The following is a 121,896-nucleotide window of genomic DNA, read 5'->3' as shown; positions in this document are numbered from 1 at the left end:
CAAAGGGCGAGCGTCCCGCGCGTGCGCAGTCAGCGGCAGGCAGCGACGCGCTGGGGGTGGGCAGCGGGTAGGTGAAGGAGGCCGGGCGAGGAGACGAGGGAGGCTGGGAGGGCTCCACCTTGGCGAGTCCAGCCGTGGAGGCGCATCTTGTGTGAGTGTGAGTGAGTGTGAGTGTGTGTGTGTGTGTATACAGAGACAGCCCCCCGCCCCGCCCCGCCCCGCCCCGCCCATCACCCCCGTCCCTGGGAGCCCGCGGGACCCGGCCGGCGAACTCAACCGGCCCGGCCCGGCGCGGGGCCTGGGGCGGGAGGCGGCGGCGGGGAAGCCCAGAGAGGCTCGGCTTCTTGAGCGGGGCAGGGGCGCCCTCCGCCGCCGTCTAGGGCCACACCACCCTGAACGCCCCCGATCTCGTCTGGTCTCGGAAGCTAAGCAGGGTCGGGCCCGGTTAGTACTTGGATGGGAGACCGCCTGGGAATACCGGGTGCCACAGGCTGCTGCTTTTTTTTTTTTTTTTTTTTTGCCTCTTGTTCTGTCCCCTTTCTGGGAGCGCGGCGGCGGCCCGGGGTGGGGGTCACCCCCACCCTCAGCGCCCGCCCGCGGTGCCTGGCGCCCCAGCCCGCACCGTGGGGCCTCCTCTTGTCCCAAGCCGCGACACCGCCGCCACGCGGCAGCATGCGTGGCATCTGGACTGTCAGGTCTCAGACCAAAGGTCTGCTCTGTGGGAACCGACACGCTGGAGGAAACCTTGAGAGTCTGAGAGGGGAGGGAGTTCCAGAAGAAGGCCAGGATGTCATTTTGAGGGAGTATGTGACCAGAACTCGTCCCGTTGCTTTTGGGGTTCTATGGGCTACACGCAGGAATCTTTGGTGGTGGCACCTGATGTTGGGGGATCCGGAGTCACACCCAGACCTGCTCCACAGGCCTCCTTTTACTTTTCTCTTCGGATTCATTATTTTTAAAAAGTGTCTCTTACCTCTAGGATTGCATTTTCTTTTCTCTCTCTCTTCAAGCAGATGATGGGAGTACAAGTATTCAGGTGACATGTGTTGCCCGTGCCCCCCTCCCCCCTGTGTTCTTTTTTTTTTTTTTTTTGAGACAGAGTCTCGTTTTGCTGCCCAGGCTAGAGTGAGTGCCATGGCGTCAGCCTAGCTCACAGCAACCTCAATCTCCGGGCTCAAGCAATCCTGCTGCCTCAGCCTCCCGAGTAGTTGGGACTACAGGCATGCACCACCACGCCCGGCTGTGTTTTTCTATATATATTAGTTGGCCAATTAATTTCTTTCTATTTTTAGTAGAGACGGGGTCTCGCTCTTGCTCAGGCTGGTTTCGAACTCCTGACCTGGAGCAATCCGCCCGCCTCGGCCTCCCAGAGAGCTAGGATTACAGGCGTGAGCCACCGCGCCCGGCCCCCCCTGTGTTCTTATTCATATACCTCTCATGTTGTTCCAGCGTATTGTGGGGGTACCAATGTTAAGGTCGGGTGCCTTGCCCTCTCCAAGCCTCCCCCCTCGGGTCAGAGCTTCAAGTGCGCCCATCCCCCAGTCGGTGCGCACCCACCCCATGCCTAATGGATGTGTATGCCCCTCCCCTCCCCCCACACGCCCGACACCCACCCGATGAAGGTGATTCCTCTCTGTCCACTTAGGCGTCCATCCGTTCGTACCAATTTGCTGGTGAGCGCGCTCACGTGGTGCTCGTGTGTCCATTCTTGGGATACCTGGCCTACTGGAACGGGTTCCAGCTCTGGCCAGGAGAACACGAGAGGCGCCCTCTCACCGCTGCTCCTCACAGCCGAATGGCACTCCGTGGTGTCCACGCGCCACATTTTATTCATGCACTCCTGGATGGATGGGCACTCGGGTCGCTTCCACGTCTTTGCGATTGTGAATTGTGCCCTAACTGTCACCCTAACCCTTACCCAGCCCGTCTCCACTGCCCCTGCCTGACGCACTCCTCCCCGGCCAGGCCCGTCACTGTCCTGGGCCCCCGCCTGACCGGCTCCTCCCCGCCCGGCCTGTCACCGTCCTCTGCCCCTGCCTGACATGCTCCTTCCCGCCCGCCCGGCCTCTCACCGTCCTCGGCCCCTGCCTGACCGGCTCCTCCGTCGCCTGGGCCTTCCAAGGGCTTGGTGTGGACGCTGCTTCCAGGAAGCCCTCCAGAAACCCGGCAGCAGGGTGGCCGCAGCAGTCTCCAGCAGCCGTCCCTAAGTCGCGTGAGTGCGGGGGACGTGCCCCCGCTGTGCCGCGGGGGCCCAGCCTGGTGTCTTCCCTGAGGCCCTGCGGCTGGCTGCCGGCTGGGCTGCCCCTCCCCGCAAGGGGAGAGCCGCGGAGGTGGGGACCGCCTCCTGATGGGGACGTACACGCAGCTCTCCACGTCGGATTCCGGGGCTCTCTGTCCTGCCCGAAGGCCCAGCTGGCCTGCGGGTCCTTAGAGTGGCAAAAACATCCGAAAACTGAGATTGAGGGTCCGGTGGGTGTCTGCACTTTTGTGCTGGGCACCCCAGGGAGGCCCGGGGGCTGGCTGGACAACGTGGTCTGCTGGGCGGGGGGGTTGGAGGAGCAACTGATGCCCTTTGCACTTCGGGTAGCAAGAGTCTGAGGTGTCTCTGAGCCCTGTGCCCTGTGGGGGGGGGCGGGGGGGAGGAGGAGGAGGAGGAGGAGGAGGAGGAGGAGGAGGTGGGAAGGGCCGGGGCCTGCAGTCCTGTTCCCGGGGTGGCACGGCAAGTGGCCTCTTCCACAGGCTGCTTGGCCTGGGCTCCCTGCACCTGGGCCTTTGGAGGACCGGCCCTGTGCTTGCCAACACTTCCTGCAGGGACCCAGAGCTGGGAGGTGGCATCTCTCAGCCCTGGGTCGGGCAGAGCCCCAGCAGGCCATGCCCACAACCTCTCTCAGCACCGGTCCCCCAGAAGGCTCCTTTGGGACCAGGATTCTCTTGCGGTGACTCTTTAAGGTCTGGCCCCTGGATGGAGGGGCACCAGGAGTAGAGGAGCAGGAAGGGGAAGGGGGTGGCCATGCGAGGGGACACTTTGAGGCCGAGTCCCAGCTTCAGCCTGATCCTCCTGGGAACCCCGCTCTGAGACAAGGAGCCGGGCTTCGCATTCCCACAGCAGCCAGTCGTGGGCTGAGGACACCTGGGGCGTTGGGAACTCCCTGGCTTCTCCTTGGTTTAACATCTGGAGCTGCTTGTGAATCGCGCCGCCACACACACCCGAGCGCAGGTGTCTTCCGCACAGACTGCGGGCCTCGCTCTTCTGAATGCCGCTAGCTCGCCACCCACCCACGGGTGAACCTGGTCAGGGTGCTTTCTCTAAGGGGCAGACTCTTTTCCGGGCGGGCTACCGGTGTCTCTGTTTGCTCGTTTCTTTCTTCCATTTCGGGAAAGTCTTCCTTGCTGGGTGTGGAAATCTCCTATGCCTTCCCTCGCCTATTCTGTCAGCTTTCAAATTCTCTTTCAGTTGCCACCCTCACAGATGGATTAGGAAACTCTTTCCGGTGCACTCATTAGTGAAATGACCTCCAGGAAGCTGGAATCCAATATCTAATGGCCGATTTTTAGCGAGTCCACACGCCAGGGTGGTCGGGGTCCAATGCAGCCCCGGCCAGGCCCAGGCCCCTTGGACTGGGCCACAGGAGGACACGGAGGAGGGTCCCGGCCCCCACGAAGCGGTGCCGGCAGTTCTCCACGGGCTTGGGCGTTTTCCAGAGGTAGGAGATGGAGGGGACTGATTTCTTCAGCGCCCCCCAAACCACGCCACCCCACCCCACCCATGGGACACATCCCCAGAGAGAGACGCCCCATACACTGGCTGTGCCCCAGCCCTGGCCCGGGGGAATAGGCGGCAGCCCACCCACAGGGCGAGGGGGGGGGGCGCAGCTGAAAGGGGTTGTGGGGGAGGGCGGCCCCTGGCTGGGGTCAAAGGGCGAGCGTCCCGCGCGTGCGCAGTCAGCGGCAGGCAGCGACGCGCTGGGGGTGGGCAGCGGGTAGGTGAAGGAGGCCGGGCGAGGAGACGAGGGAGGCTGGGAGGGCTCCACCTTGGCGAGTCCAGCCGTGGAGGCGCATCTTGTGTGAGTGTGAGTGAGTGTGAGTGTGTGTGTGTGTGTATACAGAGACAGCCCCCCGCCCCGCCCCGCCCCGCCCCGCCCATCACCCCCGTCCCTGGGAGCCCGCGGGACCCGGCCGGCGAACTCAACCGGCCCGGCCCGGCGCGGGGCCTGGGGCGGGAGGCGGCGGCGGGGAAGCCCAGAGAGGCTCGGCTTCTTGAGCGGGGCAGGGGCGCCCTCCGCCGCCGTCTAGGGCCACACCACCCTGAACGCCCCCGATCTCGTCTGGTCTCGGAAGCTAAGCAGGGTCGGGCCCGGTTAGTACTTGGATGGGAGACCGCCTGGGAATACCGGGTGCCACAGGCTGCTGCTTTTTTTTTTTTTTTTTTTTTGCCTCTTGTTCTGTCCCCTTTCTGGGAGCGCGGCGGCGGCCCGGGGTGGGGGTCACCCCCACCCTCAGCGCCCGCCCGCGGTGCCTGGCGCCCCAGCCCGCACCGTGGGGCCTCCTCTTGTCCCAAGCCGCGACACCGCCGCCACGCGGCAGCATGCGTGGCATCTGGACTGTCAGGTCTCAGACCAAAGGTCTGCTCTGTGGGAACCGACACGCTGGAGGAAACCTTGAGAGTCTGAGAGGGGAGGGAGTTCCAGAAGAAGGCCAGGATGTCATTTTGAGGGAGTATGTGACCAGAACTCGTCCCGTTGCTTTTGGGGTTCTATGGGCTACACGCAGGAATCTTTGGTGGTGGCACCTGATGTTGGGGGATCCGGAGTCACACCCAGACCTGCTCCACAGGCCTCCTTTTACTTTTCTCTTCGGATTCATTATTTTTAAAAAGTGTCTCTTACCTCTAGGATTGCATTTTCTTTTCTCTCTCTCTTCAAGCAGATGATGGGAGTACAAGTATTCAGGTGACATGTGTTGCCCGTGCCCCCCTCCCCCCTGTGTTCTTTTTTTTTTTTTTTTTGAGACAGAGTCTCGTTTTGCTGCCCAGGCTAGAGTGAGTGCCATGGCGTCAGCCTAGCTCACAGCAACCTCAATCTCCGGGCTCAAGCAATCCTGCTGCCTCAGCCTCCCGAGTAGTTGGGACTACAGGCATGCACCACCACGCCCGGCTGTGTTTTTCTATATATATTAGTTGGCCAATTAATTTCTTTCTATTTTTAGTAGAGACGGGGTCTCGCTCTTGCTCAGGCTGGTTTCGAACTCCTGACCTGGAGCAATCCGCCCGCCTCGGCCTCCCAGAGAGCTAGGATTACAGGCGTGAGCCACCGCGCCCGGCCCCCCCTGTGTTCTTATTCATATACCTCTCATGTTGTTCCAGCGTATTGTGGGGGTACCAATGTTAAGGTCGGGTGCCTTGCCCTCTCCAAGCCTCCCCCCTCGGGTCAGAGCTTCAAGTGCGCCCATCCCCCAGTCGGTGCGCACCCACCCCATGCCTAATGGATGTGTATGCCCCTCCCCTCCCCCCACACGCCCGACACCCACCCGATGAAGGTGATTCCTCTCTGTCCACTTAGGCGTCCATCCGTTCGTACCAATTTGCTGGTGAGCGCGCTCACGTGGTGCTCGTGTGTCCATTCTTGGGATACCTGGCCTACTGGAACGGGTTCCAGCTCTGGCCAGGAGAACACGAGAGGCGCCCTCTCACCGCTGCTCCTCACAGCCGAATGGCACTCCGTGGTGTCCACGCGCCACATTTTATTCATGCACTCCTGGATGGATGGGCACTCGGGTCGCTTCCACGTCTTTGCGATTGTGAATTGTGCCCTAACTGTCACCCTAACCCTTACCCAGCCCGTCTCCACTGCCCCTGCCTGACGCACTCCTCCCCGGCCAGGCCCGTCACTGTCCTGGGCCCCCGCCTGACCGGCTCCTCCCCGCCCGGCCTGTCACCGTCCTCTGCCCCTGCCTGACATGCTCCTTCCCGCCCGCCCGGCCTCTCACCGTCCTCGGCCCCTGCCTGACCGGCTCCTCCGTCGCCTGGGCCTTCCAAGGGCTTGGTGTGGACGCTGCTTCCAGGAAGCCCTCCAGAAACCCGGCAGCAGGGTGGCCGCAGCAGTCTCCAGCAGCCGTCCCTAAGTCGCGTGAGTGCGGGGGACGTGCCCCCGCTGTGCCGCGGGGGCCCAGCCTGGTGTCTTCCCTGAGGCCCTGCGGCTGGCTGCCGGCTGGGCTGCCCCTCTCCGCAAGGGGAGAGCCGCGGAGGTGGGGACCGCCTCCTGATGGGGACGTACACGCAGCTCTCCACGTCGGATTCCGGGGCTCTCTGTCCTGCCCGAAGGCCCAGCTGGCCTGCGGGTCCTTAGAGTGGCAAAAACATCCGAAAACTGAGATTGAGGGTCCGGTGGGTGTCTGCACTTTTGTGCTGGGCACCCCAGGGAGGCCCGGGGGCTGGCTGGACAACGTGGTCTGCTGGGCGGGGGGGTTGGAGGAGCAACTGATGCCCTTTGCACTTCGGGTAGCAAGAGTCTGAGGTGTCTCTGAGCCCTGTGCCCTGTGGGGGGGGGCGGGGGGGAGGAGGAGGAGGAGGAGGAGGAGGAGGAGGAGGTGGGAAGGGCCGGGGCCTGCAGTCCTGTTCCCGGGGTGGCACGGCAAGTGGCCTCTTCCACAGGCTGCTTGGCCTGGGCTCCCTGCACCTGGGCCTTTGGAGGACCGGCCCTGTGCTTGCCAACACTTCCTGCAGGGACCCAGAGCTGGGAGGTGGCATCTCTCAGCCCTGGGTCGGGCAGAGCCCCAGCAGGCCATGCCCACAACCTCTCTCAGCACCGGTCCCCCAGAAGGCTCCTTTGGGACCAGGATTCTCTTGCGGTGACTCTTTAAGGTCTGGCCCCTGGATGGAGGGGCACCAGGAGTAGAGGAGCAGGAAGGGGAAGGGGGTGGCCATGCGAGGGGACACTTTGAGGCCGAGTCCCAGCTTCAGCCTGATCCTCCTGGGAACCCCGCTCTGAGACAAGGAGCCGGGCTTCGCATTCCCACAGCAGCCAGTCGTGGGCTGAGGACACCTGGGGCGTTGGGAACTCCCTGGCTTCTCCTTGGTTTAACATCTGGAGCTGCTTGTGAATCGCGCCGCCACACACACCCGAGCGCAGGTGTCTTCCGCACAGACTGCGGGCCTCGCTCTTCTGAATGCCGCTAGCTCGCCACCCACCCACGGGTGAACCTGGTCAGGGTGCTTTCTCTAAGGGGCAGACTCTTTTCCGGGCGGGCTACCGGTGTCTCTGTTTGCTCGTTTCTTTCTTCCATTTCGGGAAAGTCTTCCTTGCTGGGTGTGGAAATCTCCTATGCCTTCCCTCGCCTATTCTGTCAGCTTTCAAATTCTCTTTCAGTTGCCACCCTCACAGATGGATTAGGAAACTCTTTCCGGTGCACTCATTAGTGAAATGACCTCCAGGAAGCTGGAATCCAATATCTAATGGCCGATTTTTAGCGAGTCCACACGCCAGGGTGGTCGGGGTCCAATGCAGCCCCGGCCAGGCCCAGGCCCCTTGGACTGGGCCACAGGAGGACACGGAGGAGGGTCCCGGCCCCCACGAAGCGGTGCCGGCAGTTCTCCACGGGCTTGGGCGTTTTCCAGAGGTAGGAGATGGAGGGGACTGATTTCTTCAGCGCCCCCCAAACCACGCCACCCCACCCCACCCATGGGACACATCCCCAGAGAGAGACGCCCCATACACTGGCTGTGCCCCAGCCCTGGCCCGGGGGAATAGGCGGCAGCCCACCCACAGGGCGAGGGGGGGGGGCGCAGCTGAAAGGGGTTGTGGGGGAGGGCGGCCCCTGGCTGGGGTCAAAGGGCGAGCGTCCCGCGCGTGCGCAGTCAGCGGCAGGCAGCGACGCGCTGGGGGTGGGCAGCGGGTAGGTGAAGGAGGCCGGGCGAGGAGACGAGGGAGGCTGGGAGGGCTCCACCTTGGCGAGTCCAGCCGTGGAGGCGCATCTTGTGTGAGTGTGAGTGAGTGTGAGTGTGTGTGTGTGTGTATACAGAGACAGCCCCCCGCCCCGCCCCGCCCCGCCCCGCCCCGCCCCGCCCATCACCCCCGTCCCTGGGAGCCCGCGGGACCCGGCCGGCGAACTCAACCGGCCCGGCCCGGCGCGGGGCCTGGGGCGGGAGGCGGCGGCGGGGAAGCCCAGAGAGGCTCGGCTTCTTGAGCGGGGCAGGGGCGCCCTCCGCCGCCGTCTAGGGCCACACCACCCTGAACGCCCCCGATCTCGTCTGGTCTCGGAAGCTAAGCAGGGTCGGGCCCGGTTAGTACTTGGATGGGAGACCGCCTGGGAATACCGGGTGCCACAGGCTGCTGCTTTTTTTTTTTTTTTTTTTTTGCCTCTTGTTCTGTCCCCTTTCTGGGAGCGCGGCGGCGGCCCGGGGTGGGGGTCACCCCCACCCTCAGCGCCCGCCCGCGGTGCCTGGCGCCCCAGCCCGCACCGTGGGGCCTCCTCTTGTCCCAAGCCGCGACACCGCCGCCACGCGGCAGCATGCGTGGCATCTGGACTGTCAGGTCTCAGACCAAAGGTCTGCTCTGTGGGAACCGACACGCTGGAGGAAACCTTGAGAGTCTGAGAGGGGAGGGAGTTCCAGAAGAAGGCCAGGATGTCATTTTGAGGGAGTATGTGACCAGAACTCGTCCCGTTGCTTTTGGGGTTCTATGGGCTACACGCAGGAATCTTTGGTGGTGGCACCTGATGTTGGGGGATCCGGAGTCACACCCAGACCTGCTCCACAGGCCTCCTTTTACTTTTCTCTTCGGATTCATTATTTTTAAAAAGTGTCTCTTACCTCTAGGATTGCATTTTCTTTTCTCTCTCTCTTCAAGCAGATGATGGGAGTACAAGTATTCAGGTGACATGTGTTGCCCGTGCCCCCCTCCCCCCTGTGTTCTTTTTTTTTTTTTTTTTGAGACAGAGTCTCGTTTTGCTGCCCAGGCTAGAGTGAGTGCCATGGCGTCAGCCTAGCTCACAGCAACCTCAATCTCCGGGCTCAAGCAATCCTGCTGCCTCAGCCTCCCGAGTAGTTGGGACTACAGGCATGCACCACCACGCCCGGCTGTGTTTTTCTATATATATTAGTTGGCCAATTAATTTCTTTCTATTTTTAGTAGAGACGGGGTCTCGCTCTTGCTCAGGCTGGTTTCGAACTCCTGACCTGGAGCAATCCGCCCGCCTCGGCCTCCCAGAGAGCTAGGATTACAGGCGTGAGCCACCGCGCCCGGCCCCCCCTGTGTTCTTATTCATATACCTCTCATGTTGTTCCAGCGTATTGTGGGGGTACCAATGTTAAGGTCGGGTGCCTTGCCCTCTCCAAGCCTCCCCCCTCGGGTCAGAGCTTCAAGTGCGCCCATCCCCCAGTCGGTGCGCACCCACCCCATGCCTAATGGATGTGTATGCCCCTCCCCTCCCCCCACACGCCCGACACCCACCCGATGAAGGTGATTCCTCTCTGTCCACTTAGGCGTCCATCCGTTCGTACCAATTTGCTGGTGAGCGCGCTCACGTGGTGCTCGTGTGTCCATTCTTGGGATACCTGGCCTACTGGAACGGGTTCCAGCTCTGGCCAGGAGAACACGAGAGGCGCCCTCTCACCGCTGCTCCTCACAGCCGAATGGCACTCCGTGGTGTCCACGCGCCACATTTTATTCATGCACTCCTGGATGGATGGGCACTCGGGTCGCTTCCACGTCTTTGCGATTGTGAATTGTGCCCTAACTGTCACCCTAACCCTTACCCAGCCCGTCTCCACTGCCCCTGCCTGACGCACTCCTCCCCGGCCAGGCCCGTCACTGTCCTGGGCCCCCGCCTGACCGGCTCCTCCCCGCCCGGCCTGTCACCGTCCTCTGCCCCTGCCTGACATGCTCCTTCCCGCCCGCCCGGCCTCTCACCGTCCTCGGCCCCTGCCTGACCGGCTCCTCCGTCGCCTGGGCCTTCCAAGGGCTTGGTGTGGACGCTGCTTCCAGGAAGCCCTCCAGAAACCCGGCAGCAGGGTGGCCGCAGCAGTCTCCAGCAGCCGTCCCTAAGTCGCGTGAGTGCGGGGGACGTGCCCCCGCTGTGCCGCGGGGGCCCAGCCTGGTGTCTTCCCTGAGGCCCTGCGGCTGGCTGCCGGCTGGGCTGCCCCTCCCCGCAAGGGGAGAGCCGCGGAGGTGGGGACCGCCTCCTGATGGGGACGTACACGCAGCTCTCCACGTCGGATTCCGGGGCTCTCTGTCCTGCCCGAAGGCCCAGCTGGCCTGCGGGTCCTTAGAGTGGCAAAAACATCCGAAAACTGAGATTGAGGGTCCGGTGGGTGTCTGCACTTTTGTGCTGGGCACCCCAGGGAGGCCCGGGGGCTGGCTGGACAACGTGGTCTGCTGGGCGGGGGGGTTGGAGGAGCAACTGATGCCCTTTGCACTTCGGGTAGCAAGAGTCTGAGGTGTCTCTGAGCCCTGTGCCCTGTGGGGGGGGGCGGGGGGGAGGAGGAGGAGGAGGAGGAGGAGGAGGAGGAGGAGGTGGGAAGGGCCGGGGCCTGCAGTCCTGTTCCCGGGGTGGCACGGCAAGTGGCCTCTTCCACAGGCTGCTTGGCCTGGGCTCCCTGCACCTGGGCCTTTGGAGGACCGGCCCTGTGCTTGCCAACACTTCCTGCAGGGACCCAGAGCTGGGAGGTGGCATCTCTCAGCCCTGGGTCGGGCAGAGCCCCAGCAGGCCATGCCCACAACCTCTCTCAGCACCGGTCCCCCAGAAGGCTCCTTTGGGACCAGGATTCTCTTGCGGTGACTCTTTAAGGTCTGGCCCCTGGATGGAGGCGCACCAGGAGTAGAGGAGCAGGAAGGGGAAGGGGGTGGCCATGCGAGGGGACACTTTGAGGCCGAGTCCCAGCTTCAGCCTGATCCTCCTGGGAACCCCGCTCTGAGACAAGGAGCCGGGCTTCGCATTCCCACAGCAGCCAGTCGTGGGCTGAGGACACCTGGGGCGTTGGGAACTCCCTGGCTTCTCCTTGGTTTAACATCTGGAGCTGCTTGTGAATCGCGCCGCCACACACACCCGAGCGCAGGTGTCTTCCGCACAGACTGCGGGCCTCGCTCTTCTGAATGCCGCTAGCTCGCCACCCACCCACGGGTGAACCTGGTCAGGGTGCTTTCTCTAAGGGGCAGACTCTTTTCCGGGCGGGCTACCGGTGTCTCTGTTTGCTCGTTTCTTTCTTCCATTTCGGGAAAGTCTTCCTTGCTGGGTGTGGAAATCTCCTATGCCTTCCCTCGCCTATTCTGTCAGCTTTCAAATTCTCTTTCAGTTGCCACCCTCACAGATGGATTAGGAAACTCTTTCCGGTGCACTCATTAGTGAAATGACCTCCAGGAAGCTGGAATCCAATATCTAATGGCCGATTTTTAGCGAGTCCACACGCCAGGGTGGTCGGGGTCCAATGCAGCCCCGGCCAGGCCCAGGCCCCTTGGACTGGGCCACAGGAGGACACGGAGGAGGGTCCCGGCCCCCACGAAGCGGTGCCGGCAGTTCTCCACGGGCTTGGGCGTTTTCCAGAGGTAGGAGATGGAGGGGACTGATTTCTTCAGCGCCCCCCAAACCACGCCACCCCACCCCACCCATGGGACACATCCCCAGAGAGAGACGCCCCATACACTGGCTGTGCCCCAGCCCTGGCCCGGGGGAATAGGCGGCAGCCCACCCACAGGGCGAGGGGGGGGGGCGCAGCTGAAAGGGGTTGTGGGGGAGGGCGGCCCCTGGCTGGGGTCAAAGGGCGAGCGTCCCGCGCGTGCGCAGTCAGCGGCAGGCAGCGACGCGCTGGGGGTGGGCAGCGGGTAGGTGAAGGAGGCCGGGCGAGGAGACGAGGGAGGCTGGGAGGGCTCCACCTTGGCGAGTCCAGCCGTGGAGGCGCATCTTGTGTGAGTGTGAGTGAGTGTGAGTGTGTGTGTGTGTGTATACAGAGACAGCCCCCCGCCCCGCCCCGCCCCGCCCCGCCCCGCCCCGCCCATCACCCCCGTCCCTGGGAGCCCGCGGGACCCGGCCGGCGAACTCAACCGGCCCGGCCCGGCGCGGGGCCTGGGGCGGGAGGCGGCGGCGGGGAAGCCCAGAGAGGCTCGGCTTCTTGAGCGGGGCAGGGGCGCCCTCCGCCGCCGTCTAGGGCCACACCACCCTGAACGCCCCCGATCTCGTCTGGTCTCGGAAGCTAAGCAGGGTCGGGCCCGGTTAGTACTTGGATGGGAGACCGCCTGGGAATACCGGGTGCCACAGGCTGCTGCTTTTTTTTTTTTTTTTTTTTTGCCTCTTGTTCTGTCCCCTTTCTGGGAGCGCGGCGGCGGCCCGGGGTGGGGGTCACCCCCACCCTCAGCGCCCGCCCGCGGTGCCTGGCGCCCCAGCCCGCACCGTGGGGCCTCCTCTTGTCCCAAGCCGCGACACCGCCGCCACGCGGCAGCATGCGTGGCATCTGGACTGTCAGGTCTCAGACCAAAGGTCTGCTCTGTGGGAACCGACACGCTGGAGGAAACCTTGAGAGTCTGAGAGGGGAGGGAGTTCCAGAAGAAGGCCAGGATGTCATTTTGAGGGAGTATGTGACCAGAACTCGTCCCGTTGCTTTTGGGGTTCTATGGGCTACACGCAGGAATCTTTGGTGGTGGCACCTGATGTTGGGGGATCCGGAGTCACACCCAGACCTGCTCCACAGGCCTCCTTTTACTTTTCTCTTCGGATTCATTATTTTTAAAAAGTGTCTCTTACCTCTAGGATTGCATTTTCTTTTCTCTCTCTCTTCAAGCAGATGATGGGAGTACAAGTATTCAGGTGACATGTGTTGCCCGTGCCCCCCTCCCCCCTGTGTTCTTTTTTTTTTTTTTTTTGAGACAGAGTCTCGTTTTGCTGCCCAGGCTAGAGTGAGTGCCATGGCGTCAGCCTAGCTCACAGCAACCTCAATCTCCGGGCTCAAGCAATCCTGCTGCCTCAGCCTCCCGAGTAGTTGGGACTACAGGCATGCACCACCACGCCCGGCTGTGTTTTTCTATATATATTAGTTGGCCAATTAATTTCTTTCTATTTTTAGTAGAGACGGGGTCTCGCTCTTGCTCAGGCTGGTTTCGAACTCCTGACCTGGAGCAATCCGCCCGCCTCGGCCTCCCAGAGAGCTAGGATTACAGGCGTGAGCCACCGCGCCCGGCCCCCCCTGTGTTCTTATTCATATACCTCTCATGTTGTTCCAGCGTATTGTGGGGGTACCAATGTTAAGGTCGGGTGCCTTGCCCTCTCCAAGCCTCCCCCCTCGGGTCAGAGCTTCAAGTGCGCCCATCCCCCAGTCGGTGCGCACCCACCCCATGCCTAATGGATGTGTATGCCCCTCCCCTCCCCCCACACGCCCGACACCCACCCGATGAAGGTGATTCCTCTCTGTCCACTTAGGCGTCCATCCGTTCGTACCAATTTGCTGGTGAGCGCGCTCACGTGGTGCTCGTGTGTCCATTCTTGGGATACCTGGCCTACTGGAACGGGTTCCAGCTCTGGCCAGGAGAACACGAGAGGCGCCCTCTCACCGCTGCTCCTCACAGCCGAATGGCACTCCGTGGTGTCCACGCGCCACATTTTATTCATGCACTCCTGGATGGATGGGCACTCGGGTCGCTTCCACGTCTTTGCGATTGTGAATTGTGCCCTAACTGTCACCCTAACCCTTACCCAGCCCGTCTCCACTGCCCCTGCCTGACGCACTCCTCCCCGGCCAGGCCCGTCACTGTCCTGGGCCCCCGCCTGACCGGCTCCTCCCCGCCCGGCCTGTCACCGTCCTCTGCCCCTGCCTGACATGCTCCTTCCCGCCCGCCCGGCCTCTCACCGTCCTCGGCCCCTGCCTGACCGGCTCCTCCGTCGCCTGGGCCTTCCAAGGGCTTGGTGTGGACGCTGCTTCCAGGAAGCCCTCCAGAAACCCGGCAGCAGGGTGGCCGCAGCAGTCTCCAGCAGCCGTCCCTAAGTCGCGTGAGTGCGGGGGACGTGCCCCCGCTGTGCCGCGGGGGCCCAGCCTGGTGTCTTCCCTGAGGCCCTGCGGCTGGCTGCCGGCTGGGCTGCCCCTCTCCGCAAGGGGAGAGCCGCGGAGGTGGGGACCGCCTCCTGATGGGGACGTACACGCAGCTCTCCACGTCGGATTCCGGGGCTCTCTGTCCTGCCCGAAGGCCCAGCTGGCCTGCGGGTCCTTAGAGTGGCAAAAACATCCGAAAACTGAGATTGAGGGTCCGGTGGGTGTCTGCACTTTTGTGCTGGGCACCCCAGGGAGGCCCGGGGGCTGGCTGGACAACGTGGTCTGCTGGGCGGGGGGGTTGGAGGAGCAACTGATGCCCTTTGCACTTCGGGTAGCAAGAGTCTGAGGTGTCTCTGAGCCCTGTGCCCTGTGGGGGGGGGCGGGGGGGAGGAGGAGGAGGAGGAGGAGGAGGAGGAGGAGGTGGGAAGGGCCGGGGCCTGCAGTCCTGTTCCCGGGGTGGCACGGCAAGTGGCCTCTTCCACAGGCTGCTTGGCCTGGGCTCCCTGCACCTGGGCCTTTGGAGGACCGGCCCTGTGCTTGCCAACACTTCCTGCAGGGACCCAGAGCTGGGAGGTGGCATCTCTCAGCCCTGGGTCGGGCAGAGCCCCAGCAGGCCATGCCCACAACCTCTCTCAGCACCGGTCCCCCAGAAGGCTCCTTTGGGACCAGGATTCTCTTGCGGTGACTCTTTAAGGTCTGGCCCCTGGATGGAGGGGCACCAGGAGTAGAGGAGCAGGAAGGGGAAGGGGGTGGCCATGCGAGGGGACACTTTGAGGCCGAGTCCCAGCTTCAGCCTGATCCTCCTGGGAACCCCGCTCTGAGACAAGGAGCCGGGCTTCGCATTCCCACAGCAGCCAGTCGTGGGCTGAGGACACCTGGGGCGTTGGGAACTCCCTGGCTTCTCCTTGGTTTAACATCTGGAGCTGCTTGTGAATCGCGCCGCCACACACACCCGAGCGCAGGTGTCTTCCGCACAGACTGCGGGCCTCGCTCTTCTGAATGCCGCTAGCTCGCCACCCACCCACAGGTGAACCTGGTCAGGGTGCTTTCTCTAAGGGGCAGACTCTTTTCCGGGCGGGCTACCGGTGTCTCTGTTTGCTCGTTTCTTTCTTCCATTTCGGGAAAGTCTTCCTTGCTGGGTGTGGAAATCTCCTATGCCTTCCCTCGCCTATTCTGTCAGCTTTCAAATTCTCTTTCAGTTGCCACCCTCACAGATGGATTAGGAAACTCTTTCCGGTGCACTCATTAGTGAAATGACCTCCAGGAAGCTGGAATCCAATATCTAATGGCCGATTTTTAGCGAGTCCACACGCCAGGGTGGTCGGGGTCCAATGCAGCCCCGGCCAGGCCCAGGCCCCTTGGACTGGGCCACAGGAGGACACGGAGGAGGGTCCCGGCCCCCACGAAGCGGTGCCGGCAGTTCTCCACGGGCTTGGGCGTTTTCCAGAGGTAGGAGATGGAGGGGACTGATTTCTTCAGCGCCCCCCAAACCACGCCACCCCACCCCACCCATGGGACACATCCCCAGAGAGAGACGCCCCATACACTGGCTGTGCCCCAGCCCTGGCCCGGGGGAATAGGCGGCAGCCCACCCACAGGGCGAGGGGGGGGGGCGCAGCTGAAAGGGGTTGTGGGGGAGGGCGGCCCCTGGCTGGGGTCAAAGGGCGAGCGTCCCGCGCGTGCGCAGTCAGCGGCAGGCAGCGACGCGCTGGGGGTGGGCAGCGGGTAGGTGAAGGAGGCCGGGCGAGGAGACGAGGGAGGCTGGGAGGGCTCCACCTTGGCGAGTCCAGCCGTGGAGGCGCATCTTGTGTGAGTGTGAGTGAGTGTGAGTGTGTGTGTGTGTGTATACAGAGACAGCCCCCCGCCCCGCCCCGCCCCGCCCCGCCCCGCCCCGCCCATCACCCCCGTCCCTGGGAGCCCGCGGGACCCGGCCGGCGAACTCAACCGGCCCGGCCCGGCGCGGGGCCTGGGGCGGGAGGCGGCGGCGGGGAAGCCCAGAGAGGCTCGGCTTCTTGAGCGGGGCAGGGGCGCCCTCCGCCGCCGTCTAGGGCCACACCACCCTGAACGCCCCCGATCTCGTCTGGTCTCGGAAGCTAAGCAGGGTCGGGCCCGGTTAGTACTTGGATGGGAGACCGCCTGGGAATACCGGGTGCCACAGGCTGCTGCTTTTTTTTTTTTTTTTTTTTTGCCTCTTGTTCTGTCCCCTTTCTGGGAGCGCGGCGGCGGCCCGGGGTGGGGGTCACCCCCACCCTCAGCGCCCGCCCGCGGTGCCTGGCGCCCCAGCCCGCACCGTGGGGCCTCCTCTTGTCCCAAGCCGCGACACCGCCGCCACGCGGCAGCATGCGTGGCATCTGGACTGTCAGGTCTCAGACCAAAGGTCTGCTCTGTGGGAACCGACACGCTGGAGGAAACCTTGAGAGTCTGAGAGGGGAGGGAGTTCCAGAAGAAGGCCAGGATGTCATTTTGAGGGAGTATGTGACCAGAACTCGTCCCGTTGCTTTTGGGGTTCTATGGGCTACACGCAGGAATCTTTGGTGGTGGCACCTGATGTTGGGGGATCCGGAGTCACACCCAGACCTGCTCCACAGGCCTCCTTTTACTTTTCTCTTCGGATTCATTATTTTTAAAAAGTGTCTCTTACCTCTAGGATTGCATTTTCTTTTCTCTCTCTCTTCAAGCAGATGATGGGAGTACAAGTATTCAGGTGACATGTGTTGCCCGTGCCCCCCTCCCCCCTGTGTTCTTTTTTTTTTTTTTTTTGAGACAGAGTCTCGTTTTGCTGCCCAGGCTAGAGTGAGTGCCATGGCGTCAGCCTAGCTCACAGCAACCTCAATCTCCGGGCTCAAGCAATCCTGCTGCCTCAGCCTCCCGAGTAGTTGGGACTACAGGCATGCACCACCACGCCCGGCTGTGTTTTTCTATATATATTAGTTGGCCAATTAATTTCTTTCTATTTTTAGTAGAGACGGGGTCTCGCTCTTGCTCAGGCTGGTTTCGAACTCCTGACCTGGAGCAATCCGCCCGCCTCGGCCTCCCAGAGAGCTAGGATTACAGGCGTGAGCCACCGCGCCCGGCCCCCCCTGTGTTCTTATTCATATACCTCTCATGTTGTTCCAGCGTATTGTGGGGGTACCAATGTTAAGGTCGGGTGCCTTGCCCTCTCCAAGCCTCCCCCCTCGGGTCAGAGCTTCAAGTGCGCCCATCCCCCAGTCGGTGCGCACCCACCCCATGCCTAATGGATGTGTATGCCCCTCCCCTCCCCCCACACGCCCGACACCCACCCGATGAAGGTGATTCCTCTCTGTCCACTTAGGCGTCCATCCGTTCGTACCAATTTGCTGGTGAGCGCGCTCACGTGGTGCTCGTGTGTCCATTCTTGGGATACCTGGCCTACTGGAACGGGTTCCAGCTCTGGCCAGGAGAACACGAGAGGCGCCCTCTCACCGCTGCTCCTCACAGCCGAATGGCACTCCGTGGTGTCCACGCGCCACATTTTATTCATGCACTCCTGGATGGATGGGCACTCGGGTCGCTTCCACGTCTTTGCGATTGTGAATTGTGCCCTAACTGTCACCCTAACCCTTACCCAGCCCGTCTCCACTGCCCCTGCCTGACGCACTCCTCCCCGGCCAGGCCCGTCACTGTCCTGGGCCCCCGCCTGACCGGCTCCTCCCCGCCCGGCCTGTCACCGTCCTCTGCCCCTGCCTGACATGCTCCTTCCCGCCCGCCCGGCCTCTCACCGTCCTCGGCCCCTGCCTGACCGGCTCCTCCGTCGCCTGGGCCTTCCAAGGGCTTGGTGTGGACGCTGCTTCCAGGAAGCCCTCCAGAAACCCGGCAGCAGGGTGGCCGCAGCAGTCTCCAGCAGCCGTCCCTAAGTCGCGTGAGTGCGGGGGACGTGCCCCCGCTGTGCCGCGGGGGCCCAGCCTGGTGTCTTCCCTGAGGCCCTGCGGCTGGCTGCCGGCTGGGCTGCCCCTCTCCGCAAGGGGAGAGCCGCGGAGGTGGGGACCGCCTCCTGATGGGGACGTACACGCAGCTCTCCACGTCGGATTCCGGGGCTCTCTGTCCTGCCCGAAGGCCCAGCTGGCCTGCGGGTCCTTAGAGTGGCAAAAACATCCGAAAACTGAGATTGAGGGTCCGGTGGGTGTCTGCACTTTTGTGCTGGGCACCCCAGGGAGGCCCGGGGGCTGGCTGGACAACGTGGTCTGCTGGGCGGGGGGGTTGGAGGAGCAACTGATGCCCTTTGCACTTCGGGTAGCAAGAGTCTGAGGTGTCTCTGAGCCCTGTGCCCTGTGGGGGGGGGCGGGGGGGAGGAGGAGGAGGAGGAGGAGGAGGAGGAGGAGGTGGGAAGGGCCGGGGCCTGCAGTCCTGTTCCCGGGGTGGCACGGCAAGTGGCCTCTTCCACAGGCTGCTTGGCCTGGGCTCCCTGCACCTGGGCCTTTGGAGGACCGGCCCTGTGCTTGCCAACACTTCCTGCAGGGACCCAGAGCTGGGAGGTGGCATCTCTCAGCCCTGGGTCGGGCAGAGCCCCAGCAGGCCATGCCCACAACCTCTCTCAGCACCGGTCCCCCAGAAGGCTCCTTTGGGACCAGGATTCTCTTGCGGTGACTCTTTAAGGTCTGGCCCCTGGATGGAGGGGCACCAGGAGTAGAGGAGCAGGAAGGGGAAGGGGGTGGCCATGCGAGGGGACACTTTGAGGCCGAGTCCCAGCTTCAGCCTGATCCTCCTGGGAACCCCGCTCTGAGACAAGGAGCCGGGCTTCGCATTCCCACAGCAGCCAGTCGTGGGCTGAGGACACCTGGGGCGTTGGGAACTCCCTGGCTTCTCCTTGGTTTAACATCTGGAGCTGCTTGTGAATCGCGCCGCCACACACACCCGAGCGCAGGTGTCTTCCGCACAGACTGCGGGCCTCGCTCTTCTGAATGCCGCTAGCTCGCCACCCACCCACGGGTGAACCTGGTCAGGGTGCTTTCTCTAAGGGGCAGACTCTTTTCCGGGCGGGCTACCGGTGTCTCTGTTTGCTCGTTTCTTTCTTCCATTTCGGGAAAGTCTTCCTTGCTGGGTGTGGAAATCTCCTATGCCTTCCCTCGCCTATTCTGTCAGCTTTCAAATTCTCTTTCAGTTGCCACCCTCACAGATGGATTAGGAAACTCTTTCCGGTGCACTCATTAGTGAAATGACCTCCAGGAAGCTGGAATCCAATATCTAATGGCCGATTTTTAGCGAGTCCACACGCCAGGGTGGTCGGGGTCCAATGCAGCCCCGGCCAGGCCCAGGCCCCTTGGACTGGGCCACAGGAGGACACGGAGGAGGGTCCCGGCCCCCACGAAGCGGTGCCGGCAGTTCTCCACGGGCTTGGGCGTTTTCCAGAGGTAGGAGATGGAGGGGACTGATTTCTTCAGCGCCCCCCAAACCACGCCACCCCACCCCACCCATGGGACACATCCCCAGAGAGAGACGCCCCATACACTGGCTGTGCCCCAGCCCTGGCCCGGGGGAATAGGCGGCAGCCCACCCACAGGGCGAGGGGGGGGGCGCAGCTGAAAGGGGTTGTGGGGGAGGGCGGCCCCTGGCTGGGGTCAAAGGGCGAGCGTCCCGCGCGTGCGCAGTCAGCGGCAGGCAGCGACGCGCTGGGGGTGGGCAGCGGGTAGGTGAAGGAGGCCGGGCGAGGAGACGAGGGAGGCTGGGAGGGCTCCACCTTGGCGAGTCCAGCCGTGGAGGCGCATCTTGTGTGAGTGTGAGTGAGTGTGAGTGTGTGTGTGTGTGTATACAGAGACAGCCCCCCGCCCCGCCCTGCCCCGCCCCGCCCCGCCCATCACCCCCGTCCCTGGGAGCCCGCGGGACCCGGCCGGCGAACTCAACCGGCCCGGCCCGGCGCGGGGCCTGGGGCGGGAGGCGGCGGCGGGGAAGCCCAGAGAGGCTCGGCTTCTTGAGCGGGGCAGGGGCGCCCTCCGCCGCCGTCTAGGGCCACACCACCCTGAACGCCCCCGATCTCGTCTGGTCTCGGAAGCTAAGCAGGGTCGGGCCCGGTTAGTACTTGGATGGGAGACCGCCTGGGAATACCGGGTGCCACAGGCTGCTGCTTTTTTTTTTTTTTTTTTTTTGCCTCTTGTTCTGTCCCCTTTCTGGGAGCGCGGCGGCGGCCCGGGGTGGGGGTCACCCCCACCCTCAGCGCCCGCCCGCGGTGCCTGGCGCCCCAGCCCGCACCGTGGGGCCTCCTCTTGTCCCAAGCCGCGACACCGCCGCCACGCGGCAGCATGCGTGGCATCTGGACTGTCAGGTCTCAGACCAAAGGTCTGCTCTGTGGGAACCGACACGCTGGAGGAAACCTTGAGAGTCTGAGAGGGGAGGGAGTTCCAGAAGAAGGCCAGGATGTCATTTTGAGGGAGTATGTGACCAGAACTCGTCCCGTTGCTTTTGGGGTTCTATGGGCTACACGCAGGAATCTTTGGTGGTGGCACCTGATGTTGGGGGATCCGGAGTCACACCCAGACCTGCTCCACAGGCCTCCTTTTACTTTTCTCTTCGGATTCATTATTTTTAAAAAGTGTCTCTTACCTCTAGGATTGCATTTTCTTTTCTCTCTCTCTTCAAGCAGATGATGGGAGTACAAGTATTCAGGTGACATGTGTTGCCCGTGCCCCCCTCCCCCCTGTGTTCTTTTTTTTTTTTTTTTTTGAGACAGAGTCTCGTTTTGCTGCCCAGGCTAGAGTGAGTGCCATGGCGTCAGCCTAGCTCACAGCAACCTCAATCTCCGGGCTCAAGCAATCCTGCTGCCTCAGCCTCCCGAGTAGTTGGGACTACAGGCATGCACCACCACGCCCGGCTGTGTTTTTCTATATATATTAGTTGGCCAATTAATTTCTTTCTATTTTTAGTAGAGACGGGGTCTCGCTCTTGCTCAGGCTGGTTTCGAACTCCTGACCTGGAGCAATCCGCCCGCCTCGGCCTCCCAGAGAGCTAGGATTACAGGCGTGAGCCACCGCGCCCGGCCCCCCCTGTGTTCTTATTCATATACCTCTCATGTTGTTCCAGCGTATTGTGGGGGTACCAATGTTAAGGTCGGGTGCCTTGCCCTCTCCAAGCCTCCCCCCTCGGGTCAGAGCTTCAAGTGCGCCCATCCCCCAGTCGGTGCGCACCCACCCCATGCCTAATGGATGTGTATGCCCCTCCCCTCCCCCCACACGCCCGACACCCACCCGATGAAGGTGATTCCTCTCTGTCCACTTAGGCGTCCATCCGTTCGTACCAATTTGCTGGTGAGCGCGCTCACGTGGTGCTCGTGTGTCCATTCTTGGGATACCTGGCCTACTGGAACGGGTTCCAGCTCTGGCCAGGAGAACACGAGAGGCGCCCTCTCACCGCTGCTCCTCACAGCCGAATGGCACTCCGTGGTGTCCACGCGCCACATTTTATTCATGCACTCCTGGATGGATGGGCACTCGGGTCGCTTCCACGTCTTTGCGATTGTGAATTGTGCCCTAACTGTCACCCTAACCCTTACCCAGCCCGTCTCCACTGCCCCTGCCTGACGCACTCCTCCCCGGCCAGGCCCGTCACTGTCCTGGGCCCCCGCCTGACCGGCTCCTCCCCGCCCGGCCTGTCACCGTCCTCTGCCCCTGCCTGACATGCTCCTTCCCGCCCGCCCGGCCTCTCACCGTCCTCGGCCCCTGCCTGACCGGCTCCTCCGTCGCCTGGGCCTTCCAAGGGCTTGGTGTGGACGCTGCTTCCAGGAAGCCCTCCAGAAACCCGGCAGCAGGGTGGCCGCAGCAGTCTCCAGCAGCCGTCCCTAAGTCGCGTGAGTGCGGGGGACGTGCCCCCGCTGTGCCGCGGGGGCCCAGCCTGGTGTCTTCCCTGAGGCCCTGCGGCTGGCTGCCGGCTGGGCTGCCCCTCCCCGCAAGGGGAGAGCCGCGGAGGTGGGGACCGCCTCCTGATGGGGACGTACACGCAGCTCTCCACGTCGGATTCCGGGGCTCTCTGTCCTGCCCGAAGGCCCAGCTGGCCTGCGGGTCCTTAGAGTGGCAAAAACATCCGAAAACTGAGATTGAGGGTCCGGTGGGTGTCTGCACTTTTGTGCTGGGCACCCCAGGGAGGCCCGGGGGCTGGCTGGACAACGTGGTCTGCTGGGCGGGGGGGTTGGAGGAGCAACTGATGCCCTTTGCACTTCGGGTAGCAAGAGTCTGAGGTGTCTCTGAGCCCTGTGCCCTGTGGGGGGGGGCGGGGGGGAGGAGGAGGAGGAGGAGGAGGAGGAGGAGGAGGAGGTGGGAAGGGCCGGGGCCTGCAGTCCTGTTCCCGGGGTGGCACGGCAAGTGGCCTCTTCCACAGGCTGCTTGGCCTGGGCTCCCTGCACCTGGGCCTTTGGAGGACCGGCCCTGTGCTTGCCAACACTTCCTGCAGGGACCCAGAGCTGGGAGGTGGCATCTCTCAGCCCTGGGTCGGGCAGAGCCCCAGCAGGCCATGCCCACAACCTCTCTCAGCACCGGTCCCCCAGAAGGCTCCTTTGGGACCAGGATTCTCTTGCGGTGACTCTTTAAGGTCTGGCCCCTGGATGGAGGGGCACCAGGAGTAGAGGAGCAGGAAGGGGAAGGGGGTGGCCATGCGAGGGGACACTTTGAGGCCGAGTCCCAGCTTCAGCCTGATCCTCCTGGGAACCCCGCTCTGAGACAAGGAGCCGGGCTTCGCATTCCCACAGCAGCCAGTCGTGGGCTGAGGACACCTGGGGCGTTGGGAACTCCCTGGCTTCTCCTTGGTTTAACATCTGGAGCTGCTTGTGAATCGCGCCGCCACACACACCCGAGCGCAGGTGTCTTCCGCACAGACTGCGGGCCTCGCTCTTCTGAATGCCGCTAGCTCGCCACCCACCCACGGGTGAACCTGGTCAGGGTGCTTTCTCTAAGGGGCAGACTCTTTTCCGGGCGGGCTACCGGTGTCTCTGTTTGCTCGTTTCTTTCTTCCATTTCGGGAAAGTCTTCCTTGCTGGGTGTGGAAATCTCCTATGCCTTCCCTCGCCTATTCTGTCAGCTTTCAAATTCTCTTTCAGTTGCCACCCTCACAGATGGATTAGGAAACTCTTTCCGGTGCACTCATTAGTGAAATGACCTCCAGGAAGCTGGAATCCAATATCTAATGGCCGATTTTTAGCGAGTCCACACGCCAGGGTGGTCGGGGTCCAATGCAGCCCCGGCCAGGCCCAGGCCCCTTGGACTGGGCCACAGGAGGACACGGAGGAGGGTCCCGGCCCCCACGAAGCGGTGCCGGCAGTTCTCCACGGGCTTGGGCGTTTTCCAGAGGTAGGAGATGGAGGGGACTGATTTCTTCAGCGCCCCCCAAACCACGCCACCCCACCCCACCCATGGGACACATCCCCAGAGAGAGACGCCCCATACACTGGCTGTGCCCCAGCCCTGGCCCGGGGGAATAGGCGGCAGCCCACCCACAGGGCGAGGGGGGGGCGCAGCTGAAAGGGGTTGTGGGGGAGGGCGGCCCCTGGCTGGGGTCAAAGGGCGAGCGTCCCGCGCGTGCGCAGTCAGCGGCAGGCAGCGACGCGCTGGGGGTGGGCAGCGGGTAGGTGAAGGAGGCCGGGCGAGGAGACGAGGGAGGCTGGGAGGGCTCCACCTTGGCGAGTCCAGCCGTGGAGGCGCATCTTGTGTGAGTGTGAGTGAGTGTGAGTGTGTGTGTGTGTGTATACAGAGACAGCCCCCCGCCCCGCCCCGCCCCGCCCCGCCCCGCCCATCACCCCCGTCCCTGGGAGCCCGCGGGACCCGGCCGGCGAACTCAACCGGCCCGGCCCGGCGCGGGGCCTGGGGCGGGAGGCGGCGGCGGGGAAGCCCAGAGAGGCTCGGCTTCTTGAGCGGGGCAGGGGCGCCCTCCGCCGCCGTCTAGGGCCACACCACCCTGAACGCCCCCGATCTCGTCTGGTCTCGGAAGCTAAGCAGGGTCGGGCCCGGTTAGTACTTGGATGGGAGACCGCCTGGGAATACCGGGTGCCACAGGCTGCTGCTTTTTTTTTTTTTTTTTTTTTTGCCTCTTGTTCTGTCCCCTTTCTGGGAGCGCGGCGGCGGCCCGGGGTGGGGGTCACCCCCACCCTCAGCGCCCGCCCGCGGTGCCTGGCGCCCCAGCCCGCACCGTGGGGCCTCCTCTTGTCCCAAGCCGCGACACCACCGCCACGCGGCAGCATGCGTGGCATCTGGACTGTCAGGTCTCAGACCAAAGGTCTGCTCTGTGGGAACCGACACGCTGGAGGAAACCTTGAGAGTCTGAGAGGGGAGGGAGTTCCAGAAGAAGGCCAGGATGTCATTTTGAGGGAGTATGTGACCAGAACTCGTCCCGTTGCTTTTGGGGTTCTATGGGCTACACGCAGGAATCTTTGGTGGTGGCACCTGATGTTGGGGGATCCGGAGTCACACCCAGACCTGCTCCACAGGCCTCCTTTTACTTTTCTCTTCGGATTCATTATTTTTAAAAAGTGTCTCTTACCTCTAGGATTGCATTTTCTTTTCTCTCTCTCTTCAAGCAGATGATGGGAGTACAAGTATTCAGGTGACATGTGTTGCCCGTGCCCCCCTCCCCCCTGTGTTCTTTTTTTTTTTTTTTTTTGAGACAGAGTCTCGTTTTGCTGCCCAGGCTAGAGTGAGTGCCATGGCGTCAGCCTAGCTCACAGCAACCTCAATCTCCGGGCTCAAGCAATCCTGCTGCCTCAGCCTCCCGAGTAGTTGGGACTACAGGCATGCACCACCACGCCCGGCTGTGTTTTTCTATATATATTAGTTGGCCAATTAATTTCTTTCTATTTTTAGTAGAGACGGGGTCTCGCTCTTGCTCAGGCTGGTTTCGAACTCCTGACCTGGAGCAATCCGCCCGCCTCGGCCTCCCAGAGAGCTAGGATTACAGGCGTGAGCCACCGCGCCCGGCCCCCCCTGTGTTCTTATTCATATACCTCTCATGTTGTTCCAGCGTATTGTGGGGGTACCAATGTTAAGGTCGGGTGCCTTGCCCTCTCCAAGCCTCCCCCCTCGGGTCAGAGCTTCAAGTGCGCCCATCCCCCAGTCGGTGCGCACCCACCCCATGCCTAATGGATGTGTATGCCCCTCCCCTCCCCCCACACGCCCGACACCCACCCGATGAAGGTGATTCCTCTCTGTCCACTTAGGCGTCCATCCGTTCGTACCAATTTGCTGGTGAGCGCGCTCACGTGGTGCTCGTGTGTCCATTCTTGGGATACCTGGCCTACTGGAACGGGTTCCAGCTCTGGCCAGGAGAACACGAGAGGCGCCCTCTCACCGCTGCTCCTCACAGCCGAATGGCACTCCGTGGTGTCCACGCGCCACATTTTATTCATGCACTCCTGGATGGATGGGCACTCGGGTCGCTTCCACGTCTTTGCGATTGTGAATTGTGCCCTAACTGTCACCCTAACCCTTACCCAGCCCGTCTCCACTGCCCCTGCCTGACGCACTCCTCCCCGGCCAGGCCCGTCACTGTCCTGGGCCCCCGCCTGACCGGCTCCTCCCCGCCCGGCCTGTCACCGTCCTCTGCCCCTGCCTGACATGCTCCTTCCCGCCCGCCCGGCCTCTCACCGTCCTCGGCCCCTGCCTGACCGGCTCCTCCGTCGCCTGGGCCTTCCAAGGGCTTGGTGTGGACGCTGCTTCCAGGAAGCCCTCCAGAAACCCGGCAGCAGGGTGGCCGCAGCAGTCTCCAGCAGCCGTCCCTAAGTCGCGTGAGTGCGGGGGACGTGCCCCCGCTGTGCCGCGGGGGCCCAGCCTGGTGTCTTCCCTGAGGCCCTGCGGCTGGCTGCCGGCTGGGCTGCCCCTCCCCGCAAGGGGAGAGCCGCGGAGGTGGGGACCGCCTCCTGATGGGGACGTACACGCAGCTCTCCACGTCGGATTCCGGGGCTCTCTGTCCTGCCCGAAGGCCCAGCTGGCCTGCGGGTCCTTAGAGTGGCAAAAACATCCGAAAACTGAGATTGAGGGTCCGGTGGGTGTCTGCACTTTTGTGCTGGGCACCCCAGGGAGGCCCGGGGGCTGGCTGGACAACGTGGTCTGCTGGGCGGGGGGGTTGGAGGAGCAACTGATGCCCTTTGCACTTCGGGTAGCAAGAGTCTGAGGTGTCTCTGAGCCCTGTGCCCTGTGGGGGGGGGCGGGGGGGAGGAGGAGGAGGAGGAGGAGGAGGAGGAGGAGGTGGGAAGGGCCGGGGCCTGCAGTCCTGTTCCCGGGGTGGCACGGCAAGTGGCCTCTTCCACAGGCTGCTTGGCCTGGGCTCCCTGCACCTGGGCCTTTGGAGGACCGGCCCTGTGCTTGCCAACACTTCCTGCAGGGACCCAGAGCTGGGAGGTGGCATCTCTCAGCCCTGGGTCGGGCAGAGCCCCAGCAGGCCATGCCCACAACCTCTCTCAGCACCGGTCCCCCAGAAGGCTCCTTTGGGACCAGGATTCTCTTGCGGTGACTCTTTAAGGTCTGGCCCCTGGATGGAGGGGCACCAGGAGTAGAGGAGCAGGAAGGGGAAGGGGGTGGCCATGCGAGGGGACACTTTGAGGCCGAGTCCCAGCTTCAGCCTGATCCTCCTGGGAACCCCGCTCTGAGACAAGGAGCCGGGCTTCGCATTCCCACAGCAGCCAGTCGTGGGCTGAGGACACCTGGGGCGTTGGGAACTCCCTGGCTTCTCCTTGGTTTAACATCTGGAGCTGCTTGTGAATCGCGCCGCCACACACACCCGAGCGCAGGTGTCTTCCGCACAGACTGCGGGCCTCGCTCTTCTGAATGCCGCTAGCTCGCCACCCACCCACGGGTGAACCTGGTCAGGGTGCTTTCTCTAAGGGGCAGACTCTTTTCCGGGCGGGCTACCGGTGTCTCTGTTTGCTCGTTTCTTTCTTCCATTTCGGGAAAGTCTTCCTTGCTGGGTGTGGAAATCTCCTATGCCTTCCCTCGCCTATTCTGTCAGCTTTCAAATTCTCTTTCAGTTGCCACCCTCACAGATGGATTAGGAAACTCTTTCCGGTGCACTCATTAGTGAAATGACCTCCAGGAAGCTGGAATCCAATATCTAATGGCCGATTTTTAGCGAGTCCACACGCCAGGGTGGTCGGGGTCCAATGCAGCCCCGGCCAGGCCCAGGCCCCTTGGACTGGGCCACAGGAGGACACGGAGGAGGGTCCCGGCCCCCACGAAGCGGTGCCGGCAGTTCTCCACGGGCTTGGGCGTTTTCCAGAGGTAGGAGATGGAGGGGACTGATTTCTTCAGCGCCCCCCAAACCACGCCACCCCACCCCACCCATGGGACACATCCCCAGAGAGAGACGCCCCATACACTGGCTGTGCCCCAGCCCTGGCCCGGGGGAATAGGCGGCAGCCCACCCACAGGGCGAGGGGGGGGCGCAGCTGAAAGGGGTTGTGGGGGAGGGCGGCCCCTGGCTGGGGTCAAAGGGCGAGCGCGCGTGCGCAGTCAGCGGCAGGCAGCGACGCGCTGGGGGTGGGCAGCGGGTAGGTGAAGGAGGCCGGGCGAGGAGACGAGGGAGGCTGGGAGGGCTCCACCTTGGCGAGTCCAGCCGTGGAGGTGCATCTTGTGTGAGTGTGAGTGAGTGTGAGTGTGTGTGTGTGTGTATACAGAGACAGCCCCCCGCCCCGCCCCGCCCCGCCCATCACCCCCGTCCCTGGGAGCCCTCGGGACCCGGCCGGCGAACTCAACCGGCCCGGCCCGGCGCGGGGCCTGGGGCGGGAGGCGGCGGCGGGGAAGCCCAGAGAGGCTCGGCTTCTTGAGCGGGGCAGGGGCGCCCTCCGCCGCCGTCTAGGGCCACACCACCCTGAACGCCCCCGATCTCGTCTGGTCTCGGAAGCTAAGCAGGGTCGGGCCCGGTTAGTACTTGGATGGGAGACCGCCTGGGAATACCGGGTGCCACAGGCTGCTGCTTTTTTTTTTTTTTTTTTTTTGCCTCTTGTTCTGTCCCCTTTCTGGGAGCGCGGCGGCGGCCCGGGGTGGGGGTCACCCCCACCCTCAGCGCCCGCCCGCGGTGCCTGGCGCCCCAGCCCGCACCGTGGGGCCTCCTCTTGTCCCAAGCCGCGACACCACCGCCACGCGGCAGCATGCGTGGCATCTGGACTGTCAGGTCTCAGACCAAAGGTCTGCTCTGTGGGAACCGACACGCTGGAGGAAACCTTGAGAGTCTGAGAGGGGAGGGAGTTCCAGAAGAAGGCCAGGATGTCATTTTGAGGGAGTATGTGACCAGAACTCGTCCCGTTGCTTTTGGGGTTCTATGGGCTACACGCAGGAATCTTTGGTGGTGGCACCTGATGTTGGGGGATCCGGAGTCACACCCAGACCTGCTCCACAGGCCTCCTTTTACTTTTCTCTTCGGATTCATTATTTTTAAAAAGTGTCTCTTACCTCTAGGATTGCATTTTCTTTTCTCTCTCTCTTCAAGCAGATGATGGGAGTACAAGTATTCAGGTGACATGTGTTGCCCGTGCCCCCCTCCCCCCTGTGTTCTTTTTTTTTTTTTTTTTTTGAGACAGAGTCTCGTTTTGCTGCCCAGGCTAGAGTGAGTGCCATGGCGTCAGCCTAGCTCACAGCAACCTCAATCTCCGGGCTCAAGCAATCCTGCTGCCTCAGCCTCCCGAGTAGTTGGGACTACAGGCATGCACCACCACGCCCGGCTGTGTTTTTCTATATATATTAGTTGGCCAATTAATTTCTTTCTATTTTTAGTAGAGACGGGGTCTCGCTCTTGCTCAGGCTGGTTTCGAACTCCTGACCTGGAGCAATCCGCCCGCCTCGGCCTCCCAGAGAGCTAGGATTACAGGCGTGAGCCACCGCGCCCGGCCCCCCCTGTGTTCTTATTCATATACCTCTCATGTTGTTCCAGCGTATTGTGGGGGTACCAATGTTAAGGTCGGGTGCCTTGCCCTCTCCAAGCCTCCCCCCTCGGGTCAGAGCTTCAAGTGCGCCCATCCCCCAGTCGGTGCGCACCCACCCCATGCCTAATGGATGTGTATGCCCCTCCCCTCCCCCCACACGCCCGACACCCACCCGATGAAGGTGATTCCTCTCTGTCCACTTAGGCGTCCATCCGTTCGTACCAATTTGCTGGTGAGCGCGCTCACGTGGTGCTCGTGTGTCCATTCTTGGGATACCTGGCCTACTGGAACGGGTTCCAGCTCTGGCCAGGAGAACACGAGAGGCGCCCTCTCACCGCTGCTCCTCACAGCCGAATGGCACTCCGTGGTGTCCACGCGCCACATTTTATTCATGCACTCCTGGATGGATGGGCACTCGGGTCGCTTCCACGTCTTTGCGATTGTGAATTGTGCCCTAACTGTCACCCTAACCCTTACCCAGCCCGTCTCCACTGCCCCTGCCTGACGCACTCCTCCCCGGCCAGGCCCGTCACTGTCCTGGGCCCCCGCCTGACCGGCTCCTCCCCGCCCGGCCTGTCACCGTCCTCTGCCCCTGCCTGACATGCTCCTTCCCGCCCGCCCGGCCTCTCACCGTCCTCGGCCCCTGCCTGACCGGCTCCTCCGTCGCCTGGGCCTTCCAAGGGCTTGGTGTGGACGCTGCTTCCAGGAAGCCCTCCAGAAACCCGGCAGCAGGGTGGCCGCAGCAGTCTCCAGCAGCCGTCCCTAAGTCGCGTGAGTGCGGGGGACGTGCCCCCGCTGTGCCGCGGGGGCCCAGCCTGGTGTCTTCCCTGAGGCCCTGCGGCTGGCTGCCGGCTGGGCTGCCCCTCCCCGCAAGGGGAGAGCCGCGGAGGTGGGGACCGCCTCCTGATGGGGACGTACACGCAGCTCTCCACGTCGGATTCCGGGGCTCTCTGTCCTGCCCGAAGGCCCAGCTGGCCTGCGGGTCCTTAGAGTGGCAAAAACATCCGAAAACTGAGATTGAGGGTCCGGTGGGTGTCTGCACTTTTGTGCTGGGCACCCCAGGGAGGCCCGGGGGCTGGCTGGACAACGTGGTCTGCTGGGCGGGGGGGTTGGAGGAGCAACTGATGCCCTTTGCACTTCGGGTAGCAAGAGTCTGAGGTGTCTCTGAGCCCTGTGCCCTGTGGGGGGGGGGCGGGGGGGAGGAGGAGGAGGAGGAGGAGGAGGAGGAGGAGGAGGTGGGAAGGGCCGGGGCCTGCAGTCCTGTTCCCGGGGTGGCACGGCAAGTGGCCTCTTCCACAGGCTGCTTGGCCTGGGCTCCCTGCACCTGGGCCTTTGGAGGACCGGCCCTGTGCTTGCCAACACTTCCTGCAGGGACCCAGAGCTGGGAGGTGGCATCTCTCAGCCCTGGGTCGGGCAGAGCCCCAGCAGGCCATGCCCACAACCTCTCTCAGCACCGGTCCCCCAGAAGGCTCCTTTGGGACCAGGATTCTCTTGCGGTGACTCTTTAAGGTCTGGCCCCTGGATGGAGGGGCACCAGGAGTAGAGGAGCAGGAAGGGGAAGGGGGTGGCCATGCGAGGGGACACTTTGAGGCCGAGTCCCAGCTTCAGCCTGATCCTCCTGGGAACCCCGCTCTGAGACAAGGAGCCGGGCTTCGCATTCCCACAGCAGCCAGTCGTGGGCTGAGGACACCTGGGGCGTTGGGAACTCCCTGGCTTCTCCTTGGTTTAACATCTGGAGCTGCTTGTGAATCGCGCCGCCACACACACCCGAGCGCAGGTGTCTTCCGCACAGACTGCGGGCCTCGCTCTTCTGAATGCCGCTAGCTCGCCACCCACCCACGGGTGAACCTGGTCAGGGTGCTTTCTCTAAGGGGCAGACTCTTTTCCGGGCGGGCTACCGGTGTCTCTGTTTGCTCGTTTCTTTCTTCCATTTCGGGAAAGTCTTCCTTGCTGGGTGTGGAAATCTCCTATGCCTTCCCTCGCCTATTCTGTCAGCTTTCAAATTCTCTTTCAGTTGCCACCCTCACAGATGGATTAGGAAACTCTTTCCGGTGCACTCATTAGTGAAATGACCTCCAGGAAGCTGGAATCCAATATCTAATGGCCGATTTTTAGCGAGTCCACACGCCAGGGTGGTCGGGGTCCAATGCAGCCCCGGCCAGGCCCAGGCCCCTTGGACTGGGCCACAGGAGGACACGGAGGAGGGTCCCGGCCCCCACGAAGCGGTGCCGGCAGTTCTCCACGGGCTTGGGCGTTTTCCAGAGGTAGGAGATGGAGGGGACTGATTTCTTCAGCGCCCCCCAAACCACGCCACCCCACCCCACCCATGGGACACATCCCCAGAGAGAGACGCCCCATACACTGGCTGTGCCCCAGCCCTGGCCCGGGGGAATAGGCGGCAGCCCACCCACAGGGCGAGGGGGGGGCGCAGCTGAAAGGGGTTGTGGGGGAGGGCGGCCCCTGGCTGGGGTCAAAGGGCGAGCGTCCCGCGCGTGCGCAGTCAGCGGCAGGCAGCGACGCGCTGGGGGTGGGCAGCGGGTAGGTGAAGGAGGCCGGGCGAGGAGACGAGGGAGGCTGGGAGGGCTCCACCTTGGCGAGTCCAGCCGTGGAGGCGCATCTTGTGTGAGTGTGAGTGAGTGTGAGTGTGTGTGTGTGTGTATACAGAGACAGCCCCCCGCCCCGCCCCGCCCTGCCCCGCCCCGCCCATCACCCCCGTCCCTGGGAGCCCGCGGGACCCGGCCGGCGAACTCAACCGGCCCGGCCCGGCGCGGGGCCTGGGGCGGGAGGCGGCGGCGGGGAAGCCCAGAGAGGCTCGGCTTCTTGAGCGGGGCAGGGGCGCCCTCCGCCGCCGTCTAGGGCCACACCACCCTGAACGCCCCCGATCTCGTCTGGTCTCGGAAGCTAAGCAGGGTCGGGCCCGGTTAGTACTTGGATGGGAGACCGCCTGGGAATACCGGGTGCCACAGGCTGCTGCTTTTTTTTTTTTTTTTTTTTTTGCCTCTTGTTCTGTCCCCTTTCTGGGAGCGCGGCGGCGGCCCGGGGTGGGGGTCACCCCCACCCTCAGCGCCCGCCCGCGGTGCCTGGCGCCCCAGCCCGCACCGTGGGGCCTCCTCTTGTCCCAAGCCGCGACACCACCGCCACGCGGCAGCATGCGTGGCATCTGGACTGTCAGGTCTCAGACCAAAGGTCTGCTCTGTGGGAACCGACACGCTGGAGGAAACCTTGAGAGTCTGAGAGGGGAGGGAGTTCCAGAAGAAGGCCAGGATGTCATTTTGAGGGAGTATGTGACCAGAACTCGTCCCGTTGCTTTTGGGGTTCTATGGGCTACACGCAGGAATCTTTGGTGGTGGCACCTGATGTTGGGGGATCCGGAGTCACACCCAGACCTGCTCCACAGGCCTCCTTTTACTTTTCTCTTCGGATTCATTATTTTTAAAAAGTGTCTCTTACCTCTAGGATTGCATTTTCTTTTCTCTCTCTCTTCAAGCAGATGATGGGAGTACAAGTATTCAGGTGACATGTGTTGCCCGTGCCCCCCTCCCCCCTGTGTTCTTTTTTTTTTTTTTTTTTTGAGACAGAGTCTCGTTTTGCTGCCCAGGCTAGAGTGAGTGCCATGGCGTCAGCCTAGCTCACAGCAACCTCAATCTCCGGGCTCAAGCAATCCTGCTGCCTCAGCCTCCCGAGTAGTTGGGACTACAGGCATGCACCACCACGCCCGGCTGTGTTTTTCTATATATATTAGTTGGCCAATTAATTTCTTTCTATTTTTAGTAGAGACGGGGTCTCGCTCTTGCTCAGGCTGGTTTCGAACTCCTGACCTGGAGCAATCCGCCCGCCTCGGCCTCCCAGAGAGCTAGGATTACAGGCGTGAGCCACCGCGCCCGGCCCCCCCTGTGTTCTTATTCATATACCTCTCATGTTGTTCCAGCGTATTGTGGGGGTACCAATGTTAAGGTCGGGTGCCTTGCCCTCTCCAAGCCTCCCCCCTCGGGTCAGAGCTTCAAGTGCGCCCATCCCCCAGTCGGTGCGCACCCACCCCATGCCTAATGGATGTGTATGCCCCTCCCCTCCCCCCACACGCCCGACACCCACCCGATGAAGGTGATTCCTCTCTGTCCACTTAGGCGTCCATCCGTTCGTACCAATTTGCTGGTGAGCGCGCTCACGTGGTGCTCGTGTGTCCATTCTTGGGATACCTGGCCTACTGGAACGGGTTCCAGCTCTGGCCAGGAGAACACGAGAGGCGCCCTCTCACCGCTGCTCCTCACAGCCGAATGGCACTCCGTGGTGTCCACGCGCCACATTTTATTCATGCACTCCTGGATGGATGGGCACTCGGGTCGCTTCCACGTCTTTGCGATTGTGAATTGTGCCCTAACTGTCACCCTAACCCTTACCCAGCCCGTCTCCACTGCCCCTGCCTGACGCACTCCTCCCCGGCCAGGCCCGTCACTGTCCTGGGCCCCCGCCTGACCGGCTCCTCCCCGCCCGGCCTGTCACCGTCCTCTGCCCCTGCCTGACATGCTCCTTCCCGCCCGCCCGGCCTCTCACCGTCCTCGGCCCCTGCCTGACCGGCTCCTCCGTCGCCTGGGCCTTCCAAGGGCTTGGTGTGGACGCTGCTTCCAGGAAGCCCTCCAGAAACCCGGCAGCAGGGTGGCCGCAGCAGTCTCCAGCAGCCGTCCCTAAGTCGCGTGAGTGCGGGGGACGTGCCCCCGCTGTGCCGCGGGGGCCCAGCCTGGTGTCTTCCCTGAGGCCCTGCGGCTGGCTGCCGGCTGGGCTGCCCCTCCCCGCAAGGGGAGAGCCGCGGAGGTGGGGACCGCCTCCTGATGGGGACGTACACGCAGCTCTCCACGTCGGATTCCGGGGCTCTCTGTCCTGCCCGAAGGCCCAGCTGGCCTGCGGGTCCTTAGAGTGGCAAAAACATCCGAAAACTGAGATTGAGGGTCCGGTGGGTGTCTGCACTTTTGTGCTGGGCACCCCAGGGAGGCCCGGGGGCTGGCTGGACAACGTGGTCTGCTGGGCGGGGGGGTTGGAGGAGCAACTGATGCCCTTTGCACTTCGGGTAGCAAGAGTCTGAGGTGTCTCTGAGCCCTGTGCCCTGTGGGGGGGGGCGGGGGGGAGGAGGAGGAGGAGGAGGAGGAGGAGGAGGAGGTGGGAAGGGCCGGGGCCTGCAGTCCTGTTCCCGGGGTGGCACGGCAAGTGGCCTCTTCCACAGGCTGCTTGGCCTGGGCTCCCTGCACCTGGGCCTTTGGAGGACCGGCCCTGTGCTTGCCAACACTTCCTGCAGGGACCCAGAGCTGGGAGGTGGCATCTCTCAGCCCTGGGTCGGGCAGAGCCCCAGCAGGCCATGCCCACAACCTCTCTCAGCACCGGTCCCCCAGAAGGCTCCTTTGGGACCAGGATTCTCTTGCGGTGACTCTTTAAGGTCTGGCCCCTGGATGGAGGGGCACCAGGAGTAGAGGAGCAGGAAGGGGAAGGGGGTGGCCATGCGAGGGGACACTTTGAGGCCGAGTCCCAGCTTCAGCCTGATCCTCCTGGGAACCCCGCTCTGAGACAAGGAGCCGGGCTTCGCATTCCCACAGCAGCCAGTCGTGGGCTGAGGACACCTGGGGCGTTGGGAACTCCCTGGCTTCTCCTTGGTTTAACATCTGGAGCTGCTTGTGAATCGCGCCGCCACACACACCCGAGCGCAGGTGTCTTCCGCACAGACTGCGGGCCTCGCTCTTCTGAATGCCGCTAGCTCGCCACCCACCCACGGGTGAACCTGGTCAGGGTGCTTTCTCTAAGGGGCAGACTCTTTTCCGGGCGGGCTACCGGTGTCTCTGTTTGCTCGTTTCTTTCTTCCATTTCGGGAAAGTCTTCCTTGCTGGGTGTGGAAATCTCCTATGCCTTCCCTCGCCTATTCTGTCAGCTTTCAAATTCTCTTTCAGTTGCCACCCTCACAGATGGATTAGGAAACTCTTTCCGGTGCACTCATTAGTGAAATGACCTCCAGGAAGCTGGAATCCAATATCTAATGGCCGATTTTTAGCGAGTCCACACGCCAGGGTGGTCGGGGTCCAATGCAGCCCCGGCCAGGCCCAGGCCCCTTGGACTGGGCCACAGGAGGACACGGAGGAGGGTCCCGGCCCCCACGAAGCGGTGCCGGCAGTTCTCCACGGGCTTGGGCGTTTTCCAGAGGTAGGAGATGGAGGGGACTGATTTCTTCAGCGCCCCCCAAACCACGCCACCCCACCCCACCCATGGGACACATCCCCAGAGAGAGACGCCCCATACACTGGCTGTGCCCCAGCCCTGGCCCGGGGGAATAGGCGGCAGCCCACCCACAGGGCGAGGGGGGGGCGCAGCTGAAAGGGGTTGTGGGGGAGGGCGGCCCCTGGCTGGGGTCAAAGGGCGAGCGCGCGTGCGCAGTCAGCGGCAGGCAGCGACGCGCTGGGGGTGGGCAGCGGGTAGGTGAAGGAGGCCGGGCGAGGAGACGAGGGAGGCTGGGAGGGCTCCACCTTGGCGAGTCCAGCCGTGGAGGTGCATCTTGTGTGAGTGTGAGTGAGTGTGAGTGTGTGTGTGTGTGTATACAGAGACAGCCCCCCGCCCCGCCCCGCCCCGCCCATCACCCCCGTCCCTGGGAGCCCTCGGGACCCGGCCGGCGAACTCAACCGGCCCGGCCCGGCGCGGGGCCTGGGGCGGGAGGCGGCGGCGGGGAAGCCCAGAGAGGCTCGGCTTCTTGAGCGGGGCAGGGGCGCCCTCCGCCGCCGTCTAGGGCCACACCACCCTGAACGCCCCCGATCTCGTCTGGTCTCGGAAGCTAAGCAGGGTCGGGCCCGGTTAGTACTTGGATGGGAGACCGCCTGGGAATACCGGGTGCCACAGGCTGCTGCTTTTTTTTTTTTTTTTTTTTTGCCTCTTGTTCTGTCCCCTTTCTGGGAGTGCGGCGGCGGCCCGGGGTGGGGGTCACCCCCACCCTCAGCGCCCGCCCGCGGTGCCTGGCGCCCCAGCCCGCACCGTGGGGCCTCCTCTTGTCCCAAGCCGCGACACCACCGCCACGCGGCAGCATGCGTGGCATCTGGACTGTCAGGTCTCAGACCAAAGGTCTGCTCTGTGGGAACCGACACGCTGGAGGAAACCTTGAGAGTCTGAGAGGGGAGGGAGTTCCAGAAGAAGGCCAGGATGTCATTTTGAGGGAGTATGTGACCAGAACTCGTCCCGTTGCTTTTGGGGTTCTATGGGCTACACGCAGGAATCTTTGGTGGTGGCACCTGATGTTGGGGGATCCGGAGTCACACCCAGACCTGCTCCACAGGCCTCCTTTTACTTTTCTCTTCGGATTCATTATTTTTAAAAAGTGTCTCTTACCTCTAGGATTGCATTTTCTTTTCTCTCTCTCTTCAAGCAGATGATGGGAGTACAAGTATTCAGGTGACATGTGTTGCCCGTGCCCCCCTCCCCCCTGTGTTCTTTTTTTTTTTTTTTTTTGAGACAGAGTCTCGTTTTGCTGCCCAGGCTAGAGTGAGTGCCATGGCGTCAGCCTAGCTCACAGCAACCTCAATCTCCGGGCTCAAGCAATCCTGCTGCCTCAGCCTCCCGAGTAGTTGGGACTACAGGCATGCACCACCACGCCCGGCTGTGTTTTTCTATATATATTAGTTGGCCAATTAATTTCTTTCTATTTTTAGTAGAGACGGGGTCTCGCTCTTGCTCAGGCTGGTTTCGAACTCCTGACCTGGAGCAATCCGCCCGCCTCGGCCTCCCAGAGAGCTAGGATTACAGGCGTGAGCCACCGCGCCCGGCCCCCCCTGTGTTCTTATTCATATACCTCTCATGTTGTTCCAGCGTATTGTGGGGGTACCAATGTTAAGGTCGGGTGCCTTGCCCTCTCCAAGCCTCCCCCCTCGGGTCAGAGCTTCAAGTGCGCCCATCCCCCAGTCGGTGCGCACCCACCCCATGCCTAATGGATGTGTATGCCCCTCCCCTCCCCCCACACGCCCGACACCCACCCGATGAAGGTGATTCCTCTCTGTCCACTTAGGCGTCCATCCGTTCGTACCAATTTGCTGGTGAGCGCGCTCACGTGGTGCTCGTGTGTCCATTCTTGGGATACCTGGCCTACTGGAACGGGTTCCAGCTCTGGCCAGGAGAACACGAGAGGCGCCCTCTCACCGCTGCTCCTCACAGCCGAATGGCACTCCGTGGTGTCCACGCGCCACATTTTATTCATGCACTCCTGGATGGATGGGCACTCGGGTCGCTTCCACGTCTTTGCGATTGTGAATTGTGCCCTAACTGTCACCCTAACCCTTACCCAGCCCGTCTCCACTGCCCCTGCCTGACGCACTCCTCCCCGGCCAGGCCCGTCACTGTCCTGGGCCCCCGCCTGACCGGCTCCTCCCCGCCCGGCCTGTCACCGTCCTCTGCCCCTGCCTGACATGCTCCTTCCCGCCCGCCCGGCCTCTCACCGTCCTCGGCCCCTGCCTGACCGGCTCCTCCGTCGCCTGGGCCTTCCAAGGGCTTGGTGTGGACGCTGCTTCCAGGAAGCCCTCCAGAAACCCGGCAGCAGGGTGGCCGCAGCAGTCTCCAGCAGCCGTCCCTAAGTCGCGTGAGTGCGGGGGACGTGCCCCCGCTGTGCCGCGGGGGCCCAGCCTGGTGTCTTCCCTGAGGCCCTGCGGCTGGCTGCCGGCTGGGCTGCCCCTCCCCGCAAGGGGAGAGCCGCGGAGGTGGGGACCGCCTCCTGATGGGGACGTACACGCAGCTCTCCACGTCGGATTCCGGGGCTCTCTGTCCTGCCCGAAGGCCCAGCTGGCCTGCGGGTCCTTAGAGTGGCAAAAACATCCGAAAACTGAGATTGAGGGTCCGGTGGGTGTCTGCACTTTTGTGCTGGGCACCCCAGGGAGGCCCGGGGGCTGGCTGGACAACGTGGTCTGCTGGGCGGGGGGGTTGGAGGAGCAACTGATGCCCTTTGCACTTCGGGTAGCAAGAGTCTGAGGTGTCTCTGAGCCCTGTGCCCTGTGGGGGGGGGCGGGGGGGAGGAGGAGGAGGAGGAGGAGGAGGAGGAGGAGGTGGGAAGGGCCGGGGCCTGCAGTCCTGTTCCCGGGGTGGCACGGCAAGTGGCCTCTTCCACAGGCTGCTTGGCCTGGGCTCCCTGCACCTGGGCCTTTGGAGGACCGGCCCTGTGCTTGCCAACACTTCCTGCAGGGACCCAGAGCTGGGAGGTGGCATCTCTCAGCCCTGGGTCGGGCAGAGCCCCAGCAGGCCATGCCCACAACCTCTCTCAGCACCGGTCCCCCAGAAGGCTCCTTTGGGACCAGGATTCTCTTGCGGTGACTCTTTAAGGTCTGGCCCCTGGATGGAGGGGCACCAGGAGTAGAGGAGCAGGAAGGGGAAGGGGGTGGCCATGCGAGGGGACACTTTGAGGCCGAGTCCCAGCTTCAGCCTGATCCTCCTGGGAACCCCGCTCTGAGACAAGGAGCCGGGCTTCGCATTCCCACAGCAGCCAGTCGTGGGCTGAGGACACCTGGGGCGTTGGGAACTCCCTGGCTTCTCCTTGGTTTAACATCTGGAGCTGCTTGTGAATCGCGCCGCCACACACACCCGAGCGCAGGTGTCTTCCGCACAGACTGCGGGCCTCGCTCTTCTGAATGCCGCTAGCTCGCCACCCACCCACGGGTGAACCTGGTCAGGGTGCTTTCTCTAAGGGGCAGACTCTTTTCCGGGCGGGCTACCGGTGTCTCTGTTTGCTCGTTTCTTTCTTCCATTTCGGGAAAGTCTTCCTTGCTGGGTGTGGAAATCTCCTATGCCTTCCCTCGCCTATTCTGTCAGCTTTCAAATTCTCTTTCAGTTGCCACCCTCACAGATGGATTAGGAAACTCTTTCCGGTGCACTCATTAGTGAAATGACCTCCAGGAAGCTGGAATCCAATATCTAATGGCCGATTTTTAGCGAGTCCACACGCCAGGGTGGTCGGGGTCCAATGCAGCCCCGGCCAGGCCCAGGCCCCTTGGACTGGGCCACAGGAGGACACGGAGGAGGGTCCCGGCCCCCACGAAGCGGTGCCGGCAGTTCTCCACGGGCTTGGGCGTTTTCCAGAGGTAGGAGATGGAGGGGACTGATTTCTTCAGCGCCCCCCAAACCACGCCACCCCACCCCACCCATGGGACACATCCCCAGAGAGAGACACCCCATACACTGGCTGTGCCCCAGCCCTGGCCCGGGGGAATAGGCGGCAGCCCACCCACAGGGCGAGGGGGGGGAGCGCAGCTGAAAGGGGTTGTGGGGGAGGGCGGCCCCTGGCTGGGGTCAAAGGGCGAGCGTCCCGCGCGTGCGCAGTCAGCGGCAGGCAGCGACGCGCTGGGGGTGGGCAGCGGGTAGGTGAAGGAGGCCGGGCGAGGAGACGAGGGAGGCTGGGAGGGCTCCACCTTGGCGAGTCCAGCCGTGGAGGCGCATCTTGTGTGAGTGTGAGTGAGTGTGAGTGTGTGTGTGTGTGTATACAGAGACAGCCCCCCGCCCCGCCCTGCCCCGCCCCGCCCCGCCCATCACCCCCGTCCCTGGGAGCCCGCGGGACCCGGCCGGCGAACTCAACCGGCCCGGCCCGGCGCGGGGCCTGGGGCGGGAGGCGGCGGCGGGGAAGCCCAGAGAGGCTCGGCTTCTTGAGCGGGGCAGGGGCGCCCTCCGCCGCCGTCTAGGGCCACACCACCCTGAACGCCCCCGATCTCGTCTGGTCTCGGAAGCTAAGCAGGGTCGGGCCCGGTTAGTACTTGGATGGGAGACCGCCTGGGAATACCGGGTGCCACAGGCTGCTGCTTTTTTTTTTTTTTTTTTTTGCCTCTTGTTCTGTCCCCTTTCTGGGAGCGCGGCGGCGGCCCGGGGTGGGGGTCACCCCCACCCTCAGCGCCCGCCCGCGGTGCCTGGCGCCCCAGCCCGCACCGTGGGGCCTCCTCTTGTCCCAAGCCGCGACACCGCCGCCACGCGGCAGCATGCGTGGCATCTGGACTGTCAGGTCTCAGACCAAAGGTCTGCTCTGTGGGAACCGACACGCTGGAGGAAACCTTGAGAGTCTGAGAGGGGAGGGAGTTCCAGAAGAAGGCCAGGATGTCATTTTGAGGGAGTATGTGACCAGAACTCGTCCCGTTGCTTTTGGGGTTCTATGGGCTACACGCAGGAATCTTTGGTGGTGGCACCTGATGTTGGGGGATCCGGAGTCACACCCAGACCTGCTCCACAGGCCTCCTTTTACTTTTCTCTTCGGATTCATTATTTTTAAAAAGTGTCTCTTACCTCTAGGATTGCATTTTCTTTTCTCTCTCTCTTCAAGCAGATGATGGGAGTACAAGTATTCAGGTGACATGTGTTGCCCGTGCCCCCCTCCCCCCTGTGTTCTTTTTTTTTTTTTTTTTGAGACAGAGTCTCGTTTTGCTGCCCAGGCTAGAGTGAGTGCCATGGCGTCAGCCTAGCTCACAGCAACCTCAATCTCCGGGCTCAAGCAATCCTGCTGCCTCAGCCTCCCGAGTAGTTGGGACTACAGGCATGCACCACCACGCCCGGCTGTGTTTTTCTATATATATTAGTTGGCCAATTAATTTCTTTCTATTTTTAGTAGAGACGGGGTCTCGCTCTTGCTCAGGCTGGTTTCGAACTCCTGACCTGGAGCAATCCGCCCGCCTCGGCCTCCCAGAGAGCTAGGATTACAGGCGTGAGCCACCGCGCCCGGCCCCCCCTGTGTTCTTATTCATATACCTCTCATGTTGTTCCAGCGTATTGTGGGGGTACCAATGTTAAGGTCGGGTGCCTTGCCCTCTCCAAGCCTCCCCCCTCGGGTCAGAGCTTCAAGTGCGCCCATCCCCCAGTCGGTGCGCACCCACCCCATGCCTAATGGATGTGTATGCCCCTCCCCTCCCCCCACACGCCCGACACCCACCCGATGAAGGTGATTCCTCTCTGTCCACTTAGGCGTCCATCCGTTCGTACCAATTTGCTGGTGAGCGCGCTCACGTGGTGCTCGTGTGTCCATTCTTGGGATACCTGGCCTACTGGAACGGGTTCCAGCTCTGGCCAGGAGAACACGAGAGGCGCCCTCTCACCGCTGCTCCTCACAGCCGAATGGCACTCCGTGGTGTCCACGCGCCACATTTTATTCATGCACTCCTGGATGGATGGGCACTCGGGTCGCTTCCACGTCTTTGCGATTGTGAATTGTGCCCTAACTGTCACCCTAACCCTTACCCAGCCCGTCTCCACTGCCCCTGCCTGACGCACTCCTCCCCGGCCAGGCCCGTCACTGTCCTGGGCCCCCGCCTGACCGGCTCCTCCCCGCCCGGCCTGTCACCGTCCTCTGCCCCTGCCTGACATGCTCCTTCCCGCCCGCCCGGCCTCTCACCGTCCTCGGCCCCTGCCTGACCGGCTCCTCCGTCGCCTGGGCCTTCCAAGGGCTTGGTGTGGACGCTGCTTCCAGGAAGCCCTCCAGAAACCCGGCAGCAGGGTGGCCGCAGCAGTCTCCAGCAGCCGTCCCTAAGTCGCGTGAGTGCGGGGGACGTGCCCCCGCTGTGCCGCGGGGGCCCAGCCTGGTGTCTTCCCTGAGGCCCTGCGGCTGGCTGCCGGCTGGGCTGCCCCTCCCCGCAAGGGGAGAGCCGCGGAGGTGGGGACCGCCTCCTGATGGGGACGTACACGCAGCTCTCCACGTCGGATTCCGGGGCTCTCTGTCCTGCCCGAAGGCCCAGCTGGCCTGCGGGTCCTTAGAGTGGCAAAAACATCCGAAAACTGAGATTGAGGGTCCGGTGGGTGTCTGCACTTTTGTGCTGGGCACCCCAGGGAGGCCCGGGGGCTGGCTGGACAACGTGGTCTGCTGGGCGGGGGGGTTGGAGGAGCAACTGATGCCCTTTGCACTTCGGGTAGCAAGAGTCTGAGGTGTCTCTGAGCCCTGTGCCCTGTGGGGGGGGGCGGGGGGGAGGAGGAGGAGGAGGAGGAGGAGGAGGAGGAGGAGGAGGAGGTGGGAAGGGCCGGGGCCTGCAGTCCTGTTCCCGGGGTGGCACGGCAAGTGGCCTCTTCCACAGGCTGCTTGGCCTGGGCTCCCTGCACCTGGGCCTTTGGAGGACCGGCCCTGTGCTTGCCAACACTTCCTGCAGGGACCCAGAGCTGGGAGGTGGCATCTCTCAGCCCTGGGTCGGGCAGAGCCCCAGCAGGCCATGCCCACAACCTCTCTCAGCACCGGTCCCCCAGAAGGCTCCTTTGGGACCAGGATTCTCTTGCGGTGACTCTTTAAGGTCTGGCCCCTGGATGGAGGGGCACCAGGAGTAGAGGAGCAGGAAGGGGAAGGGGGTGGCCATGCGAGGGGACACTTTGAGGCCGAGTCCCAGCTTCAGCCTGATCCTCCTGGGAACCCCGCTCTGAGACAAGGAGCCGGGCTTCGCATTCCCACAGCAGCCAGTCGTGGGCTGAGGACACCTGGGGCGTTGGGAACTCCCTGGCTTCTCCTTGGTTTAACATCTGGAGCTGCTTGTGAATCGCGCCGCCACACACACCCGAGCGCAGGTGTCTTCCGCACAGACTGCGGGCCTCGCTCTTCTGAATGCCGCTAGCTCGCCACCCACCCACGGGTGAACCTGGTCAGGGTGCTTTCTCTAAGGGGCAGACTCTTTTCCGGGCGGGCTACCGGTGTCTCTGTTTGCTCGTTTCTTTCTTCCATTTCGGGAAAGTCTTCCTTGCTGGGTGTGGAAATCTCCTATGCCTTCCCTCGCCTATTCTGTCAGCTTTCAAATTCTCTTTCAGTTGCCACCCTCACAGATGGATTAGGAAACTCTTTCCGGTGCACTCATTAGTGAAATGACCTCCAGGAAGCTGGAATCCAATATCTAATGGCCGATTTTTAGCGAGTCCACACGCCAGGGTGGTCGGGGTCCAATGCAGCCCCGGCCAGGCCCAGGCCCCTTGGACTGGGCCACAGGAGGACACGGAGGAGGGTCCCGGCCCCCACGAAGCGGTGCCGGCAGTTCTCCACGGGCTTGGGCGTTTTCCAGAGGTAGGAGATGGAGGGGACTGATTTCTTCAGCGCCCCCCAAACCACGCCACCCCACCCCACCCATGGGACACATCCCCAGAGAGAGACGCCCCATACACTGGCTGTGCCCCAGCCCTGGCCCGGGGGAATAGGCGGCAGCCCACCCACAGGGCGAGGGGGGGGGCGCAGCTGAAAGGGGTTGTGGGGGAGGGCGGCCCCTGGCTGGGGTCAAAGGGCGAGCGTCCCGCGCGTGCGCAGTCAGCGGCAGGCAGCGACGCGCTGGGGGTGGGCAGCGGGTAGGTGAAGGAGGCCGGGCGAGGAGACGAGGGAGGCTGGGAGGGCTCCACCTTGGCGAGTCCAGCCGTGGAGGCGCATCTTGTGTGAGTGTGAGTGAGTGTGAGTGTGTGTGTGTGTGTATACAGAGACAGCCCCCCGCCCCGCCCCGCCCCGCCCCGCCCCGCCCATCACCCCCGTCCCTGGGAGCCCGCGGGACCCGGCCGGCGAACTCAACCGGCCCGGCCCGGCGCGGGGCCTGGGGCGGGAGGCGGCGGCGGGGAAGCCCAGAGAGGCTCGGCTTCTTGAGCGGGGCAGGGGCGCCCTCCGCCGCCGTCTAGGGCCACACCACCCTGAACGCCCCCGATCTCGTCTGGTCTCGGAAGCTAAGCAGGGTCGGGCCCGGTTAGTACTTGGATGGGAGACCGCCTGGGAATACCGGGTGCCACAGGCTGCTGCTTTTTTTTTTTTTTTTTTTTTGCCTCTTGTTCTGTCCCCTTTCTGGGAGCGCGGCGGCGGCCCGGGGTGGGGGTCACCCCCACCCTCAGCGCCCGCCCGCGGTGCCTGGCGCCCCAGCCCGCACCGTGGGGCCTCCTCTTGTCCCAAGCCGCGACACCGCCGCCACGCGGCAGCATGCGTGGCATCTGGACTGTCAGGTCTCAGACCAAAGGTCTGCTCTGTGGGAACCGACACGCTGGAGGAAACCTTGAGAGTCTGAGAGGGGAGGGAGTTCCAGAAGAAGGCCAGGATGTCATTTTGAGGGAGTATGTGACCAGAACTCGTCCCGTTGCTTTTGGGGTTCTATGGGCTACACGCAGGAATCTTTGGTGGTGGCACCTGATGTTGGGGGATCCGGAGTCACACCCAGACCTGCTCCACAGGCCTCCTTTTACTTTTCTCTTCGGATTCATTATTTTTAAAAAGTGTCTCTTACCTCTAGGATTGCATTTTCTTTTCTCTCTCTCTTCAAGCAGATGATGGGAGTACAAGTATTCAGGTGACATGTGTTGCCCGTGCCCCCCTCCCCCCTGTGTTCTTTTTTTTTTTTTTTTTTGAGACAGAGTCTCGTTTTGCTGCCCAGGCTAGAGTGAGTGCCATGGCGTCAGCCTAGCTCACAGCAACCTCAATCTCCGGGCTCAAGCAATCCTGCTGCCTCAGCCTCCCGAGTAGTTGGGACTACAGGCATGCACCACCACGCCCGGCTGTGTTTTTCTATATATATTAGTTGGCCAATTAATTTCTTTCTATTTTTAGTAGAGACGGGGTCTCGCTCTTGCTCAGGCTGGTTTCGAACTCCTGACCTGGAGCAATCCGCCCGCCTCGGCCTCCCAGAGAGCTAGGATTACAGGCGTGAGCCACCGCGCCCGGCCCCCCCTGTGTTCTTATTCATATACCTCTCATGTTGTTCCAGCGTATTGTGGGGGTACCAATGTTAAGGTCGGGTGCCTTGCCCTCTCCAAGCCTCCCCCCTCGGGTCAGAGCTTCAAGTGCGCCCATCCCCCAGTCGGTGCGCACCCACCCCATGCCTAATGGATGTGTATGCCCCTCCCCTCCCCCCACACGCCCGACACCCACCCGATGAAGGTGATTCCTCTCTGTCCACTTAGGCGTCCATCCGTTCGTACCAATTTGCTGGTGAGCGCGCTCACGTGGTGCTCGTGTGTCCATTCTTGGGATACCTGGCCTACTGGAACGGGTTCCAGCTCTGGCCAGGAGAACACGAGAGGCGCCCTCTCACCGCTGCTCCTCACAGCCGAATGGCACTCCGTGGTGTCCACGCGCCACATTTTATTCATGCACTCCTGGATGGATGGGCACTCGGGTCGCTTCCACGTCTTTGCGATTGTGAATTGTGCCCTAACTGTCACCCTAACCCTTACCCAGCCCGTCTCCACTGCCCCTGCCTGACGCACTCCTCCCCGGCCAGGCCCGTCACTGTCCTGGGCCCCCGCCTGACCGGCTCCTCCCCGCCCGGCCTGTCACCGTCCTCTGCCCCTGCCTGACATGCTCCTTCCCGCCCGCCCGGCCTCTCACCGTCCTCGGCCCCTGCCTGACCGGCTCCTCCGTCGCCTGGGCCTTCCAAGGGCTTGGTGTGGACGCTGCTTCCAGGAAGCCCTCCAGAAACCCGGCAGCAGGGTGGCCGCAGCAGTCTCCAGCAGCCGTCCCTAAGTCGCGTGAGTGCGGGGGACGTGCCCCCGCTGTGCCGCGGGGGCCCAGCCTGGTGTCTTCCCTGAGGCCCTGCGGCTGGCTGCCGGCTGGGCTGCCCCTCCCCGCAAGGGGAGAGCCGCGGAGGTGGGGACCGCCTCCTGATGGGGACGTACACGCAGCTCTCCACGTCGGATTCCGGGGCTCTCTGTCCTGCCCGAAGGCCCAGCTGGCCTGCGGGTCCTTAGAGTGGCAAAAACATCCGAAAACTGAGATTGAGGGTCCGGTGGGTGTCTGCACTTTTGTGCTGGGCACCCCAGGGAGGCCCGGGGGCTGGCTGGACAACGTGGTCTGCTGGGCGGGGGGGTTGGAGGAGCAACTGATGCCCTTTGCACTTCGGGTAGCAAGAGTCTGAGGTGTCTCTGAGCCCTGTGCCCTGTGGGGGGGGGGCGGGGGGGAGGAGGAGGAGGAGGAGGAGGAGGAGGAGGAGGTGGGAAGGGCCGGGGCCTGCAGTCCTGTTCCCGGGGTGGCACGGCAAGTGGCCTCTTCCACAGGCTGCTTGGCCTGGGCTCCCTGCACCTGGGCCTTTGGAGGACCGGCCCTGTGCTTGCCAACACTTCCTGCAGGGACCCAGAGCTGGGAGGTGGCATCTCTCAGCCCTGGGTCGGGCAGAGCCCCAGCAGGCCATGCCCACAACCTCTCTCAGCACCGGTCCCCCAGAAGGCTCCTTTGGGACCAGGATTCTCTTCCGGTGACTCTTTAAGGTCTGGCCCCTGGATGGAGGGGCACCAGGAGTAGAGGAGCAGGAAGGGGAAGGGGGTGGCCATGCGAGGGGACACTTTGAGGCCGAGTCCCAGCTTCAGCCTGATCCTCCTGGGAACCCCGCTCTGAGACAAGGAGCCGGGCTTCGCATTCCCACAGCAGCCAGTCGTGGGCTGAGGACACCTGGGGCGTTGGGAACTCCCTGGCTTCTCCTTGGTTTAACATCTGGAGCTGCTTGTGAATCGCGCCGCCACACACACCCGAGCGCAGGTGTCTTCCGCACAGACTGCGGGCCTCGCTCTTCTGAATGCCGCTAGCTCGCCACCCACCCACGGGTGAACCTGGTCAGGGTGCTTTCTCTAAGGGGCAGACTCTTTTCCGGGCGGGCTACCGGTGTCTCTGTTTGCTCGTTTCTTTCTTCCATTTCGGGAAAGTCTTCCTTGCTGGGTGTGGAAATCTCCTATGCCTTCCCTCGCCTATTCTGTCAGCTTTCAAATTCTCTTTCAGTTGCCACCCTCACAGATGGATTAGGAAACTCTTTCCGGTGCACTCATTAGTGAAATGACCTCCAGGAAGCTGGAATCCAATATCTAATGGCCGATTTTTAGCGAGTCCACACGCCAGGGTGGTCGGGGTCCAATGCAGCCCCGGCCAGGCCCAGGCCCCTTGGACTGGGCCACAGGAGGACACGGAGGAGGGTCCCGGCCCCCACGAAGCGGTGCCGGCAGTTCTCCACGGGCTTGGGCGTTTTCCAGAGGTAGGAGATGGAGGGGACTGATTTCTTCAGCGCCCCCCAAACCACGCCACCCCACCCCACCCATGGGACACATCCCCAGAGAGAGACGCCCCATACACTGGCTGTGCCCCAGCCCTGGCCCGGGGGAATAGGCGGCAGCCCACCCACAGGGCGAGGGGGGGGGCGCAGCTGAAAGGGGTTGTGGGGGAGGGCGGCCCCTGGCTGGGGTCAAAGGGCGAGCGTCCCGCGCGTGCGCAGTCAGCGGCAGGCAGCGACGCGCTGGGGGTGGGCAGCGGGTAGGTGAAGGAGGCCGGGCGAGGAGACGAGGGAGGCTGGGAGGGCTCCACCTTGGCGAGTCCAGCCGTGGAGGCGCATCTTGTGTGAGTGTGAGTGAGTGTGAGTGTGTGTGTGTGTGTATACAGAGACAGCCCCCCGCCCCGCCCCGCCCCGCCCCGCCCCGCCCATCACCCCCGTCCCTGGGAGCCCGCGGGACCCGGCCGGCGAACTCAACCGGCCCGGCCCGGCGCGGGGCCTGGGGCGGGAGGCGGCGGCGGGGAAGCCCAGAGAGGCTCGGCTTCTTGAGCGGGGCAGGGGCGCCCTCCGCCGCCGTCTAGGGCCACACCACCCTGAACGCCCCCGATCTCGTCTGGTCTCGGAAGCTAAGCAGGGTCGGGCCCGGTTAGTACTTGGATGGGAGACCGCCTGGGAATACCGGGTGCCACAGGCTGCTGCTTTTTTTTTTTTTTTTTTTTTGCCTCTTGTTCTGTCCCCTTTCTGGGAGCGCGGCGGCGGCCCGGGGTGGGGGTCACCCCCACCCTCAGCGCCCGCCCGCGGTGCCTGGCGCCCCAGCCCGCACCGTGGGGCCTCCTCTTGTCCCAAGCCGCGACACCGCCGCCACGCGGCAGCATGCGTGGCATCTGGACTGTCAGGTCTCAGACCAAAGGTCTGCTCTGTGGGAACCGACACGCTGGAGGAAACCTTGAGAGTCTGAGAGGGGAGGGAGTTCCAGAAGAAGGCCAGGATGTCATTTTGAGGGAGTATGTGACCAGAACTCGTCCCGTTGCTTTTGGGGTTCTATGGGCTACACGCAGGAATCTTTGGTGGTGGCACCTGATGTTGGGGGATCCGGAGTCACACCCAGACCTGCTCCACAGGCCTCCTTTTACTTTTCTCTTCGGATTCATTATTTTTAAAAAGTGTCTCTTACCTCTAGGATTGCATTTTCTTTTCTCTCTCTCTTCAAGCAGATGATGGGAGTACAAGTATTCAGGTGACATGTGTTGCCCGTGCCCCCCTCCCCCCTGTGTTCTTTTTTTTTTTTTTTTTTGAGACAGAGTCTCGTTTTGCTGCCCAGGCTAGAGTGAGTGCCATGGCGTCAGCCTAGCTCACAGCAACCTCAATCTCCGGGCTCAAGCAATCCTGCTGCCTCAGCCTCCCGAGTAGTTGGGACTACAGGCATGCACCACCACGCCCGGCTGTGTTTTTCTATATATATTAGTTGGCCAATTAATTTCTTTCTATTTTTAGTAGAGACGGGGTCTCGCTCTTGCTCAGGCTGGTTTCGAACTCCTGACCTGGAGCAATCCGCCCGCCTCGGCCTCCCAGAGAGCTAGGATTACAGGCGTGAGCCACCGCGCCCGGCCCCCCCTGTGTTCTTATTCATATACCTCTCATGTTGTTCCAGCGTATTGTGGGGGTACCAATGTTAAGGTCGGGTGCCTTGCCCTCTCCAAGCCTCCCCCCTCGGGTCAGAGCTTCAAGTGCGCCCATCCCCCAGTCGGTGCGCACCCACCCCATGCCTAATGGATGTGTATGCCCCTCCCCTCCCCCCACACGCCCGACACCCACCCGATGAAGGTGATTCCTCTCTGTCCACTTAGGCGTCCATCCGTTCGTACCAATTTGCTGGTGAGCGCGCTCACGTGGTGCTCGTGTGTCCATTCTTGGGATACCTGGCCTACTGGAACGGGTTCCAGCTCTGGCCAGGAGAACACGAGAGGCGCCCTCTCACCGCTGCTCCTCACAGCCGAATGGCACTCCGTGGTGTCCACGCGCCACATTTTATTCATGCACTCCTGGATGGATGGGCACTCGGGTCGCTTCCACGTCTTTGCGATTGTGAATTGTGCCCTAACTGTCACCCTAACCCTTACCCAGCCCGTCTCCACTGCCCCTGCCTGACGCACTCCTCCCCGGCCAGGCCCGTCACTGTCCTGGGCCCCCGCCTGACCGGCTCCTCCCCGCCCGGCCTGTCACCGTCCTCTGCCCCTGCCTGACATGCTCCTTCCCGCCCGCCCGGCCTCTCACCGTCCTCGGCCCCTGCCTGACCGGCTCCTCCGTCGCCTGGGCCTTCCAAGGGCTTGGTGTGGACGCTGCTTCCAGGAAGCCCTCCAGAAACCCGGCAGCAGGGTGGCCGCAGCAGTCTCCAGCAGCCGTCCCTAAGTCGCGTGAGTGCGGGGGACGTGCCCCCGCTGTGCCGCGGGGGCCCAGCCTGGTGTCTTCCCTGAGGCCCTGCGGCTGGCTGCCGGCTGGGCTGCCCCTCCCCGCAAGGGGAGAGCCGCGGAGGTGGGGACCGCCTCCTGATGGGGACGTACACGCAGCTCTCCACGTCGGATTCCGGGGCTCTCTGTCCTGCCCGAAGGCCCAGCTGGCCTGCGGGTCCTTAGAGTGGCAAAAACATCCGAAAACTGAGATTGAGGGTCCGGTGGGTGTCTGCACTTTTGTGCTGGGCACCCCAGGGAGGCCCGGGGGCTGGCTGGACAACGTGGTCTGCTGGGCGGGGGGGTTGGAGGAGCAACTGATGCCCTTTGCACTTCGGGTAGCAAGAGTCTGAGGTGTCTCTGAGCCCTGTGCCCTGTGGGGGGGGGCGGGGGGGAGGAGGAGGAGGAGGAGGAGGAGGAGGAGGAGGTGGGAAGGGCCGGGGCCTGCAGTCCTGTTCCCGGGGTGGCACGGCAAGTGGCCTCTTCCACAGGCTGCTTGGCCTGGGCTCCCTGCACCTGGGCCTTTGGAGGACCGGCCCTGTGCTTGCCAACACTTCCTGCAGGGACCCAGAGCTGGGAGGTGGCATCTCTCAGCCCTGGGTCGGGCAGAGCCCCAGCAGGCCATGCCCACAACCTCTCTCAGCACCGGTCCCCCAGAAGGCTCCTTTGGGACCAGGATTCTCTTCCGGTGACTCTTTAAGGTCTGGCCCCTGGATGGAGGGGCACCAGGAGTAGAGGAGCAGGAAGGGGAAGGGGGTGGCCATGCGAGGGGACACTTTGAGGCCGAGTCCCAGCTTCAGCCTGATCCTCCTGGGAACCCCGCTCTGAGACAAGGAGCCGGGCTTCGCATTCCCACAGCAGCCAGTCGTGGGCTGAGGACACCTGGGGCGTTGGGAACTCCCTGGCTTCTCCTTGGTTTAACATCTGGAGCTGCTTGTGAATCGCGCCGCCACACACACCCGAGCGCAGGTGTCTTCCGCACAGACTGCGGGCCTCGCTCTTCTGAATGCCGCTAGCTCGCCACCCACCCACGGGTGAACCTGGTCAGGGTGCTTTCTCTAAGGGGCAGACTCTTTTCCGGGCGGGCTACCGGTGTCTCTGTTTGCTCGTTTCTTTCTTCCATTTCGGGAAAGTCTTCCTTGCTGGGTGTGGAAATCTCCTATGCCTTCCCTCGCCTATTCTGTCAGCTTTCAAATTCTCTTTCAGTTGCCACCCTCACAGATGGATTAGGAAACTCTTTCCGGTGCACTCATTAGTGAAATGACCTCCAGGAAGCTGGAATCCAATATCTAATGGCCGATTTTTAGCGAGTCCACACGCCAGGGTGGTCGGGGTCCAATGCAGCCCCGGCCAGGCCCAGGCCCCTTGGACTGGGCCACAGGAGGACACGGAGGAGGGTCCCGGCCCCCACGAAGCGGTGCCGGCAGTTCTCCACGGGCTTGGGCGTTTTCCAGAGGTAGGAGATGGAGGGGACTGATTTCTTCAGCGCCCCCCAAACCACGCCACCCCACCCCACCCATGGGACACATCCCCAGAGAGAGACACCCCATACACTGGCTGTGCCCCAGCCCTGGCCCGGGGGAATAGGCGGCAGCCCACCCACAGGGCGAGGGGGGGGAGCGCAGCTGAAAGGGGTTGTGGGGGAGGGCGGCCCCTGGCTGGGGTCAAAGGGCGAGCGTCCCGCGCGTGCGCAGTCAGCGGCAGGCAGCGACGCGCTGGGGGTGGGCAGCGGGTAGGTGAAGGAGGCCGGGCGAGGAGACGAGGGAGGCTGGGAGGGCTCCACCTTGGCGAGTCCAGCCGTGGAGGCGCATCTTGTGTGAGTGTGAGTGAGTGTGAGTGTGTGTGTGTGTGTATACAGAGACAGCCCCCCGCCCCGCCCCGCCCCGCCCCGCCCCGCCCATCACCCCCGTCCCTGGGAGCCCGCGGGACCCGGCCGGCGAACTCAACCGGCCCGGCCCGGCGCGGGGCCTGGGGCGGGAGGCGGCGGCGGGGAAGCCCAGAGAGGCTCGGCTTCTTGAGCGGGGCAGGGGCGCCCTCCGCCGCCGTCTAGGGCCACACCACCCTGAACGCCCCCGATCTCGTCTGGTCTCGGAAGCTAAGCAGGGTCGGGCCCGGTTAGTACTTGGATGGGAGACCGCCTGGGAATACCGGGTGCCACAGGCTGCTGCTTTTTTTTTTTTTTTTTTTTTTGCCTCTTGTTCTGTCCCCTTTCTGGGAGCGCGGCGGCGGCCCGGGGTGGGGGTCACCCCCACCCTCAGCGCCCGCCCGCGGTGCCTGGCGCCCCAGCCCGCACCGTGGGGCCTCCTCTTGTCCCAAGCCGCGACACCGCCGCCACGCGGCAGCATGCGTGGCATCTGGACTGTCAGGTCTCAGACCAAAGGTCTGCTCTGTGGGAACCGACACGCTGGAGGAAACCTTGAGAGTCTGAGAGGGGAGGGAGTTCCAGAAGAAGGCCAGGATGTCATTTTGAGGGAGTATGTGACCAGAACTCGTCCCGTTGCTTTTGGGGTTCTATGGGCTACACGCAGGAATCTTTGGTGGTGGCACCTGATGTTGGGGGATCCGGAGTCACACCCAGACCTGCTCCACAGGCCTCCTTTTACTTTTCTCTTCGGATTCATTATTTTTAAAAAGTGTCTCTTACCTCTAGGATTGCATTTTCTTTTCTCTCTCTCTTCAAGCAGATGATGGGAGTACAAGTATTCAGGTGACATGTGTTGCCCGTGCCCCCCTCCCCCCTGTGTTCTTTTTTTTTTTTTTTTTTGAGACAGAGTCTCGTTTTGCTGCCCAGGCTAGAGTGAGTGCCATGGCGTCAGCCTAGCTCACAGCAACCTCAATCTCCGGGCTCAAGCAATCCTGCTGCCTCAGCCTCCCGAGTAGTTGGGACTACAGGCATGCACCACCACGCCCGGCTGTGTTTTTCTATATATATTAGTTGGCCAATTAATTTCTTTCTATTTTTAGTAGAGACGGGGTCTCGCTCTTGCTCAGGCTGGTTTCGAACTCCTGACCTGGAGCAATCCGCCCGCCTCGGCCTCCCAGAGAGCTAGGATTACAGGCGTGAGCCACCGCGCCCGGCCCCCCCTGTGTTCTTATTCATATACCTCTCATGTTGTTCCAGCGTATTGTGGGGGTACCAATGTTAAGGTCGGGTGCCTTGCCCTCTCCAAGCCTCCCCCCTCGGGTCAGAGCTTCAAGTGCGCCCATCCCCCAGTCGGTGCGCACCCACCCCATGCCTAATGGATGTGTATGCCCCTCCCCTCCCCCCACACGCCCGACACCCACCCGATGAAGGTGATTCCTCTCTGTCCACTTAGGCGTCCATCCGTTCGTACCAATTTGCTGGTGAGCGCGCTCACGTGGTGCTCGTGTGTCCATTCTTGGGATACCTGGCCTACTGGAACGGGTTCCAGCTCTGGCCAGGAGAACACGAGAGGCGCCCTCTCACCGCTGCTCCTCACAGCCGAATGGCACTCCGTGGTGTCCACGCGCCACATTTTATTCATGCACTCCTGGATGGATGGGCACTCGGGTCGCTTCCACGTCTTTGCGATTGTGAATTGTGCCCTAACTGTCACCCTAACCCTTACCCAGCCCGTCTCCACTGCCCCTGCCTGACGCACTCCTCCCCGGCCAGGCCCGTCACTGTCCTGGGCCCCCGCCTGACCGGCTCCTCCCCGCCCGGCCTGTCACCGTCCTCTGCCCCTGCCTGACATGCTCCTTCCCGCCCGCCCGGCCTCTCACCGTCCTCGGCCCCTGCCTGACCGGCTCCTCCGTCGCCTGGGCCTTCCAAGGGCTTGGTGTGGACGCTGCTTCCAGGAAGCCCTCCAGAAACCCGGCAGCAGGGTGGCCGCAGCAGTCTCCAGCAGCCGTCCCTAAGTCGCGTGAGTGCGGGGGACGTGCCCCCGCTGTGCCGCGGGGGCCCAGCCTGGTGTCTTCCCTGAGGCCCTGCGGCTGGCTGCCGGCTGGGCTGCCCCTCCCCGCAAGGGGAGAGCCGCGGAGGTGGGGACCGCCTCCTGATGGGGACGTACACGCAGCTCTCCACGTCGGATTCCGGGGCTCTCTGTCCTGCCCGAAGGCCCAGCTGGCCTGCGGGTCCTTAGAGTGGCAAAAACATCCGAAAACTGAGATTGAGGGTCCGGTGGGTGTCTGCACTTTTGTGCTGGGCACCCCAGGGAGGCCCGGGGGCTGGCTGGACAACGTGGTCTGCTGGGCGGGGGGGTTGGAGGAGCAACTGATGCCCTTTGCACTTCGGGTAGCAAGAGTCTGAGGTGTCTCTGAGCCCTGTGCCCTGTGGGGGGGGGCGGGGGGGAGGAGGAGGAGGAGGAGGAGGAGGAGGAGGAGGTGGGAAGGGCCGGGGCCTGCAGTCCTGTTCCCGGGGTGGCACGGCAAGTGGCCTCTTCCACAGGCTGCTTGGCCTGGGCTCCCTGCACCTGGGCCTTTGGAGGACCGGCCCTGTGCTTGCCAACACTTCCTGCAGGGACCCAGAGCTGGGAGGTGGCATCTCTCAGCCCTGGGTCGGGCAGAGCCCCAGCAGGCCATGCCCACAACCTCTCTCAGCACCGGTCCCCCAGAAGGCTCCTTTGGGACCAGGATTCTCTTGCGGTGACTCTTTAAGGTCTGGCCCCTGGATGGAGGGGCACCAGGAGTAGAGGAGCAGGAAGGGGAAGGGGGTGGCCATGCGAGGGGACACTTTGAGGCCGAGTCCCAGCTTCAGCCTGATCCTCCTGGGAACCCCGCTCTGAGACAAGGAGCCGGGCTTCGCATTCCCACAGCAGCCAGTCGTGGGCTGAGGACACCTGGGGCGTTGGGAACTCCCTGGCTTCTCCTTGGTTTAACATCTGGAGCTGCTTGTGAATCGCGCCGCCACACACACCCGAGCGCAGGTGTCTTCCGCACAGACTGCGGGCCTCGCTCTTCTGAATGCCGCTAGCTCGCCACCCACCCACGGGTGAACCTGGTCAGGGTGCTTTCTCTAAGGGGCAGACTCTTTTCCGGGCGGGCTACCGGTGTCTCTGTTTGCTCGTTTCTTTCTTCCATTTCGGGAAAGTCTTCCTTGCTGGGTGTGGAAATCTCCTATGCCTTCCCTCGCCTATTCTGTCAGCTTTCAAATTCTCTTTCAGTTGCCACCCTCACAGATGGATTAGGAAACTCTTTCCGGTGCACTCATTAGTGAAATGACCTCCAGGAAGCTGGAATCCAATATCTAATGGCCGATTTTTAGCGAGTCCACACGCCAGGGTGGTCGGGGTCCAATGCAGCCCCGGCCAGGCCCAGGCCCCTTGGACTGGGCCACAGGAGGACACGGAGGAGGGTCCCGGCCCCCACGAAGCGGTGCCGGCAGTTCTCCACGGGCTTGGGCGTTTTCCAGAGGTAGGAGATGGAGGGGACTGATTTCTTCAGCGCCCCCCAAACCACGCCACCCCACCCCACCCATGGGACACATCCCCAGAGAGAGACACCCCATACACTGGCTGTGCCCCAGCCCTGGCCCGGGGGAATAGGCGGCAGCCCACCCACAGGGCGAGGGGGGGGAGCGCAGCTGAAAGGGGTTGTGGGGGAGGGCGGCCCCTGGCTGGGGTCAAAGGGCGAGCGTCCCGCGCGTGCGCAGTCAGCGGCAGGCAGCGACGCGCTGGGGGTGGGCAGCGGGTAGGTGAAGGAGGCCGGGCGAGGAGACGAGGGAGGCTGGGAGGGCTCCACCTTGGCGAGTCCAGCCGTGGAGGCGCATCTTGTGTGAGTGTGAGTGAGTGTGAGTGTGTGTGTGTGTGTATACAGAGACAGCCCCCCGCCCCGCCCTGCCCCGCCCCGCCCCGCCCATCACCCCCGTCCCTGGGAGCCCGCGGGACCCGGCCGGCGAACTCAACCGGCCCGGCCCGGCGCGGGGCCTGGGGCGGGAGGCGGCGGCGGGGAAGCCCAGAGAGGCTCGGCTTCTTGAGCGGGGCAGGGGCGCCCTCCGCCGCCGTCTAGGGCCACACCACCCTGAACGCCCCCGATCTCGTCTGGTCTCGGAAGCTAAGCAGGGTCGGGCCCGGTTAGTACTTGGATGGGAGACCGCCTGGGAATACCGGGTGCCACAGGCTGCTGCTTTTTTTTTTTTTTTTTTTTTGCCTCTTGTTCTGTCCCCTTTCTGGGAGCGCGGCGGCGGCCCGGGGTGGGGGTCACCCCCACCCTCAGCGCCCGCCCGCGGTGCCTGGCGCCCCAGCCCGCACCGTGGGGCCTCCTCTTGTCCCAAGCCGCGACACCGCCGCCACGCGGCAGCATGCGTGGCATCTGGACTGTCAGGTCTCAGACCAAAGGTCTGCTCTGTGGGAACCGACACGCTGGAGGAAACCTTGAGAGTCTGAGAGGGGAGGGAGTTCCAGAAGAAGGCCAGGATGTCATTTTGAGGGAGTATGTGACCAGAACTCGTCCCGTTGCTTTTGGGGTTCTATGGGCTACACGCAGGAATCTTTGGTGGTGGCACCTGATGTTGGGGGATCCGGAGTCACACCCAGACCTGCTCCACAGGCCTCCTTTTACTTTTCTCTTCGGATTCATTATTTTTAAAAAGTGTCTCTTACCTCTAGGATTGCATTTTCTTTTCTCTCTCTCTTCAAGCAGATGATGGGAGTACAAGTATTCAGGTGACATGTGTTGCCCGTGCCCCCCTCCCCCCTGTGTTCTTTTTTTTTTTTTTTTTGAGACAGAGTCTCGTTTTGCTGCCCAGGCTAGAGTGAGTGCCATGGCGTCAGCCTAGCTCACAGCAACCTCAATCTCCGGGCTCAAGCAATCCTGCTGCCTCAGCCTCCCGAGTAGTTGGGACTACAGGCATGCACCACCACGCCCGGCTGTGTTTTTCTATATATATTAGTTGGCCAATTAATTTCTTTCTATTTTTAGTAGAGACGGGGTCTCGCTCTTGCTCAGGCTGGTTTCGAACTCCTGACCTGGAGCAATCCGCCCGCCTCGGCCTCCCAGAGAGCTAGGATTACAGGCGTGAGCCACCGCGCCCGGCCCCCCCTGTGTTCTTATTCATATACCTCTCATGTTGTTCCAGCGTATTGTGGGGGTACCAATGTTAAGGTCGGGTGCCTTGCCCTCTCCAAGCCTCCCCCCTCGGGTCAGAGCTTCAAGTGCGCCCATCCCCCAGTCGGTGCGCACCCACCCCATGCCTAATGGATGTGTATGCCCCTCCCCTCCCCCCACACGCCCGACACCCACCCGATGAAGGTGATTCCTCTCTGTCCACTTAGGCGTCCATCCGTTCGTACCAATTTGCTGGTGAGCGCGCTCACGTGGTGCTCGTGTGTCCATTCTTGGGATACCTGGCCTACTGGAACGGGTTCCAGCTCTGGCCAGGAGAACACGAGAGGCGCCCTCTCACCGCTGCTCCTCACAGCCGAATGGCACTCCGTGGTGTCCACGCGCCACATTTTATTCATGCACTCCTGGATGGATGGGCACTCGGGTCGCTTCCACGTCTTTGCGATTGTGAATTGTGCCCTAACTGTCACCCTAACCCTTACCCAGCCCGTCTCCACTGCCCCTGCCTGACGCACTCCTCCCCGGCCAGGCCCGTCACTGTCCTGGGCCCCCGCCTGACCGGCTCCTCCCCGCCCGGCCTGTCACCGTCCTCTGCCCCTGCCTGACATGCTCCTTCCCGCCCGCCCGGCCTCTCACCGTCCTCGGCCCCTGCCTGACCGGCTCCTCCGTCGCCTGGGCCTTCCAAGGGCTTGGTGTGGACGCTGCTTCCAGGAAGCCCTCCAGAAACCCGGCAGCAGGGTGGCCGCAGCAGTCTCCAGCAGCCGTCCCTAAGTCGCGTGAGTGCGGGGGACGTGCCCCCGCTGTGCCGCGGGGGCCCAGCCTGGTGTCTTCCCTGAGGCCCTGCGGCTGGCTGCCGGCTGGGCTGCCCCTCCCCGCAAGGGGAGAGCCGCGGAGGTGGGGACCGCCTCCTGATGGGGACGTACACGCAGCTCTCCACGTCGGATTCCGGGGCTCTCTGTCCTGCCCGAAGGCCCAGCTGGCCTGCGGGTCCTTAGAGTGGCAAAAACATCCGAAAACTGAGATTGAGGGTCCGGTGGGTGTCTGCACTTTTGTGCTGGGCACCCCAGGGAGGCCCGGGGGCTGGCTGGACAACGTGGTCTGCTGGGCGGGGGGGTTGGAGGAGCAACTGATGCCCTTTGCACTTCGGGTAGCAAGAGTCTGAGGTGTCTCTGAGCCCTGTGCCCTGTGGGGGGGGGCGGGGGGGAGGAGGAGGAGGAGGAGGAGGAGGAGGAGGAGGTGGGAAGGGCCGGGGCCTGCAGTCCTGTTCCCGGGGTGGCACGGCAAGTGGCCTCTTCCACAGGCTGCTTGGCCTGGGCTCCCTGCACCTGGGCCTTTGGAGGACCGGCCCTGTGCTTGCCAACACTTCCTGCAGGGACCCAGAGCTGGGAGGTGGCATCTCTCAGCCCTGGGTCGGGCAGAGCCCCAGCAGGCCATGCCCACAACCTCTCTCAGCACCGGTCCCCCAGAAGGCTCCTTTGGGACCAGGATTCTCTTGCGGTGACTCTTTAAGGTCTGGCCCCTGGATGGAGGGGCACCAGGAGTAGAGGAGCAGGAAGGGGAAGGGGGTGGCCATGCGAGGGGACACTTTGAGGCCGAGTCCCAGCTTCAGCCTGATCCTCCTGGGAACCCCGCTCTGAGACAAGGAGCCGGGCTTCGCATTCCCACAGCAGCCAGTCGTGGGCTGAGGACACCTGGGGCGTTGGGAACTCCCTGGCTTCTCCTTGGTTTAACATCTGGAGCTGCTTGTGAATCGCGCCGCCACACACACCCGAGCGCAGGTGTCTTCCGCACAGACTGCGGGCCTCGCTCTTCTGAATGCCGCTAGCTCGCCACCCACCCACGGGTGAACCTGGTCAGGGTGCTTTCTCTAAGGGGCAGACTCTTTTCCGGGCGGGCTACCGGTGTCTCTGTTTGCTCGTTTCTTTCTTCCATTTCGGGAAAGTCTTCCTTGCTGGGTGTGGAAATCTCCTATGCCTTCCCTCGCCTATTCTGTCAGCTTTCAAATTCTCTTTCAGTTGCCACCCTCACAGATGGATTAGGAAACTCTTTCCGGTGCACTCATTAGTGAAATGACCTCCAGGAAGCTGGAATCCAATATCTAATGGCCGATTTTTAGCGAGTCCACACGCCAGGGTGGTCGGGGTCCAATGCAGCCCCGGCCAGGCCCAGGCCCCTTGGACTGGGCCACAGGAGGACACGGAGGAGGGTCCCGGCCCCCACGAAGCGGTGCCGGCAGTTCTCCACGGGCTTGGGCGTTTTCCAGAGGTAGGAGATGGAGGGGACTGATTTCTTCAGCGCCCCCCAAACCACGCCACCCCACCCCACCCATGGGACACATCCCCAGAGAGAGACGCCCCATACACTGGCTGTGCCCCAGCCCTGGCCCGGGGGAATAGGCGGCAGCCCACCCACAGGGCGAGGGGGGGGGCGCAGCTGAAAGGGGTTGTGGGGGAGGGCGGCCCCTGGCTGGGGTCAAAGGGCGAGCGTCCCGCGCGTGCGCAGTCAGCGGCAGGCAGCGACGCGCTGGGGGTGGGCAGCGGGTAGGTGAAGGAGGCCGGGCGAGGAGACGAGGGAGGCTGGGAGGGCTCCACCTTGGCGAGTCCAGCCGTGGAGGCGCATCTTGTGTGAGTGTGAGTGAGTGTGAGTGTGTGTGTGTGTGTATACAGAGACAGCCCCCCGCCCCGCCCCGCCCCGCCCCGCCCCGCCCATCACCCCCGTCCCTGGGAGCCCGCGGGACCCGGCCGGCGAACTCAACCGGCCCGGCCCGGCGCGGGGCCTGGGGCGGGAGGCGGCGGCGGGGAAGCCCAGAGAGGCTCGGCTTCTTGAGCGGGGCAGGGGCGCCCTCCGCCGCCGTCTAGGGCCACACCACCCTGAACGCCCCCGATCTCGTCTGGTCTCGGAAGCTAAGCAGGGTCGGGCCCGGTTAGTACTTGGATGGGAGACCGCCTGGGAATACCGGGTGCCACAGGCTGCTGCTTTTTTTTTTTTTTTTTTTTTTGCCTCTTGTTCTGTCCCCTTTCTGGGAGCGCGGCGGCGGCCCGGGGTGGGGGTCACCCCCACCCTCAGCGCCCGCCCGCGGTGCCTGGCGCCCCAGCCCGCACCGTGGGGCCTCCTCTTGTCCCAAGCCGCGACACCGCCGCCACGCGGCAGCATGCGTGGCATCTGGACTGTCAGGTCTCAGACCAAAGGTCTGCTCTGTGGGAACCGACACGCTGGAGGAAACCTTGAGAGTCTGAGAGGGGAGGGAGTTCCAGAAGAAGGCCAGGATGTCATTTTGAGGGAGTATGTGACCAGAACTCGTCCCGTTGCTTTTGGGGTTCTATGGGCTACACGCAGGAATCTTTGGTGGTGGCACCTGATGTTGGGGGATCCGGAGTCACACCCAGACCTGCTCCACAGGCCTCCTTTTACTTTTCTCTTCGGATTCATTATTTTTAAAAAGTGTCTCTTACCTCTAGGATTGCATTTTCTTTTCTCTCTCTCTTCAAGCAGATGATGGGAGTACAAGTATTCAGGTGACATGTGTTGCCCGTGCCCCCCTCCCCCCTGTGTTCTTTTTTTTTTTTTTTTTTGAGACAGAGTCTCGTTTTGCTGCCCAGGCTAGAGTGAGTGCCATGGCGTCAGCCTAGCTCACAGCAACCTCAATCTCCGGGCTCAAGCAATCCTGCTGCCTCAGCCTCCCGAGTAGTTGGGACTACAGGCATGCACCACCACGCCCGGCTGTGTTTTTCTATATATATTAGTTGGCCAATTAATTTCTTTCTATTTTTAGTAGAGACGGGGTCTCGCTCTTGCTCAGGCTGGTTTCGAACTCCTGACCTGGAGCAATCCGCCCGCCTCGGCCTCCCAGAGAGCTAGGATTACAGGCGTGAGCCACCGCGCCCGGCCCCCCCTGTGTTCTTATTCATATACCTCTCATGTTGTTCCAGCGTATTGTGGGGGTACCAATGTTAAGGTCGGGTGCCTTGCCCTCTCCAAGCCTCCCCCCTCGGGTCAGAGCTTCAAGTGCGCCCATCCCCCAGTCGGTGCGCACCCACCCCATGCCTAATGGATGTGTATGCCCCTCCCCTCCCCCCACACGCCCGACACCCACCCGATGAAGGTGATTCCTCTCTGTCCACTTAGGCGTCCATCCGTTCGTACCAATTTGCTGGTGAGCGCGCTCACGTGGTGCTCGTGTGTCCATCCTTGGGATACCTGGCCTACTGGAACGGGTTCCAGCTCTGGCCAGGAGAACACGAGAGGCGCCCTCTCACCGCTGCTCCTCACAGCCGAATGGCACTCCGTGGTGTCCACGCGCCACATTTTATTCATGCACTCCTGGATGGATGGGCACTCGGGTCGCTTCCACGTCTTTGCGATTGTGAATTGTGCCCTAACTGTCACCCTAACCCTTACCCAGCCCGTCTCCACTGCCCCTGCCTGACGCACTCCTCCCCGGCCAGGCCCGTCACTGTCCTGGGCCCCCGCCTGACCGGCTCCTCCCCGCCCGGCCTGTCACCGTCCTCTGCCCCTGCCTGACATGCTCCTTCCCGCCCGCCCGGCCTCTCACCGTCCTCGGCCCCTGCCTGACCGGCTCCTCCGTCGCCTGGGCCTTCCAAGGGCTTGGTGTGGACGCTGCTTCCAGGAAGCCCTCCAGAAACCCGGCAGCAGGGTGGCCGCAGCAGTCTCCAGCAGCCGTCCCTAAGTCGCGTGAGTGCGGGGGACGTGCCCCCGCTGTGCCGCGGGGGCCCAGCCTGGTGTCTTCCCTGAGGCCCTGCGGCTGGCTGCCGGCTGGGCTGCCCCTCCCCGCAAGGGGAGAGCCGCGGAGGTGGGGACCGCCTCCTGATGGGGACGTACACGCAGCTCTCCACGTCGGATTCCGGGGCTCTCTGTCCTGCCCGAAGGCCCAGCTGGCCTGCGGGTCCTTAGAGTGGCAAAAACATCCGAAAACTGAGATTGAGGGTCCGGTGGGTGTCTGCACTTTTGTGCTGGGCACCCCAGGGAGGCCCGGGGGCTGGCTGGACAACGTGGTCTGCTGGGCGGGGGGGTTGGAGGAGCAACTGATGCCCTTTGCACTTCGGGTAGCAAGAGTCTGAGGTGTCTCTGAGCCCTGTGCCCTGTGGGGGGGGGCGGGGGGGAGGAGGAGGAGGAGGAGGAGGAGGAGGAGGAGGAGGAGGAGGTGGGAAGGGCCGGGGCCTGCAGTCCTGTTCCCGGGGTGGCACGGCAAGTGGCCTCTTCCACAGGCTGCTTGGCCTGGGCTCCCTGCACCTGGGCCTTTGGAGGACCGGCCCTGTGCTTGCCAACACTTCCTGCAGGGACCCAGAGCTGGGAGGTGGCATCTCTCAGCCCTGGGTCGGGCAGAGCCCCAGCAGGCCATGCCCACAACCTCTCTCAGCACCGGTCCCCCAGAAGGCTCCTTTGGGACCAGGATTCTCTTGCGGTGACTCTTTAAGGTCTGGCCCCTGGATGGAGGGGCACCAGGAGTAGAGGAGCAGGAAGGGGAAGGGGGTGGCCATGCGAGGGGACACTTTGAGGCCGAGTCCCAGCTTCAGCCTGATCCTCCTGGGAACCCCGCTCTGAGACAAGGAGCCGGGCTTCGCATTCCCACAGCAGCCAGTCGTGGGCTGAGGACACCTGGGGCGTTGGGAACTCCCTGGCTTCTCCTTGGTTTAACATCTGGAGCTGCTTGTGAATCGCGCCGCCACACACACCCGAGCGCAGGTGTCTTCCGCACAGACTGCGGGCCTCGCTCTTCTGAATGCCGCTAGCTCGCCACCCACCCACGGGTGAACCTGGTCAGGGTGCTTTCTCTAAGGGGCAGACTCTTTTCCGGGCGGGCTACCGGTGTCTCTGTTTGCTCGTTTCTTTCTTCCATTTCGGGAAAGTCTTCCTTGCTGGGTGTGGAAATCTCCTATGCCTTCCCTCGCCTATTCTGTCAGCTTTCAAATTCTCTTTCAGTTGCCACCCTCACAGATGGATTAGGAAACTCTTTCCGGTGCACTCATTAGTGAAATGACCTCCAGGAAGCTGGAATCCAATATCTAATGGCCGATTTTTAGCGAGTCCACACGCCAGGGTGGTCGGGGTCCAATGCAGCCCCGGCCAGGCCCAGGCCCCTTGGACTGGGCCACAGGAGGACACGGAGGAGGGTCCCGGCCCCCACGAAGCGGTGCCGGCAGTTCTCCACGGGCTTGGGCGTTTTCCAGAGGTAGGAGATGGAGGGGACTGATTTCTTCAGCGCCCCCCAAACCACGCCACCCCACCCCACCCATGGGACACATCCCCAGAGAGAGACGCCCCATACACTGGCTGTGCCCCAGCCCTGGCCCGGGGGAATAGGCGGCAGCCCACCCACAGGGCGAGGGGGGGGGCGCAGCTGAAAGGGGTTGTGGGGGAGGGCGGCCCCTGGCTGGGGTCAAAGGGCGAGCGTCCCGCGCGTGCGCAGTCAGCGGCAGGCAGCGACGCGCTGGGGGTGGGCAGCGGGTAGGTGAAGGAGGCCGGGCGAGGAGACGAGGGAGGCTGGGAGGGCTCCACCTTGGCGAGTCCAGCCGTGGAGGCGCATCTTGTGTGAGTGTGAGTGAGTGTGAGTGTGTGTGTGTGTGTATACAGAGACAGCCCCCCGCCCCGCCCCGCCCCGCCCCGCCCCGCCCATCACCCCCGTCCCTGGGAGCCCGCGGGACCCGGCCGGCGAACTCAACCGGCCCGGCCCGGCGCGGGGCCTGGGGCGGGAGGCGGCGGCGGGGAAGCCCAGAGAGGCTCGGCTTCTTGAGCGGGGCAGGGGCGCCCTCCGCCGCCGTCTAGGGCCACACCACCCTGAACGCCCCCGATCTCGTCTGGTCTCGGAAGCTAAGCAGGGTCGGGCCCGGTTAGTACTTGGATGGGAGACCGCCTGGGAATACCGGGTGCCACAGGCTGCTGCTTTTTTTTTTTTTTTTTTTTTGCCTCTTGTTCTGTCCCCTTTCTGGGAGCGCGGCGGCGGCCCGGGGTGGGGGTCACCCCCACCCTCAGCGCCCGCCCGCGGTGCCTGGCGCCCCAGCCCGCACCGTGGGGCCTCCTCTTGTCCCAAGCCGCGACACCGCCGCCACGCGGCAGCATGCGTGGCATCTGGACTGTCAGGTCTCAGACCAAAGGTCTGCTCTGTGGGAACCGACACGCTGGAGGAAACCTTGAGAGTCTGAGAGGGGAGGGAGTTCCAGAAGAAGGCCAGGATGTCATTTTGAGGGAGTATGTGACCAGAACTCGTCCCGTTGCTTTTGGGGTTCTATGGGCTACACGCAGGAATCTTTGGTGGTGGCACCTGATGTTGGGGGATCCGGAGTCACACCCAGACCTGCTCCACAGGCCTCCTTTTACTTTTCTCTTCGGATTCATTATTTTTAAAAAGTGTCTCTTACCTCTAGGATTGCATTTTCTTTTCTCTCTCTCTTCAAGCAGATGATGGGAGTACAAGTATTCAGGTGACATGTGTTGCCCGTGCCCCCCTCCCCCCTGTGTTCTTTTTTTTTTTTTTTTTTGAGACAGAGTCTCGTTTTGCTGCCCAGGCTAGAGTGAGTGCCATGGCGTCAGCCTAGCTCACAGCAACCTCAATCTCCGGGCTCAAGCAATCCTGCTGCCTCAGCCTCCCGAGTAGTTGGGACTACAGGCATGCACCACCACGCCCGGCTGTGTTTTTCTATATATATTAGTTGGCCAATTAATTTCTTTCTATTTTTAGTAGAGACGGGGTCTCGCTCTTGCTCAGGCTGGTTTCGAACTCCTGACCTGGAGCAATCCGCCCGCCTCGGCCTCCCAGAGAGCTAGGATTACAGGCGTGAGCCACCGCGCCCGGCCCCCCCTGTGTTCTTATTCATATACCTCTCATGTTGTTCCAGCGTATTGTGGGGGTACCAATGTTAAGGTCGGGTGCCTTGCCCTCTCCAAGCCTCCCCCCTCGGGTCAGAGCTTCAAGTGCGCCCATCCCCCAGTCGGTGCGCACCCACCCCATGCCTAATGGATGTGTATGCCCCTCCCCTCCCCCCACACGCCCGACACCCACCCGATGAAGGTGATTCCTCTCTGTCCACTTAGGCGTCCATCCGTTCGTACCAATTTGCTGGTGAGCGCGCTCACGTGGTGCTCGTGTGTCCATTCTTGGGATACCTGGCCTACTGGAACGGGTTCCAGCTCTGGCCAGGAGAACACGAGAGGCGCCCTCTCACCGCTGCTCCTCACAGCCGAATGGCACTCCGTGGTGTCCACGCGCCACATTTTATTCATGCACTCCTGGATGGATGGGCACTCGGGTCGCTTCCACGTCTTTGCGATTGTGAATTGTGCCCTAACTGTCACCCTAACCCTTACCCAGCCCGTCTCCACTGCCCCTGCCTGACGCACTCCTCCCCGGCCAGGCCCGTCACTGTCCTGGGCCCCCGCCTGACCGGCTCCTCCCCGCCCGGCCTGTCACCGTCCTCTGCCCCTGCCTGACATGCTCCTTCCCGCCCGCCCGGCCTCTCACCGTCCTCGGCCCCTGCCTGACCGGCTCCTCCGTCGCCTGGGCCTTCCAAGGGCTTGGTGTGGACGCTGCTTCCAGGAAGCCCTCCAGAAACCCGGCAGCAGGGTGGCCGCAGCAGTCTCCAGCAGCCGTCCCTAAGTCGCGTGAGTGCGGGGGACGTGCCCCCGCTGTGCCGCGGGGGCCCAGCCTGGTGTCTTCCCTGAGGCCCTGCGGCTGGCTGCCGGCTGGGCTGCCCCTCCCCGCAAGGGGAGAGCCGCGGAGGTGGGGACCGCCTCCTGATGGGGACGTACACGCAGCTCTCCACGTCGGATTCCGGGGCTCTCTGTCCTGCCCGAAGGCCCAGCTGGCCTGCGGGTCCTTAGAGTGGCAAAAACATCCGAAAACTGAGATTGAGGGTCCGGTGGGTGTCTGCACTTTTGTGCTGGGCACCCCAGGGAGGCCCGGGGGCTGGCTGGACAACGTGGTCTGCTGGGCGGGGGGGTTGGAGGAGCAACTGATGCCCTTTGCACTTCGGGTAGCAAGAGTCTGAGGTGTCTCTGAGCCCTGTGCCCTGTGGGGGGGGGCGGGGGGGAGGAGGAGGAGGAGGAGGAGGAGGAGGAGGAGGTGGGAAGGGCCGGGGCCTGCAGTCCTGTTCCCGGGGTGGCACGGCAAGTGGCCTCTTCCACAGGCTGCTTGGCCTGGGCTCCCTGCACCTGGGCCTTTGGAGGACCGGCCCTGTGCTTGCCAACACTTCCTGCAGGGACCCAGAGCTGGGAGGTGGCATCTCTCAGCCCTGGGTCGGGCAGAGCCCCAGCAGGCCATGCCCACAACCTCTCTCAGCACCGGTCCCCCAGAAGGCTCCTTTGGGACCAGGATTCTCTTGCGGTGACTCTTTAAGGTCTGGCCCCTGGATGGAGGGGCACCAGGAGTAGAGGAGCAGGAAGGGGAAGGGGGTGGCCATGCGAGGGGACACTTTGAGGCCGAGTCCCAGCTTCAGCCTGATCCTCCTGGGAACCCCGCTCTGAGACAAGGAGCCGGGCTTCGCATTCCCACAGCAGCCAGTCGTGGGCTGAGGACACCTGGGGCGTTGGGAACTCCCTGGCTTCTCCTTGGTTTAACATCTGGAGCTGCTTGTGAATCGCGCCGCCACACACACCCGAGCGCAGGTGTCTTCCGCACAGACTGCGGGCCTCGCTCTTCTGAATGCCGCTAGCTCGCCACCCACCCACGGGTGAACCTGGTCAGGGTGCTTTCTCTAAGGGGCAGACTCTTTTCCGGGCGGGCTACCGGTGTCTCTGTTTGCTCGTTTCTTTCTTCCATTTCGGGAAAGTCTTCCTTGCTGGGTGTGGAAATCTCCTATGCCTTCCCTCGCCTATTCTGTCAGCTTTCAAATTCTCTTTCAGTTGCCACCCTCACAGATGGATTAGGAAACTCTTTCCGGTGCACTCATTAGTGAAATGACCTCCAGGAAGCTGGAATCCAATATCTAATGGCCGATTTTTAGCGAGTCCACACGCCAGGGTGGTCGGGGTCCAATGCAGCCCCGGCCAGGCCCAGGCCCCTTGGACTGGGCCACAGGAGGACACGGAGGAGGGTCCCGGCCCCCACGAAGCGGTGCCGGCGGTTCTCCACGGGCTTGGGCGTTTTCCAGAGGTAGGAGATGGAGGGGACTGATTTCTTCAGCGCCCCCCAAACCACGCCACCCCACCCCACCCATGGGACACATCCCCAGAGAGAGACGCCCCATACACTGGCTGTGCCCCAGCCCTGGCCCGGGGGAATAGGCGGCAGCCCACCCACAGGGCGAGGGGGGGGGCACAGCTGAAAGGGGTTGTGGGGGAGGGCGGCCCCTGGCTGGGGTCAAAGGGCGAGCGTCCCGCGCGTGCGCAGTCAGCGGCAGGCAGCGACGCGCTGGGGGTGGGCAGCGGGTAGGTGAAGGAGGCCGGGCGAGGAGACGAGGGAGGCTGGGAGGGCTCCACCTTGGCGAGTCCAGCCGTGGAGGCGCATCTTGTGTGAGTGTGAGTGAGTGTGAGTGTGTGTGTGTGTGTATACAGAGACAGCCCCCCGCCCCGCCCCGCCCCGCCCCGCCCCGCCCATCACCCCCGTCCCTGGGAGCCCGCGGGACCCGGCCGGCGAACTCAACCGGCCCGGCCCGGCGCGGGGCCTGGGGCGGGAGGCGGCGGCGGGGAAGCCCAGAGAGGCTCGGCTTCTTGAGCGGGGCAGGGGCGCCCTCCGCCGCCGTCTAGGGCCACACCACCCTGAACGCCCCCGATCTCGTCTGGTCTCGGAAGCTAAGCAGGGTCGGGCCCGGTTAGTACTTGGATGGGAGACCGCCTGGGAATACCGGGTGCCACAGGCTGCTGCTTTTTTTTTTTTTTTTTTTTTGCCTCTTGTTCTGTCCCCTTTCTGGGAGCGCGGCGGCGGCCCGGGGTGGGGGTCACCCCCACCCTCAGCGCCCGCCCGCGGTGCCTGGCGCCCCAGCCCGCACCGTGGGGCCTCCTCTTGTCCCAAGCCGCGACACCGCCGCCACGCGGCAGCATGCGTGGCATCTGGACTGTCAGGTCTCAGACCAAAGGTCTGCTCTGTGGGAACCGACACGCTGGAGGAAACCTTGAGAGTCTGAGAGGGGAGGGAGTTCCAGAAGAAGGCCAGGATGTCATTTTGAGGGAGTATGTGACCAGAACTCGTCCCGTTGCTTTTGGGGTTCTATGGGCTACACGCAGGAATCTTTGGTGGTGGCACCTGATGTTGGGGGATCCGGAGTCACACCCAGACCTGCTCCACAGGCCTCCTTTTACTTTTCTCTTCGGATTCATTATTTTTAAAAAGTGTCTCTTACCTCTAGGATTGCATTTTCTTTTCTCTCTCTCTTCAAGCAGATGATGGGAGTACAAGTATTCAGGTGACATGTGTTGCCCGTGCCCCCCTCCCCCCTGTGTTCTTTTTTTTTTTTTTTTTGAGACAGAGTCTCGTTTTGCTGCCCAGGCTAGAGTGAGTGCCATGGCGTCAGCCTAGCTCACAGCAACCTCAATCTCCGGGCTCAAGCAATCCTGCTGCCTCAGCCTCCCGAGTAGTTGGGACTACAGGCATGCACCACCACGCCCGGCTGTGTTTTTCTATATATATTAGTTGGCCAATTAATTTCTTTCTATTTTTAGTAGAGACGGGGTCTCGCTCTTGCTCAGGCTGGTTTCGAACTCCTGACCTGGAGCAATCCGCCCGCCTCGGCCTCCCAGAGAGCTAGGATTACAGGCGTGAGCCACCGCGCCCGGCCCCCCCTGTGTTCTTATTCATATACCTCTCATGTTGTTCCAGCGTATTGTGGGGGTACCAATGTTAAGGTCGGGTGCCTTGCCCTCTCCAAGCCTCCCCCCTCGGGTCAGAGCTTCAAGTGCGCCCATCCCCCAGTCGGTGCGCACCCACCCCATGCCTAATGGATGTGTATGCCCCTCCCCTCCCCCCACACGCCCGACACCCACCCGATGAAGGTGATTCCTCTCTGTCCACTTAGGCGTCCATCCGTTCGTACCAATTTGCTGGTGAGCGCGCTCACGTGGTGCTCGTGTGTCCATTCTTGGGATACCTGGCCTACTGGAACGGGTTCCAGCTCTGGCCAGGAGAACACGAGAGGCGCCCTCTCACCGCTGCTCCTCACAGCCGAATGGCACTCCGTGGTGTCCACGCGCCACATTTTATTCATGCACTCCTGGATGGATGGGCACTCGGGTCGCTTCCACGTCTTTGCGATTGTGAATTGTGCCCTAACTGTCACCCTAACCCTTACCCAGCCCGTCTCCACTGCCCCTGCCTGACGCACTCCTCCCCGGCCAGGCCCGTCACTGTCCTGGGCCCCCGCCTGACCGGCTCCTCCCCGCCCGGCCTGTCACCGTCCTCTGCCCCTGCCTGACATGCTCCTTCCCGCCCGCCCGGCCTCTCACCGTCCTCGGCCCCTGCCTGACCGGCTCCTCCGTCGCCTGGGCCTTCCAAGGGCTTGGTGTGGACGCTGCTTCCAGGAAGCCCTCCAGAAACCCGGCAGCAGGGTGGCCGCAGCAGTCTCCAGCAGCCGTCCCTAAGTCGCGTGAGTGCGGGGGACGTGCCCCCGCTGTGCCGCGGGGGCCCAGCCTGGTGTCTTCCCTGAGGCCCTGCGGCTGGCTGCCGGCTGGGCTGCCCCTCCCCGCAAGGGGAGAGCCGCGGAGGTGGGGACCGCCTCCTGATGGGGACGTACACGCAGCTCTCCACGTCGGATTCCGGGGCTCTCTGTCCTGCCCGAAGGCCCAGCTGGCCTGCGGGTCCTTAGAGTGGCAAAAACATCCGAAAACTGAGATTGAGGGTCCGGTGGGTGTCTGCACTTTTGTGCTGGGCACCCCAGGGAGGCCCGGGGGCTGGCTGGACAACGTGGTCTGCTGGGCGGGGGGGTTGGAGGAGCAACTGATGCCCTTTGCACTTCGGGTAGCAAGAGTCTGAGGTGTCTCTGAGCCCTGTGCCCTGTGGGGGGGGGCGGGGGGGAGGAGGAGGAGGAGGAGGAGGAGGAGGAGGAGGTGGGAAGGGCCGGGGCCTGCAGTCCTGTTCCCGGGGTGGCACGGCAAGTGGCCTCTTCCACAGGCTGCTTGGCCTGGGCTCCCTGCACCTGGGCCTTTGGAGGACCGGCCCTGTGCTTGCCAACACTTCCTGCAGGGACCCAGAGCTGGGAGGTGGCATCTCTCAGCCCTGGGTCGGGCAGAGCCCCAGCAGGCCATGCCCACAACCTCTCTCAGCACCGGTCCCCCAGAAGGCTCCTTTGGGACCAGGATTCTCTTGCGGTGACTCTTTAAGGTCTGGCCCCTGGATGGAGGGGCACCAGGAGTAGAGGAGCAGGAAGGGGAAGGGGGTGGCCATGCGAGGGGACACTTTGAGGCCGAGTCCCAGCTTCAGCCTGATCCTCCTGGGAACCCCGCTCTGAGACAAGGAGCCGGGCTTCGCATTCCCACAGCAGCCAGTCGTGGGCTGAGGACACCTGGGGCGTTGGGAACTCCCTGGCTTCTCCTTGGTTTAACATCTGGAGCTGCTTGTGAATCGCGCCGCCACACACACCCGAGCGCAGGTGTCTTCCGCACAGACTGCGGGCCTCGCTCTTCTGAATGCCGCTAGCTCGCCACCCACCCACGGGTGAACCTGGTCAGGGTGCTTTCTCTAAGGGGCAGACTCTTTTCCGGGCGGGCTACCGGTGTCTCTGTTTGCTCGTTTCTTTCTTCCATTTCGGGAAAGTCTTCCTTGCTGGGTGTGGAAATCTCCTATGCCTTCCCTCGCCTATTCTGTCAGCTTTCAAATTCTCTTTCAGTTGCCACCCTCACAGATGGATTAGGAAACTCTTTCCGGTGCACTCATTAGTGAAATGACCTCCAGGAAGCTGGAATCCAATATCTAATGGCCGATTTTTAGCGAGTCCACACGCCAGGGTGGTCGGGGTCCAATGCAGCCCCGGCCAGGCCCAGGCCCCTTGGACTGGGCCACAGGAGGACACGGAGGAGGGTCCCGGCCCCCACGAAGCGGTGCCGGCAGTTCTCCACGGGCTTGGGCGTTTTCCAGAGGTAGGAGATGGAGGGGACTGATTTCTTCAGCGCCCCCCAAACCACGCCACCCCACCCCACCCATGGGACACATCCCCAGAGAGAGACGCCCCATACACTGGCTGTGCCCCAGCCCTGGCCCGGGGGAATAGGCGGCAGCCCACCCACAGGGCGAGGGGGGGGCGCAGCTGAAAGGGGTTGTGGGGGAGGGCGGCCCCTGGCTGGGGTCAAAGGGCGAGCGTCCCGCGCGTGCGCAGTCAGCGGCAGGCAGCGACGCGCTGGGGGTGGGCAGCGGGTAGGTGAAGGAGGCCGGGCGAGGAGACGAGGGAGGCTGGGAGGGCTCCACCTTGGCGAGTCCAGCCGTGGAGGTGCATCTTGTGTGAGTGTGAGTGAGTGTGAGTGTGTGTGTGTGTGTATACAGAGACAGCCCCCCGCCCCGCCCCGCCCCGCCCATCACCCCCGTCCCTGGGAGCCCGCGGGACCCGGCCGGCGAACTCAACCGGCCCGGCCCGGCGCGGGGCCTGGGGCGGGAGGCGGCGGCGGGGAAGCCCAGAGAGGCTCGGCTTCTTGAGCGGGGCAGGGGCGCCCTCCGCCGCCGTCTAGGGCCACACCACCCTGAACGCCCCCGATCTCGTCTGGTCTCGGAAGCTAAGCAGGGTCGGGCCCGGTTAGTACTTGGATGGGAGACCGCCTGGGAATACCGGGTGCCACAGGCTGCTGCTTTTTTTTTTTTTTTTTTTTTGCCTCTTGTTCTGTCCCCTTTCTGGGAGCGCGGCGGCGGCCCGGGGTGGGGGTCACCCCCACCCTCAGCGCCCGCCCGCGGTGCCTGGCGCCCCAGCCCGCACCGTGGGGCCTCCTCTTGTCCCAAGCCGCGACACCACCGCCACGCGGCAGCATGCGTGGCATCTGGACTGTCAGGTCTCAGACCAAAGGTCTGCTCTGTGGGAACCGACACGCTGGAGGAAACCTTGAGAGTCTGAGAGGGGAGGGAGTTCCAGAAGAAGGCCAGGATGTCATTTTGAGGGAGTATGTGACCAGAACTCGTCCCGTTGCTTTTGGGGTTCTATGGGCTACACGCAGGAATCTTTGGTGGTGGCACCTGATGTTGGGGGATCCGGAGTCACACCCAGACCTGCTCCACAGGCCTCCTTTTACTTTTCTCTTCGGATTCATTATTTTTAAAAAGTGTCTCTTACCTCTAGGATTGCATTTTCTTTTCTCTCTCTCTTCAAGCAGATGATGGGAGTACAAGTATTCAGGTGACATGTGTTGCCCGTGCCCCCCTCCCCCCTGTGGTCTTTTTTTTTTTTTTTTTTGAGACAGAGTCTCGTTTTGCTGCCCAGGCTAGAGTGAGTGCCATGGCGTCAGCCTAGCTCACAGCAACCTCAATCTCCGGGCTCAAGCAATCCTGCTGCCTCAGCCTCCCGAGTAGTTGGGACTACAGGCATGCACCACCACGCCCGGCTGTGTTTTTCTATATATATTAGTTGGCCAATTAATTTCTTTCTATTTTTAGTAGAGACGGGGTCTCGCTCTTGCTCAGGCTGGTTTCGAACTCCTGACCTGGAGCAATCCACCCGCCTCGGCCTCCCAGAGAGCTAGGATTACAGGCGTGAGCCACCGCGCCCGGCCCCCCCTGTGTTCTTATTCATATACCTCTCATGTTGTTCCAGCGTATTGTGGGGGTACCAATGTTAAGGTCGGGTGCCTTGCCCTCTCCAAGCCTCCCCCCTCGGGTCAGAGCTTCAAGTGCGCCCATCCCCCAGTCGGTGCGCACCCACCCCATGCCTAATGGATGTGTATGCCCCTCCCCTCCCCCCACACGCCCGACACCCACCCGATGAAGGTGATTCCTCTCTGTCCACTTAGGCGTCCATCCGTTCGTACCAATTTGCTGGTGAGCGCGCTCACGTGGTGCTCGTGTGTCCATTCTTGGGATACCTGGCCTACTGGAACGGGTTCCAGCTCTGGCCAGGAGAACACGAGAGGCGCCCTCTCACCGCTGCTCCTCACAGCCGAATGGCACTCCGTGGTGTCCACGCGCCACATTTTATTCATGCACTCCTGGATGGATGGGCACTCGGGTCGCTTCCACGTCTTTGCGATTGTGAATTGTGCCCTAACTGTCACCCTAACCCTTACCCAGCCCGTCTCCACTGCCCCTGCCTGACGCACTCCTCCCCGGCCAGGCCCGTCACTGTCCTGGGCCCCCGCCTGACCGGCTCCTCCCCGCCCGGCCTGTCACCGTCCTCTGCCCCTGCCTGACATGCTCCTTCCCGCCCGCCCGGCCTCTCACCGTCCTCGGCCCCTGCCTGACCGGCTCCTCCGTCGCCTGGGCCTTCCAAGGGCTTGGTGTGGACGCTGCTTCCAGGAAGCCCTCCAGAAACCCGGCAGCAGGGTGGCCGCAGCAGTCTCCAGCAGCCGTCCCTAAGTCGCGTGAGTGCGGGGGACGTGCCCCCGCTGTGCCGCGGGGGCCCAGCCTGGTGTCTTCCCTGAGGCCCTGCGGCTGGCTGCCGGCTGGGCTGCCCCTCCCCGCAAGGGGAGAGCCGCGGAGGTGGGGACCGCCTCCTGATGGGGACGTACACGCAGCTCTCCACGTCGGATTCCGGGGCTCTCTGTCCTGCCCGAAGGCCCAGCTGGCCTGCGGGTCCTTAGAGTGGCAAAAACATCCGAAAACTGAGATTGAGGGTCCGGTGGGTGTCTGCACTTTTGTGCTGGGCACCCCAGGGAGGCCCGGGGGCTGGCTGGACAACGTGGTCTGCTGGGCGGGGGGGTTGGAGGAGCAACTGATGCCCTTTGCACTTCGGGTAGCAAGAGTCTGAGGTGTCTCTGAGCCCTGTGCCCTGTGGGGGGGGGCGGGGGGGAGGAGGAGGAGGAGGAGGAGGAGGAGGAGGAGGTGGGAAGGGCCGGGGCCTGCAGTCCTGTTCCCGGGGTGGCACGGCAAGTGGCCTCTTCCACAGGCTGCTTGGCCTGGGCTCCCTGCACCTGGGCCTTTGGAGGACCGGCCCTGTGCTTGCCAACACTTCCTGCAGGGACCCAGAGCTGGGAGGTGGCATCTCTCAGCCCTGGGTCGGGCAGAGCCCCAGCAGGCCATGCCCACAACCTCTCTCAGCACCGGTCCCCCAGAAGGCTCCTTTGGGACCAGGATTCTCTTGCGGTGACTCTTTAAGGTCTGGCCCCTGGATGGAGGGGCACCAGGAGTAGAGGAGCAGGAAGGGGAAGGGGGTGGCCATGCGAGGGGACACTTTGAGGCCGAGTCCCAGCTTCAGCCTGATCCTCCTGGGAACCCCGCTCTGAGACAAGGAGCCGGGCTTCGCATTCCCACAGCAGCCAGTCGTGGGCTGAGGACACCTGGGGCGTTGGGAACTCCCTGGCTTCTCCTTGGTTTAACATCTGGAGCTGCTTGTGAATCGCGCCGCCACACACACCCGAGCGCAGGTGTCTTCCGCACAGACTGCGGGCCTCGCTCTTCTGAATGCCGCTAGCTCGCCACCCACCCACGGGTGAACCTGGTCAGGGTGCTTTCTCTAAGGGGCAGACTCTTTTCCGGGCGGGCTACCGGTGTCTCTGTTTGCTCGTTTCTTTCTTCCATTTCGGGAAAGTCTTCCTTGCTGGGTGTGGAAATCTCCTATGCCTTCCCTCGCCTATTCTGTCAGCTTTCAAATTCTCTTTCAGTTGCCACCCTCACAGATGGATTAGGAAACTCTTTCCGGTGCACTCATTAGTGAAATGACCTCCAGGAAGCTGGAATCCAATATCTAATGGCCGATTTTTAGCGAGTCCACACGCCAGGGTGGTCGGGGTCCAATGCAGCCCCGGCCAGGCCCAGGCCCCTTGGACTGGGCCACAGGAGGACACGGAGGAGGGTCCCGGCCCCCACGAAGCGGTGCCGGCAGTTCTCCACGGGCTTGGGCGTTTTCCAGAGGTAGGAGATGGAGGGGACTGATTTCTTCAGCGCCCCCCAAACCACGCCACCCCACCCCACCCATGGGACACATCCCCAGAGAGAGACGCCCCATACACTGGCTGTGCCCCAGCCCTGGCCCGGGGGAATAGGCGGCAGCCCACCCACAGGGCGAGGGGGGGGCGCAGCTGAAAGGGGTTGTGGGGGAGGGCGGCCCCTGGCTGGGGTCAAAGGGCGAGCGTCCCGCGCGTGCGCAGTCAGCGGCAGGCAGCGACGCGCTGGGGGTGGGCAGCGGGTAGGTGAAGGAGGCCGGGCGAGGAGACGAGGGAGGCTGGGAGGGCTCCACCTTGGCGAGTCCAGCCGTGGAGGTGCATCTTGTGTGAGTGTGAGTGAGTGTGAGTGTGTGTGTGTGTGTATACAGAGACAGCCCCCCGCCCCGCCCCGCCCCGCCCATCACCCCCGTCCCTGGGAGCCCGCGGGACCCGGCCGGCGAACTCAACCGGCCCGGCCCGGCGCGGGGCCTGGGGCGGGAGGCGGCGGCGGGGAAGCCCAGAGAGGCTCGGCTTCTTGAGCGGGGCAGGGGCGCCCTCCGCCGCCGTCTAGGGCCACACCACCCTGAACGCCCCCGATCTCGTCTGGTCTCGGAAGCTAAGCAGGGTCGGGCCCGGTTAGTACTTGGATGGGAGACCGCCTGGGAATACCGGGTGCCACAGGCTGCTGCTTTTTTTTTTTTTTTTTTTTTGCCTCTTGTTCTGTCCCCTTTCTGGGAGCGCGGCGGCGGCCCGGGGTGGGGGTCACCCCCACCCTCAGCGCCCGCCCGCGGTGCCTGGCGCCCCAGCCCGCACCGTGGGGCCTCCTCTTGTCCCAAGCCGCGACACCACCGCCACGCGGCAGCATGCGTGGCATCTGGACTGTCAGGTCTCAGACCAAAGGTCTGCTCTGTGGGAACCGACACGCTGGAGGAAACCTTGAGAGTCTGAGAGGGGAGGGAGTTCCAGAAGAAGGCCAGGATGTCATTTTGAGGGAGTATGTGACCAGAACTCGTCCCGTTGCTTTTGGGGTTCTATGGGCTACACGCAGGAATCTTTGGTGGTGGCACCTGATGTTGGGGGATCCGGAGTCACACCCAGACCTGCTCCACAGGCCTCCTTTTACTTTTCTCTTCGGATTCATTATTTTTAAAAAGTGTCTCTTACCTCTAGGATTGCATTTTCTTTTCTCTCTCTCTTCAAGCAGATGATGGGAGTACAAGTATTCAGGTGACATGTGTTGCCCGTGCCCCCCTCCCCCCTGTGTTCTTTTTTTTTTTTTTTTTTTGAGACAGAGTCTCGTTTTGCTGCCCAGGCTAGAGTGAGTGCCATGGCGTCAGCCTAGCTCACAGCAACCTCAATCTCCGGGCTCAAGCAATCCTGCTGCCTCAGCCTCCCGAGTAGTTGGGACTACAGGCATGCACCACCACGCCCGGCTGTGTTTTTCTATATATATTAGTTGGCCAATTAATTTCTTTCTATTTTTAGTAGAGACGGGGTCTCGCTCTTGCTCAGGCTGGTTTCGAACTCCTGACCTGGAGCAATCCGCCCGCCTCGGCCTCCCAGAGAGCTAGGATTACAGGCGTGAGCCACCGCGCCCGGCCCCCCCTGTGTTCTTATTCATATACCTCTCATGTTGTTCCAGCGTATTGTGGGGGTACCAATGTTAAGGTCGGGTGCCTTGCCCTCTCCAAGCCTCCCCCCTCGGGTCAGAGCTTCAAGTGCGCCCATCCCCCAGTCGGTGCGCACCCACCCCATGCCTAATGGATGTGTATGCCCCTCCCCTCCCCCCACACGCCCGACACCCACCCGATGAAGGTGATTCCTCTCTGTCCACTTAGGCGTCCATCCGTTCGTACCAATTTGCTGGTGAGCGCGCTCACGTGGTGCTCGTGTGTCCATTCTTGGGATACCTGGCCTACTGGAACGGGTTCCAGCTCTGGCCAGGAGAACACGAGAGGCGCCCTCTCACCGCTGCTCCTCACAGCCGAATGGCACTCCGTGGTGTCCACGCGCCACATTTTATTCATGCACTCCTGGATGGATGGGCACTCGGGTCGCTTCCACGTCTTTGCGATTGTGAATTGTGCCCTAACTGTCACCCTAACCCTTACCCAGCCCGTCTCCACTGCCCCTGCCTGACGCACTCCTCCCCGGCCAGGCCCGTCACTGTCCTGGGCCCCCGCCTGACCGGCTCCTCCCCGCCCGGCCTGTCACCGTCCTCTGCCCCTGCCTGACATGCTCCTTCCCGCCCGCCCGGCCTCTCACCGTCCTCGGCCCCTGCCTGACCGGCTCCTCCGTCGCCTGGGCCTTCCAAGGGCTTGGTGTGGACGCTGCTTCCAGGAAGCCCTCCAGAAACCCGGCAGCAGGGTGGCCGCAGCAGTCTCCAGCAGCCGTCCCTAAGTCGCGTGAGTGCGGGGGACGTGCCCCCGCTGTGCCGCGGGGGCCCAGCCTGGTGTCTTCCCTGAGGCCCTGCGGCTGGCTGCCGGCTGGGCTGCCCCTCCCCGCAAGGGGAGAGCCGCGGAGGTGGGGACCGCCTCCTGATGGGGACGTACACGCAGCTCTCCACGTCGGATTCCGGGGCTCTCTGTCCTGCCCGAAGGCCCAGCTGGCCTGCGGGTCCTTAGAGTGGCAAAAACATCCGAAAACTGAGATTGAGGGTCCGGTGGGTGTCTGCACTTTTGTGCTGGGCACCCCAGGGAGGCCCGGGGGCTGGCTGGACAACGTGGTCTGCTGGGCGGGGGGGTTGGAGGAGCAACTGATGCCCTTTGCACTTCGGGTAGCAAGAGTCTGAGGTGTCTCTGAGCCCTGTGCCCTGTGGGGGGGGGGCGGGGGGGAGGAGGAGGAGGAGGAGGAGGAGGAGGAGGAGGTGGGAAGGGCCGGGGCCTGCAGTCCTGTTCCCGGGGTGGCACGGCAAGTGGCCTCTTCCACAGGCTGCTTGGCCTGGGCTCCCTGCACCTGGGCCTTTGGAGGACCGGCCCTGTGCTTGCCAACACTTCCTGCAGGGACCCAGAGCTGGGAGGTGGCATCTCTCAGCCCTGGGTCGGGCAGAGCCCCAGCAGGCCATGCCCACAACCTCTCTCAGCACCGGTCCCCCAGAAGGCTCCTTTGGGACCAGGATTCTCTTGCGGTGACTCTTTAAGGTCTGGCCCCTGGATGGAGGGGCACCAGGAGTAGAGGAGCAGGAAGGGGAAGGGGGTGGCCATGCGAGGGGACACTTTGAGGCCGAGTCCCAGCTTCAGCCTGATCCTCCTGGGAACCCCGCTCTGAGACAAGGAGCCGGGCTTCGCATTCCCACAGCAGCCAGTCGTGGGCTGAGGACACCTGGGGCGTTGGGAACTCCCTGGCTTCTCCTTGGTTTAACATCTGGAGCTGCTTGTGAATCGCGCCGCCACACACACCCGAGCGCAGGTGTCTTCCGCACAGACTGCGGGCCTCGCTCTTCTGAATGCCGCTAGCTCGCCACCCACCCACGGGTGAACCTGGTCAGGGTGCTTTCTCTAAGGGGCAGACTCTTTTCCGGGCGGGCTACCGGTGTCTCTGTTTGCTCGTTTCTTTCTTCCATTTCGGGAAAGTCTTCCTTGCTGGGTGTGGAAATCTCCTATGCCTTCCCTCGCCTATTCTGTCAGCTTTCAAATTCTCTTTCAGTTGCCACCCTCACAGATGGATTAGGAAACTCTTTCCGGTGCACTCATTAGTGAAATGACCTCCAGGAAGCTGGAATCCAATATCTAATGGCCGATTTTTAGCGAGTCCACACGCCAGGGTGGTCGGGGTCCAATGCAGCCCCGGCCAGGCCCAGGCCCCTTGGACTGGGCCACAGGAGGACACGGAGGAGGGTCCCGGCCCCCACGAAGCGGTGCCGGCGGTTCTCCACGGGCTTGGGCGTTTTCCAGAGGTAGGAGATGGAGGGGACTGATTTCTTCAGCGCCCCCCAAACCACGCCACCCCACCCCACCCATGGGACACATCCCCAGAGAGAGACGCCCCATACACTGGCTGTGCCCCAGCCCTGGCCCGGGGGAATAGGCGGCAGCCCACCCACAGGGCGAGGGGGGGGGCGCAGCTGAAAGGGGTTGTGGGGGAGGGCGGCCCCTGGCTGGGGTCAAAGGGCGAGCGTCCCGCGCGTGCGCAGTCAGCGGCAGGCAGCGACGCGCTGGGGGTGGGCAGCGGGTAGGTGAAGGAGGCCGGGCGAGGAGACGAGGGAGGCTGGGAGGGCTCCACCTTGGCGAGTCCAGCCGTGGAGGCGCATCTTGTGTGAGTGTGAGTGAGTGTGAGTGTGTGTGTGTGTGTATACAGAGACAGCCCCCCGCCCCGCCCCGCCCCGCCCCGCCCCGCCCATCACCCCCGTCCCTGGGAGCCCGCGGGACCCGGCCGGCGAACTCAACCGGCCCGGCCCGGCGCGGGGCCTGGGGCGGGAGGCGGCGGCGGGGAAGCCCAGAGAGGCTCGGCTTCTTGAGCGGGGCAGGGGCGCCCTCCGCCGCCGTCTAGGGCCACACCACCCTGAACGCCCCCGATCTCGTCTGGTCTCGGAAGCTAAGCAGGGTCGGGCCCGGTTAGTACTTGGATGGGAGACCGCCTGGGAATACCGGGTGCCACAGGCTGCTGCTTTTTTTTTTTTTTTTTTTTTGCCTCTTGTTCTGTCCCCTTTCTGGGAGCGCGGCGGCGGCCCGGGGTGGGGGTCACCCCCACCCTCAGCGCCCGCCCGCGGTGCCTGGCGCCCCAGCCCGCACCGTGGGGCCTCCTCTTGTCCCAAGCCGCGACACCGCCGCCACGCGGCAGCATGCGTGGCATCTGGACTGTCAGGTCTCAGACCAAAGGTCTGCTCTGTGGGAACCGACACGCTGGAGGAAACCTTGAGAGTCTGAGAGGGGAGGGAGTTCCAGAAGAAGGCCAGGATGTCATTTTGAGGGAGTATGTGACCAGAACTCGTCCCGTTGCTTTTGGGGTTCTATGGGCTACACGCAGGAATCTTTGGTGGTGGCACCTGATGTTGGGGGATCCGGAGTCACACCCAGACCTGCTCCACAGGCCTCCTTTTACTTTTCTCTTCGGATTCATTATTTTTAAAAAGTGTCTCTTACCTCTAGGATTGCATTTTCTTTTCTCTCTCTCTTCAAGCAGATGATGGGAGTACAAGTATTCAGGTGACATGTGTTGCCCGTGCCCCCCTCCCCCCTGTGTTCTTTTTTTTTTTTTTTTTGAGACAGAGTCTCGTTTTGCTGCCCAGGCTAGAGTGAGTGCCATGGCGTCAGCCTAGCTCACAGCAACCTCAATCTCCGGGCTCAAGCAATCCTGCTGCCTCAGCCTCCCGAGTAGTTGGGACTACAGGCATGCACCACCACGCCCGGCTGTGTTTTTCTATATATATTAGTTGGCCAATTAATTTCTTTCTATTTTTAGTAGAGACGGGGTCTCGCTCTTGCTCAGGCTGGTTTCGAACTCCTGACCTGGAGCAATCCGCCCGCCTCGGCCTCCCAGAGAGCTAGGATTACAGGCGTGAGCCACCGCGCCCGGCCCCCCCTGTGTTCTTATTCATATACCTCTCATGTTGTTCCAGCGTATTGTGGGGGTACCAATGTTAAGGTCGGGTGCCTTGCCCTCTCCAAGCCTCCCCCCTCGGGTCAGAGCTTCAAGTGCGCCCATCCCCCAGTCGGTGCGCACCCACCCCATGCCTAATGGATGTGTATGCCCCTCCCCTCCCCCCACACGCCCGACACCCACCCGATGAAGGTGATTCCTCTCTGTCCACTTAGGCGTCCATCCGTTCGTACCAATTTGCTGGTGAGCGCGCTCACGTGGTGCTCGTGTGTCCATTCTTGGGATACCTGGCCTACTGGAACGGGTTCCAGCTCTGGCCAGGAGAACACGAGAGGCGCCCTCTCACCGCTGCTCCTCACAGCCGAATGGCACTCCGTGGTGTCCACGCGCCACATTTTATTCATGCACTCCTGGATGGATGGGCACTCGGGTCGCTTCCACGTCTTTGCGATTGTGAATTGTGCCCTAACTGTCACCCTAACCCTTACCCAGCCCGTCTCCACTGCCCCTGCCTGACGCACTCCTCCCCGGCCAGGCCCGTCACTGTCCTGGGCCCCCGCCTGACCGGCTCCTCCCCGCCCGGCCTGTCACCGTCCTCTGCCCCTGCCTGACATGCTCCTTCCCGCCCGCCCGGCCTCTCACCGTCCTCGGCCCCTGCCTGACCGGCTCCTCCGTCGCCTGGGCCTTCCAAGGGCTTGGTGTGGACGCTGCTTCCAGGAAGCCCTCCAGAAACCCGGCAGCAGGGTGGCCGCAGCAGTCTCCAGCAGCCGTCCCTAAGTCGCGTGAGTGCGGGGGACGTGCCCCCGCTGTGCCGCGGGGGCCCAGCCTGGTGTCTTCCCTGAGGCCCTGCGGCTGGCTGCCGGCTGGGCTGCCCCTCCCCGCAAGGGGAGAGCCGCGGAGGTGGGGACCGCCTCCTGATGGGGACGTACACGCAGCTCTCCACGTCGGATTCCGGGGCTCTCTGTCCTGCCCGAAGGCCCAGCTGGCCTGCGGGTCCTTAGAGTGGCAAAAACATCCGAAAACTGAGATTGAGGGTCCGGTGGGTGTCTGCACTTTTGTGCTGGGCACCCCAGGGAGGCCCGGGGGCTGGCTGGACAACGTGGTCTGCTGGGCGGGGGGGTTGGAGGAGCAACTGATGCCCTTTGCACTTCGGGTAGCAAGAGTCTGAGGTGTCTCTGAGCCCTGTGCCCTGTGGGGGGGGGCGGGGGGGAGGAGGAGGAGGAGGAGGAGGAGGAGGAGGAGGTGGGAAGGGCCGGGGCCTTCAGTCCTGTTCCCGGGGTGGCACGGCAAGTGGCCTCTTCCACAGGCTGCTTGGCCTGGGCTCCCTGCACCTGGGCCTTTGGAGGACCGGCCCTGTGCTTGCCAACACTTCCTGCAGGGACCCAGAGCTGGGAGGTGGCATCTCTCAGCCCTGGGTCGGGCAGAGCCCCAGCAGGCCATGCCCACAACCTCTCTCAGCACCGGTCCCCCAGAAGGCTCCTTTGGGACCAGGATTCTCTTGCGGTGACTCTTTAAGGTCTGGCCCCTGGATGGAGGGGCACCAGGAGTAGAGGAGCAGGAAGGGGAAGGGGGTGGCCATGCGAGGGGACACTTTGAGGCCGAGTCCCAGCTTCAGCCTGATCCTCCTGGGAACCCCGCTCTGAGACAAGGAGCCGGGCTTCGCATTCCCACAGCAGCCAGTCGTGGGCTGAGGACACCTGGGGCGTTGGGAACTCCCTGGCTTCTCCTTGGTTTAACATCTGGAGCTGCTTGTGAATCGCGCCGCCACACACACCCGAGCGCAGGTGTCTTCCGCACAGACTGCGGGCCTCGCTCTTCTGAATGCCGCTAGCTCGCCACCCACCCACGGGTGAACCTGGTCAGGGTGCTTTCTCTAAGGGGCAGACTCTTTTCCGGGCGGGCTACCGGTGTCTCTGTTTGCTCGTTTCTTTCTTCCATTTCGGGAAAGTCTTCCTTGCTGGGTGTGGAAATCTCCTATGCCTTCCCTCGCCTATTCTGTCAGCTTTCAAATTCTCTTTCAGTTGCCACCCTCACAGATGGATTAGGAAACTCTTTCCGGTGCACTCATTAGTGAAATGACCTCCAGGAAGCTGGAATCCAATATCTAATGGCCGATTTTTAGCGAGTCCACACGCCAGGGTGGTCGGGGTCCAATGCAGCCCCGGCCAGGCCCAGGCCCCTTGGACTGGGCCACAGGAGGACACGGAGGAGGGTCCCGGCCCCCACGAAGCGGTGCCGGCAGTTCTCCACGGGCTTGGGCGTTTTCCAGAGGTAGGAGATGGAGGGGACTGATTTCTTCAGCGCCCCCCAAACCACGCCACCCCACCCCACCCATGGGACACATCCCCAGAGAGAGACGCCCCATACACTGGCTGTGCCCCAGCCCTGGCCCGGGGGAATAGGCGGCAGCCCACCCACAGGGCGAGGGGGGGGCGCAGCTGAAAGGGGTTGTGGGGGAGGGCGGCCCCTGGCTGGGGTCAAAGGGCGAGCGTCCCGCGCGTGCGCAGTCAGCGGCAGGCAGCGACGCGCTGGGGGTGGGCAGCGGGTAGGTGAAGGAGGCCGGGCGAGGAGACGAGGGAGGCTGGGAGGGCTCCACCTTGGCGAGTCCAGCCGTGGAGGTGCATCTTGTGTGAGTGTGAGTGAGTGTGAGTGTGTGTGTGTGTGTATACAGAGACAGCCCCCCGCCCCGCCCCGCCCCGCCCATCACCCCCGTCCCTGGGAGCCCGCGGGACCCGGCCGGCGAACTCAACCGGCCCGGCCCGGCGCGGGGCCTGGGGCGGGAGGCGGCGGCGGGGAAGCCCAGAGAGGCTCGGCTTCTTGAGCGGGGCAGGGGCGCCCTCCGCCGCCGTCTAGGGCCACACCACCCTGAACGCCCCCGATCTCGTCTGGTCTCGGAAGCTAAGCAGGGTCGGGCCCGGTTAGTACTTGGATGGGAGACCGCCTGGGAATACCGGGTGCCACAGGCTGCTGCTTTTTTTTTTTTTTTTTTTTTGCCTCTTGTTCTGTCCCCTTTCTGGGAGCGCGGCGGCGGCCCGGGGTGGGGGTCACCCCCACCCTCAGCGCCCGCCCGCGGTGCCTGGCGCCCCAGCCCGCACCGTGGGGCCTCCTCTTGTCCCAAGCCGCGACACCACCGCCACGCGGCAGCATGCGTGGCATCTGGACTGTCAGGTCTCAGACCAAAGGTCTGCTCTGTGGGAACCGACACGCTGGAGGAAACCTTGAGAGTCTGAGAGGGGAGGGAGTTCCAGAAGAAGGCCAGGATGTCATTTTGAGGGAGTATGTGACCAGAACTCGTCCCGTTGCTTTTGGGGTTCTATGGGCTACACGCAGGAATCTTTGGTGGTGGCACCTGATGTTGGGGGATCCGGAGTCACACCCAGACCTGCTCCACAGGCCTCCTTTTACTTTTCTCTTCGGATTCATTATTTTTAAAAAGTGTCTCTTACCTCTAGGATTGCATTTTCTTTTCTCTCTCTCTTCAAGCAGATGATGGGAGTACAAGTATTCAGGTGACATGTGTTGCCCGTGCCCCCCTCCCCCCTGTGGTCTTTTTTTTTTTTTTTTTTGAGACAGAGTCTCGTTTTGCTGCCCAGGCTAGAGTGAGTGCCATGGCGTCAGCCTAGCTCACAGCAACCTCAATCTCCGGGCTCAAGCAATCCTGCTGCCTCAGCCTCCCGAGTAGTTGGGACTACAGGCATGCACCACCACGCCCGGCTGTGTTTTTCTATATATATTAGTTGGCCAATTAATTTCTTTCTATTTTTAGTAGAGACGGGGTCTCGCTCTTGCTCAGGCTGGTTTCGAACTCCTGACCTGGAGCAATCCGCCCGCCTCGGCCTCCCAGAGAGCTAGGATTACAGGCGTGAGCCACCGCGCCCGGCCCCCCCTGTGTTCTTATTCATATACCTCTCATGTTGTTCCAGCGTATTGTGGGGGTACCAATGTTAAGGTCGGGTGCCTTGCCCTCTCCAAGCCTCCCCCCTCGGGTCAGAGCTTCAAGTGCGCCCATCCCCCAGTCGGTGCGCACCCACCCCATGCCTAATGGATGTGTATGCCCCTCCCCTCCCCCCACACGCCCGACACCCACCCGATGAAGGTGATTCCTCTCTGTCCACTTAGGCGTCCATCCGTTCGTACCAATTTGCTGGTGAGCGCGCTCACGTGGTGCTCGTGTGTCCATTCTTGGGATACCTGGCCTACTGGAACGGGTTCCAGCTCTGGCCAGGAGAACACGAGAGGCGCCCTCTCACCGCTGCTCCTCACAGCCGAATGGCACTCCGTGGTGTCCACGCGCCACATTTTATTCATGCACTCCTGGATGGATGGGCACTCGGGTCGCTTCCACGTCTTTGCGATTGTGAATTGTGCCCTAACTGTCACCCTAACCCTTACCCAGCCCGTCTCCACTGCCCCTGCCTGACGCACTCCTCCCCGGCCAGGCCCGTCACTGTCCTGGGCCCCCGCCTGACCGGCTCCTCCCCGCCCGGCCTGTCACCGTCCTCTGCCCCTGCCTGACATGCTCCTTCCCGCCCGCCCGGCCTCTCACCGTCCTCGGCCCCTGCCTGACCGGCTCCTCCGTCGCCTGGGCCTTCCAAGGGCTTGGTGTGGACGCTGCTTCCAGGAAGCCCTCCAGAAACCCGGCAGCAGGGTGGCCGCAGCAGTCTCCAGCAGCCGTCCCTAAGTCGCGTGAGTGCGGGGGACGTGCCCCCGCTGTGCCGCGGGGGCCCAGCCTGGTGTCTTCCCTGAGGCCCTGCGGCTGGCTGCCGGCTGGGCTGCCCCTCCCCGCAAGGGGAGAGCCGCGGAGGTGGGGACCGCCTCCTGATGGGGACGTACACGCAGCTCTCCACGTCGGATTCCGGGGCTCTCTGTCCTGCCCGAAGGCCCAGCTGGCCTGCGGGTCCTTAGAGTGGCAAAAACATCCGAAAACTGAGATTGAGGGTCCGGTGGGTGTCTGCACTTTTGTGCTGGGCACCCCAGGGAGGCCCGGGGGCTGGCTGGACAACGTGGTCTGCTGGGCGGGGGGGTTGGAGGAGCAACTGATGCCCTTTGCACTTCGGGTAGCAAGAGTCTGAGGTGTCTCTGAGCCCTGTGCCCTGTGGGGGGGGGCGGGGGGGAGGAGGAGGAGGAGGAGGAGGAGGAGGAGGAGGTGGGAAGGGCCGGGGCCTGCAGTCCTGTTCCCGGGGTGGCACGGCAAGTGGCCTCTTCCACAGGCTGCTTGGCCTGGGCTCCCTGCACCTGGGCCTTTGGAGGACCGGCCCTGTGCTTGCCAACACTTCCTGCAGGGACCCAGAGCTGGGAGGTGGCATCTCTCAGCCCTGGGTCGGGCAGAGCCCCAGCAGGCCATGCCCACAACCTCTCTCAGCACCGGTCCCCCAGAAGGCTCCTTTGGGACCAGGATTCTCTTGCGGTGACTCTTTAAGGTCTGGCCCCTGGATGGAGGGGCACCAGGAGTAGAGGAGCAGGAAGGGGAAGGGGGTGGCCATGCGAGGGGACACTTTGAGGCCGAGTCCCAGCTTCAGCCTGATCCTCCTGGGAACCCCGCTCTGAGACAAGGAGCCGGGCTTCGCATTCCCACAGCAGCCAGTCGTGGGCTGAGGACACCTGGGGCGTTGGGAACTCCCTGGCTTCTCCTTGGTTTAACATCTGGAGCTGCTTGTGAATCGCGCCGCCACACACACCCGAGCGCAGGTGTCTTCCGCACAGACTGCGGGCCTCGCTCTTCTGAATGCCGCTAGCTCGCCACCCACCCACGGGTGAACCTGGTCAGGGTGCTTTCTCTAAGGGGCAGACTCTTTTCCGGGCGGGCTACCGGTGTCTCTGTTTGCTCGTTTCTTTCTTCCATTTCGGGAAAGTCTTCCTTGCTGGGTGTGGAAATCTCCTATGCCTTCCCTCGCCTATTCTGTCAGCTTTCAAATTCTCTTTCAGTTGCCACCCTCACAGATGGATTAGGAAACTCTTTCCGGTGCACTCATTAGTGAAATGACCTCCAGGAAGCTGGAATCCAATATCTAATGGCCGATTTTTAGCGAGTCCACACGCCAGGGTGGTCGGGGTCCAATGCAGCCCCGGCCAGGCCCAGGCCCCTTGGACTGGGCCACAGGAGGACACGGAGGAGGGTCCCGGCCCCCACGAAGCGGTGCCGGCAGTTCTCCACGGGCTTGGGCGTTTTCCAGAGGTAGGAGATGGAGGGGACTGATTTCTTCAGCGCCCCCCAAACCACGCCACCCCACCCCACCCATGGGACACATCCCCAGAGAGAGACGCCCCATACACTGGCTGTGCCCCAGCCCTGGCCCGGGGGAATAGGCGGCAGCCCACCCACAGGGCGAGGGGGGGGCGCAGCTGAAAGGGGTTGTGGGGGAGGGCGGCCCCTGGCTGGGGTCAAAGGGCGAGCGTCCCGCGCGTGCGCAGTCAGCGGCAGGCAGCGACGCGCTGGGGGTGGGCAGCGGGTAGGTGAAGGAGGCCGGGCGAGGAGACGAGGGAGGCTGGGAGGGCTCCACCTTGGCGAGTCCAGCCGTGGAGGTGCATCTTGTGTGAGTGTGAGTGAGTGTGAGTGTGTGTGTGTGTGTATACAGAGACAGCCCCCCGCCCCGCCCCGCCCCGCCCATCACCCCCGTCCCTGGGAGCCCGCGGGACCCGGCCGGCGAACTCAACCGGCCCGGCCCGGCGCGGGGCCTGGGGCGGGAGGCGGCGGCGGGGAAGCCCAGAGAGGCTCGGCTTCTTGAGCGGGGCAGGGGCGCCCTCCGCCGCCGTCTAGGGCCACACCACCCTGAACGCCCCCGATCTCGTCTGGTCTCGGAAGCTAAGCAGGGTCGGGCCCGGTTAGTACTTGGATGGGAGACCGCCTGGGAATACCGGGTGCCACAGGCTGCTGCTTTTTTTTTTTTTTTTTTTTTGCCTCTTGTTCTGTCCCCTTTCTGGGAGCGCGGCGGCGGCCCGGGGTGGGGGTCACCCCCACCCTCAGCGCCCGCCCGCGGTGCCTGGCGCCCCAGCCCGCACCGTGGGGCCTCCTCTTGTCCCAAGCCGCGACACCACCGCCACGCGGCAGCATGCGTGGCATCTGGACTGTCAGGTCTCAGACCAAAGGTCTGCTCTGTGGGAACCGACACGCTGGAGGAAACCTTGAGAGTCTGAGAGGGGAGGGAGTTCCAGAAGAAGGCCAGGATGTCATTTTGAGGGAGTATGTGACCAGAACTCGTCCCGTTGCTTTTGGGGTTCTATGGGCTACACGCAGGAATCTTTGGTGGTGGCACCTGATGTTGGGGGATCCGGAGTCACACCCAGACCTGCTCCACAGGCCTCCTTTTACTTTTCTCTTCGGATTCATTATTTTTAAAAAGTGTCTCTTACCTCTAGGATTGCATTTTCTTTTCTCTCTCTCTTCAAGCAGATGATGGGAGTACAAGTATTCAGGTGACATGTGTTGCCCGTGCCCCCCTCCCCCCTGTGGTCTTTTTTTTTTTTTTTTTTGAGACAGAGTCTCGTTTTGCTGCCCAGGCTAGAGTGAGTGCCATGGCGTCAGCCTAGCTCACAGCAACCTCAATCTCCGGGCTCAAGCAATCCTGCTGCCTCAGCCTCCCGAGTAGTTGGGACTACAGGCATGCACCACCACGCCCGGCTGTGTTTTTCTATATATATTAGTTGGCCAATTAATTTCTTTCTATTTTTAGTAGAGACGGGGTCTCGCTCTTGCTCAGGCTGGTTTCGAACTCCTGACCTGGAGCAATCCGCCCGCCTCGGCCTCCCAGAGAGCTAGGATTACAGGCGTGAGCCACCGCGCCCGGCCCCCCCTGTGTTCTTATTCATATACCTCTCATGTTGTTCCAGCGTATTGTGGGGGTACCAATGTTAAGGTCGGGTGCCTTGCCCTCTCCAAGCCTCCCCCCTCGGGTCAGAGCTTCAAGTGCGCCCATCCCCCAGTCGGTGCGCACCCACCCCATGCCTAATGGATGTGTATGCCCCTCCCCTCCCCCCACACGCCCGACACCCACCCGATGAAGGTGATTCCTCTCTGTCCACTTAGGCGTCCATCCGTTCGTACCAATTTGCTGGTGAGCGCGCTCACGTGGTGCTCGTGTGTCCATTCTTGGGATACCTGGCCTACTGGAACGGGTTCCAGCTCTGGCCAGGAGAACACGAGAGGCGCCCTCTCACCGCTGCTCCTCACAGCCGAATGGCACTCCGTGGTGTCCACGCGCCACATTTTATTCATGCACTCCTGGATGGATGGGCACTCGGGTCGCTTCCACGTCTTTGCGATTGTGAATTGTGCCCTAACTGTCACCCTAACCCTTACCCAGCCCGTCTCCACTGCCCCTGCCTGACGCACTCCTCCCCGGCCAGGCCCGTCACTGTCCTGGGCCCCCGCCTGACCGGCTCCTCCCCGCCCGGCCTGTCACCGTCCTCTGCCCCTGCCTGACATGCTCCTTCCCGCCCGCCCGGCCTCTCACCGTCCTCGGCCCCTGCCTGACCGGCTCCTCCGTCGCCTGGGCCTTCCAAGGGCTTGGTGTGGACGCTGCTTCCAGGAAGCCCTCCAGAAACCCGGCAGCAGGGTGGCCGCAGCAGTCTCCAGCAGCCGTCCCTAAGTCGCGTGAGTGCGGGGGACGTGCCCCCGCTGTGCCGCGGGGGCCCAGCCTGGTGTCTTCCCTGAGGCCCTGCGGCTGGCTGCCGGCTGGGCTGCCCCTCCCCGCAAGGGGAGAGCCGCGGAGGTGGGGACCGCCTCCTGATGGGGACGTACACGCAGCTCTCCACGTCGGATTCCGGGGCTCTCTGTCCTGCCCGAAGGCCCAGCTGGCCTGCGGGTCCTTAGAGTGGCAAAAACATCCGAAAACTGAGATTGAGGGTCCGGTGGGTGTCTGCACTTTTGTGCTGGGCACCCCAGGGAGGCCCGGGGGCTGGCTGGACAACGTGGTCTGCTGGGCGGGGGGGTTGGAGGAGCAACTGATGCCCTTTGCACTTCGGGTAGCAAGAGTCTGAGGTGTCTCTGAGCCCTGTGCCCTGTGGGGGGGGGCGGGGGGGAGGAGGAGGAGGAGGAGGAGGAGGAGGAGGAGGTGGGAAGGGCCGGGGCCTGCAGTCCTGTTCCCGGGGTGGCACGGCAAGTGGCCTCTTCCACAGGCTGCTTGGCCTGGGCTCCCTGCACCTGGGCCTTTGGAGGACCGGCCCTGTGCTTGCCAACACTTCCTGCAGGGACCCAGAGCTGGGAGGTGGCATCTCTCAGCCCTGGGTCGGGCAGAGCCCCAGCAGGCCATGCCCACAACCTCTCTCAGCACCGGTCCCCCAGAAGGCTCCTTTGGGACCAGGATTCTCTTGCGGTGACTCTTTAAGGTCTGGCCCCTGGATGGAGGGGCACCAGGAGTAGAGGAGCAGGAAGGGGAAGGGGGTGGCCATGCGAGGGGACACTTTGAGGCCGAGTCCCAGCTTCAGCCTGATCCTCCTGGGAACCCCGCTCTGAGACAAGGAGCCGGGCTTCGCATTCCCACAGCAGCCAGTCGTGGGCTGAGGACACCTGGGGCGTTGGGAACTCCCTGGCTTCTCCTTGGTTTAACATCTGGAGCTGCTTGTGAATCGCGCCGCCACACACACCCGAGCGCAGGTGTCTTCCGCACAGACTGCGGGCCTCGCTCTTCTGAATGCCGCTAGCTCGCCACCCACCCACGGGTGAACCTGGTCAGGGTGCTTTCTCTAAGGGGCAGACTCTTTTCCGGGCGGGCTACCGGTGTCTCTGTTTGCTCGTTTCTTTCTTCCATTTCGGGAAAGTCTTCCTTGCTGGGTGTGGAAATCTCCTATGCCTTCCCTCGCCTATTCTGTCAGCTTTCAAATTCTCTTTCAGTTGCCACCCTCACAGATGGATTAGGAAACTCTTTCCGGTGCACTCATTAGTGAAATGACCTCAAGGAAGCTGGAATCCAATATCTAATGGCCGATTTTTAGCGAGTCCACACGCCAGGGTGGTCGGGGTCCAATGCAGCCCCGGCCAGGCCCAGGCCCCTTGGACTGGGCCACAGGAGGACACGGAGGAGGGTCCCGGCCCCCACGAAGCGGTGCCGGCAGTTCTCCACGGGCTTGGGCGTTTTCCAGAGGTAGGAGATGGAGGGGACTGATTTCTTCAGCGCCCCCCAAACCACGCCACCCCACCCCACCCATGGGACACATCCCCAGAGAGAGACGCCCCATACACTGGCTGTGCCCCAGCCCTGGCCCGGGGGAATAGGCGGCAGCCCACCCACAGGGCGAGGGGGGGGGCGCAGCTGAAAGGGGTTGTGGGGGAGGGCGGCCCCTGGCTGGGGTCAAAGGGCGAGCGTCCCGCGCGTGCGCAGTCAGCGGCAGGCAGCGACGCGCTGGGGGTGGGCAGCGGGTAGGTGAAGGAGGCCGGGCGAGGAGACGAGGGAGGCTGGGAGGGCTCCACCTTGGCGAGTCCAGCCGTGGAGGCGCATCTTGTGTGAGTGTGAGTGAGTGTGAGTGTGTGTGTGTGTGTATACAGAGACAGCCCCCCGCCCCGCCCCGCCCCGCCCATCACCCCCGTCCCTGGGAGCCCGCGGGACCCGGCCGGCGAACTCAACCGGCCCGGCCCGGCGCGGGGCCTGGGGCGGGAGGCGGCGGCGGGGAAGCCCAGAGAGGCTCGGCTTCTTGAGCGGGGCAGGGGCGCCCTCCGCCGCCGTCTAGGGCCACACCACCCTGAACGCCCCCGATCTCGTCTGGTCTCGGAAGCTAAGCAGGGTCGGGCCCGGTTAGTACTTGGATGGGAGACCGCCTGGGAATACCGGGTGCCACAGGCTGCTGCTTTTTTTTTTTTTTTTTTTTGCCTCTTGTTCTGTCCCCTTTCTGGGAGCGCGGCGGCGGCCCGGGGTGGGGGTCACCCCCACCCTCAGCGCCCGCCCGCGGTGCCTGGCGCCCCAGCCCGCACCGTGGGGCCTCCTCTTGTCCCAAGCCGCGACACCGCCGCCACGCGGCAGCATGCGTGGCATCTGGACTGTCAGGTCTCAGACCAAAGGTCTGCTCTGTGGGAACCGACACGCTGGAGGAAACCTTGAGAGTCTGAGAGGGGAGGGAGTTCCAGAAGAAGGCCAGGATGTCATTTTGAAGGAGTATGTGACCAGAACTCGTCCCGTTGCTTTTGGGGTTCTATGGGCTACACGCAGGAATCTTTGGTGGTGGCACCTGATGTTGGGGGATCCGGAGTCACACCCAGACCTGCTCCACAGGCCTCCTTTTACTTTTCTCTTCGGATTCATTATTTTTAAAAAGTGTCTCTTACCTCTGTTATTGCATTTTCTTTTCTCTCTCTTTTCAAGCAGATGATGGGAGTACAAGTATTCAGGTGACATGTGTTGCCCGTGCCCCCCTCCCCCCTGTGTTCTCATTCATATACCTCTCATGTTGTTCCAGCGTATTGTGGGGGTACCAGTGTTAAGGTCGGGTACAGTTGCCCTCTCCAAGCCTCCCCCCTGGGGTCAGAGCTTCAAGTGCGCCCATCCCCCAGTCGCTGCGCACCCACCCCATTCCTAATGGATGTGGATGCCCATCCCCTCCCCCCACCCGCCCGACACCCACCCGATGAAGGTGATTCCTCTCCGTCCACTTAGGTGTCCATCCGTTTGTACCAATTTGCTGGTGAGCGCGCTCACGTGGTGCTCGTGTGTCCATTCTTGGGATACCTGGCTTACTGGAACGGGTTCCAGCTCTGGCCAGGAGAACACGAGAGGTGCCCTCTCACCGCTGCTCCTCACAGCCGAATGGCACTCCGTGGTGTCCACGCGCCACATTTTATTAATGCACTCCTGGATGGATGGGCACTCGGGTCGCTTCCACGTCTTTGCGATTGTGAATTGTGCCCTAACTGTCACCCTACCCCTTACCCAGCCCGTCTCCTCTGCCCCTGCCTGACGCACTCCTCCCCGGCCAGGCCCGTCACTGTCCTGGGCCCCCGCCTGACCGGCTCCTCCCCGCCCGGCCTGTCACCGTCCTCTGCCCCTGCCTGACATGCTCCTTCCCGCCCGGCCTCTCACCGTCCTCGGCCCCTGCCTGACCGGCTCCTCCGTCGCCTGGGCCTTCCAAGGGCTTGGTGTGGACGCTGCTTCCAGGAAGCCCTCCAGAAACCCGGCAGCAGGGTGGCCGCAGCAGTCTCCAGCAGCCGTCCCTAAGTCGAGTGCGGGGGGACGTGCCCCCGCTGTGCCGAGGGGGCCCAGCCTGGTGTCTTCCCTGAGGCCCTGCGGCTGCCGGCTGGGCTGCCGCTCCCCGCAAGGGGAGAGCCGCGGAGGTGGGGACCGCCTCCTGATGGGGACGTACGTACACGCAGCTCTCCACGTCGGATCCCGGGGCTCTCTGTCCTGCCCGAAGGCCCAGCGGGCCTGCGGGTCCTTAGAGTGGCAAAAACATCCGAAAGCTGAGACTGAGGGTCCGGTGGGTGTCTGCACTTTTGTGCTGGGCACCCCAGGGAGGCCCGGGGGCTGGCTGGACAACGTGGTCTGCTGGGCGGGGGGCTTGGAGGAGCAACTGATGCCCTTTGCACCTTGGGTAGCAAGAGTCTGAGGTGTCTCTGAGCCCTGTGCCATGTCCGGGGGGGGGTGGTGCGGGGGGGGGGGAGGAGGAGGAGGAGGAGGTGGGAAGGGCCGGGGCCTGCAGTCCTGTTCCCGGGGTGGCACGGCAAGTGGCTTCTTCCACAGGCTGCTTGGCCTGGGCTCCCTGCACCTGGGCCTTTGGGGGACTGGCCCTGTGCTTGCCAACACTTCCTGCAGGGACCCAGAGCTGGGAGGTGGCATCTCTCAGCCCTGGGTCGGGCAGAGCCCCAGCGGGCCATGCCCACAACCTCTCTCAGCACGGGTCCCCCAGAAGGCTCCTTTGGGACCAGGATTCTCTTGCGGTGACTCTTTAAGGTCTGGCCCCTGGATGGAGGGGCACCAGGAGTAGAGGAGCAGGAAGGGGAAGGGGGTGGCCATGCGAGGGGACACTTTGAGGCCAAGTCCCAGCTTCAGCCTGATCCTCCTGGGAACCCCGCTCTGAGACAAGGAGCCGGGCTTCGCATTCCCACAGCAGCCAGTCGTGGGCTGAGGACACCTGGGGCCTTGGGAACTCCCTGGCTTCTCCTTGGTTTAACATCTAGAGCTGCTTGTGAATCGGGCCGCCACACACACCCGAGTGCAGGTGTCTTCCGCACAGACTGCGGGCCTCGCTCTTCTGAACGCCGCTAGCTCGCCACCCACCCACGGGTGAACCTGGTCAGGGTGCTTTCTCTCGGGGGCAGACTCTTTTCCGGGCGGGCTACCGGTGTCTCTGTTTGCTCGTTTCTTTCTTCCATTTCGGGAAAGGCTTCCTTGCTGGGTGTGGAAATCTCCTATGCCTTCCCTCGCCTATTCTGTCAGCTTTCAAATTCTCTTTCAGTTGCCACCCTCACACATGGATTAGGAAACTCTTTCCGGTGCACTCATTAGTGAAATGACCTCAATGAAGCTGGAATCCAATATCTAATGGCCGATTTTTAGCGAGTCCACACGCCAGGGTGGTTGGGGTCCAATGCAGCCCCGGCCAGGCCCAGGCCCCTTGGACTGGGCCACAGGAGGACACAGAGGAGGGTCCCGGCCCCCACGAAGCGGTGCCGGCGGTTCTCCACGGGCTTGGGCGTTTTCCAGAGGTAGGAGATGGAGGGGACTGATTTCTTCAGCGCCCCACAAACCACGCCACCCCACCCCACCCATGGGACACATCCCCAGAGAGAGACGCCCCATACACTGGCTCCCCTCCCCCTTGCGCTGTGCCCCAGCCCTGGCCCGGGGGAATAGGCGGCAGCCCACCCACAGGGCGAGGCCGGGCGCAGCTGAAAGGGGTTGTGGGGGAGGGCGGCCCCTGGCTGGGGTCAAAGGGCGAGCGCCCCGCGCGCTCGCGCGTGCGCAGTCAGCGTCAGCGGCGGCGACGCGCCGGGGGTGGGCAGCGGGTAGGTGAAGGAGGCCGGGCGAGGAGACGAGGGGGGCTGGGAGGGCTCCACCTTGGCGAGTCCAGCCGTGGAGGCGCATCTTGTGTGAGTGTGAGTGAGTGTGAGTGTGTGTGTGTGTGTATAGAGAGACAGCCCCCCGCCCCGCCCCGCCCATCACCCCCCGTCCCTGGGAGCCCGCGGGACCCGGCCGGCGAACTCAACAGGCCCGGCCCGGCCCGGCGCGGGGCCTGGGGCGGGAGGCGGCGGCGGGGGGAAAGCGCAGAGAGGCTCGGCTTCTTGAGCGGGGCAGGGGCGCCCTCCGCCGCCGTCTAGGGCCACACCACCCTGAACGCCCCGGATCTCGTCTGGTCTCGGAAGCTAAGCAGGGTGGGGCCCGGTTAGTACTTGGATGGGAGACCGCCTGGGAATACCGGGTGCCACAGGCTGCTTCTTTTTTTTTTTTTTTTTTTTGCCTCTTGTTCTGTCCCCTTTCTGGGAGCGCGGCGGCGGCCCGGGGTGGGGGTGACCCCAACCCTCAGCGCCCGCCGCGGTGCCTGGCGCCCCAGCCCGCACCGTGGGTCCTCCTCTTGTCCCAAGCCGCGACACCGCCGCCACGCGGCAGCATGCGTGGCATCTGGACTGTCAGGTCTCAGACCAAAGGTCTGCTCTGTGGGAACCGACACGCTGGAGGAAACCTTGAGAGTCTGAGAGGGGAGGGAGTTCCAGAAGAAGGCCAGGATGTCATTTTGAGGGAGTATGTGACCAGAACTCGTCCCGTTGCTTTTGGGGGTTCTATGGGCTCCACGCAGGAATCTTTGGTGGTGGCACCTGATGTTGGGGGATCCGGAGTCACACCCAGACCTGCTCCACAGGCCTCCTTTTACTTTTCTCTTCGGATTCATTATTTTTAAAAAGTGTCTCTTACCTCTGTTATTGCATTTTCTTTTCTCTCTCTTTTCAAGCAGATGATGGGAGTACAAGTATTCAGGTGACATGTGTTGCCCGTGCCCCCCTCCCCCCTGTGTTCTCATTCATATACCTCTCATGTTGTTCCAGCGTATTGTGGGGGTACCAGTGTTAAGGTCGGGTACAGTTGCCCTCTCCAAGCCTCCCCCCTGGGGTCAGAGCTTCAAGTGCGCCCATCCCCCAGTCGCTGCGCACCCACCCCATTCCTAATGGATGTGGATGCCCATCCCCTCCCCCCACCCGCCCGACACCCACCCGATGAAGGTGATTCCTCTCCGTCCACTTAGGTGTCCATCCGTTCGTACCAATTTGCTGGTGAGCGCGCTCACGTGGTGCTCGTGTGTCCATTCTTGGGATACCTGGCTTACTGGAACGGGTTCCAGCTCTGGCCAGGAGAACACGAGAGGTGCCCTCTCACCGCTGCTCCTCACAGCCGAATGGCACTCCGTGGTGTCCACGCGCCACATTTTATTAATGCACTCCTGGATGGATGGGCACTCGGGTCGCTTCCACGTCTTTGCGATTGTGAATTGTGCCCTAACTGTCACCCTACCCCTTACCCAGCCCGTCTCCTCTGCCCCTGCCTGACGCACTCCTCCCCGGCCAGGCCCGTCACTGTCCTGGGCCCCCGCCTGACCGGCTCCTCCCCGCCCGGCCTGTCACCGTCCTCTGCCCCTGCCTGACATGCTCCTTCCCGCCCGGCCTCTCACCGTCCTCGGCCCCTGCCTGACCGGCTCCTCCGTCGCCTGGGCCTTCCAAGGGCTTGGTGTGGACGCTGCTTCCAGGAAGCCCTCCAGAAACCCGGCAGCAGGGTGGCCGCAGCAGTCTCCAGCAGCCGTCCCTAAGTCGAGTGCGGGGGGGACGTGCCCCCGCTGTGCCGAGGGGGCCCAGCCTGGTGTCTTCCCTGAGGCCCTGCGGCTGCCGGCTGGGCTGCCGCTCCCCGCAAGGGGAGAGCCGCGGAGGTGGGGACCGCCTCCTGATGGGGACGTACGTACACGCAGCTCTCCACGTCGGATCCCGGGGCTCTCTGTCCTGCCCGAAGGCCCAGCGGGCCTGCGGGTCCTTAGAGTGGCAAAAACATCCGAAAGCTGAGACTGAGGGTCCGGTGGGTGTCTGCACTTTTGTGCTGGGCACCCCAGGGAGGCCCGGGGGCTGGCTGGACAACGTGGTCTGCTGGGCGGGGGGCTTGGAGGAGCAACTGATGCCCTTTGCACCTTGGGTAGCAAGAGTCTGAGGTGTCTCTGAGCCCTGTGCCATGTCCGGGGGGGGGAGGTGCGGGGGGGGGGAGGAGGAGGAGGAGGAGGTGGGAAGGGCCGGGGCCTGCAGTCCTGTTCCCGGGGTGGCACGGCAAGTGGCTTCTTCCACAGGCTGCTTGGCCTGGGCTCCCTGCACCTGGGCCTTTGGGGGACTGGCCCTGTGCTTGCCAACACTTCCTGCAGGGACCCAGAGCTGGGAGGTGGCATCTCTCAGCCCTGGGTCGGGCAGAGCCCCAGCGGGCCATGCCCACAACCTCTCTCAGCACGGGTCCCCCAGAAGGCTCCTTTGGGACCAGGATTCTCTTGCGGTGACTCTTTAAGGTCTGGCCCCTGGATGGAGGGGCACCAGGAGTAGAGGAGCAGGAAGGGGAAGGGGGTGGCCATGCGAGGGGACACTTTGAGGCCAAGTCCCAGCTTCAGCCTGATCCTCCTGGGAACCCCGCTCTGAGACAAGGAGCCGGGCTTCGCATTCCCACAGCAGCCAGTCGTGGGCTGAGGACACCTGGGGCCTTGGGAACTCCCTGGCTTCTCCTTGGTTTAACATCTAGAGCTGCTTGTGAATCGGGCCGCCACACACACCCGAGTGCAGGTGTCTTCCGCACAGACTGCGGGCCTCGCTCTTCTGAACGCCGCTAGCTCGCCACCCACCCACGGGTGAACCTGGTCAGGGTGCTTTCTCTCGGGGGCAGACTCTTTTCCGGGCGGGCTACCGGTGTCTCTGTTTGCTCGTTTCTTTCTTCCATTTCGGGAAAGGCTTCCTTGCTGGGTGTGGAAATCTCCTATGCCTTCCCTCGCCTATTCTGTCAGCTTTCAAATTCTCTTTCAGTTGCCACCCTCACACATGGATTAGGAAACTCTTTCCGGTGCACTCATTAGTGAAATGACCTCAATGAAGCTGGAATCCAATATCTAATGGCCGATTTTTAGCGAGTCCACACGCCAGGGTGGTTGGGGTCCAATGCAGCCCCGGCCAGGCCCAGGCCCCTTGGACTGGGCCACAGGAGGACACAGAGGAGGGTCCCGGCCCCCACGAAGCGGTGCCGGCGGTTCTCCACGGGCTTGGGCGTTTTCCAGAGGTAGGAGATGGAGGGGACTGATTTCTTCAGCGCCCCACAAACCACGCCACCCCACCCCACCCATGGGACACATCCCCAGAGAGAGACGCCCCATACACTGGCTCCCCTCCCCCTTGCGCTGTGCCCCAGCCCTGGCCCGGGGGAATAGGCGGCAGCCCACCCACAGGGCGAGGCCGGGCGCAGCTGAAAGGGGTTGTGGGGGAGGGCGGCCCCTGGCTGGGGTCAAAGGGCGAGCGCCCCGCGCGCTCGCGCGTGCGCAGTCAGCGTCAGCGGCGGCGACGCGCCGGGGGTGGGCAGCGGGTAGGTGAAGGAGGCCGGGCGAGGAGACGAGGGGGGCTGGGAGGGCTCCACCTTGGCGAGTCCAGCCGTGGAGGCGCATCTTGTGTGAGTGTGAGTGAGTGTGAGTGTGTGTGTGTGTGTATAGAGAGACAGCCCCCCGCCCCGCCCCGCCCATCACCCCCCGTCCCTGGGAGCCCGCGGGACCCGGCCGGCGAACTCAACAGGCCCGGCCCGGCCCGGCGCGGGGCCTGGGGCGGGAGGCGGCGGCGGGGGGAAAGCGCAGAGAGGCTCGGCTTCTTGAGCGGGGCAGGGGCGCCCTCCGCCGCCGTCTAGGGCCACACCACCCTGAACGCCCCGGATCTCGTCTGGTCTCGGAAGCTAAGCAGGGTGGGGCCCGGTTAGTACTTGGATGGGAGACCGCCTGGGAATACCGGGTGCCACAGGCTGCTTCTTTTTTTTTTTTTTTTTTTTGCCTCTTGTTCTGTCCCCTTTCTGGGAGCGCGGCGGCGGCCCGGGGTGGGGGTGACCCCAACCCTCAGCGCCCGCCGCGGTGCCTGGCGCCCCAGCCCGCACCGTGGGTCCTCCTCTTGTCCCAAGCCGCGACACCGCCGCCACGCGGCAGCATGCGTGGCATCTGGACTGTCAGGTCTCAGACCAAAGGTCTGCTCTGTGGGAACCGACACGCTGGAGGAAACCTTGAGAGTCTGAGAGGGGAGGGAGTTCCAGAAGAAGGCCAGGATGTCATTTTGAGGGAGTATGTGACCAGAACTCGTCCCGTTGCTTTTGGGGGTTCTATGGGCTCCACGCAGGAATCTTTGGTGGTGGCACCTGATGTTGGGGGATCCGGAGTCACACCCAGACCTGCTCCACAGGCCTCCTTTTACTTTTCTCTTCGGATTCATTATTTTTAAAAAGTGTCTCTTACCTCTGTTATTGCATTTTCTTTTCTCTCTCTTTTCAAGCAGATGATGGGAGTACAAGTATTCAGGTGACATGTGTTGCCCGTGCCCCCCTCCCCCCTGTGTTCTCATTCATATACCTCTCATGTTGTTCCAGCGTATTGTGGGGGTACCAGTGTTAAGGTCGGGTACAGTTGCCCTCTCCAAGCCTCCCCCCTGGGGTCAGAGCTTCAAGTGCGCCCATCCCCCAGTCGCTGCGCACCCACCCCATTCCTAATGGATGTGGATGCCCATCCCCTCCCCCCACCCGCCCGACACCCACCCGATGAAGGTGATTCCTCTCCGTCCACTTAGGTGTCCATCCGTTCGTACCAATTTGCTGGTGAGCGCGCTCACGTGGTGCTCGTGTGTCCATTCTTGGGATACCTGGCTTACTGGAACGGGTTCCAGCTCTGGCCAGGAGAACACGAGAGGTGCCCTCTCACCGCTGCTCCTCACAGCCGAATGGCACTCCGTGGTGTCCACACGCCACATTTTATTAATGCACTCCTGGATGGATGGGCACTCGGGTCGCTTCCACGTCTTTGCGATTGTGAATTGTGCCCTAACTGTCACCCTACACCTTACCCAGCCCGTCTCCTCTGCCCCTGCCTGACGCACTCCTCCCCGGCCAGGCCCGTCACTGTCCTGGGCCCCCGCCTGACCGGCTCCTCCCCGCCCGGCCTGTCACCGTCCTCTGCCCCTGCCTGACATGCTCCTTCCCGCCCGGCCTCTCACCGTCCTCGGCCCCTGCCTGACCGGCTCCTCCGTCGCCTGGGCCTTCCAAGGGCTTGGTGTGGACGCTGCTTCCAGGAAGCCCTCCAGAAACCCGGCAGCAGGGTGGCCGCAGCAGTCTCCAGCAGCCGTCCCTAAGTCGAGTGCGGGGGGGACGTGCCCCCGCTGTGCCGAGGGGGCCCAGCCTGGTGTCTTCCCTGAGGCCCTGCGGCTGCCGGCTGGGCTGCCGCTCCCCGCAAGGGGAGAGCCGCGGAGGTGGGGACCGCCTCCTGATGGGGACGTACGTACACGCAGCTCTCCACGTCGGATCCCGGGGCTCTCTGTCCTGCCCGAAGGCCCAGCGGGCCTGCGGGTCCTTAGAGTGGCAAAAACATCCGAAAGCTGAGACTGAGGGTCCGGTGGGTGTCTGCACTTTTGTGCTGGGCACCCCAGGGAGGCCCGGGGGCTGGCTGGACAACGTGGTCTGCTGGGCGGGGGGCTTGGAGGAGCAACTGATGCCCTTTGCACCTTGGGTAGCAAGAGTCTGAGGTGTCTCTGAGCCCTGTGCCATGTCCGGGGGGGGGGAGGTGCGGGGGGGGGGAGGAGGAGGAGGAGGAGGTGGGAAGGGCCGGGGCCTGCAGTCCTGTTCCCGGGGTGGCACGGCAAGTGGCTTCTTCCACAGGCTGCTTGGCCTGGGCTCCCTGCACCTGGGCCTTTGGGGGACTGGCCCTGTGCTTGCCAACACTTCCTGCAGGGACCCAGAGCTGGGAGGTGGCATCTCTCAGCCCTGGGTCGGGCAGAGCCCCAGCGGGCCATGCCCACAACCTCTCTCAGCACGGGTCCCCCAGAAGGCTCCTTTGGGACCAGGATTCTCTTGCGGTGACTCTTTAAGGTCTGGCCCCTGGATGGAGGGGCACCAGGAGTAGAGGAGCAGGAAGGGGAAGGGGGTGGCCATGCGAGGGGACACTTTGAGGCCAAGTCCCAGCTTCAGCCTGATCCTCCTGGGAACCCCGCTCTGAGACAAGGAGCCGGGCTTCGCATTCCCACAGCAGCCAGTCGTGGGCTGAGGACACCTGGGGCCTTGGGAACTCCCTGGCTTCTCCTTGGTTTAACATCTAGAGCTGCTTGTGAATCGGGCCGCCACACACACCCGAGTGCAGGTGTCTTCCGCACAGACTGCGGGCCTCGCTCTTCTGAACGCCGCTAGCTCGCCACCCACCCACGGGTGAACCTGGTCAGGGTGCTTTCTCTCGGGGGCAGACTCTTTTCCGGGCGGGCTACCGGTGTCTCTGTTTGCTCGTTTCTTTCTTCCATTTCGGGAAAGGCTTCCTTGCTGGGTGTGGAAATCTCCTATGCCTTCCCTCGCCTATTCTGTCAGCTTTCAAATTCTCTTTCAGTTGCCACCCTCACACATGGATTAGGAAACTCTTTCCGGTGCACTCATTAGTGAAATGACCTCAATGAAGCTGGAATCCAATATCTAATGGCCGATTTTTAGCGAGTCCACACGCCAGGGTGGTTGGGGTCCAATGCAGCCCCGGCCAGGCCCAGGCCCCTTGGACTGGGCCACAGGAGGACACAGAGGAGGGTCCCGGCCCCCACGAAGCGGTGCCGGCGGTTCTCCACGGGCTTGGGCGTTTTCCAGAGGTAGGAGATGGAGGGGACTGATTTCTTCAGCGCCCCACAAACCACGCCACCCCACCCCACCCATGGGACACATCCCCAGAGAGAGACGCCCCATACACTGGCTCCCCTCCCCCTTGTGCTGTGCCCCAGCCCTGGCCCGGGGGAATAGGCGGCAGCCCACCCACAGGGCGAGGCCGGGCGCAGCTGAAAGGGGTTGTGGGGGAGGGCGGCCCCTGGCTGGGGTCAAAGGGCGAGCGCCCCGCGCGCTCGCGCGTGCGCAGTCAGCGTCAGCGGCGGCGACGCGCTGGGGGTGGGCAGCGGGTAGGTGAAGGAGGCGGGGCGAGGAGACGAGGGGGGCTGGGAGGGCTCCACCTTGGCGAGTCCAGCCGTGGAGGCGCATCTTGTGTGAGTGTGAGTGAGTGTGAGTGTGTGTGTGTGTGTATAGAGAGACAGCCCCCCGCCCCGCCCCGCCCATCACCCCCCGTCCCTGGGAGCCCGCGGGACCCGGCCGGCGAACTCAACAGGCCCGGCCCGGCCCGGCGCGGGGCCTGGGGCGGGAGGCGGCGGCGGGGGGAAAGCGCAGAGAGGCTCGGCTTCTTGAGCGGGGCAGGGGCGCCCTCCGCCGCCGTCTAGGGCCACACCACCCTGAACGCCCCGGATCTCGTCTGGTCTCGGAAGCTAAGCAGGGTGGGGCCCGGTTAGTACTTGGATGGGAGACCGCCTGGGAATACCGGGTGCCACAGGCTGCTTCTTTTTTTTTTTTTTTTTTTTTTTTTTTTTTTTTTTTGCCTCTTGTTCTGTCCCCTTTCTGGGAGCGCGGCGGCGGCCCGGGGTGGGGGTGACCCCAACCCTCAGTGCCCGCCGCGGTGCCTGGCGCCCCAGCCCGCACCGTGGGTCCTCCTCTTGTCCCAAGCCGCGACACCGCCGCCACGCGGCAGCATGCGTGGCATCTGGACTGTCAGGTCTCAGACCAAAGGTCTGCTCTGTGGGAACCGACACGCTGGAGGAAACCTTGAGAGTCTGAGAGGGGAGGGAGTTCCAGAAGAAGGCCAGGATGTCATTTTGAGGGAGTATGTGACCAGAACTCGTCCCGTTGCTTTTGGGGGTTCTATGGGCTCCACGCAGGAATCTTTGGTGGTGGCACCTGATGTTGGGGGATCCGGAGTCACACCCAGACCTGCTCCACAGGCCTCCTTTTACTTTTCTCTTCGGATTCATTATTTTTAAAAAGTGTCTCTTACCTCTGTTATTGCATTTTCTTTTCTCTCTCTTTTCAAGCAGATGATGGGAGTACAAGTATTCAGGTGACATGTGTTGCCCGTGCCCCCCTCCCCCCTGTGTTCTCATTCATATACCTCTCATGTTGTTCCAGCGTATTGTGGGGGTACCAGTGTTAAGGTCGGGTACAGTTGCCCTCTCCAAGCCTCCCCCCTGGGGTCAGAGCTTCAAGTGCGCCCATCCCCCAGTCGCTGCGCACCCACCCCATTCCTAATGGATGTGGATGCCCATCCCCTCCCCCCACCCGCCCGACACCCACCCGATGAAGGTGATTCCTCTCCGTCCACTTAGGTGTCCATCCGTTCGTACCAATTTGCTGGTGAGCGCGCTCACGTGGTGCTCGTGTGTCCATTCTTGGGATACCTGGCTTACTGGAACGGGTTCCAGCTCTGGCCAGGAGAACACGAGAGGTGCCCTCTCACCGCTGCTCCTCACAGCCGAATGGCACTCCGTGGTGTCCACGCGCCACATTTTATTAATGCACTCCTGGATGGATGGGCACTCGGGTCGCTTCCACGTCTTTGCGATTGTGAATTGTGCCCTAACTGTCACCCTACCCCTTACCCAGCCCGTCTCCTCTGCCCCTGCCTGACGCACTCCTCCCCGGCCAGGCCCGTCACTGTCCTGGGCCCCCGCCTGACCGGCTCCTCCCCGCCCGGCCTGTCACCGTCCTCTGCCCCTGCCTGACATGCTCCTTCCCGCCCGGCCTCTCACCGTCCTCGGCCCCTGCCTGACCGGCTCCTCCGTCGCCTGGGCCTTCCAAGGGCTTGGTGTGGACGCTGCTTCCAGGAAGCCCTCCAGAAACCCGGCAGCAGGGTGGCCGCAGCAGTCTCCAGCAGCCGTCCCTAAGTCGAGTGCGGGGGGACGTGCCCCCGCTGTGCCGAGGGGGCCCAGCCTGGTGTCTTCCCTGAGGCCCTGCGGCTGCCGGCTGGGCTGCCGCTCCCCGCAAGGGGAGAGCCGCGGAGGTGGGGACCGCCTCCTGATGGGGACGTACGTACACGCAGCTCTCCACGTCGGATCCCGGGGCTCTCTGTCCTGCCCGAAGGCCCAGCGGGCCTGCGGGTCCTTAGAGTGGCAAAAACATCCGAAAGCTGAGACTGAGGGTCCGGTGGGTGTCTGCACTTTTGTGCTGGGCACCCCAGGGAGGCCCGGGGGCTGGCTGGACAACGTGGTCTGCTGGGCGGGGGGCTTGGAGGAGCAACTGATGCCCTTTGCACCTTGGGTAGCAAGAGTCTGAGGTGTCTCTGAGCCCTGTGCCATGTCCGGGGGGGTGGTGGTGCGGGGGGGGGGGGAGGAGGAGGAGGAGGAGGTGGGAAGGGCCGGGGCCTGCAGTCCTGTTCCCGGGGTGGCACGGCAAGTGGCTTCTTCCACAGGCTGCTTGGCCTGGGCTCCCTGCACCTGGGCCTTTGGGGGACTGGCCCTGTGCTTGCCAACACTTCCTGCAGGGACCCAGAGCTGGGAGGTGGCATCTCTCAGCCCTGGGTCGGGCAGAGCCCCAGCGGGCCATGCCCACAACCTCTCTCAGCACGGGTCCCCCAGAAGGCTCCTTTGGGACCAGGATTCTCTTGCGGTGACTCTTTAAGGTCTGGCCCCTGGATGGAGGGGCACCAGGAGTAGAGGAGCAGGAAGGGGAAGGGGGTGGCCATGCGAGGGGACACTTTGAGGCCAAGTCCCAGCTTCAGCCTGATCCTCCTGGGAACCCCGCTCTGAGACAAGGAGCCGGGCTTCGCATTCCCACAGCAGCCAGTCGTGGGCTGAGGACACCTGGGGCCTTGGGAACTCCCTGGCTTCTCCTTGGTTTAACATCTAGAGCTGCTTGTGAATCGGGCCGCCACACACACCCGAGTGCAGGTGTCTTCCGCACAGACTGCGGGCCTCGCTCTTCTGAACGCCGCTAGCTCGCCACCCACCCACGGGTGAACCTGGTCAGGGTGCTTTCTCTCGGGGGCAGACTCTTTTCCGGGGGGGCTACCGGTGTCTCTGTTTGCTCGTTTCTTTCTTCCATTTCGGGAAAGGCTTCCTTGCTGGGTGTGGAAATCTCCTATGCCTTCCCTCGCCTATTCTGTCAGCTTTCAAATTCTCTTTCAGTTGCCACCCTCACACATGGATTAGGAAACTCTTTCCGGTGCACTCATTAGTGAAATGACCTCAATGAAGCTGGAATCCAATATCTAATGGCCGATTTTTAGCGAGTCCACACGCCAGGGTGGTTGGGGTCCAATGCAGCCCCGGCCAGGCCCAGGCCCCTTGGACTGGGCCACAGGAGGACACAGAGGAGGGTCCCGGCCCCCACGAAGCGGTGCCGGCGGTTCTCCACGGGCTTGGGCGTTTTCCAGAGGTAGGAGATGGAGGGGACTGATTTCTTCAGCGCCCCACAAACCACGCCACCCCACCCCACCCATGGGACACATCCCCAGAGAGAGACGCCCCATACACTGGCTCCCCTCCCCCTTGCGCTGTGCCCCAGCCCTGGCCCGGGGGAATAGGCGGCAGCCCACCCACAGGGCGAGGCCGGGCGCAGCTGAAAGGGGTTGTGGGGGAGGGCGGCCCCTGGCTGGGGTCAAAGGGCGAGCGCCCCGCGCGCTCGCGCGTGCGCAGTCAGCGTCAGCGGCGGCGACGCGCCGGGGGTGGGCAGCGGGTAGGTGAAGGAGGCCGGGCGAGGAGACGAGGGGGGCTGGGAGGGCTCCACCTTGGCGAGTCCAGCCGTGGAGGCGCATCTTGTGTGAGTGTGAGTGAGTGTGAGTGTGTGTGTGTGTGTATAGAGAGACAGCCCCCCGCCCCGCCCCGCCCATCACCCCCCGTCCCTGGGAGCCCGCGGGACCCGGCCGGCGAACTCAACAGGCCCGGCCCGGCCCGGCGCGGGGCCTGGGGCGGGAGGCGGCGGCGGGGGGAAAGCGCAGAGAGGCTCGGCTTCTTGAGCGGGGCAGGGGCGCCCTCCGCCGCCGTCTAGGGCCACACCACCCTGAACGCCCCGGATCTCGTCTGGTCTCGGAAGCTAAGCAGGGTGGGGCCCGGTTAGTACTTGGATGGGAGACCGCCTGGGAATACCGGGTGCCACAGGCTGCTTCTTTTTTTTTTTTTTTTTTTTTTTTTTTTTTTTTTTTTGCCTCTTGTTCTGTCCCCTTTCTGGGAGCGCGGCGGCGGCCCGGGGTGGGGGTGACCCCAACCCTCAGTGCCCGCCGCGGTGCCTGGCGCCCCAGCCCGCACCGTGGGTCCTCCTCTTGTCCCAAGCCGCGACACCGCCGCCACGCGGCAGCATGCGTGGCATCTGGACTGTCAGGTCTCAGACCAAAGGTCTGCTCTGTGGGAACCGACACGCTGGAGGAAACCTTGAGAGTCTGAGAGGGGAGGGAGTTCCAGAAGAAGGCCAGGATGTCATTTTGAGGGAGTATGTGACCAGAACTCGTCCCGTTGCTTTTGGGGGTTCTATGGGCTCCACGCAGGAATCTTTGGTGGTGGCACCTGATGTTGGGGGATCCGGAGTCACACCCAGACCTGCTCCACAGGCCTCCTTTTACTTTTCTCTTCGGATTCATTATTTTTAAAAAGTGTCTCTTACCTCTGTTATTGCATTTTCTTTTCTCTCTCTTTTCAAGCAGATGATGGGAGTACAAGTATTCAGGTGACATGTGTTGCCCGTGCCCCCCTCCCCCCTGTGTTCTCATTCATATACCTCTCATGTTGTTCCAGCGTATTGTGGGGGTACCAGTGTTAAGGTCGGGTACAGTTGCCCTCTCCAAGCCTCCCCCCTGGGGTCAGAGCTTCAAGTGCGCCCATCCCCCAGTCGCTGCGCACCCACCCCATTCCTAATGGATGTGGATGCCCATCCCCTCCCCCCACCCGCCCGACACCCACCCGATGAAGGTGATTCCTCTCCGTCCACTTAGGTGTCCATCCGTTCGTACCAATTTGCTGGTGAGCGCGCTCACGTGGTGCTCGTGTGTCCATTCTTGGGATACCTGGCTTACTGGAACGGGTTCCAGCTCTGGCCAGGAGAACACGAGAGGTGCCCTCTCACCGCTGCTCCTCACAGCCGAATGGCACTCCGTGGTGTCCACGCGCCACATTTTATTAATGCACTCCTGGATGGATGGGCACTCGGGTCGCTTCCACGTCTTTGCGATTGTGAATTGTGCCCTAACTGTCACCCTACCCCTTACCCAGCCCGTCTCCTCTGCCCCTGCCTGACGCACTCCTCCCCGGCCAGGCCCGTCACTGTCCTGGGCCCCCGCCTGACCGGCTCCTCCCCGCCCGGCCTGTCACCGTCCTCTGCCCCTGCCTGACATGCTCCTTCCCGCCCGGCCTCTCACCGTCCTCGGCCCCTGCCTGACCGGCTCCTCCGTCGCCTGGGCCTTCCAAGGGCTTGGTGTGGACGCTGCTTCCAGGAAGCCCTCCAGAAACCCGGCAGCAGGGTGGCCGCAGCAGTCTCCAGCAGCCGTCCCTAAGTCGAGTGCGGGGGGACGTGCCCCCGCTGCGCCGAGGGGGCCCAGCCTGGTGTCTTCCCTGAGGCCCTGCGGCTGGCTGCCGGCTGGGCTGCCCCTCCCCGCAAGGGGAGAGCCGCGGAGGTGGGGACCGCCTCCTGATGGGGACGTACGTACACGCAGCTCTCCACGTCGGATCCCGGGGCTCTCTGTCCTGCCCGAAGGCCCAGCGGGCCTGCGGGTCCTTAGAGTGGCAAAAACATCCGAAAGCTGAGACTGAGGGTCCGGTGGGTGTCTGCACTTTTGTGCTGGGCACCCCAGGGAGGCCCGGGGGCTGGCTGGACGACGCGGTCTGCTGGGCGGGGGTTTGGAGGAGCAACTGATGCCCTTTGCACTTTGGGTAGCAAGAGTCTGAGGTGTCTCTGAGCCCTGTGCCCTGTGGGGGCGGGGCGGGGGGGAGGAGGAGGAGGAGGAGGAGGAGGTGGGAAGGGCCGGGGCCTGCAGTCCTGTTCCCGGGGTGGCACGGCAAGTGGCTTCTTCCACAGGCTGCTTGGCCTGGGCTCCCTGCACCTGGGCCTTTGGAGGACCGGCCCTGTGCTTGCCAACACTTCCTGCAGGGACCCAGAGCTGGGAGGTGGCATCTCTCAGCCCTGGGTCGGGCAGAGCCCCAGCGGGCCATGCCCACAACCTCTCTCAGCACCGGTCCCCCAGAAGGCTCCTTTGGGACCAGGATTCTCTTGCGGTGACTCTTTAAGGTCTGGCCCCTGGATGGAGGGGCACCAGGAGTAGAGGAGCAGGAAGGGGAAGGGGGTGGCCATGCGAGGGGACACTTTGAGGCCAAGTCCCAGCTTCAGCCTGATCCTCCTGGGAACCCCGCTCTGAGACAAGGAGCCGGGCTTCGCATTCCCACAGCAGCCAGTCGTGGGCTGAGGACACCTGGGGCGTTGGGAACTCCCTGGCTTCTCCTGGGTTTAACATCTAGAGCTGCTTGTGAATCACGCCGCCACACACACCCGAGCGCAGGTGTCTTCCGCACAGACTGCGGGCCTCGCTCTTCTGAATGCCGCTAGCTCGCCACCCACCCACGGGTGAACCTGGTCAGGGTGCTTTCTCTCAGGGGCAGACTCTTTTCCGGGCGGGCTACCGGTGTCTCTGTTTGCTCGTTTCTTTCTTCCATTTCGGGAAAGTCTTCCTTGCTGGGTGTGGAAATCTCCTATGCCTTCCCTCGCCTATTCTGTCAGCTTTCAAATTCTCTTTCAGTTGCCACCCTCACAGATGGATTAGGAAACTCTTTCCGGTGCACTCATTAGTGAAATGACCTCAAGGAAGCTGGAATCCAATATCTAATGGCCGATTTTTAGCGAGTCCACACGCCAGGGTGGTCGGGGTCCAATGCAGCCCCGGCCAGGCCCAGGCCCCTTGGACTGGGCCACAGGAGGACACGGAGGAGGGTCCCGGCCCCCACGAAGCGGTGCCGGCAGTTCTCCACGGGCTTGGGCGTTTTCCAGAGGTAGGAGATGGAGGGGACTGATTTCTTCAGCGCCCCCCAAACCACGCCACCCCACCCCACCCATGGGACACATCCCCAGAGAGAGACGCCCCATACACTGGCTGTGCCCCAGCCCTGGCCCGGGGGAATAGGCGGCAGCCCACCCACAGGGCGAGGGGGGCCGCAGCTGAAAGGGGTTGTGGGGGAGGGCGGCCCCTGGCTGGGGTCAAAGGGCGAGCGTCCCGCTCGTGCGCAGTCAGCTGCGGCCAGGCGCCTGGGGTGGGCAGCGGGTACGTGAAGGAGGCCAGGCAAGGAGACGAGGGGGGCTGGGAGGGCTCCACCTTGGCGAGTCCAGCCGTGGAGGCGCATATTGTGTGAGTGTGCGTGAGTGTGAGTGTGTGTGTGTATAGAGAGACAGCCCCGCGCCCCGCCCCACCCCGCCCCGCCCCGCCCGTCACCCCCGACCCTCGGAGCACACCGGACCCGGCCCGGCGCGGGGCCTGGGGCGGGAGGAGGCGGCGGCGGCGGCGGAGGCTGCGGCGGGGGCGGCGGCGGGAAAGCGCAGAGAGGCTCGGCTTCTTGAGCGGGGCAGGGGCGCCCTCCGCCGTCTAGGGCCACACCACCCCGAACGCCCCCGAGCTCGTCTGGTCTGGGAAGCTAAGCAGGGTCGGGCCTCCTTAGTACTTGGATGGGAGACCGCCTGGGAATACCGGGTGCCTTAGGCTTCTTCTGGTTTTTTTTTTTTTTTTTTTTTTTTTTTGCCTCTTGTTCTGTTCCCTTTCTTGGAGCGCGGCGGCGGCCCGGGGTGGCGGTGACCCCCACCCTCAGCGCCCGCCGCGGTGCCTGGCGCCCCAGCCCGCACCGTGGGGCCTCCTCTTGTCCCAAGCCGCGACACCGCCGCCACGCGGCAGCACGCGTGGCATCTGGACTGTCAGGTCTCAGACCCAAGGTCTGCTCTGTGGGAACCGACACGCTGGAGGAAACCTTGAGAGTCTGAGAGGGGAGGGAGTTCCAGAAGAAGGCCAGGATGTCATTTTGAGGGAGTATGTGACCAGAACTCGTCCCGTTGCTTTTGGGGTTCTATGGGCTACACGTAGGAATCTTTGGTGGTGGCACCTGATGTTGGGGGATCCGGAGTCACACCCAGACCTGCTCCACAGGCCTCCTTTTACTTTTCTCTTCGGATTCATCATTTTTAAAAAGTGTCTCTTACCTCTATTATTGCATTTTCTTTTCTCTCTCTTTTCAAGCAGATGATGGGAGTACAAGTATTCAGGTGACATGTGTTGCCCGTGCCCCCCTCCCCCCTGTGTTCTTATTCAGATACCTCTCATGTTGTCCCAGCGTATCGTGGGTGCACCAATGTTAAGGTCGGGTACGTCGCCCTCTCCAAGCCTCCACCCTCGGGTCAGAGCTTCAAGCGCGCCCATCCCCCAGTCGGTGCGCACCCACCCCATCCCTAACGGATGTGTATGCCCATCCCTCCCCCCACCCGCCCGACACCCACCCGACGAAGGTGATTCCTCTCTGTCCACTTAGGTGTCCATCCGTTCGTACCAGTTTGCTGGTGAGCGCGAGCACGTGGTGCTCGTGTGTCCATTCTTGGGATACTCGGCTTACTGGAACGGGTTCCAGCTCTGGCCAGGAGAACACGAGAGGTGCCCTCTCACCGCTGCTCCTCACAGCCGAATGGCACTCCGTGGTGTCCACGCGCCACATTTTATTAATGCACTCCTGGATGGATGGGCACTCGGGTCGCTTCCACATCTTTGGGATTGTGAATTGTGCCCTAACTGTCACCCTACCCCTTACCCAGCCCGTCACCTCTGCCCCTGCCTGACGCACTCCTCCCCGGCCAGGCCCGTCACTGTCCTGGGCCCCCGCCTGACCGGCTCCTCCCCGCCCGGCGTGTCACCGTCCTCTGCCCCGGCCTGACATGCTCCTTCCCGCCCGGCCTCTCACCGTCCTCGGCCCCTGCCTGACCGGCTCCTCCGTCGCCTGGGCCTTCCAAGGGCTTGGTGTGGACGCTGCTTCCAGGAAGCCCTCCAGAAACCCGGCAGCAGGGTGGCCGCAGCAGTCTCCAGCAGCCGTCCCTAAGTCGCGTGCGGGGGGACGTGCCCCCGCTGTGCCGCGGGGGCCCAGCCTGGTGTCTTCCCTGAGGCCCTGCGGCTGCCGGCTGCCGCTCCCCGCAAGGGGAGAGCCGCGGAGGTGGGGACCGCCTCCTGATGGGGACGTACACGCAGCTCTCCACGTCGGATTCCGGGGCTCTCTGTCCTGCCCGAAGGCCCAGCGGGCCTGCGGGTCCTTAGAGTGGCAAAAGCATCCGAAAGCTGAGATTGAGGGTCCGGTGGGTGTCTGCACTTTTGTGCTGGGCACCGCAGGGAGGCCCGGGGGCTGGCTGGACGACGCGGTCTGCTGGGCGGGGGGGGGTTGGAGGAGCAACTGATGCCCTTTGCACTTTGGGTAGCAAGAGTCTGAGGTGTCTCTGAGCCCTGTGCCCTGTGGGGGCGGGGCGGGGGGGAGGAGGAGGAGGAGGAGGAGGAGGTGGGAAGGGCCGGGGCCTGCAGTCCTGTTCCCGGGGTGGCAGGGCAAGTGGCTTCTTCCACAGGCTGCTTGGCCTGGGCTCCCTGCACCTGGGCCTTTGGAGGACCGGCCCTGTGCTTGCCAACACTTCCTGCAGGGACCCAGAGCTGGGAGGTGGCATCTCTCAGCCCTGGGTCGGGCAGAGCCCCAGCGGGCCATGCCCACAACCTCTCTCAGCACCGGTCCCCCAGAAGGCTCCTTTGGGACCAGGATTCTCTTGCGGTGACTCTTTAAGGTCTGGCCCCTGGATGGAGGGGCACCAGGAGTGGAGGAGCAGGAAGGGGAAGGGGGTGGCCATGCGAAGGGACACTTTGAGGCCAAGTCCCAGCTTCAGCCTGATCCTCCTGGGAACCCCGCTCTGAGACAAGGAGCCGGGCTTCGCATTCCCACAGCAGCCAGTCGTGTGCTGAGGACACCTGGGGCGTTGGGAACTCCCTGGCTTCTCCTTGGTTTAACATCTAGAGCTGCTTGGGAATCGCGCCGCCACACACACCCGAGCGCAGGTGTCTTCCGCACAGACTGCGGGCCTCGCTCTTCTGAATGCCGCTAGCTCGCCACACACCCACGGGTGAACCTGGTCAGGGTGCTTTCTCTCAGGGGCAGACTCTTTTCCGGGCGGGCTACCGGTGTCTCTGTTTGCTCGTTTCTTTCTTCCATTTCGGGAAAGTCTTCCTTGCTGGGTGTGGAAATCTCCTATGCCTTCCCTCGCCTATTCTGTCAGCTTTCAAATTCTCTTTCAGTTGCCACCCTCACAGATGGATTAGGAAACTCTTTCCGGTGCACTCATTAGTGAAATGACCTCAAGGAAGCTGGAATCCAATATCTAATGGCCGATTTTTAGCGAGTCCACACGCCAGGGTGGTCGGGGTCCAATGCAGCCCCGGCCAGGCCCAGGCCCCTTGGACTGGGCCACAGGAGGACACGGAGGAGGGTCCCGGCCCCCACGAAGCGGTGCCGGCAGTTCTCCACGGGCTTGGGCGTTTTCCAGAGGTAGGAGATGGAGGGGACTGATTTCTTCAGCGCCCCCCAAACCACGCCACCCCACCCCACCCATGGGACACATCCCCAGAGAGAGACGCCCCATACACTGGCTGTGCCCCAGCCCTGGCCCGGGGGAATAGGCGGCAGCCCACCCACAGGGCGAGGGGGGCCGCAGCTGAAAGGGGTTGTGGGGGAGGGCGGCCCCTGGCTGGGGTCAAAGGGCGAGCGTCCCGCTCGTGCGCAGTCAGCTGCGGCCAGGCGCCTGGGGTGGGCAGCGGGTACGTGAAGGAGGCCAGGCAAGGAGACGAGGGGGGCTGGGAGGGCTCCACCTTGGCGAGTCCAGCCGTGGAGGCGCATATTGTGTGAGTGTGCGTGAGTGTGAGTGTGTGTGTGTATAGAGAGACAGCCCCGCGCCCCGCCCCACCCCGCCCCGCCCCGCCCGTCACCCCCGACCCTCGGAGCACACCGGACCCGGCCCGGCGCGGGGCCTGGGGCGGGAGGAGGCGGCGGCGGCGGCGGCGGCGGCGGCGGCGGAGGCTGCGGCGGGGGCGGCGGCGGGAAAGCGCAGAGAGGCTCGGCTTCTTGAGCGGGGCAGGGGCGCCCTCCGCCGTCTAGGGCCACACCACCCCGAACGCCCCCGAGCTCGTCTGGTCTGGGAAGCTAAGCAGGGTCGGGCCTCCTTAGTACTTGGATGGGAGACCGCCTGGGAATACCGGGTGCCTTAGGCTTCTTCTGGTTTTTTTTTTTTTTTTTTTTTTTTTTTGCCTCTTGTTCTGTTCCCTTTCTTGGAGCGCGGCGGCGGCCCGGGGTGGCGGTGACCCCCACCCTCAGCGCCCGCCGCGGTGCCTGGCGCCCCAGCCCGCACCGTGGGGCCTCCTCTTGTCCCAAGCCGCGACACCGCCGCCACGCGGCAGCACGCGTGGCATCTGGACTGTCAGGTCTCAGACCCAAGGTCTGCTCTGTGGGAACCGACACGCTGGAGGAAACCTTGAGAGTCTGAGAGGGGAGGGAGTTCCAGAAGAAGGCCAGGATGTCATTTTGAGGGAGTATGTGACCAGAACTCGTCCCGTTGCTTTTGGGGTTCTATGGGCTACACGTAGGAATCTTTGGTGGTGGCACCTGATGTTGGGGGATCCGGAGTCACACCCAGACCTGCTCCACAGGCCTCCTTTTACTTTTCTCTTCGGATTCATCATTTTTAAAAAGTGTCTCTTACCTCTATTATTGCATTTTCTTTTCTCTCTCTTTTCAAGCAGATGATGGGAGTACAAGTATTCAGGTGACATGTGTTGCCCGTGCCCCCCTCCCCCCTGTGTTCTTATTCAGATACCTCTCATGTTGTCCCAGCGTATCGTGGGGGCACCAATGTTAAGGTCGGGTACGTCGCCCTCTCCAAGCCTCCACCCTCGGGTCAGAGCTTCAAGCGCGCCCATCCCCCAGTCGGTGCGCACCCACCCCATCCCTAACGGATGTGTATGCCCATCCCTCCCCCCACCCGCCCGACACCCACCCGACGAAGGTGATTCCTCTCTGTCCACTTAGGTGTCCATCCGTTCGTACCAGTTTGCTGGTGAGCGCGAGCACGTGGTGCTCGTGTGTCCATTCTTGGGATACTCGGCTTACTGGAACGGGTTCCAGCTCTGGCCAGGAGAACACGAGAGGTGCCCTCTCACCGCTGCTCCTCACAGCCGAATGGCACTCCGTGGTGTCCACGCGCCACATTTTATTAATGCACTCCTGGATGGATGGGCACTCGGGTCGCTTCCACATCTTTGGGATTGTGAATTGTGCCCTAACTGTCACCCTACCCCTTACCCAGCCCGTCACCTCTGCCCCTGCCTGACGCACTCCTCCCCGGCCAGGCCCGTCACTGTCCTGGGCCCCCGCCTGACCGGCTCCTCCCCGCCCGGCGTGTCACCGTCCTCTGCCCCGGCCTGACATGCTCCTTCCCGCCCGGCCTCTCACCGTCCTCGGCCCCTGCCTGACCGGCTCCTCCGTCGCCTGGGCCTTCCAAGGGCTTGGTGTGGACGCTGCTTCCAGGAAGCCCTCCAGAAACCCGGCAGCAGGGTGGCCGCAGCAGTCTCCAGCAGCCGTCCCTAAGTCGCGTGCGGGGGGACGTGCCCCCGCTGTGCCGCGGGGGCCCAGCCTGGTGTCTTCCCTGAGGCCCTGCGGCTGCCGGCTGCCGCTCCCCGCAAGGGGAGAGCCGCGGAGGTGGGGACCGCCTCCTGATGGGGACGTACACGCAGCTCTCCACGTCGGATTCCGGGGCTCTCTGTCCTGCCCGAAGGCCCAGCGGGCCTGCGGGTCCTTAGAGTGGCAAAAGCATCCGAAAGCTGAGATTGAGGGTCCGGTGGGTGTCTGCACTTTTGTGCTGGGCACCCCAGGGAGGCCCGGGGGCTGGCTGGACGACGCGGTCTGCTGGGCGGGGGTTTGGAGGAGCAACTGATGCCCTTTGCACTTTGGGTAGCAAGAGTCTGAGGTGTCTCTGAGCCCTGTGCCCTGTGGGGGCGGGGCGGGGGGGAGGAGGAGGAGGAGGAGGAGGAGGTGGGAAGGGCCGGGGCCTGCAGTCCTGTTCCCGGGGTGGCACGGCAAGTGGCTTCTTCCACAGGCTGCTTGGCCTGGGCTCCCTGCACCTGGGCCTTTGGAGGACCGGCCCTGTGCTTGCCAACACTTCCTGCAGGGACCCAGAGCTGGGAGGTGGCATCTCTCAGCCCTGGGTCGGGCAGAGCCCCAGCGGGCCATGCCCACAACCTCTCTCAGCACCGGTCCCCCAGAAGGCTCCTTTGGGACCAGGATTCTCTTGCGGTGACTCTTTAAGGTCTGGCCCCTGGATGGAGGGGCACCAGGAGTGGAGGAGCAGGAAGGGGAAGGGGGTGGCCATGCGAGGGGACACTTTGAGGCCAAGTCCCAGCTTCAGCCTGATCCTCCTGGGAACCCCGCTCTGAGACAAGGAGCCGGGCTTCGCATTCCCACAGCAGCCAGTCATGGGCTGAGGACACCTGGGGCGTTGGGAACTCCCTGGCTTCTCCTGGGTTTAACATCTAGAGCTGCTTGTGAATCACGCCGCCACACACACCCGAGCGCAGGTGTCTTCCGCACAGACTGCGGGCCTCGCTCTTCTGAATGCCGCTAGCTCGCCACCCACCCACGGGTGAACCTGGTCAGGGTGCTTTCTCTCAGGGGCAGACTCTTTTCCGGGCGGGCTACCGGTGTCTCTGTTTGCTCGTTTCTTTCTTCCATTTCGGGAAAGTCTTCCTTGCTGGGTGTGGAAATCTCCTATGCCTTCCCTCGCCTATTCTGTCAGCTTTCAAATTCTCTTTCAGTTGCCACCCTCACAGATGGATTAGGAAACTCTTTCCGGTGCACTCATTAGTGAAATGACCTCAAGGAAGCTGGAATCCAATATCTAATGGCCGATTTTTAGCGAGTCCACACGCCAGGGTGGTCGGGGTCCAATGCAGCCCCGGCCAGGCCCAGGCCCCTTGGACTGGGCCACAGGAGGACACGGAGGAGGGTCCCGGCCCCCACGAAGCGGTGCCGGCAGTTCTCCACGGGCTTGGGCGTTTTCCAGAGGTAGGAGATGGAGGGGACTGATTTCTTCAGCGCCCCCCAAACCACGCCACCCCACCCCACCCATGGGACACATCCCCAGAGAGAGACGCCCCATACACTGGCTGTGCCCCAGCCCTGGCCCGGGGGAATAGGCGGCAGCCCACCCACAGGGCGAGGGGGGCCGCAGCTGAAAGGGGTTGTGGGGGAGGGCGGCCCCTGGCTGGGGTCAAAGGGCGAGCGTCCCGCTCGTGCGCAGTCAGCTGCGGCCAGGCGCCTGGGGTGGGCAGCGGGTACGTGAAGGAGGCCAGGCAAGGAGACGAGGGGGGCTGGGAGGGCTCCACCTTGGCGAGTCCAGCCGTGGAGGCGCATATTGTGTGAGTGTGCGTGAGTGTGAGTGTGTGTGTGTATAGAGAGACAGCCCCGCGCCCCGCCCCACCCCGCCCCGCCCCGCCCGTCACCCCCGACCCTCGGAGCACACCGGACCCGGCCCGGCGCGGGGCCTGGGGCGGGAGGAGGCGGCGGCGGCGGCGGCGGCGGCGGCGGAGGCTGCGGCGGGGGCGGCGGCGGGAAAGCGCAGAGAGGCTCGGCTTCTTGAGCGGGGCAGGGGCGCCCTCCGCCGTCTAGGGCCACACCACCCCGAACGCCCCCGAGCTCGTCTGGTCTGGGAAGCTAAGCAGGGTCGGGCCTCCTTAGTACTTGGATGGGAGACCGCCTGGGAATACCGGGTGCCTTAGGCTTCTTCTGGTTTTTTTTTTTTTTTTTTTTTTTTTTTGCCTCTTGTTCTGTTCCCTTTCTGGGAGCGCGGCGGCGGCCCGGGGTGGCGGTGACCCCCACCCTCAGCGCCCGCCGCGGTGCCTGGCGCCCCAGCCCGCACCGTGGGGCCTCCTCTTGTCCCAAGCCGCGACACCGCCGCCACGCGGCAGCACGCGTGGCATCTGGACTGTCAGGTCTCAGACCCAAGGTCTGCTCTGTGGGAACCGACACGCTGGAGGAAACCTTGAGAGTCTGAGAGGGGAGGGAGTTCCAGAAGAAGGCCAGGATGTCATTTTGAGGGAGTATGTGACCAGAACTCGTCCCGTTGCTTTTGGGGTTCTATGGGCTACACGTAGGAATCTTTGGTGGTGGCACCTGATGTTGGGGGATCCGGAGTCACACCCAGACCTGCTCCACAGGCCTCCTTTTACTTTTCTCTTCGGATTCATCATTTTTAAAAAGTGTCTCTTACCTCTATTATTGCATTTTCTTTTCTCTCTCTTTTCAAGCAGATGATGGGAGTACAAGTATTCAGGTGACATGTGTTGCCCGTGCCCCCCTCCCCCCTGTGTTCTTATTCAGATACCTCTCATGTTGTCCCAGCGTATCGTGGGGGCACCAATGTTAAGGTCGGGTACGTCGCCCTCTCCAAGCCTCCACCCTCGGGTCAGAGCTTCAAGCGCGCCCATCCCCCAGTCGGTGCGCACCCACCCCATCCCTAACGGATGTGTATGCCCATCCCTCCCCCCACCCGCCCGACACCCACCCGACGAAGGTGATTCCTCTCTGTCCACTTAGGTGTCCATCCGTTCGTACCAGTTTGCTGGTGAGCGCGAGCACGTGGTGCTCGTGTGTCCATTCTTGGGATACTCGGCTTACTGGAACGGGTTCCAGCTCTGGCCAGGAGAACACGAGAGGTGCCCTCTCACCGCTGCTCCTCACAGCCGAATGGCACTCCGTGGTGTCCACGCGCCACATTTTATTAATGCACTCCTGGATGGATGGGCACTCGGGTCGCTTCCACATCTTTGGGATTGTGAATTGTGCCCTAACTGTCACCCTACCCCTTACCCAGCCCGTCACCTCTGCCCCTGCCTGACGCACTCCTCCCCGGCCAGGCCCGTCACTGTCCTGGGCCCCCGCCTGACCGGCTCCTCCCCGCCCGGCGTGTCACCGTCCTCTGCCCCGGCCTGACATGCTCCTTCCCGCCCGGCCTCTCACCGTCCTCGGCCCCTGCCTGACCGGCTCCTCCGTCGCCTGGGCCTTCCAAGGGCTTGGTGTGGACGCTGCTTCCAGGAAGCCCTCCAGAAACCCGGCAGCAGGGTGGCCGCAGCAGTCTCCAGCAGCCGTCCCTAAGTCGCGTGCGGGGGGACGTGCCCCCGCTGTGCCGCGGGGGCCCAGCCTGGTGTCTTCCCTGAGGCCCTGCGGCTGCCGGCTGCCGCTCCCCGCAAGGGGAGAGCCGCGGAGGTGGGGACCGCCTCCTGATGGGGACGTACACGCAGCTCTCCACGTCGGATTCCGGGGCTCTCTGTCCTGCCCGAAGGCCCAGCGGGCCTGCGGGTCCTTAGAGTGGCAAAAGCATCCGAAAGCTGAGATTGAGGGTCCGGTGGGTGTCTGCACTTTTGTGCTGGGCACCCCAGGGAGGCCCGGGGGCTGGCTGGACGACGCGGTCTGCTGGGCGGGGGTTTGGAGGAGCAACTGATGCCCTTTGCACTTTGGGTAGCAAGAGTCTGAGGTGTCTCTGAGCCCTGTGCCCTGTGGGGGCGGGGCGGGGGGGAGGAGGAGGAGGAGGAGGAGGAGGTGGGAAGGGCCGGGGCCTGCAGTCCTGTTCCCGGGGTGGCACGGCAAGTGGCTTCTTCCACAGGCTGCTTGGCCTGGGCTCCCTGCACCTGGGCCTTTGGAGGACCGGCCCTGTGCTTGCCAACACTTCCTGCAGGGACCCAGAGCTGGGAGGTGGCATCTCTCAGCCCTGGGTCGGGCAGAGCCCCAGCGGGCCATGCCCACAACCTCTCTCAGCACCGGTCCCCCAGAAGGCTCCTTTGGGACCAGGATTCTCTTGCGGTGACTCTTTAAGGTCTGGCCCCTGGATGGAGGGGCACCAGGAGTGGAGGAGCAGGAAGGGGAAGGGGGTGGCCATGCGAAGGGACACTTTGAGGCCAAGTCCCAGCTTCAGCCTGATCCTCCTGGGAACCCCGCTCTGAGACAAGGAGCCGGGCTTCGCATTCCCACAGCAGCCAGTCGTGTGCTGAGGACACCTGGGGCGTTGGGAACTCCCTGGCTTCTCCTTGGTTTAACATCTAGAGCTGCTTGGGAATCGCGCCGCCACACACACCCGAGCGCAGGTGTCTTCCGCACAGACTGCGGGCCTCGCTCTTCTGAATGCCGCTAGCTCGCCACACACCCACGGGTGAACCTGGTCAGGGTGCTTTCTCTCAGGGGCAGACTCTTTTCCGGGCGGGCTACCGGTGTCTCTGTTTGCTCGTTTCTTTCTTCCATTTCGGGAAAGTCTTCCTTGCTGGGTGTGGAAATCTCCTATGCCTTCCCTCGCCTATTCTGTCAGCTTTCAAATTCTCTTTCAGTTGCCACCCTCACAGATGGATTAGGAAACTCTTTCCGGTGCACTCATTAGTGAAATGACCTCAAGGAAGCTGGAATCCAATATCTAATGGCCGATTTTTAGCGAGTCCACACGCCAGGGTGGTCGGGGTCCAATGCAGCCCCGGGCAGGCCCAGGCCCCTTGGACTGGGCCACAGGAGGACACGGAGGAGGGTCCCGGCCCCCACGAAGCGGTGCCGGCAGTTCTCCACGGGCTTGGGCGTTTTCCAGAGGTAGGAGATGGAGGGGACTGATTTCTTCAGCGCCCCCCAAACCACGCCACCCCACCCCACCCATGGGACACATCCCCAGAGAGAGACGCCCCATACACTGGCTGTGCCCCAGCCCTGGCCCGGGGGAATAGGCGGCAGCCCACCCAAAGGGCGAGGGGGGCCGCAGATGAAAGGGGTTGTGGGGGAGGGCGGCCCCTGGCTGGGGTCAAAGGGCGAGCGTCCAGCGCGTGCGCAGTCAGCGGCGGCGAGGCGCGGGGGTGGGCAGCGGGTATGTGAAGGAGGCCAGGCAAGGAGACGAGGGGGGCTGGGAGGGCTCCACCTTGGCGAGTCCAGCCGTGGAGGCGCATATTGTGTGAGTGTGCGTGAGTGTGAGTGTGTGTGTGTATAGAGAGACAGCCCCGCGCCCCGCCCCACCCCGCCCCGCCCCGCCCGTCACCCCCGACCCTCGGAGCACACCGGACCCGGCCCGGCGCGGGGCCTGGGGCGGGAGGAGGCGGCGGCGGCGGCGGGAAAGCGCAGAGAGGCTCGGCTTCTTGAGCGGGGCAGGGGCGCCCTCCGCCGTCTAGGGCCACACCACCCCGAACGCCCCCGAGCTCGTCTGGTCTGGGAAGCTAAGCAGGGTCGGGCCTCCTTAGTACTTGGATGGGAGACCGCTTGGGAATACCGGGTGCCTTAGGCTTCTTCTGGTTTTTTTTTTTTTTTTTTTTGCCTCCTGTTCCCTTTCTGGGAGCGCGGCGGCGGCCCGGGGTGGGGGTGACCCCCACCCTCAGCGCCCGCCGCGGTGCCTGGCGCCCCAGCCCGCACCGTGGGGCCTCCTCTTGTCCCAAGCCGCGACACCGCCGCCACGCGGCAGCACGCGTGGCATCTGGACTGTCAGGTCTCAGACCCAAGGTCTGCTCTGTGGGAACCGACACGCTGGAGGAAACCTTGAGAGTCTGAGAGGGGAGGGAGTTCCAGAAGAAGGCCAGGATGTCATTTTGAGGGAGTATGTGACCAGAACTCGTCCCGTTGCTTTTGGGGTTCTATGGGCTACACGTAGGAATCTTTGGTGGTGGCACCTGATGTTGGGGGATCCGGAGTCACACCCAGACCTGCTCCACAGGCCTCCTTTTACTTTTCTCTTCGGATTCATCATTTTTAAAAAGTGTCTCTTACCTCTATTATTGCATTTTCTTTTCTCTCTCTTTTCAAGCAGATGATGGGAGTACAAGTATTCAGGTGACATGTGTTGCCCGTGCCCCCCTCCCCCCTGTGTTCTTATTCAGATACCTCTCATGTTGTCCCAGCGTATCGTGGGGGCACCAATGTTAAGGTCGGGTACGTCGCCCTCTCCAAGCCTCCACCCTCGGGTCAGAGCTTCAAGCGCGCCCATCCCCCAGTCGGTGCGCACCCACCCCATCCCTAACGGATGTGTATGCCCATCCCTCCCCCCACCCGCCCGACACCAACCCGACGAAGGTGATTCCTCTCTGTCCACTTAGGTGTCCATCCGTTCGTACCAGTTTGCTGGTGAGCGCGAGCACGTGGTGCTCGTGTGTCCATTCTTGGGATACTCGGCTTACTGGAACGGGTTCCAGCTCTGGCCAGGAGAACACGAGAGGTGCCCTCTCACCGCTGCTCCTCACAGCCGAATGGCACTCCGTGGTGTCCACGCGCCACATTTTATTAATGCACTCCTGGATGGAGGGGCACTCGGGTCGCTTCCACATCTTTGCGATTGTGAATTGTGCCCTAACTGTCACCCTACCCCTTACCCAGCCCGTCACCTCTGCCCCTGCCTGACGCACTCCTCCCCGGCCAGGCCCGTCACTGTCCTGGGCCCCCGCCTGACCGGCTCCTCCCCGCCCGGCGTGTCACCGTCCTCTGCCCCGGCCTGACATGCTCCTTCCCGCCCGGCCTCTCACCGTCCTCGGCCCCTGCCTGACCGGCTCCTCCGTCGCCTGGGCCTTCCAAGGGCTTGGTGTGGACGCTGCTTCCAGGAAGCCCTCCAGAAACCCGGCAGCAGGGTGGCCGCAGCAGTCTCCAGCAGCCGTCCCTAAGTCGCGTGCGGGGGGACGTGCCCCCGCTGTGCCGCGGGGGCCCAGCCTGGTGTCTTCCCTGAGGCCCTGCGGCTGCCGGCTGCCGCTCCCCGCAAGGGGAGAGCCGCGGAGGTGGGGACCGCCTCCTGATGGGGACGTACACGCAGCTCTCCACGTCGGATTCCGGGGCTCTCTGTCCTGCCCGAAGGCCCAGCGGGCCTGCGGGTCCTTAGAGTGGCAAAAGCATCCGAAAGCTGAGATTGAGGGTCCGGTGGGTGTCTGCACTTTTGTGCTGGGCACCCCAGGGAGGCCCGGGGGCTGGCTGGACGACGCGGTCTGCTGGGCGGGGGGTTTGGAGGAGCAACTGATGCCCTTTGCACTTTGGGTAGCAAGAGTCTGAGGTGTCTCTGAGCCCTGTGCCCTGTGGGGGCGGGGCGGGGGGGAGGAGGAGGAGGAGGAGGAGGAGGAGGTGGGAAGGGCCGGGGCCTGCAGTCCTGTTCCCGGGGTGGCACGGCAAGTGGCTTCTTCCACAGGCTGCTTGGCCTGGGCTCCCTGCACCTGGGCCTTTGGAGGACCGGCCCTGTGCTTGCCAACACTTCCTGCAGGGACCCAGAGCTGGGAGGTGGCATCTCTCAGCCCTGGGTCGGGCAGAGCCCCAGCGGGCCATGCCCACAACCTCTCTCAGCACCGGTCCCCCAGAAGGCTCCTTTGGGACCAGGATTCTCTTGCGGTGACTCTTTAAGGTCTGGCCCCTGGATGGAGGGGCACCAGGAGTGGAGGAGCAGGAAGGGGAAGGGGGTGGCCATGCGAGGGGACACTTTGAGGCCAAGTCCCAGCTTCAGCCTGATCCTCCTGGGAACCCCGCTCTGAGACAAGGAGCCGGGCTTCGCATTCCCACAGCAGCCAGTCGTGGGCTGAGGACACCTGGGGCGTTGGGAACTCCCTGGCTTCTCCTTGGTTTAACATCTAGAGCTGCTTGGGAATCGCGCCGCCACACACACCCGAGCGCAGGTGTCTTCCGCACAGACTGCGGGCCTCGCTCTTCTGAATGCCGCTAGCTCGCCACCCACCCACGGGTGAACCTGGTCAGGGTGCTTTCTCTCAGGGGCAGACTCTTTTCCGGGCGGGCTACCGGTGTCTCTGTTTGCTCGTTTCTTTCTTCCATTTCGGGAAAGTCTTCCTTGCTGGGTGTGGAAATCTCCTATGCCTTCCCTCGCCTATTCTGTCAGCTTTCAAATTCTCTTTCAGTTGCCACCCTCACAGATGGATTAGGAAACTCTTTCCGGTGCACTCATTAGTGAAATGACCTCAAGGAAGCTGGAATCCAATATCTAATGGCCGATTTTTAGCGAGTCCACACGGGGTCGGGGTCCAATGCAGCCCCGGCCAGGCCCAGGCCCCTTGGACTGGGCCACAGGAGGACACGGAGGAGGGTCCCGGCCCCCACGAAGCGGTGCCGGCAGTTCTCCACGGGCTTAGGAGTTTTCCAGAGGTAGGAGATGGAGGGGA

The 121,896-nt window shown here is 63.3% G+C and overlaps 24 non-coding genes and 8 pseudogenes across 24 annotated transcripts; all 32 read left to right on the top strand.

The window, feature by feature from the left end:
- Window positions 1–374: 374 nt before the first annotated feature.
- On the top strand, window positions 375–493 carry LOC142866778 (5S ribosomal RNA). Its single transcript, XR_012916608.1, has one exon. It is a non-coding gene; the product is annotated as a 5S ribosomal RNA (ribosomal RNA).
- Window positions 494–4,287: 3,794 nt separating this feature from the next.
- Window positions 4,288–4,406, top strand: LOC142866777 (5S ribosomal RNA). Its single transcript, XR_012916607.1, has one exon. It is a non-coding gene; the product is annotated as a 5S ribosomal RNA (ribosomal RNA).
- Window positions 4,407–8,207: 3,801 nt separating this feature from the next.
- Window positions 8,208–8,326, top strand: LOC142866776 (5S ribosomal RNA). Its single transcript, XR_012916606.1, has one exon. It is a non-coding gene; the product is annotated as a 5S ribosomal RNA (ribosomal RNA).
- Window positions 8,327–12,130: 3,804 nt separating this feature from the next.
- On the top strand, window positions 12,131–12,249 carry LOC142866775 (5S ribosomal RNA). The gene has a single exon (XR_012916605.1). It is a non-coding gene; the product is annotated as a 5S ribosomal RNA (ribosomal RNA).
- A 3,801-nt stretch (window positions 12,250–16,050) lies between these two features.
- LOC142866774 (5S ribosomal RNA) lies at window positions 16,051–16,169 on the top strand. The gene has a single exon (XR_012916604.1). It is a non-coding gene; the product is annotated as a 5S ribosomal RNA (ribosomal RNA).
- Window positions 16,170–19,964: 3,795 nt separating this feature from the next.
- LOC142866773 (5S ribosomal RNA) lies at window positions 19,965–20,083 on the top strand. Its single transcript, XR_012916603.1, has one exon. It is a non-coding gene; the product is annotated as a 5S ribosomal RNA (ribosomal RNA).
- Window positions 20,084–23,881: 3,798 nt separating this feature from the next.
- On the top strand, window positions 23,882–24,000 carry LOC142866772 (5S ribosomal RNA). Its single transcript, XR_012916602.1, has one exon. It is a non-coding gene; the product is annotated as a 5S ribosomal RNA (ribosomal RNA).
- A 3,781-nt stretch (window positions 24,001–27,781) lies between these two features.
- LOC142866771 (5S ribosomal RNA) lies at window positions 27,782–27,900 on the top strand. Its single transcript, XR_012916601.1, has one exon. It is a non-coding gene; the product is annotated as a 5S ribosomal RNA (ribosomal RNA).
- Window positions 27,901–31,700: 3,800 nt separating this feature from the next.
- On the top strand, window positions 31,701–31,819 carry LOC142866769 (5S ribosomal RNA). Its single transcript, XR_012916599.1, has one exon. It is a non-coding gene; the product is annotated as a 5S ribosomal RNA (ribosomal RNA).
- Window positions 31,820–35,601: 3,782 nt separating this feature from the next.
- LOC142866768 (5S ribosomal RNA) lies at window positions 35,602–35,720 on the top strand. Its single transcript, XR_012916598.1, has one exon. It is a non-coding gene; the product is annotated as a 5S ribosomal RNA (ribosomal RNA).
- Window positions 35,721–39,517: 3,797 nt separating this feature from the next.
- On the top strand, window positions 39,518–39,636 carry LOC142866767 (5S ribosomal RNA). Its single transcript, XR_012916597.1, has one exon. It is a non-coding gene; the product is annotated as a 5S ribosomal RNA (ribosomal RNA).
- A 3,803-nt stretch (window positions 39,637–43,439) lies between these two features.
- On the top strand, window positions 43,440–43,558 carry LOC142866766 (5S ribosomal RNA). The gene has a single exon (XR_012916596.1). It is a non-coding gene; the product is annotated as a 5S ribosomal RNA (ribosomal RNA).
- Window positions 43,559–47,355: 3,797 nt separating this feature from the next.
- LOC142866765 (5S ribosomal RNA) lies at window positions 47,356–47,474 on the top strand. Its single transcript, XR_012916595.1, has one exon. It is a non-coding gene; the product is annotated as a 5S ribosomal RNA (ribosomal RNA).
- A 3,797-nt stretch (window positions 47,475–51,271) lies between these two features.
- LOC142866764 (5S ribosomal RNA) lies at window positions 51,272–51,390 on the top strand. Its single transcript, XR_012916594.1, has one exon. It is a non-coding gene; the product is annotated as a 5S ribosomal RNA (ribosomal RNA).
- Window positions 51,391–55,188: 3,798 nt separating this feature from the next.
- LOC142866763 (5S ribosomal RNA) lies at window positions 55,189–55,307 on the top strand. The gene has a single exon (XR_012916593.1). It is a non-coding gene; the product is annotated as a 5S ribosomal RNA (ribosomal RNA).
- A 3,795-nt stretch (window positions 55,308–59,102) lies between these two features.
- Window positions 59,103–59,221, top strand: LOC142866762 (5S ribosomal RNA). Its single transcript, XR_012916592.1, has one exon. It is a non-coding gene; the product is annotated as a 5S ribosomal RNA (ribosomal RNA).
- A 3,806-nt stretch (window positions 59,222–63,027) lies between these two features.
- LOC142866761 (5S ribosomal RNA) lies at window positions 63,028–63,146 on the top strand. Its single transcript, XR_012916591.1, has one exon. It is a non-coding gene; the product is annotated as a 5S ribosomal RNA (ribosomal RNA).
- A 3,796-nt stretch (window positions 63,147–66,942) lies between these two features.
- On the top strand, window positions 66,943–67,061 carry LOC142866760 (5S ribosomal RNA). Its single transcript, XR_012916590.1, has one exon. It is a non-coding gene; the product is annotated as a 5S ribosomal RNA (ribosomal RNA).
- A 3,784-nt stretch (window positions 67,062–70,845) lies between these two features.
- On the top strand, window positions 70,846–70,964 carry LOC142866758 (5S ribosomal RNA). The gene has a single exon (XR_012916588.1). It is a non-coding gene; the product is annotated as a 5S ribosomal RNA (ribosomal RNA).
- Window positions 70,965–74,749: 3,785 nt separating this feature from the next.
- LOC142866757 (5S ribosomal RNA) lies at window positions 74,750–74,868 on the top strand. The gene has a single exon (XR_012916587.1). It is a non-coding gene; the product is annotated as a 5S ribosomal RNA (ribosomal RNA).
- A 3,798-nt stretch (window positions 74,869–78,666) lies between these two features.
- On the top strand, window positions 78,667–78,785 carry LOC142866756 (5S ribosomal RNA). The gene has a single exon (XR_012916586.1). It is a non-coding gene; the product is annotated as a 5S ribosomal RNA (ribosomal RNA).
- A 3,784-nt stretch (window positions 78,786–82,569) lies between these two features.
- Window positions 82,570–82,688, top strand: LOC142866755 (5S ribosomal RNA). The gene has a single exon (XR_012916585.1). It is a non-coding gene; the product is annotated as a 5S ribosomal RNA (ribosomal RNA).
- Window positions 82,689–86,473: 3,785 nt separating this feature from the next.
- LOC142866754 (5S ribosomal RNA) lies at window positions 86,474–86,592 on the top strand. Its single transcript, XR_012916584.1, has one exon. It is a non-coding gene; the product is annotated as a 5S ribosomal RNA (ribosomal RNA).
- Window positions 86,593–90,378: 3,786 nt separating this feature from the next.
- On the top strand, window positions 90,379–90,497 carry LOC142866753 (5S ribosomal RNA). Its single transcript, XR_012916583.1, has one exon. It is a non-coding gene; the product is annotated as a 5S ribosomal RNA (ribosomal RNA).
- A 3,458-nt stretch (window positions 90,498–93,955) lies between these two features.
- LOC142866838 (uncharacterized) lies at window positions 93,956–94,074 on the top strand (annotated as a pseudogene).
- Window positions 94,075–97,532: 3,458 nt separating this feature from the next.
- On the top strand, window positions 97,533–97,651 carry LOC142866837 (uncharacterized; annotated as a pseudogene).
- A 3,459-nt stretch (window positions 97,652–101,110) lies between these two features.
- Window positions 101,111–101,229, top strand: LOC142866836 (uncharacterized; annotated as a pseudogene).
- A 3,476-nt stretch (window positions 101,230–104,705) lies between these two features.
- LOC142866835 (uncharacterized) lies at window positions 104,706–104,824 on the top strand (annotated as a pseudogene).
- A 3,453-nt stretch (window positions 104,825–108,277) lies between these two features.
- On the top strand, window positions 108,278–108,396 carry LOC142866891 (uncharacterized; annotated as a pseudogene).
- Window positions 108,397–111,844: 3,448 nt separating this feature from the next.
- LOC142866890 (uncharacterized) lies at window positions 111,845–111,963 on the top strand (annotated as a pseudogene).
- Window positions 111,964–115,405: 3,442 nt separating this feature from the next.
- Window positions 115,406–115,524, top strand: LOC142866889 (uncharacterized; annotated as a pseudogene).
- A 3,405-nt stretch (window positions 115,525–118,929) lies between these two features.
- On the top strand, window positions 118,930–119,048 carry LOC142866907 (uncharacterized; annotated as a pseudogene).
- The last annotated feature ends 2,848 nt before the right edge of the window (window positions 119,049–121,896 follow it).

Source organism: Microcebus murinus, unplaced genomic scaffold (genome assembly GCF_040939455.1).
Source record: "Microcebus murinus isolate Inina unplaced genomic scaffold, M.murinus_Inina_mat1.0 scaf007_hap2_Mmur4.0, whole genome shotgun sequence".
Classification (NCBI taxonomy): Eukaryota; Metazoa; Chordata; class Mammalia; order Primates; family Cheirogaleidae; genus Microcebus; species Microcebus murinus.
Note: the sequence above shows the minus strand (reverse complement) of the source record. Positions and strands in the feature narration are given on the sequence as shown.